Below are 144,179 nucleotides of genomic sequence, written 5' to 3'. Positions count from 1 at the left end.
GGCTTCTGTCTCGACCACACGGATGTGGTGGTCTTCTGCGCTGCCCTGGTGGGCTTCTGTCTCGACCACACGGGTGTGGTGGTCTTCTGCGCCGCTCTGGTGGGCTTCTGTCTCGACCACACGGATGTGGTGGTCTTCTGCGCCGCTCTGGTGGGCTTCTGTCTCGACCACACGGATGTGGTGGTCTTCTGCTCCGCCCTGGTGGGCTCCACGTTAGGTTCTTCCTGGACTTGTGTTTGTTTTGTTTTTGTTCTTCTGTCTGGTTTCCACCTATGGACCTGGCCCTCCGTCCCTCCCCCTGATCCTCCGCCGGTCCACCTCCCTCCTGGGTTCCTTGTCTTTGTCTTTGTCTTTCTCTTTGTTTCCCTCTAAGGACCTGGCCCTCCGTCCCTCCCCCTGATCCTCCGCCGGTCCACCTCCCTCCTGGACTCCTTGTTTTTGTCTCTGTTTCCCCATTTTCCTTGTTTCTCTTGTCTCCGTTTCCCCATTTTACCTGGTTCTCTTGTCTCTGTTTCCCCTTTTTACCTGGTCCTCTTGTCTCTGTTTCCCCATTTTACCTGGCCCTCCGTCCCTCCCCTGGTCCTCCACCGCTCCACCTCCCTCCTGGTCTCTTTGTGTCTATGGTCTCTTCTGGGGTTCGGGTGGAGCATCTGGCAGCTGCTCCGTGGAGGAGGGGATAATGTCACGCTGTCTAGTCTCTGTTTCCCTGGGTGTCCACTAATGGGCTCACTTCCCCTTAGGCACTTCACCGTAGGCACTACAATTCCCACTAGCTTTGTCTCTTCATCACAGTAATTGCACCAGGTGCCTTCACTTATTTGTCATTAGCCTCCCTATATTTACCAGTCCTTTCCTGTTGTCTGTATGGAGTCCTTTCCTTTCGTGATCCTGTCTTCTCGTCCTCCGAGATCCCGTTCCTGTTCCCTTCCCGTTCCTTCCCTGTTTGTTTTCTGTTGGATTGTTTTCTGGTTTTGACCTGGCTTGTTTCGACTACGATTTGGATTACCCCAATAAAGAACAATCCTGCTATTGGATCTCTCTCTCCCTGTGTCTTACTGGATCGCGATCGTCACAAGTGTAGTGTTAATGTTCAAACTGTATTTCCCATGGTAAAGTGGCTGACAACAATAAATATTCTTATTAGAATAAAACTGCCTCATTTTTTTAACTGTAGAGCTGTAGCTGAATAGTTTGGCCTACTATGCTGCTGAAATGTAATGTTGGTCATTATGGTGGAACTTAATATTTAATAACAAATATTTTCTGAAGTGGTACTTGGTATAAAAAGTTTGAGAACCAATGGTTTAAAGAAATGGTATAAAATGAAATCCTGCTTTTTAAGAACTTTTCAGTAAACCATTTCTTCTTTCCCCTTGTAGAGTCATCAAGGATTCAGCTTATTCTTGAAACATTGGTAAGAAATTGTTCATCTGCTACATTGTCACTTCTGGTAGAGATGCTTTGACCTTTTGTGATAGGTTTTGATTGTACTTAAATATTTACTGAATTAGATCTTACTTATTTTACTATACTGTAATGCTAGTGTTCTGATTAAAACAGTGTAACTGGGGGCTCTGAAAACACTGCTTGTGAATAATTTGTGAATTGTAAACTTTCATCTGAATACATTGTCCACTTTGTTTCCAACCTCACTGTTACTGAACTGTAAAGTGAAAATATTGTGTGATTTATTTTGCATTCAGTTTTCAGTGAAATATATTTCACAATATCAAAGTTATTGTGAAACATTGTGAACATACCTAAACTCACTGGTTAAATCTTATGTGCCCTCCAGAAGTTTGCGCTCTGCAAGTAAACGATGCCTTGTGGTGCCATCCAAAAGAGGTTCAAAATCACTCTCACGGACCTTTTCCTGGACTGTGCCCAGCTGGTGGAATGACCTCCCAATCTCAATCCGAACAGCTGAGTCTTTACTCAATTTCAAGAAACATCTAAAGACCCATCTTTTTCGCCAGCACTTAACCAGCTAATACTAGCACTTTTCCTTCTTTTCTTGTCCTTTATATGTAAAAAAAAAAAAACCTGGCTATGCGTTCTGTACTAGACTAACTGAGACTTGTCATGGCACTTGTATACTGTTGTTGTTCTCTTGTTGACCTGACTGCTTCTATTGTTCTCATTTGTAAGTCGCTTTGGATAAAAGCGTCTGTTAAATGATTAAATGTAAATGTTTATACAGGATGGTACAGAAAGTGCACAAGTGGGAGAGAGTGGAGGGGACTGCGTTAGAAAGGACCTAGCACTGGGACTCTTTCAAGGATCACCCGAAGCACAACCACACTATATGCACGAGGCTGTTGGTTCTAACATTTTAGAGTCCCCTTTGGTAGAAATCTCATTCTGCATTCCCCACGGTAAAGAAGACACAGGGTTCAGTCTTAACTGTTCAACGTTTGCATTTTCAACGTTGATTCAACCATGGTACCTGACGTTGTTTCAACGTTGAAATGCCGGCTGGGTGTGAACAACTCTGCTTTGAATACATGAAACACCATTGTACCCCTCCCTTTAAACACTGTTGACGCTGGTTGTTTTTCATGTCCGTGGGTTTAAGCGACTCAAATAACGTGATATTTACCACTTAAAATGCGAATTTGACCAGGGGAACCCCACCAAAAATTTATTTCACCGCACTATAATGTGATTTTTTTACTGGTTATCCCCCTCGAAATGTGACTGGGCTAGTTTTGAGTATCAACTGAGAGGGTTTATTTGTAGAAACCTGGCAACCCCGGCTGGGGGTCATGCATTGCAAGTAACGAGATACGTTATTAGATTACTTTTTTTCAAGTGTAACTAGTAAAGTAATGCATTACTTTTTAATTTAGAAGATCAAATATGTCAGTTACTTTTTCAAATAAGTAACGGCAGTTACTTTGTTTCCCATTTATTGAATGACAGCTGTCCTGTTCCCTTGTTGAGAGAAATCAGGAGTGCAGGCGTTGTGTGAACATGATGTTACTGTAGTTCTAGACTAAATGTCAACATGTAGACTACTTATTCATCTCACTCAGATTCAGTATTCTTTAAAATGAAGAAAAACAGTCAAATGCAAACTCACGACATGTTAAATAACACAAATATCCTTTATGCATTCAGTTCCATTTTATTAACTAATGTCTTCACTGCTGACCGTCGATGATCAACCATACTAATAAGCAAAAATAACTTCAGCTAAACATTACATAACATTTGTGTTAAAATAGGCTGATCTCGTTACTTTTAAGGAAAAAGTAACGCTAAAGTATCGTAATGCATTACTTTCCATAAAAAATAATAATGTAATTAGTTCCTTTTTTAGGAAGTAACGCAATATTGTAATGCAATAAAAGTAACTTTCCCCAACACTACATAAGGTGGAGATATTACACGCATGTTTATACAAAGAATAAATTATAATGGCACCATTTCACAAGACTGTGATGACACGTTTGTTTAATGGTCATCAGTGTCGTAAATCCTCAAAAGTTTTTGTTATATTTTTTAAATGTATGTACATTAATAACACTATTCTTTGTATTATATTACCTTTGCATCAAATTACAAAAAAACTAGAGGGTGTTTCTAATGCAGCGTCTAGGAGGGACAGTAAATTTGACATCGTTCTCTCTTCTGACTGCCGTTATTAGTCTAAATGTTTTTTTACTTTTATTAAAAATGTCATGTCACTATCTTGGAGTTTTTTCTTATGCTTTTTGAGCAAATGGGAATGCAAAAACATATATTTGTGGTACTCTTCTACTGACTTCTCTTCAAGTTAACCCAACTATGATGACTTACACTGCTTAGAAACTCGGAAATGTGAAAAAGGTCCATAAGCCGAGTTCTTTATCTTGTGCAAAAAGACAAATATATTATGTATATAATGTTTATAAGCCTAACGTAAATATCATGTCGGGTTTTTCTAAATAATTTGAGAATTATCCTGCCAAAGCTTCAGCTATATGAAAAATAGTAGGCTTTATTACATGTATTAAGAAAAAATATATATAAATATAAAAATAAAACAAAAGCAACAATATGAACACTACAACAATATAAATTTCTATATAATTAATCTGCATTTTTAAGAAGTATGCTGCTGTACACAATAGTGAAATAATTGCCATATTATTCTTATTCTTATTATATTCTTTTGTAAACTTAACTTTTTTTATTCTTTTCATTAAGAAGTAATAGAAGAAGAAGGAATTATTGGACATAAATCGGAATCGTTTAAGTTTAATTTTCCAAACATAAGTCTGAAACCTGCAAGGAACAGTTCAAAAGTTCTGAAAACGACAACACGCCTTAATAAACTACAAATCCCGCAATGCAACAGGACAGTTGCAGTCGTGTAGCACGATCCTATTGGTGGTGGATCACTCTGACGACATTACACTGCGACAACACGGGGAAACATGGAGTCGTTCGCTATGCTATTATGTAAGAAATTTGAAGCTCTTAAACTGAAGTATAAAGATTCACAATTGATTCTTGGGGGAGATTATAATGATGCTCCAGATGATCTCTTAGATCGATTACCGATGTTCAAGATTTAAAAGCATTGCATATATTTGCGAACAACTTTCGGTTATCGATGTATGGTTCTGATACAAAAGAATTTACTTGGAGTAATACGCATAGATCTCTACAATCCAGAATTGACTTGTGGCTTATATCACCTTCTTGCACACAATTTGTTTCAGAAGCATCTTATGATTTTGCTCCCTTATCTGATCATAAATTGATTAAAATTCATTTAATAGGCACTAAACAAAATCAAAACAATCTTCGTGGTTTCTGGAAGTTAAATAATGATTTATTAAATGATGAAATATTTTGTGGTGATGTTAAAAGAACAGCGAAACAAATATTTAGGGACCCTGAAATGAATTATACACAAAAATGGGAATACTTTAAATTTAAGATAAGAGAAGCAGCAATGAGACGGAGTAAAGAAATAAAAAATAATAACGCCTCAAAAGAAATTAGTATCATGAACGAACTAAATATATTATTGAAGAAAGATAGTCTATTAGAGGAAGAAGAAATTAAATTGAAGAGACTAAAAGAAGAAATAGATCATACATATATTAATATGGCCAAAGGAGCCTTCATAAGGTCAAGAGCAAAATGGTTGGAATTAGGCGAAAAGAACTCTAGCTACTTTTTTGCCCTAGAGAAACGGAATCAAAAAAGAAACAATATCTCTGCACTCAAGATTGAGGATGTCATAACCACTAATCATCTGGACATTTCAAATTATGTTTATTCATTCTACAGTAACATATACAAATCAAATTCCCGAATCAATGATTGTGATAAGTTTATTGAATCAATTAAAAAACATACACCAACCATTTCAGAGCCCTTCAAAACTAATTGTGAACGACCTATCACAAAAACAGAAATATCAGAAGCAATCCAATCAATGAAAAAAGGAAAATCTCCAGGCAACGACGGCCTCTCGGTTGAATTCTATTTACATTTTTGGAATATTATTGTGGATGCTTTATTGGAATTATTTAAGGAATGTCAAGATAGGAAAGAAATGTCAACAAGTATGAAACAGGGTATTATAACACTAATTCCTAAACCGGAAAAAGATCACCTTATGATAGAAAATTGGAGACCAATTACGCTCAAAATTATCTCATTGGTATATGCTAAAAGGTTAAAAAAAGATCTTGGAGAAATTATTGCCGAAACTCAAACTGGTTTTATGTCCAACCGTCATATTAGTTCCAACATAAGGCTTGTTCTTGACTTATTAGACTACTCTGAAAACATTGATAATGACTCCCTTATAGTTTTTCTTGATTCTTACAAGGCTTTTGATACGGTGGAATATCATTTTTTATTTAAAGCACTTCAAATCTTTGGTTTTGGTCAAAATTTTATTTCAACAATCGAAATGTTTTATAAAAATATTGACAGTTGTGTCATACTATATCCAAACACTACCAAAAGATTTCCAGTGCTGAGATCCGTCCGTCAAGGCTGTCCGATTTCTCCCTTTTTATTTTTGATTGTTGTCGAATTGCTCTAATTACATATTTTAAATAACCCAATAATTGAAGGTTTATCTATTTTTGGAAAGGAAATTAAACTGACCCAACTAGCTGATGATACAGCATTATTCTTAAAGGACAAACATCAGATTGAAAAAGCTGTAGCGTTAATAGACGAATTCCCAGCTGCTTCTGGACTAAAATTTTATAAATCTAAATGTGAAATTTTATGTATGTTTGAAACAAATGATAAAACCATATATAATATGCCTGTTAAAAATTGTATTAGATATCTTGGTGTTTTTGTTTGTAAGAATGTTATAGAGCGCCAACGACTTAACTTCTCCCCCAAAATGAAAAAATCTAAAACTATATTGAACCTATGGCTTCAAAGAGACTTATCAATCTTAGGTAGGGTCCTTTTGACTAAGGCTGAAGGAGTTTCTAGATTTCTAGACATTCCCTTAATGTCTGTGATTCTACATGTAAAGAAATCAATGATATGTTTGTAAAATTTGTCTGGAAGAATAAGCACCATCATTTGAAAAAAGCTTTGCTTTCTGGTCCTAAAGCTAAAGGGGGTTTTGATCTATTAGATTTTGTGGATTTAAATTATACTTTTAAAGTTAAATGGTTAAAGGAATGCTTAAAAGCCCCAGATTCATTATGGAATTTTATTCCTTATAATATATTCAAGAAGATTGGAGGTCTCAAGTTCTTACTGTCTTGTAATTACAGTATTTCTAAATTACCAGTTAAGATGTCGGATTTTCATCAACAAGCTCTGTTAGCCTGGAAGCTATGTTATTCACACAACTTTTCACCACATAAATCTATTATTTGGAACAATGAGTGTATTATTAAAAGGAACAAATCATTGTATTTACAAAACTGGATAGATAAAAATATAATTTATTTAAAAGACTTATTTAGCCCTAATGGTCAACTTCTTAGCTATGAAGACTTTCTTACACAGAAAACTTTCCCTGTAAAATTTAAAGAATTTAGCTCAGTAATTAACTCTATTCCCTGTGGAATATTAGAATTAATGAAAAGCTATGTAGAGCAAAATGTACAACGCACTACTCCTAACATTCTTTACATAAGCGGTATTGACATTCTAAGCAAAAAATGTCCTAATAAACATATCAGAGAATGTTTCTACAATGCCAAAAAAATAATACCTAGAGGGAATTTTTTTTGGAATGCTATTTTTATGAATATTAATTGGCAGAAAGCATGGCTTGTTCCTTTTAAATTTTGTGTCACAAAAAAAATTAGAGAATTACATCTAAAAATACTACACAACATATACCCATCTAAGATGTACATTTCACGATTTCTTGATATTGATAACAAATGTACTTTTTGTAAAAATGAACTTAAAAATGTAACCCATTTGTTTTATGGTTGTTCATACAGTAATGCATTTTGGAAAGAACTTGAGAATTATATATTATGTAAAACAAAACACAAAGTCAACATTGAGGGGTTTTCCTGACATCAGATAACACCATCAGGTATCTGAAACCAATGACTGGCAGAGGAAGTGTTCAACACAGTTCTCCCCAAAATGAAAAATCTGTCATTTACTCACCCTCGTGTCTTTCCAAATCAATAAGTCATGAGGTTGTGTAAATGATGACAGAATGGTTGTTTCGAAGTGAATTAGCTCTTTAAAGTTTTCAAGTAAACAATAGAATTACTGTTAGTTACAAACAATGTATGTTTTCCACAGATTTTACAGTCTTAATGAGCCACAGTCACCTGCCAAAGTGTTATCTGTGTCTCAGGTGGACGAGGAAAGCATTGTTCATACAAGAGGGTAAGTCTGACTGTTTTCTTCCGAACGATAATTTGGCTGCTGTATTATTCATTTTATTAAATGGTATCACTAGAAGCTAGCAGTAATCTGCTTGGATCTAAAAAATGAGGTGTTAAGAAATAAAGGAAAAGATATATTATGGACAAAATAACTGTATTGCTGTGATGTTGAAAGAAGTCTCTCTGTTCTAGATGCTCCTATGCAGCGTCTCTGGGGGAGACGGCTGTGACGTTTGACTTCGGACCACTGGCTGATCCTCCTCATCTGAGCGGTTATTATTATTATTATTATTAACTGAAACTTTATATTTTTAATTTTGATTAACTAAAACAAAAAACTACAAATATTAGGTGAATTATTTTTTTACTTAAATACATTTTGCTTTGGCAACAAACTGATTTTTTATTTTGGTTTATTACTTAAAATTAAACTGAAATAAATATATATTAAAGCTAAATAGAAAATTGAAAAAAATAATAATAATAATAAAATGGCAAGTTCAAAGAAAATGATTAAAACTGAATTTTATATATTTTGAAAACCAAAAGTATAAAAACAAAAGCTAATTCCAAGTATATAAAGTACTTAAAGTTTAAAAATATTAGTATAAATAATCTTAAAATAAATCCTTTTTGACATTATTGTTATGACAATTACAGAAGCTTCCCTGAGTTTTACATTAGTGATGTGGAAAAAAATAATAATATGATAAACACATTCAAAATAAAATGAAAACATATTTTGAATATATACATAATAGTATTTATTGTACTGACTTTAAGACTAATAGGAATTTAAAAAAAATTGTAAAATGTCTGGTAACATTATAGTAATGAGTAAAATGTGTAAGGTGTATAATGTATAGAAATGTGTAATGAATATTTTTCCTGATGTTAACACAGATGCCTAATTTGCCTTTAAGTTTTTTTAAGTTTCTGTACATAATTGCAATGTTCCTTCTAACTTATTTTCTTGCTTAGCAAAACTTTTCTCTATTGGGCAGACATTTCGGCCACCTGAGCAAAAACATTCTTTATACCACAAAAAAAGTGTAACTTTTTAGCTATATATATTTGATTTTAGGTTACATGAGAATTTTTTTTTTACAATGCTGTTACCAAGAAATACTTAAAAAAAAAAAAAAAATCAATCATGCCGAACAGTTATAATAATATAAAATAATATGAAACAATTAATCAGTTATTGCTCATGAATTCCCATTTTAAGGTCGATTATCTATTAGGCTTATAAGTATATAATATAGTATAATATAATAAATAAAAAATCTTACATAATTATCTAAACATACCGATTTATTAGAGCTTTCATAGCTAATTTTTATGTCTGTCCTGTGCGCGACATATTATTTTTTCTGTGCGGTCATACACGCGTGCAGCTTAAAGGGAACATTGCATATTTGTTGTGGAAACATCCTTGTTCCAATTAATGATTTCTTAATGTGAAGCCCATCAGAGAGCTGCTCCATTGATCTTCCATCTTTCTCTTAGTGTCCGTAATTTAGCAAAGCCGATGGGCCCATTACCCATGTACCCCGCAGCAGAAGATAACTATGGCTATGACGCGTGTGCTGTGCCTGCCTTGTGTGCCAAACATCCTGGTTATCGCCACTGAATCAGGAATGCTTTACCACTGTGTGGTGCTGGAGGCAGAGGAAGAGGAGGATGGTGGAGTAAGACAGACAGAATTCAGTCAATCCATCCCACATATCATCAAATGCAGCAGTGTGCGAGATGCTGAGCCCCTCTGTTTCTGTGCATTCAGGCACTAGAGAGATGGTCCCGAGGCTCAGAGACGGTGCCTTCGCTTTATGTGTTTGAGTGTGTGGAGCTGGAACTGACACTCAAACTGGCTTCAGGGGAGGAGGAAGAGAAGATTACCGAGCCAGATTTCACCTGTCCAATCAGATTACACCGAGGTGACACAAGAACTCACCACACACAGAGACTACACCCTAATTTAAATACTTATATTATATCGTAATATGTATTAATATGTATTAACTGAGCAATTTTGGCGAGAATGATTCTGATTAAATTCAGTGTAAATGTTGATTCATAATGAATAATGTTTTGACAGTAACAAGGTTACGCCAGATGAGGCTTGCGCAGCCTTTTTGTGTGTGAGTGAGACTTTTCGTAACATCTGATAACCTAGTAAAGCAACATGAGACGGCCGAGAGAGTGCTGTCAGCACGATTGCAGATTTGACATGGGAAGATTTGACATGGGAAGTCATGGCCATTACGGTTAGAGTGTTGGACTTGCAATCCAAGGGTTGTGAGTTCAAGTCTCAGTCCGGCAGGAATTGTTGGTGGGGGGAGAAAGTGTACAGTGCTCTCTCCACCTTCAATACCACGACTGAGGTGCCCTTGAGCAAGGCACCGAACCCCCAACTGCTCCCTGGGCTGTGTGTGTGCTCCCACTTCTGTGTGTGTGCACTTCGGATTGGTTAAAAGCAGAGCACGAATTCCAAGTATGGGTCACTTTCACATTAGTTAATATTAAGTGACTTACACACGTGTTTCATGACTGAATAATTCAAGTGTTTTTGAGTTAATCATTCAATGATTCAAGTCAATGATTCAGTGATCCATTCATAAAGACAGGCACTTGCTTCAGTCTTAATGAATCAGCCATCTGAACGAATCTGTTGAATGAATGACTCAAATAACTCAAATAAACACAATCACTTGGCGCCACCTACTGGCGTTTTACACTCCTACTTATAAAGGTTTTTTTTTCTTGTTCAACAAGGACACATTAAATTGATCTAAAGTGACAGTAAAACATTTATAATGTGTCAAAGGATTTTATTTTAAATAAATGCTGTTATTTTGAACTTTCTATTCATCAAAGAATCCTGAAAAATAAAATCACAGGATCACAGTTTCCAAAAAAAATATGTAGCAGCACAAATGTTTTTACATTGATGATAATCAGAAATGTTTCTTGAGCAGCAAAACAAGCGTATTAAAATGATTTGAATGATTTCTGAAGGATCATTTGACACTGAGGACTTTAAAATCACAGGAATAAATTAGATTTTAAAATGTATTCACACAAAAAAAGTTATTTTAAATTGAAATAATATTTCTAAATATTACTATTACAGCAGCCTTGGTGAGCAGAAGACACTTGTTTCAAAAGCATTAAAAGCCTTTGACCTGTAATGTGTGTGAGAGAGCTATATTTCTGCTGTTCGGAAAGCGCCTCTGCTGGCAGAGATTAACTTTGTATTTTCAATAAGCCCATCTTCTGTTTTTGAAAATCATTGTGAAGTGTGTATTAATATATATATATATATATATATATATATATATATATATATATATATATATATATATATATATGTCAAACAAATGTTACTTAATAAATATGTGGAATGCATTTATTTCAAAATTCTATGGTGAATGGAAAGTTCAAAAGAATAACATTTATTTGATGCAATGTTTTGTAATATTACAAATTTTGTTACTATCATTTTTTTTAAATAATTTAATACACCTTTGCTGAATAAAAGTATACATTTTTGTCAAAAACCTTCTGTTTCAGACCCTCTGTGTCAACACAGGTACCACTGCACCCACGAGGCTGGTGTACACAGTGTAGGTCTCATCTGGTTCAAAAAACTACACAAGTTTCTGGAGTCCGGTGAGTGTAACCTTTACTTGCAACATTTAAATATTCACGATTACAGTATTTGAAGAACTCTGCTTGTGTGTTTTATGTGCAGATGAGGAGGATAAAGACAGTCTGCAGGAGCTGGCGGCAGAGCAGCGCTGCATAGTGGAGCACATCCTGTGCACCAGACCTCTCGCTAACAGGTAGAACAACACTCACAGGAAATGAACATTTCAGTGCCATGGCACCAGATCGACAGTTAAATCTAAAACCCAGATCTCTTGTGAACAAAAGCCCAATTTGCAGATGTTTAAGAAAACCTTGAGGGACGATGAGTAAGCGCTGTAGATTATTGGTGCTTATTAAAATTCTCCTCTTGTATTATCTCTCTCTCTCTCTCTCTCAGTGTGCCAGCTCCAGTTCGTGGGTTTTGGATCGTGTCAGACCTGTCCCTGGGAGCCACCATGATCTGCATCACGAGTACCTACGAGTGTCTCCTGCTCCCTCTGCTGTATGTGACAAGCACACTCTGGCTCTTTCCCTCTTTGTTAGGTCAGGGTTTCCCAAATGCATGTTTGTAAGGGAATTTCAGGGGCTTTGTGAGTTGACGAAAATCTAATAATGAATTATATTGCACGTAAACTTGAAATAAATGTGCATGATTTTCGTAAAATAGCTTAATGCAATAATCAAATCAAAGACTGCAAAATTAGTGTTAAATCATACTACTAATAATAATTAGCAACATCAGATAACATGCAAATGTGTTGCTAAATTTTGAAATACCAACTTAAAATATATTTTAAGGGGTTCAGCTGACAAAAAGTTTGGTAATCCCTGTGTTAGATTACAGTTGAAAGTAAATTACTTGCTATCTGTTTTATTTTTTTATGATTTTATCAGATTATATAAGATTTTCTTTTTAAATGTCCAATTAGAAGCTCTATTCGTCCACCGTCCCCTCCATTGCTCTGCTCTCATCCGGGGGCGGGGTCAGGAAGCTCTCCTCTGCGTGGATTGGCTGAAGACTCCTTTGAACAGCATATTCGCAAACATCCTGGCACGCAGCTCAACCAAGTAGCTGAAGCACATTAACATGTTTTTTACATTACATTGCACTGGTTTGGAATATAAAGCTTTTATGAATGGACATTACTGAAGCTGTCATTGAGGCTGTTACAGACTTATGTGTGCGGTGTTTTGTGTGTGTATTTTAGGACTCGTCTCCTCCTCCTCCATAATGTCTGCAGCTGTTGAGCAGAGCCACACAAGTGTTCAGAGAGGAGTACATCCTCAAACTGGGCCTGGCTCATGAAGAAATGCAGAGAAGGTACAAGATATACTGGTTTTAGATCAATTTTATTAACAGCTGATATTACTGAGAATTATTTTAATGAGCAGTAGTGTACATCTAAATATGCTTAAGGGAGTAGAGTCACTATTTTTTTCTTAGCGTGTGTTTGTATAAAAATATATATTACATTATGCATTACACAAATAAATGACATTTTAAAATATGTAAAAACAGTTGTTTAAAATTGTAATACTTCAACATTTTAACTATTTTAATCAAATAAACGCAGCTTTGGTGAACCTAGGTGACTTCTTATTTAAAAAAAAAATCATAATTAATCAAATAATCAAAACAATTCATTACATTATTGTCCCCTTTTCAGAGTAAAGCTCCTGAGCGGCCAGAAGAATGAGCAGCTGGAGGATCTTGCTCTTTGTAGAGAAGAGAGGTGACCACAACATTGCCTGAATCACAATAATCACAACCACAGGTGTTTACAGAAACACATTTAGTTCATGTTATTAGAGTGTAGTGTGGTAGACAGTGGGCTCAGTACAGAAGAGTCATTAATGCTGTGGTTTACTGCGGTACGTGCCTATGCTAAAGATGTGATAGTGTGTAGTAGAAAAAGCCTGAGGGTGGCTGTGGAGCATCTTGCTGATAAATATGAAGAAGCCAAGTATCAACAAGAGGCCATCATGAACAGGTTCACTTTTATTTGAATGTAGTTAATTAGAAATTTTTTTTTTGAAATGGCCGTTTTTTTTCTGAACTCAAAAAATCCTATTAAGTAAAAAAAAAATTATAATAAATTATTGTAACTAAGCTTTGTGTGTATATAGAGTAAAACAGGTTTTGGGAGGTCTGCGGAGTCAACTTCCTGTGCTGTCAGACAGTGAGAAGGACATGAGAAAGGAACTGCAAACCATCCACGATCAGCTCCGTCACCTTGACAACGGCATTAAACAAGTCTGTTTAATGCTGTTGTCAGTATTATATTTATGCTGCCTCACAGTGTAGCCAAGTTAAAGCCTAGTTTGTCTTGGCAATGTTCCTCTTTTGGCATGAGCAGAGTGGATGTATGTCATTTTCCTGGTTTCACTGTGTGCTGTAATCTGTTGTCGGGTGAACATGAAGAAGGAATATCAGAAGAAGCAGATGAATACAGGAGCATCTCTGGCTCGCTCCACTCTCACACTCAATGGCCACCAGAGGAAGTGTGTCCAGGGAGTGCTGAAAGAACAGTATGTACTTCACATGTACACCAAAGGCCAGTGCTGGTATGGACCATTCATACTGTAAAGTGATAAGCATGTACAAGACGACCCTTTACAGAGGTCTGTTGTAGGACCATGAGCATATCTTATTCCTGTGTTATCAGGTCTTATTATACCCACAACTAAAACAAAAATAGAAATGACATGACCCTGTTCTAAAAGACTGCATTTACATTTAAACATTTAGCAGACGCTTTTATCCAAAGTGACTTACAAATGAGAACAGTAGAAGCAATCAGACAAACAAGAGAACAACAACAGTATACAAGCGCCATGACAAGTCTCAGTTCGGAGCAGTGCTCTGGCTCTTCTCTGTTTGTGGAGAAAGTACGATGTTGTGATTTTTTGGCCAGTGAAACAAATCTGTTTCTGCCACAAAATATTTTAATGTTAAGAAAAACTAACACACACTTAGATGTAAAGTGTGTGTGTGTTATTTGTATATTTTTAAATGCATAGTCAAATAAGAATCAACTAAAAGTTAAATGTTCAAATGTCTTCTTATGACAATAAGACAGAGATAATGAAGGGTCCTCCTCTTTTTTTTTTTTTTTTTACACATTTTATCACTTGTTATATATGTATTTGACACTTAGTCCAATGATCCTGAACTGCTTGATTCTGTCCTGCAGGGGACAGCACATCGCTGGCATGATGAAGCGAATCAAGGATATTAAGAACCATTTCAGTTTCTGACCATCAGTTATTAACATTCTTCAAAGGCTACAGAAGAAACTACAGAAGAGCCAAATCGCTTCTCCATAGAGCTCCTTTAAAGGACAGTACTTGACCCAAACATCTCACATTCAGAAGTTTTTGAAGAAATAAATAGTTGGGATTTTTGTATAAACTAGTTTTTTGTTTTTTTTGTCTGCAATTAATATGTACATGTACACATTTCCTTGATAATAAAGAGTTTTGTACATTGAAGTGACTCTTTCTTCTGTATATTGCTGTGAGACAGTAGTGTTGTAACAATGATTTTTTCATAATATTGACAAACTTTTTGTTTTAGCTCATTTTTCTCATAATTATGACTGACAATTGACTTTTTATTTCATAATTCATAAAAAAATTCTCAATTTCGATTTATGCCATAATTTGGATTTACCAAAGCATGACTCAGATTTATGTGTTTGAAATTATATTAAACGGTGTTAAATGTAAACACTAAAACATCAAATGTCTTAAAAACAATGCATAACCAAAGTATTAAACATTAGACATGTTGACATGAGATTAATATGATCTTTTGAAGGGGGTGAAAAAGGGAAATGGATCAGCTACTGACTACAAATCCACATAAAACGTAACTTTCAGATTGTTTTATTATATAGATATGTACAGGGATATGTACATAAAGTATTTAAATCTGCAAAGGCTTCTGCATTTGCAACACAGCATGCAAAGAACAGAAATAAAACTGTTGTTTTTGTGAAAGTATCTGAACTATCACTCTTCACAAACCCAGTACAAATGACTGAATAATGAATTATAAATTATACTGACTGGAGAAAAGTCTATTTAAAACAAGTTTCATTAAAAATGCTAGTCTCCTTGCCCCACATCAGTTATTAGAGTTCAAGCAGTGCCTGCTAATGAAAAATGTAGTTCTTAAAATATTCTGATGTCAAAACCACTGAAGTGAAACATGAAGCCACTGAAGTATCAATTACATGAAGCTTACGTGTGTTTGCAGTGTCGAAACGTGTGAGCGTTATGAAGTGCAACTTACAGATAATAAAATCAAACAACACCACAACACACCTGGTCATAATATAATGGACATATTCACACAGGAGAGCTTCATCATCATCATCATCATCGGATCACAACAGCAGCACTGGTCATACTATAGTAGCGTTGTTAAAGTTCATACTGATTAAGAGGTTGAATTTGCTCAGGAAACAATTCGTTGTATTTATCAAGCTGCAAATTTTTATACATGGAATATTTTGACTGAATTACGATTTCCATTGACACGGATTAGGAGACAATGTTCAGCATGCAAGTACATGGCTTTAACTAGAAGGGTTCTTTTTCAAATTTTCAGTTGATTTTCATTCTCAAGTCATAGGTTAATTCTACAGCTTGAACTATTTTTTTATTTTATTTTAAAAGACCATGCCATAATCACATGCCACTTTTGGTCTTTTTGCCATTTAGACAACTGAATATAAAAATCACACGCACTTGTTTCCTGCAGTTGAGTCACATCGCCTGGCAACCATTGTTTTAAAGTAAACATGAACCAGAAAATGATTTAATAAGCCCTTTCCTTGTTTCCTCCTTTTCTCATTGATTATGATTTAAACTATCCAAATATGCGGATTCGAGAATTTAAGGTCAACATGATCAACTTTGGTTCTGTGAATCCCATGCGCTTTTCTGTTTACGCCACACATAAGACAGACATCGACTACTGTACCCTTTAACACGGTACAGAAAATACTTCTTAGTCCCAAAGGACATCACAATGACTGTAAATCATAAACATAGTGTGCTTTCATTAATATACAAACAGCAGAATGATGGGTAAAAGTCGGTCAGCGCAAGTGCTGTTGCCGTATACTTGACACAAATCAAGCGCATGTTAAAATCAGATCAGAAGTTAACTAAAAAAAAACAGCAGATGTGTTTGCAATATTCTTCTGAAAGAAAAAAAAAGAATAATTCTTATACAGAAAAATACGCAAAAACATCAGTTCTAACAAAAGTAGCAGTAACTTCAAGCAAAGGACATCAATTTTGTTAAATTGCCAGGAAGTGGGGAAAAAAAAACATGGACTGCGGAGGATTTGGAGGGTCTAAGACGATGGTTGTTGAGGAAAAGTGATACGACGCAGCTAGTAATTACATCCCAGTGAAATGACTGGCGGACGCGAAAAAAAAAAACTGTCGCTTGAGAAAATGTAGGAGGCGGGTCAAGAAGGGAATCACAGTCTTGTGTATTAACTTAACGAACGCAATATACACAAATAATCTGTATACAAGTTATGTACAAAACACTTCAGAAGTGTCCGTTTCCTTCATAGGTCACTGCTGCTAGCTTAGCAGAAGGAAAGATGAGGAAGGAAGAGACGAAAGGTGGAAGGGACAGGAACTTTGGTAGGGTCTGGGAATGGGAAAAGTCACCTTATTTGATTTTCACGGACCCCTTTTCTCATTTCCTGAACTGGATGAGGAACAAAAGCAGCGTTTGTTGAAAGACCAGCAGCTCCTCGCAGCATCCGCGGCAGAGAACTGCATTATAAGACACAAACCCTCCACTCAAATCGAGCCGGGAGTCTTCGTGCTCTTGCAAACGCATGGACAAGCTGGAGAGCAGTAGTAGAAATCAGTAGTGTTCACCATGACCTGCAGGATCAAGTGTTCCTCGCTCGATTCGGTTTATCTCGATGGAGTCAGGCCGAAGATCTGGGGTACAGGTGGTGTGTGTGTGTGTGTGTGTGTGTTTCTGTGCATGGGAAGGAGGAAGTCACATCATGTCTCAGGAAGCTGGCTGATGTCTGTTAGGTTGGTGCCATTGAGAATAGCACGGATCCTTTCTAAGGAGTCTGCCTGCCTGATACGCTCCATCTGCACCTGAAAGGAGAACAAGAACATTGTATCTTCAGCTGTATGAGTGTGTGTGTGTGTGTGGAGTTACAATCTTCAATGTTAATGAAAATGTAATAAAATAATAGATCACCTTTCAATTGGATGAAATCATTTCACATTGACACTCTTTCTCATTAAAAACATGCACTCACTTGAGGTGGATACCGTTTTTATTTAGTGAGGCAAAAGCACTTTTGATGTGAATCAACAAAGTAGTGTGATTCTGCCTCAAGTCATATGACTGAATGACTAGGAGAAGAAAAGAAAAGCTGCTCTCATCTGCCAGAAGGGTCTTGGCATGCTGTGTTGTGCCTCAAGCAGTGCTTCATGTGTTTACCTGAAGGGTCTGGGACAGTTTGACGAAATCTCTCTGGACCTGCTCACTGACATCCAGCTCTGTCTGAAGTCTCTGTGCCTTGTCTTTCTCTTCAAACACCTGAGTCTCCAAAGCACTCTACAACACACACATTTTTTTATTTGTAAATAAGGGTCTCACTTTACTGTATAATACAGGATTATATTAATTAAAACGAACATGCAATCTTGTGTTTGATGCAAATCTTATACTGCGGTTTCTATGGTCTAAGAATCCTGCTTATCTCATCGACTGATCCATCACATGCACAGGAAATGGAGTAGACTCTGAACTTTGCAATGAGTTATGAAAAACATAACTCAAAGATCGGCATGAAGAAGTCATGCCAAGGCAGAGTGCAGCGATCACACGAGGGTTCAGACCTTGCTGCCGAGGGCATCTTTCAGCTGCTGCTCCAGACTGTTCTTCAGGCCCTGGACGCTCTCCAGCATCTGGCTCTTCTCTGCCAAGCTGCTCTCCAGCTGTTGTACAAATCAGCAGATTGCTCAACAAGAACAGACAACAACAACAACAAATGATGACAATGATTAAAATTACTGTGGGAAAAATACTCCTATTATTACTACAACTATTGTGAGAAAAATACTGATATTATGCATAAATAGCATGCAAAACATTGTTTAATAATACATTGAGAAAAATGCACTTCTCAAATACTATTCTGCAAAAAAAGAAGAAAGTTCTTTACTGGTTTTGTGACATTTAAGCCAAAAGTCTGCCTTGAACGCCTGCCCTACCTGCTCCTTCTCACTCTTCACTCGTTCCAGTTCGGTTTTCAAGCTGGAAAAAGATGCTGTAGGTTGCAAGACATAAAAAATAAAAACTATGGTCACGTGCTATTGCTGTGTTTTGCATTAGTCAGAAACAAAGTCAGTGCATGGCTAGCTCTTGACAAAAACACGTGAACAAGCCAAGCTTTCTCCTCGGTAACAAGAAGAATCATTCGCTTAAAGATCTGTGTTAGTGCTGCTGACTGAGCCAGAATGAAAATTGAAAAACTGTGACTTGACAATGAATTCAACATGACTTGGAAATTACAAGTAAACAGTTGAGAGTGTGTATTTATGAAGGTTTAAGCTAATATCTCCATCTCCTCAAGCTTGGACTACTACTATTGCTCTGAGCAGTGCTGGGGACTAACAAACTGAAAGATATGCAACTACGTTATTCACCAGCATGAACAGCAGATGTACGGTTTCAAAACAGTGTAGGATTTTTAATTACTTTAACAGGTAACAAAGCCCAACAGAGTAGCTTTAAAAAAAAAAATTGTGTGCAGCTTTTCAGCTGAGCGATTTGAGGAAATAAAACTGTTAATCGTGTTGCTTGCAGTTTTTCTTTGGAAGAGATTTTTTAGTTAAATACTGTCATTTATCACAATGTCTGTATTAATTCGGGCTTTTTAGGGGTAGGGGTATTTTTATTAACATTTAAGTAGCATTAGTTAAATATTAATTGTTTTCCCCTCATCCCAAGTTTAATTTCACTGAGCTGAACCCAACATCATGTGAAGATATTAGTATTAGTATAATACACAGCTAAAGTGATGTGGATGTTATAGAGAAGGTTCTGTACACACAGTGCTAATGGGTTTGGGGGGGGGGGGGGTGGGGGGGGTTATGACGGCGTCGGTGGTGCCACCATAGACAGACACGTCCTAGACAAACACAAAGTCAGGCAAGGATTCATACCTTCCAGGATGTCTGAAAACAAGTCACCAATGCAGAGAGAAGTGAAGGAGAAAAAGACAGTATTGAAACGCAAACCATGAGAGGTAGAGAAGCAGATAAATGTGTGCATTCCTCTGATTGAAAGACGTTTAATCAGTTCTGTATTTGAATCAGAAGTTGGATTTGCTTTTCCAAACCGCTAAAGACTCATATTTCAAAGCCTCAGTGTAAGCCAGTGTAAACGAAGCTTTTCATCACTCAAGGTAAGTGTGGGCGGTATGAACAATCCTCTATCATGGAGTCCTTTCATAATGAACTTATCTTGGCTTGAAATTCAACCTGAAAAGGTTTCTTTACTATAGCATAACCATGAATTTTCAATCATCTAGTGAATTAAATGCTTTATTAATAAACTGGCAAAATAAATCATGAATTTCTTTTCTTTTTCTTTTTTTTTAATTGGAAATCACTTTAGTGCAATTTTTTTTTTGCATCATATAATTTTATTATATAAATATATTGAGAAATATATTGAAAAAGACATCAGGGGTTCAGTTGCTTGTTACCAATGTGCCCATAGATGTATTTGACTGGACGCTCAACCTAAGTTAATATATGAATAAATGAATAAATAACACGCACACACACACACACACTCATATCTTGTCCTGGAGGGCCAATGCCCTGCAGAGTTTACCTCCGACCCTAGTCAAACACACATGCAAGCTCATCAAGGATCCCTAGAAAATCACAGGTGAGTGAGTCTGATCAGGGTTTGAGCTGAACTCTGCAGGACATCAGTGCTCCAGGACCAGATGTGAGGAGTCCTCTTATAAGCCATCATGGCATCCAACCGTTAGCTTTCTTTGACTATCCAAATCAACTGATATCTGTAATCCACTCACCGATCTCTTCTTTACAGCCCTCTATCTCCAGCTGTAGAGTGTCCTCCAGATTCTCTTTGAGACACTGCTCTGCCTGAATCTGCTCCTTCAAGAACAGAATTTCAGCCTTCAGCTTCTCCTCCAAATGCTCTGCTGCTGTGCGCGCAGAAACAATGTCCTCCCTGTACTGCAGCACCAGCTTCTGAAGCTCCTAGGTGGCAAAATATTCAAAAACTATTATAAACCATAATCTGATTGGATGAGCTGTGACATGTCCGCAAATCAGTTGCTACATCATTTTGCACAGGTAATTTCAACAACTTTTGATTTAGGGGACAAGTATTTTTTAAACCACTTAAATAGTTTGCACTATTTTACAGTTTGCACTATTGCACAAACAAAAGAACCAAGTTTCACATAATGTTCTAAGATTTTATTTAGCAATTTTCCAATGTCTTCCTATCGATTTCTATGATTTTTTTATGAATTTTCATTTCACACATTATATCAATTGTATTTTTTTAATTCAGTTTAAGATTTTATACATTTTCTAATTTTATTAGATTTTATCATTAATTTCCCCTTTTTCATAATTTTCTAAGATATGATCAATTTCCCATTTGCTCATCCTCCTGACAAAATAATAAATAAATAAAATAATAAATAAATTAATATAAGTAAAATAAATTAAAATAAATAAATTAAAATAAATCAAAATAAAATAAATTAATAAATAAAATAAATCAAAATAAAATAAATTAATAAATAAAATAAATTAATAAAATAAATTAATAAATAAAATAAATATATATATATATATATATAGAGAGAGAGAGCCTTTTCTGCAGAATTACTGTTATTTGATTTTTTTTTTCTATGCTGCTGAAGAAGGTGGACCAATCAAACACTTTACGATCAAGACATGTTATAAACAGCTAGATGAAATTCAGTGGAACCGAACAGAAGGTGCTGTGTTACCTGTACAGTGGCGGGCATGTGAAAGTCCTCTTGCTGCTGCAGCGTCGTGTGAAGTCTGTGTTTACCCTGAAGACTCTCATTATCTCTCTGCAGTCTGTTCAGCTCTTCGGTCACCTGCTCTCTGGACTGTAGCAGCACAGCCTGAACACACACACACACACACACACACCACTTAGCCTACTAAACCCTCTGAAAGCCACAAAAGCATATCCAAGTAAAGTGGAAAACGGACCATTATAAAAGAGGATTTTTAAAGAAATCTGCCAATGGAAATATCAGTGACCCTGAGAGATTCACAAAGCATTCCTCAGGTATTAACTAACCGACAGAAACCTTTCAAAGGTGATTTATTAAGGGTATCATGTCACAACAGCGTCAGGTTTATACCTTAATAGTGCAACTTTAGATTCGAAACAGGTGTGCCTCAAGAAAGTCCAGAAAGCATGAATACTAAATGCCAAAAGAAACTTTTACGCAGTAGTACAAATCACAGACAGGACTAAATCTAAACCAAGTCAATGTTGCTATGTAAGTGTGTGTGTTTTTGGTCATACCATCTGTTCCTGGGTGTTCCTCTTGGCCTGGCTGAAGGCCTGTTGGAGAGCGCTTACGAGGGACTCAGACTCCTGAACTTTCTGCTTCAACTCTGAGATCTGTGCGCCAGACAAATAAAGATCACTGAAGTCGTTTGACTCGAAGAGTCAAAGAAGAGTAACATTCAGAGCAGTCTGCACGTTCTTCACTTTTATGAAAAATACTGTGAAGACACTGTGGCTGTGTTCGGATTCCTGGTCAGCTGCCTAACCAGGCATCAACAAGTTTCCATTTTTGTTAGTATGCTTCCTTATCTTATTGATGTGAGGAAAAATTCTAAAGATGAACAATTACTGCACTTTCCTCACTGTATATGATGCTCCAATTTGCATGTATGCAATCCCATCCAACAGATTTGTGCTTCACTAAATCCATCAGAGAGATGAGCTTTACCTTGCCAGTAGTTTCCTCATTGGCCTGTTTGACAGAGTCCTCTAACTCCTGCCTCTCATTCATGGTCCGCTCCAGCTGATCGTTCGCCTGCCGCAACATGGCCTGAAGCTTTTTAACCTGAAGGCACCACCAAAGGAAGTTCACTGTATAACAATACTACAGAATGGCACTTTGAATCATTTCATTATGGGTCTTGTACGTGACTTTAGCGGCGTAAAAAACAAACCTGATCTCGCGTCTCGGCCTCTTGTCCCTGAATGACCTGTAGCTGTTTCTCATAATTAGAGCACATATCACATCGCCGCCCCAACTTCCTTCCAGCGTTCTTTAACTGGGGTCAAACCACACCAAAAACAAACACAAAAAGTATTATTGCGGATTCATTTCAAACAACTGGATGATACACTGTTGTCACGTGACCTTGTTACATTACATTTAAATAAGCAGTGTCCGGTTATCAAATAGAGTTAAAATGATTCAAAAGTCACACATTTTTGATCCAAATCATTCATTAGAATGCAAACCAAATGTGCATTGCATTGTGGGATTCAGTGCCCTGTATTTCAAACAGAAATCTGTTTTTGCAGTGAAGGACCATCAGTCAGCAAGTTTCACAAAACTTCATTTTGAAATGGACATTAGTGGAACCTTACAGTTCAATGAGTCAGATGTTGATTCAGCAAACTCTGATTCATTACAGTGATTCGAACCTTATAGCTTAAATGAACTGGCTATGGTTACACTTTATGTTTCTGATCTACTAAAAAGAACCAGCTCAAAAGATTCATTTGTTTGGAAACTGAGCTACCAATGCACTGGTTGCACTGGATGTTTGGGTATCCCTAAAAAGAAAGGCTCAGAAGAGTCATTTGTTCATGCAGTTGGACAATGCTTGCACTGTTTGCTTCTAATAGCCATATAAAAGCAAATGTGGTGAATTTTGTGGATGATAATATGCCACTCCAAACATAACTATAACTCGTTTCAGATCACAAAGATCACAACAAAGAAAACAAAATAGAGACAGCTGAAACAAACAAAATCAGCCCCTAAAAAGCGTCTACTATCTGACCTCTTGCTGCAGCAGATTCCACTCGCTCTCGTTGACCAATCGGTAGCCAGAAGGAGGAAGGTAAGCTGTATCGGCAATATGAGAGATGCTGGAGAGGAGTGATGCCGTTTCTTCTTGCTCTGGGGTCATGGCCTTAATGGCCTTCTCCTGGTCCTTGGTGAGGAGAAAGTGTCCCGGCTGGAGGGATGACATGGAGGAGGTGTCCATGCTGTCAAAGCCCCCACAGTCTGCCCCCACTAGAGGACCAAAGTCTGACTCGTCCAGCTGGCTGGCTGACTTGGCCTTGTTGTTTTGTCCGCCCAGCCCGTGAGACTGTAAGGCCCCTCCTGAGGAACCCAGGCTGTCAGTGGACTGCACCCTCCGAAGCCCATCCTTATAAGGGTCAGAGGCGTCTGGACGGCTCGGGGTGTCTGCGTCCAGAGAGTGTAAAGAGCTGTGGATGCTATGGCTGAGATGGGACTGAGATCAAAATAAGAAAAAGAAAACAAGATGCTTAACATTAAAGGAAACGTACAGTCAACATTGTTGATTATAAGTTAACAATAATTAACTGAAATCCTATTTACAACCCAAGTAATGATGATCAGTCATTCTTTTGTATCGATACACAAACAATATTTCAGCACAGCATTCAGCTATCATTTCTGCACTGCAGGAAGTCCAGTCATAAAAATAAATAGTATCACGCAGAATGTTGAGACATTTGTGACATTAAGGATTAATAAATCAATAGTTGGGCTGTTAACACATTATCAAATTGAGATATTTTTTCATGTTTGCATTTCACACACACACAAAAATAAAACTGTGTTGGGCAGCACTTTGTTTGCCAAAAAATAAAAGGAATTGTTACATTTAATTTGATTACATTTTAAAGATTATGTACATTCTTATTGTTTGGTTGCCTTTGATTACACCCATTTTGATAGTAATTATTTTTTTACATCATATATCCAGAAAGAAGACAAACAAATAAAAAAATAAACCTCTTCTATGGAGAGTCCAAGCAGAGAGTCCTCCACTGCTTCTGCATGCTCGGTCCCATCATCCTCACTGGCCTCTTTAGCCTGGCTCAGTCTTTCCTTCTCATCCTCTTCCTGGACAAATATGCAAATACTTATCAGTATCAGTAATCGCAAGACTAACCAGGAGTCCTAACAAGGTGCAAGACGATAATGCAATAAGTGATAAATACTCTCTTGCATGCAATGTTGGCCTGTATTCAGAATTTAAGAAATGGCCCCCTTCAATTCATAAAAATAAACTAGAATTAAGGAACACCCCACAGGATGCTGAATTGGAACTTGAATCAGAAGTTACTGAAATTCCAACAACAACAAATATCATGTCAGTCAAAAAAAGGCATGTCTAATTATCCCTGCTTAATTATCTCTAATATGTAGACTATTTCAACTGATTTGAAATACTTCTCTTCTAACCAAGTTAAATAATATTAAAACAATTAACAAAATGTAGTGATAAATTAGTGCAGTCTAGGGAAAAGGTCTTCAGCAATGATTTATAAAATTAGTTAAAAAAAGAACCATTAATACCAGTGATACTGACACTGTATCAACAAGACCAACCCTCACATAAAAATACTGATAAAATACTAAAAAAATAAATCAATAAATAGAGTCCTGAAATATTAAATGGCTGGAATTATTTAATTGGAGAACATAAAAATAAAAAACACAAACATTTAACAGAGGCATCAGTATCAGTGATCGTGCCCTACATTCATACTATTTAGTAAAAAGATTACAAGGAACAAATAATACTGAATAATTCCAAATATTAAATATTTAAAATACTGTGTTACTGTGACTCTTTAATGTCTTTCCGTAGTAATTTGGAGAATGCGAAATATCTGATTAATTCATTTTTTAATTAATCCACATCCCTCCTGATCTATAGAGATAACGATTCAAAGATTGATCTAGTGCTTCTAGACATACTCTACATGTTGTAATATATGTCAATGTTTATGGGTAATACATAGTTTGGTCTTAACTCCTGCTTCATATTGTTGTGCATTAAACAAAAATGTTCTGACTGGCAAAGGGTTTTTCGGAGCTTCATGAAGCATTTTAGCTTTTAGTAAGACAAGAAAAGAAAAACTTAAATCTGGAAGCTTGTTGCTTCATGTCTGGTTAGGACGCAGTGTAAACAACCAGATCTTTTATACTTCTTAAACAACCTCAATTGAGAATTGGTTTTAGCCTGAGCTTTAGAACTGATTTAATGAATGCATCCAGTTCATTAAACAACAGAAGTACCTGGTCCCTCTTCTTAATCTCCTCCACCTGCCGCAGCTGCTCGGAGGACAGAACGCTCTCAATGCGCTGCATGTCTTGCATCAGCAGCCGCTGTGACTCCAGGAACTGATCGTTGGCACGGTGCCAAGTGTGTTTCAGCTGATTGTGCTGCTGTCGCTCCAATTCCAGCAGGTGAACCACTGGAAGATAAGCCACCATTCAAACTGGGCGCCACTCAACTGAAAGCAACTGGCTATGTACTCAGAATGGGACATAAAGGCCTCTAGCCTATCACGGCTCTTCAATACGAGCATTTCACTCACAGTCGCAAGTGAAAATTACTGTGTGAATGTGAAAAAACTTTAATAATTGACACCTTATCAAAATGTATGATGTAAAACACCATCCGCACAAACTAATGCATATAACCTTATAACGAATAAACTACATTTTACGTTTGAATTGAGTTTATGACTATATAAGTAGGGGAGTGTTCACACAGGATGCATTTGTTCTATTTTTGTGCGACTGACACTATGCTTAATTCAGTTAAAAGCTGAATTTAAAGGCAGTGTCTAGTTAAAAATAGTTTAACTTTAAAAACATTTCTTCAGACCTTGCATTCTGTTTCTGAATGCAAAAACACATCCTGTATGCACTTCCTGGTATGACACTAAGGTATAGTATAGATGCAAACTGCAATGCTTTTCAATAACTAAAGTTACTGTTAAGTGTTATGACTAAATATTATCCATTCAAAAAAAATTTTTACGGTAAGATAAATGTAAAAAAAAGAAAAGAAAGAATGCTAATATTGTAAAAAATGTCATTTCTTTAAATTACATTGTTATTTAAAATATATTAAGAATAACATTTAAAATAAATGTTTTCTATTTGAATAAATTTGGTTTTAAAATGTCATTTAACATGTCATTTACTCCTGAAAGCTGAATTTACAGCAGCCATTAATCCAGGCTTAACGGTCACATGATCCTTAAAAAAAAATTATAATATGCTGATTTGGTGCTTAAGAAACATTTATTATTATAAATGTTGATAACAACTGCTTTTTTTTTTAATATGAATCTTTAATGAATTCTTAAAACAAAAGGAAGTTCAAAAGAACATCACTTGTTTGAAATAGAAATTTTGTAACATTTTAAATGTCTTTACTATCACTTCTTATCTTAATGCAGCCTTGCTGAAAACTAGTAGTAACTTCTTTATAAAACAGATATACTTATATAAAGCCTAAAATGACCCTAAACGATAGAAGAAGAGGAAAAAAAAACATTTCTCATATATCAACTGTATCTTATATCAGTCCTGCTTGGACATACGCTCTAGTTTGCTGTTAAAAGTAAGTAAATAAAATAAATAAAATCAAACTCAAATTGCCAATCAACCAACCAACGAAAACAAGTAAATGTAAAATTAAATACAGAAAAAAAAAACTTAGTGTTCTGTGAAACTATGTTTGCGTCACAGTATTTTGGTCGTATACCTTCATGCAGTTCTTTCCGAAGTTTTTCTGCATCCTCTTGAAGGACAGATTTCTGGGTGTTGAGGACAGCAACATACATCTCCAAGTCTGTTCGGCAGGATTTCTCAGCCTCCAGGACGTGATTGAGCTCCTTCACCTGGGAATTAACCAAGCACATGTTTCAAACTTTGTTTTTCATGATTAAAAGCATCCATAAACGGAGGCTCACACAACCTTTACACTTCAGTGTCACATAGCAGATTCAAAATGAACATTTTATGTTTGATAATAAACTGGCAGACTCATCTACAACCTTTCATCTTTACTACTGACTGAGATAGCTGCTGGATCATTGACTTTGACCAGCTTTTACAAGACTCAGCTGATTTATTACTCATTCCTAGAGCCAAAACAATATCACAGTCACAATCATAACTGACGGCTGTAATTCTATACTTATACATATACTGTCCTACAAAGGCAAAAGACCTCAACTAAGAGTGTGAGATAAATGACTTAAAAAAAAATGTTTTTGTCCAGACAAATTAATTATAGGTAGGACACTGGATATCTGGCATTTAGATGTTTCAGTAATGATTTTTACTCCTATTTTGAAGTTACTGTACTCTGCCTTTGCATTGTCGGCAAAAAGTGAGAAGTCACGCCAATTAGGCAAAAGGCAGTAATGGCCACAATATATACAATATTTGGTTGCTGGTCACCATCTAGTGATCACAGCTGTTTTATAGGCAATAACACAGTAATGTGATTGTATTTTTATTTTTATTTTCTGATCGTAACAATCAGATAAAAAGTTAAACGTGAGTGGATACCATTTTGCATGTTAAAAGAGGCAAGACATAGGCTACTTAAAGGATGCAAGACATAATGCTCAGCATGCTTGTGGATTTAACATCTCCGATGACGTTCACTGCCATGGATTTTATCGGGTTAAAAGAAAATGTAGGATATGGATTTATCTGCGAACTGTTACTACTGATTGTGTGTGATCATGCTATGCAGTCATGCCATTCGAGTTCACGGGCAGCCCCAGACTGACAAGCTGGCACTAAGAGAATAATCTGCATTATTAAAATGAAAGAAAAGTATAAATAGTATTTACGATTAATTACTGTTGCCAAGTTATCTAGTCTTTGCTTGTTTACAGTTCTTTGTTATATGGAGCAATTTGGTAGTTCACGATCTGTCTGCAATTTTTTAGGCTAACGAATTAGATAGATGTATGAAATAACACAAGTTACGCCGTAATTCAAACGCGGCAGACTTTAATAGGTAGAATAGGCAGAATGCCGTATAACTCCAGACCAGCACAGTAATTTCAGATTGAAACAAAGGCAGAGCACCATAACTCAATTTGAGATAATAACCTAACCTTTGCTGCCTCGAGTTCCTTAACTCGATCTTCTGTGCTTGACAGTTTGGCCTTCAGCGCTGCAATCTCACTCTCCATTGGCATCACCACCGAGCGTAGCTTCTCTGCGTCCTCCTGAGCCTAGATTAATACAAACCCAAGCTCGCTAAACACACCCAGTACCAACATGATGCAAATACTCAATTCAAAGAAAACGGCTGTGCATCTCTTTCACAGTTCAGGAAAGTAAAAAGCTAAAAGTAAATCTGACCTTCTTCATCTCGTTCTCCAAATTCTCCTCCTCCTGTCCCTCAGAAAGGCGGCGGCGGAGCTCAGCTATCTCTCGTTCCACTCCATCGCGGTACTGTGCCCACTGAGCGCGCTCCTGCTCCAACTTCTGCTGGAACTGCAACTTAACTTCTCGCTCTGCATCTGAACATGCACGTCAAGATAAGGATTTATGCATCAAACAGAAAGCCTCAAAAACACAATTTACATTCACGGGCAGAGATCAAAATGTAGAAATCTTGCTAATCCTTCTCTGCCGATTTAACAAGTATTACACTGAATCTTAACTCATAGACGCAGTGCGGACTTCTGTCTATACACATCATGTGCTCCTTGAATGTTAATTTATTAAATATATTGGCTGATATAAAAATACATTCAGTGACCAACATGAGTGAAGGGCATTTAACACATTTTACTGGAGATAGACTGATTATCGGTATGTCCAGCAGTGCTTAAATATTAGGTTTACAGATAAATGGCAGAAAAAAACAAAACCTAACAACTCTCAAAACTGTATACAGGCACATAACTAAAAACACACTCTTATGATCACCAAGACTGAATCAATCTGATAAAAAATACATTTAAAAAAAGTAATATTGTGAAACATTATTACATTTTAAAATGTATGCAATGGCTAAGTTTTTTTTTTAACAAACTATAACAAAATATTTTTTTTAATTGAAGAAAAGCTGAAATAAAATGAAATATAAATATCAGATGGAAAAAAAAAATATGTTGTCCTGGCAACTAAAAAGCATAAGCACATTTATTAACCGGAAATAAATAAAAACTAAAACTCAACTAAAGCTAGAACTGAAAAATAAAAAACCTAAATAGTAAAAAAAAAAAAGAAAAAAAAAAATTAGAGCCTGACCAATATATCATTTAGCCACTATTATTGCCCGATATGAGCCTGTCGCCGATAAATCAGTATTGCCGTTTTATTTATTTATTTATTTTTTAATAAAACATATAACGCAGATGAAACACTTCTGAATAGTGTGATGACTTAGTTTGGCCAGCAGAGCGAACTCCTATGATTTCCGCGATGCAGAAAAAAAATTGACGGAATGGCGGAATCCAGTCATAAAAATGGAATTTACTATATAACACAGAATTTCACGGAATGTGTCTTATTTTGCTACTGCAGTAGATTGACTTAGAATGCTCTATTGTATACCACTCTAAATAGTGACAAAACACGACCCATTAATAAATGTTAACCAGGAGTCACTCATTTATAATCATGACATCGTCTGACAAAATCAACATGCATGTACAGTAGATGCATGTTGAGAGGCTATGCAGTGGTTTTGGCTATATTACTTTTTTGTCTCAAGCAGCGCACTGCCTGCGTCTGAGCAACAACAACAAAAAAAAAACCAACAAACAAAAAGTGCATAATATTAACAGATGAACTATGCTCATATTTATAATTCCAAACAGACAGTAAGCAACAGATGCTTGGAATCGCTGTTTTGTCCTCATGTTTTGACGAGTCGGCTGTGGTACGGCCAGCTGAAAGCAGTGCTTCTTTGCCGCTCACTGAACAGAACAGAAACCAAGAGAGAATCGCTAGGTTTTTCAGTATATAAAGCGTCTGAAGATTGCTAAATATAGTGCTGAAGTCGTGCACGTGTGTGAGGAACGGAAGCTGATGGCAGCGGGTGGTCAGTGGATGCGTCTTCTGTGTCATCACGTTCTACTAGTTCTACAGCTTTAGTTTCTGAACTTTCTTGCTTCGTAACACATACAGCCGTGTCCTCACCACAGTGCAACAGTGAAAAGAGACCCCTCTCAGATGCGTTCTGAACATTATTTAAATGACACCAGTATTGTGGTATTTAAAAAATTCAGAAAGAAAATAAACACTGGTATTCAGTATGAACCAGTATACTGCCCAGCACTAATATACACTCACCTAAAGGATTATTAGGAACACCATACTAATACTGTGATTGACCCCCTTTCGCCTTCAGAACTGCCTTAATTCTACGTGGCATTGATTCAACAAGGTGATGAAAGCATTCTTTAGAAATGTTGGCCCATATTGATAGGATAGCATCTTGCAGTTGATGGAGATTTGTGGGATGCACATCCAGGGCACGAAGCTCCCGCTCCACCACACCCCACAGATGCTCTATTGGGTTGACATCTGGTGACTGCGGGGGCCATTTTAGTACAGTGAACTCATTGTCATGTTCAAGAAACCAGTTTGAAATGATTCAAGCTTTGTGACATGGTGCATTATCCTGCTGGAAGTAGCCATCAGAGGATGGGTACATGGTGGTCATAAAGGGATGGACATGGTCAGAAACATTGCTCAAGTAGGCCGTGGCATTTAAACGATGCCCAATTGGCACTAAGGGGCCTAAAGTGTGCCAAGAAAACACCCCCCACACCATTACACCACCACCACCAGCCTGCACAGTGGTAACAAGTGATGATGGATCCATGTTCTCATTCTGTTTACGCCAAATTCTGACTCTACCATCTGAATGTCTCAACAGAAATCATCAGAGACTCATCAGACCAGGAACATTTTTCCAGTCTTCAAAGGTCCAATTTTGGTGAGCTCGTGCAAATTGTAGCCTCTTTTTCCTATTAGTATTGGAGATGAGTGGTACCCGGTGGGGTCTTCTGCTGTTGTAGCCCATCCGTCTCAAGGTTGTGCATGTTGTGGCTTCACAAATGCTTTGCTGCATACCTCGGTTGTAACAAGTGGTTATTTCAGTCAGAGTTACTCTTCTATCAGCTTGAATCAGTCGGCCCATTCTCCTCTGACCTCTAGCATCAACAAGGCATTTTCGCCCACAGGACTGCCGCATACTGGATGTGTTTCCCTTTTCACACCATTTTTTGTAAACCCTAGAAATGGTTGTGCGTGAAAATCCCAGTAACTGAGCAGATGGTGAAATACTCAGACCGGCCCGTCTGGCACCAACAACCATGCCATGCCATGCTCAAAATTGCTTAAAATCACCTTTCTTTCCCATTCTGACATTCAGTTTGGAGTATACTTGTGCCGGTATTCGGTAATGCGATATATTGCGGTGATTAATATGCACGATATTGTTATCGTGGGCACTTCTAAATACCATGAATAAATATACAATTACAAATTATTCCAAATTTGGAATAGATTTTAAGAACAGAATTCCCATCAGCTGCTTAAAATGCACAACATCGCTGTATGCTGCTTGAAAGAGTGCATGCGCTCTGATGTAACCAAGCATGCATGAGAAGCACATGGAGGAACACGTGAGACACGCGCTGAATGAAAGCACATTCACTCTCTGACAGCAGATGGCGCTTAAATGCAGCCCTTATCCCTGTAAACACAGTAAATAAAGCAGCTGTTACTTTCTAAACCATATTTAAATAATCTTAAATAACCATTCAGATTTGTGTTTTCCTTATGGTGTTTATTACATAGCCAACTACTGAAATATTTAGACTTAATAGGCTATTTATCTTCAAACATCATACCTGCAAACTCAGAAGGACTGAAAAAGGTGACAGATTCAAGATTCAAGTTCTTGAATTGCTTGTTTTATTTTTGTGATTATTTTTCTTCATGACTTTTTTTTTTTTACTTTCTTTTATGTAAAGCACTTTAAATTACCATTGTGTACGAAATGTGCTATATAAATAAACTTGCCTTTCCTTGCCTTTAATGTTAATGCATTAACTAAGGTTAACTAATGAGGTCTTATTGTAAAGTGATACCTATTGGTCTTTATAGTTCTTTTGCACTTTAATGTGTAAAACATTTAATTTTTATATATTTTTCTGTATTGCTTTATTGTTTTAAATGTTTAGTTATTTTTGTTATAAGAAAAAAAAAGTAATTTAACCTGTTATACTGTATTATGACCACTTTTTTAAAACAAAATTTCAATACCCTGATAATACCGTATACTGTGATAAAAGCATCATCAATTAACCGCAACAGGAAAATTTGATACCGGCATATATATAGTTTGGAGTTCAGGAGGAGTTCAGTTTTGGAGTTCAGGGCGCGGGAGCGGATATGCTTTGAGGTGAATAAAGATGCATAAAATGTTCCACTAATAATTTTATATAAAATATTTTTTCAAAGTTTTAAAAAAAAAAATCACATGCTTACAATGCCAAGATAAGGCAGTCAAAAATGATCTCTTATATGAAATAATTATAAAAATTTTGCGCACATACAGTCACTTGCTTAATGTGCTTGTTGTCATAGTAACGGCAAAAAAAAAAGGAAAATGGCAGAGAAACAAATGCGGTGACTCTTCATCAGAGGCGAAGAAAAAGTTAAGAAACTATGACAAAACCTACATAAATTTTGGTTTTATTGAAGGCCAAGACAAGTCTCGGCCAGAATGTGTCTTTTGTGTTGAAAAACTGGCAAACAACAGCATGAAACCAAGCAAGATGAAAGACACCAGGAAACGAAGCATCCAGAGACAATCGACAAAGATAAGGAATTCTTAGAGAGAAAAAAAAGAGATGGCTCTGTCAAAAAGATCGACAGATATCAGAAAAGAATTCGAAAGAGCAGGTAGTGATTTACAGAAGGCTACTAAAGTCTCCTTTGAGTGTTCGCTGTTGATTGCCAAGGCAAAAAAGCCGCATAATATTGGAGAGGAGTTAATCAAACCCGCCTGAATTAAAATAGTGGAGGGACTATGTGGCCCGCAAGCAGCTGAAAAGGTTAAATCTGTCCACTTTCTAACAACACTGTTAAAGACAGAATTGATAAAATGTCAGAAAACTGCAAAAAACAGTTGCACTAAAAGCTTAGAGAATTCCAATTTGCTATAGCTCCAGCTGGATGAAACGACCACAGTAGCGGGAGAGTCTGTGCTTATCGTATATGTACAGTATGTGGACGGAGATGAGTTGAAACGGGACATACTTATGTCTGCCAATTTACCCACAACAACCTTGGTGACACGTTGGCAACAGTTATAAAAGTCATAAACTTAATTAAAGCTCGCCCTACCAACCAGAGATTATTTGCACAACTGTGTGAGGATGAAGCGCACCAAACTCTACTGCAACACACGGAAGTTCGCTGGCTTTCGCGTGGCAAAATGCTTGTGCGCTTCCTAGAACTGCAGGATAAAATCCTGGAATTTCTGCTAAATCAAAACACACTTTTGGAGCAGCTGACTGATGGGTTCTGGATCAAAACTGCATACCTTGCTGACATATTCACTCTTTATAATGAGACCAACAAGAGACTGCAGGGCTCTGAGTCAAACATCTTGGAGTGCAAAGAAGCAATCGATGCTTTCATGCGTAAGCTGGAGTACAGGGCTGGAAAAATGTCACAGGGGCATTTACAACACTTTCCACTGCTGCTTCAACATTCTGGGGGTACCGTGAGTGCATCTTTGCGCTCCGAGTTTTGCCGTCACATGACTGCGCTACAGGAGGAATTAAAGTCTTGCTTTGCGGATACTGACGCATTATCCAAGGAGTCGTGGGTTATGGTCCCTTCACATCCAGGCTTGAAGATGTGGAGTACTTTGGCTGTGAAGATGAGCTCGCTGAACTACAAACTGATTCACTGTCAAAAAAGTACTTCCAGGAGAATGGATTCAAAAGACTTTGGATAGCCAGGGGACCTGTTGTCACACCTAAACTCGCAAACTATGCCATTACAAAGATAATTCTTCCTTTCAGTACCACCTACCTCTCTGAGACAGCCTTCAGTGCTCTTGTGGCTATAAAAATAAAGTCACGCAACAGACTGGAAGTCCACAGCGATTTTAGACTGGCATTACACCTGACATTCCATCACTAGTGAAAGGCATGCAAGCCCAAGGTGGACATTAGCATTATGTGTTTATGCTGACATTATGATTAGCCTTGTAAAAAAATAAGGATCTGTGCATGCATGCAAGTACATACAGCATTCTAATGTTGACATTTAACATTACGTTCATAACATTCAGTATTCTGTGTTTATACACAAAATCCTGAAAAGAGAGAAACAACTGCGTTTTACTAGTTGTGTAAAAATGAAAATATTAGGCTAAAAGGAAACATTTGAAGTTGAAAGGAACATTTCCTATGTATTCATGTAATAAAATGTCATTTTATTACACATGTGTGTGCTTATGTGCATAGCATTAATATATATATATATATATATATATATATATATATATATATATATATATATATTACTGCTATGGGGGGGTCACGGATTGTTAAATATGTACATAGGGGGGCCCCAAGGAAAAAGGTTGGGAACCACTGATGTAGGCTATGTACTGTATTGTATATACAGTACCAGTCAAAAGTTTGGACACACGAGTGGGTAATAATATAGCCTACACAAAGCATATCGGCCGATATATCGGTATCAGTCTTTCATTACTACCAAATCCCCCCTCCCCCCAAAAAATAAACATATTGGTCATGCTCTGAACAAAAATTACTATAAATCTGCAAAAAAAATAAATAAATAAACTAATAAAAAAACTAATAAAAAATATAATAGCATATTAATAATAATAAATAACACTTTCAAAAGAACAGCATCTATTTGAAAAAAAAATCTTGTAGAAAGAATAAAATAAAAGTGGCTTGATGGCATTGAAGGGTGCTATCTTTAATTTGCTCATTGCAAAATGTATTTCACTTTCTATTATTACTCAAAGGAGTATTAGTCTTGTCGTAAAGCAGTTCAGTCACCTTCAGGATAGTGATGAATGATTCAGTTACAGTTTCCAACAGCAGAAACAGCACAATAAATAAAAAGTGGTTCAGCGTATCGGTTATCAGACACTTTAGCATGAAAATAATCAGTATCTTATTACCTTTCATAATAGCCTGCAGTGACGCCACTTCCTCGTGCCACTGCTGCTTGACCTGGTCGATGGCTTCCTGCTTTGTGTTCTCAGAGACGGTGGCCACCTCTTTGATGGTCTCCATCTCTGCTTTAGCCTCGGTCAGCTGCATCTGCACACTGCTCAGCTCTGTCTGGGCCTTGTCCAGTATAGCAGCCTGCCTCTTCAGTTCCTCTGAGATATTTACAGGACAAGAGCAAAGGTTTTGGTAAAGGAACTGACAGCTTCAGTTCCATAAGGCCACTAGCACCAGTTTCACTATCACAGCATGTCGATGTTTTAACTTTGACTAATAATTGGAATCTGTTTGCAACCATATTCATTACTTTTTCACTTCTGATTGGACCAGCTGCGACATTTGTATTAAGTGTAAATGGAGCCTTGTCTTCAGATCCCTGCTAACATTGTTAGAAAAGTCTTGAAATCTATCTGGCTTAATAGTTTCATCCTGCCCCAGGACATATTCACTATGAAATAAAGATATATGATAACGGCTGAACTGTTCGTTTCTGGTTCAATCTACTGTATCTATGTGTGCATCCATACACAATGTGTTATGGATGCATTACACATCTATTGAAATAATTTGTTTTCTCTTTAAAACTGGATGTGGTTATGAACTACACCTGTGAACCATGTGAACTCAAGAACTAACTTCATACATCCACCAAAAAAAAAAATACAAATAAACAAATAAAACAAACAAAAACTAAATAAAAAAAAACAAATAAATAAAAAATAAAATAAAAACGCAAACTAAAAACAAAAGCAAATAAACTATACAAACACAAATAAATAAACAATAAAATAGAAACGCAAAATAAAAACAAATGAAACAAGCAAATCTAAAAACATTTTAAATAGACAAAAAACTTTTTTCTGTATCTTAGTGGTCTATCAGCAGTTATTTTAAACAATATATTACCTTCTTTGGACAGATAGAGTTCCTTAAATTTGGCCCGCTTCTGGTTGAACTCCATCTCCAGCTGTTGTTTGAGCTTCAGGAAGTCGGTTCGATCCTGCTCCTGATCGGCCGCGCGCTGCTGCAGAACCCCTGATGAAGCAATAAAACATCCATCAGTGCCATACATTCACAAAAATCTACACCTCCAACCTTGGAAAGGCACTTTGGCTCTTTACACTCAGGAGAAAAATGTATGTAAATAATGCATGAGCCTTGATGGGACACAAAAAAATGATTGGAAAAAAAATGATTAAAAATGTATTCCTGTGATAGCAAACGCTGTCACATGTTCACGTCACATGAAAAAAGGTTTCAGCAGCCATTACTTCAGTCTTCAGTGTCACATGATCCTTCAGAAATTATTCTATTTACTGCTCAAGAAACATTCTTATTATTCTCAATGTTTACATTTTTCTTTCATAATTTTTTTTTCAGGATTCTTGATGAAGAAAAGATAAGAATTAAAAAAAATATAGATGTATAAATAGATGTATAAAATATAATTGTCTTTCAGTTTCTTAATATTCAAAATTTGAGTTGTATTTGTACTCATTTCAAGCATATAAAATTTTAGTCCGATGAATAATTAAAAAGACAGCTGACATTCTTTGGAGTTCACATGTTGGGAATTTTATTTGGGACAACTTGGTTTCTCATTCACTAATCAAACATGTCACGGGCCTCTCTTGCTCTTTGGACCTTTACAAAGCTACTTTGATTTCTTTACTGAGGTTCGGAGCAGTAGGCTTTTCAAGTGTTATAAAATATCCCTTTTTCCCCCAAACATGTGATAATCTCCATGATCAGCAACCAAAGACTACAATTATTATGAGCCCGGTGACATTATATTGCTTAGAATTGAATAACTTATATGAATAACTTATATAAAAAAATACATGTAATACATAAAAATGAATATAATATAAATGACTATGTGAATGAGATGATGTTTCTGTGCTTTAGCACAGATATTTGATTTAATCAGAGCCACAGGTGATGTGAATAAAGCTTGATTAATAGCCATTATTCTAGCTTGCAGATTCATTTAAACACATAGGTCAGTCAACCCCGAATATGTCAGGACAGATCATACATCTCTATTGTTGGGTTTTACTTTAATTATGCCTAAATACGAGTTTTTACAAACAAATATGCAGTAGTGCCGCAAGTGTCTGTTAGATCTGTAAAAAGATGACTCCACCCAGAGCAACCACAGGCCTTCAGGGATGACAGATGGCTTTTTATCTGAACTTAACCTACACCAAAAATGTAGCTCAATGGGATCGAAGCAGCATGTACATAAACTTAAGAACTGAAAATAATTGTTCCCATTAAATGTCATTGGAGTCATACCTGACAATATTAAAGGAGTACTTCATACAAACAAAAAAGGAAAATTTGCTGATCATCAGGTCATCGCAAATATAGATGAGTTCGTTTCTTTATCTGAACAGATTTGGAGAAATGAAGCATTACATCACATGCTCACCAGTGAATGGGTGCCGTCAGATTGAGAATCCAAACAGTTGATAAAAACATCATAATAATCCACAAGACTCCAGTACAACAATTAAAGTACAATGGGGAGGAAAACTGTTTGAAATAAATAAATATATATATATATATATATATATACACACACACACACACACACACACATACACACACACGTTTGTTTTTGTGAAAAGTGGGTTCATCCCATAGGCATAATGGTTTTTATACTGTACAAATTGTATATTCATCTTGCCCTTCACCAATCCTACCCCTAAACCTAACCCTCACAGGAAACTTTGTGCATTTTTACTTTCTCAAAAAAACTCATTCTGTATGATTTATAAGCGTTTTGAAAAATGGGGACATCGGTAATGTCCTCATAAGGTCACTCTCTCCTTGTAATACATGTGTCATACCCATGTCATTATACAGAGTTGTGTCCTGATATGTCACATGTCACAAAAACAAGAGCGCACGCACACACACACACACACATCTCATCTCAATCAAATAATTGGTTATGGCTAAAACAGGAGTCCTCTAGAATATTGCTTTCTCCAGTGAAAAGGCAGTCTTGTTGGAATCAGGAGAGATATAAACACAGATCAAGCACTGTTTAGCGAAAACTATGGTGGCTGAGAGAGCTGTGTAAAAACACATGCAAGTTAAGAAAATCTATTTGACAACACATGCACTGCAAACTCTCACAACACAACCAAATACAGAAATTTTACAAGTAAACAGCTTTTGGACTGTGGATTACTTGATTAAAAATATCACAATAATCCACAACCCTCCTTCTGACGGCACCCATTCACTGCAGAGGATCCAATGGTGAGCGAGTGATCTAACTGTTTAGAAACAAACTTGTCTACATCTTCTGGCCTGAAGGTGAGTGAAGTTTCAACAAATTTTAATTTTTGGGTGGGCTATTCCTTTAATACACTGCAGAGGCGTAATTACTATCTACACAACAAACAAAGAACATATATAATAACATCACAGAAAATGTTTTCTTTTTAATCCCCTATTGGTGCATCGTCATAAACTGGGTCTTTTATATTATTCAAGCAAACATTTTGCTCATATCGTGCTCAAAATGTTGAGTATACTTGCAACATTTACCATAGTATTATAAAGATACAATGAGACATTTACAAGTATTTCACACACACACAAAAACAAGAACACTTTTTGTTAGTGCTTATGTGGCATATACATCAGTGCATGGCTAAAATAAATATGTACATCAAAGCACTGTATAAATGGAGATGCATGCGAATAACGTCATCATCTGAACAACATTACAAACAAAAACAAGCAGACATGATAATCAATGACTTAAAATATGTAAAAGCAACCCCCTTTCTGTCCTGTCAGTCCAACTGTCATTAACATGTTGATCATATAAACACGCGTTTGTGTAACCAGCAGAGCCAGTGCTTTGTGCAAGAAGCGTTGTCTCAGAAGCATCGACATATATCAAGCATGAAAGCATCATATGAATGTTTTCATAAATAGGCAAAGCTCGTTTTCAGCCGGTTGACTGTTGCTTGCTAATCCGTGCACGAACAGGCCGCAGGCCTACAACGAACACAGCTAAATCAGCACGTTAAACCTCTCCTTGTGGCGAAAGACGCTTACCGTCATGTTGTGGCGGCCGGGAGGATCCCGAGGCCTGCTCGGCCATGGTTTCCCGGAGCTGAGTTTAGGAAAGCGGCTCACTGAAGGAAAGCGAGGAGCGCCCAACAGAACAGGCTACTGGAGACTGAGCAACGTCATTGTAGAAATAACACGCACTGCGCATGCGCGCACCGAATGGGCGGAGCTGCCTACAGTAATTCATGATTAATGAATTTGACATTCTGTCTGCGTTATTTATATTTGTTAATTTTATAAATGCAATTCTATTTTTACTGTTTGTACTGTATATGTGTCTTGTTTATTATTCATTTATTAATCTTTCAGTTTTAATAAATACATTAATGAACAATTCACTGACTTTTCAGATGAAACCCACAATGCAACAAAAATAAATCCACACACACAAAAATTATAATAAATAAATAACTAAAAAAAAGATCAGCAAATTGTCCATGACACTACTGCAATTATGCACAACCAAGGAAACAATATAAACTATCAATAAACAAATTAATGAATTAATGAATAATTCATTGAAAGTACATCATCCACTTTACCATAATAAACCAACCAACCAGCCAACAAATACAAACATGAGACTGATTCAGTTATTTGCACCATCTCTCTGTCTGTCTCGAGCTCATCTCCTAAAAACACAGTCAATTTACAACTAACAATATACTTCTGGGATGCAGAGTCCTAAGGCTTATGTTGACCATAATAAATAAGTAAATAAGCTCCTGAATAATCCACGGACCACGCCCACTATACCACAACAAATAAATAAACAAATAAATCCCCGAGGACACGCCCACTGTAGACGTGTAGCCCCTTTCTGTAATGACAGCGAATTGCATGCCCGGATTAAGATCTCTGCATAATAGCAGAAGTTTTACACCATCTTCAAAGTCTCTCTCTCTCTCTCTCTCTCTCTCTCTCTCTCTCTCTCTCTCTCTCTCTCTCTCTCTCTCTCTCTCTCTCTCTCTCTCTCTCTCTCTCTCTCTCTCTCTCTCTCTCTCGCTCTCTCACTAGAGAGAGAGCGAGAGAGAGTTCAACTCTCCGCTACTAAAAAAAACACACACAGACCCACAGCTTGTGTGGAAAGACGGGTGGGCGGAGAGAGGCTGGGAGGTCTGAAGAATTTAATAATTTATTTAAAATGCCCAGATGTTTGTGACACTTCTATAATTGCCATTTTACAGAACATGTGCAAGGCCAATGTGATCTATACTGAAGACAAAGGTAATTATGTTTCATCTGATTTTCATTTTCACTAACACTTACGAACAGCCATTGTAAAACTTTTTTTACGAAAAAATAAAATAAAATAATAAAATAATAAACAAGTGTAGATTATAAATTACTAGCAATTCCAGTGTGGTTTAGAATACAGAAACACAACATTACAGTATTTCATTGGCTATTTATTTTTAAGTAATATTTTTAAAACCAATCTAAGATCAGAAATCAGTATCTAATATATTTCCTTATTGCCTACTATTCCTTTACTTTATTTCCTTTATTGATTGTTATAACCATTTGGACTGTGAGTCTGCACTGACAATTCAATTTATGAATAACGGTCTATGTTCTCATTCTGTTTGTGAAAATATTGTACATTATTAAAATACTGAACTGTTAAAATAAACCAATTTTAAATCTAAAAAGTTTAATGGAATGAGATGCATTAGGTGGCATTGCAAAAGTGCTAAAACCAGTGCTAATAAAAGAATGACGCAGGAAGTCAGCTAATCATGTGTAAAGCTTGGTCTCTTGCAGAATGAGTGCCGTGAGCATGACAGAGCTAGAGAGACTTTGTTTGTGCGCCATAGAGATAAATCTGACATATTACAAATAAAAAAATGACTGTATTCATTCCCGCATATAGATTAGTTTTCTGTCATTACAAGTAGCTTTTAGAAGCATATTAAACTTACAAAAAAGCTTTCAAAGTATATCCAAACACAGTTTAACATTCTCCACCCAGGAAACACAGCTGACTGGAAAATAAGAAACTTCAAGCATGTGCCTGAACAGTCCTGAAAAGAAGAAGTAGCAGGAGTTTCAAGTATGTTATTAACTAAATATCCTTTTCTGATAGTGATATATCATAGAATCTGAACAGTTTCTGTTTCATCTCACAGATGGAGTTTTTACGTCAGTACTTCTGGATAATATTACTTCTGGCCATCATTCTGGTGTCTCTGTTGATAGTAATGCTTTTCATAATCATCAATGTTTGCATCAGTAAAAGAGGTAAAATACATCTGGAAACTGTACAGGGATTGTGTTCAACAGGGGTTAATTATCACACTTTTTACTGTGGTAAATTTAATGAATAAATTCACCACCCATTAACTCTATGTTTATAGCTTATTCTAAAAAATACAATAAAAAAAATACCCAAATATGATTATAATTTAAAAGGGTTGGACTATATTATTATAGCAGTTTGAATGTTGTATAACACTCTTGTTTGGTTAATTTTATTTAACATTTGTTATTTCAATCCTTCAATCTCTGTTTCCTGTTTTTCTAGCTGCTTGGTACAGTACAGGAGCAAGACCAAATCATTACCATGACACAAATTTAAAAACCCAGTAAGTCTGTCAGGCTCACTTAAGACTAGATGTTTATTTCACAAAATAAGGTGCTACACTCTAAAATAAATGACTTTTTTTTTTTCATTACAGGAACAACCAAGTTCATCACAAAGAGCTTGAGAATGAGAGACCACCCTTACCTTCCAGAGATCAGTTCAAATCCATGCATTCTGGTCAGTTTCGTTTTAATATATTATCAAAGATGCTTTAATTTACTTTACTCTACACATACCCCTTTACTTTCATTTTCATTTATGAGCAAAAATATTCATGAAGAAGGTTAATAAAAGGCTTTTCTTGAACTCGAGAGTCACTTCCCTTTGAAATATGAAATCCAAAACTCCAGTTTTGTAGCTTTCAGTCCATGTGTGTCAGGTCAGTAACATTGACAAAATGATCTTTTAGCAGAAATACACATTTAAAATGGAGTTTCTCCAGGAAAACTGATCAAAATATTGATGCCTCATGGCACACTCAGGCACGTGTACAAAATGTCTTTCTGAAAACTTTCAATAGACAAAAACTCCATAAAATAGTGAGTTGGCAAAAATGACATGACCTTTATAGTATGCCATGACTAAAAATCTGTCCCTCGCAGCCTCTTTTTTTTTTATCAGTGTTAAAAGGATTGCACTGAAACTAAAATTGTGTCATCAGTTTTGTCATTAATCACCTACCCCCATGTCGTTCCAAACCGTAAAATCGTTGTTTTGTTGATGAAAACCTGGAGGCTTCTGACTCTCCCATAGATATTTTGGAGATTATCTGATGAATGCAAACTGTGTATGCTATTCTGTGTTGAGACTACGGTTTCTACGTGTATTTATGCTTTGATTTGAACAAAAACAACGCATCTGTGAAGAGCGGCTGACACAGAAGAGCTTAAGCTGCTTGCGTCCAGCTCATATTCAAATGGCGCTATTGTGATGTGTATTTTGGTTTTCTTCACGTACAAAAAGTATTCTCGTCGCTTCATAACGTTACAGTTGAACCACTGATGGACTATTCTGGACCTTGACAGTGTAAGTTACTTGGCAGTCAATGGGACAGTCACAAGCCTCCCGGTTTTCATCCAAAATTTCAATCAATCTGAAGTCTTGCAAATTCACAGAAAATAGCTTATTATGTGGATGGGATAAATGCTTTTCAGACTTCTCTCTGCATATTACCACAAGCAAACAGAAATGTAACCAGTTCAATATCATATCTGAATTTCCAGTGGTTCAGAGTTGTGAGGATTTGGAGCCCGCATCAGACTATGAGGAGGTCTTGGATGAGACAAATCCTCCTGTGCCCCAACAACCCACCATTACTCCACAGTACGCCACCGTCGATAATAAAAGTCAAGACAAAGACACTGTCTCTGTGGATTACGAAGAAATTGAAATCCCTGATGATGGCGAGGATTATGATGACATAGTATAAAAAACAGGAAAACATTTAGTTTCCCTTCAGACGGACACATGAGCAGACCCAGAAACCAACTATTTTTCCTACATTTACTATTTTTAACTACTATATTATACATTATTTGAGCAAAAACAAGTTCTAAAAGCATGTAAAATAAGACAAGTTTGTTTACTTTCATAGAAACCAATCTTTCACTTACTATTGTTATAAATGCAATACATCTTCTAAAAATGTCATGCGATTTGTCATTTTCTCTTGAAGCATCACTTGAGACATTTGTGTGGAAATGATTATGCAAATTCAATCGATGTTGAGAATCTATAAACAAAAAGCTTTTTGGAAAAGAAAAACAACACACAGACAACCAGTACTCTGAAACTTTTTTTTATACATTTATTAAAAAAAAAAAAGAAAAAAAGTTAAATGGTGACTATCAATAGATATTTGTATTTTACAGCTGCTCAGGTTGTATTCGCTGTTGTTCAGGGCAGCAACAGCAACATATCAAAAAGTCAGTTCTTTTTTTGGAAACCTATGTCTACAGTCAGAAGATCATTATGGGCCTTGCCGATATTTTGAGGCGTATGATTTCCAGGCACACAAACTACAAGTCTCTCTCTTGTTCAGTGGGTGAAGCTCCTGTTCTTTTCTACACAAGCGAAACGAGTTTAAAGAAGAAGATTTTCCTTCTCTTGCTCTCAGAGATGTCCATTAGGCAGCAGGCACATGGGGGTTGAGACTAGCCTCCTAGTCGCTGACCCTCACCCCAGGCAAAACCTCCTGGACGGTCCTCAGGGAGAGGGTTGTAGTTGGCGTCTTCCTCAGGTGCATCAAACAGCATCTTACTGAAAATTTAAAAAAAAGGGATGTTTACTTCAAAACAAAGCCTAATATTTATATACTGTATTTTCTGGACTATAAGTCACACTTTTTTTCATAGTTTGGCTGGTCCTGCGACTTATAGTCAGGTGCGACTTATTTATAAAAATTTATTTGACATGAACCGCGAGAAATGAACATTAAACAGAAAACATTACCTCATTACCTTCTACAGCCGCGAGAGGGCGCTCTATGCTGCTCAGTGCTCCTGTAGCCTACCTCTGAAAACAAGGAGCGCTCTCTCGTGGCTGTAGACGGTATTGTTTTCTCTTGGTTCTAAATAAATGCGACTTATAGTCCGGTGCAACTTATATATGTTTTTTTCCTCATCATGACGTATTTTTGGACTGATGCGACTTATACTCAGGTGCGACTTATAGTCCTAAAAATACGGTGTGTGTGTGTGTGTGTGTGTGTGTGTGTGTGTGTGTATGTGTGTGTGTATATATATATATATATATATATATATATATATATAGAGGAAGCTAGTGTTAGAGGTCTTATATTATATATATATAAATATATATATAAGACCTCTAACACTAGCTTCCTCTATTCTTTATCGATTCTATCTGTTTTCTGTTTATTTATTATATTCTTTAAAAGCCCTTGCTACGTGTATTGTGTAAAGCTAACTGAGACTTGTTATAGCACCTGTATATCATTGCTGTTTTTGTTGTTTTTGACTGCTTCCATTATATATATATATATCTGACCCTGGACCACAAAACCAGTCTTAAAGGGATAGTTCACCCAAATAGCAAAATTATGTCATTAATAACTCGCCCTCATGTCGTTCTAAAGCAGTGAGACCTCTGTTCATCTTCAGGACACAGTTTAAGAAATTTTAGATTTAGTCCGAGAGCTCTCAGTCCCTCCATTGAAGCTGTGTGTACGGTATCCTGTCCATGTCCAGAAAGGTAAGAAAAACATCTTCAAAGTAGTCCATGTGACATCAGAGGGTCAGTTAGAATTTTTTGAAGCATGGAAAATACATTTTGGTCCAAAAATAGCAAAAACTACGACTTTATTCAGCATTGTCTTCTCTTCCGTGTCTGTTGTGAGAGAGTTCAAAACAAAGCAGTTTGTGATATCCTGTTCGCGAACGAATCATTCGATGTAACCGGATCTTCTTGAACCAGTTCACCAAATCGAACTGAATCGTTTTAAACGGTTCACGTCTCCAATACGCATTAATCCACAAAGGACTTAAGCTGTTAACTTTTTTAATGTGGCTGACACTCCCTCTGAGTTCAAACAAACCAATATCCCAGAGTAATTCATTTACTCAAACAGTACACTGACTGAACTGCTGTGAAGAGAGAACTGAAGATGAACACCGAGCCGAGCCAGATAATGACTCGTTCACGAGTCAAGAACCGGTTGCATCGGTTTTCGGATCACCAGTAGTTCTTTCGGACAGTTCGACTCAATAAACCGGTTGAAGAAAACGGTTCACCGGTTCTTTTGTGCTCGACGTAATGGCGTCATTTGCGATGATTGCCCTTGATTCAAGCCTTCGGTTTACTCGCGCTCATAACATTAGCACAGAATCAGTTCAGAGTCAATCACCAAAAGAATCAGTTCAGTTCAGACGCTCTGTGTGTCGGTCTGCTTCACGCTGAATCACACATGCACAGTATCATCAGCTCCTCGGTTCACGAATCGGACGCGTCTGACAGAAGCGGTTCTTGACTCGAGAACGAGTCAATCTTTTGTTCGTTATCTGGCTCGGCTCGGTGTTCATCTTCAGTTCTCTCTTCACAGCAGTTCAGTCAGTGTACTGTTTGAGTACATGATATTGGTTTGTTTGAACTCAGAGGGAGTGTCAGCCACATTAAAAAAGTTAACAGCTTAAGTCCTTTGTGGATTAATGCTTATTGGAGACGCGAACCGTTTAAAGCGATTCAGTTCGAATTGATGAACTTGTTCAAAAAGATCTGGTTACATCGAATGATTCGTTCGCGAACCGGATATGACAAACTGCTTTGTTTTGAACTCTCTCACAACAGACACGGAAGATAAGACAATGCTGAATAAAGTCATAGTTTTTGCTATTTTTGGACCAAAATGTATTTTCGATGCTTCAAAAAATTCTAACTGACCCTCTGATGTCACATGGACTACTTTGATGATGTTTTTCTTACCTTTCTGGACATGGACAGTATACCGTACACACAGCTTCAATGGAGGGACTGAGAGCTCTTGGACTAAATCTAAAATATCTTAAACTGTGTCCCGAAGATAAACCGAGGTCTCACGGGTTTGGAACGGCATGAAGGGTAAGTTATTAATGACATAATTTTGCTATTTGGGTGAACTATCCCTTAAAGTGTCAGTTTTTTGAAATTGAGATTTATAAATCATCTGAAAGCTGAATAAATAAGCTTTCCATTGATGTATGGTTTATTAGGATCGGACAATATTTGTCCATGATACAACTATTTGAAAATCGGGAATCTGAGGGTGCAAAAAAAAAATCTAAATACTGAGAAAATAACCTTAAAAGTTCACCAAATAAATTCTTAGCAATGCATATTACTAATCACAAATTAGTAAAAAAAAAAAAAAAAAAAAGAAAGAAAAGTTGAGATACATTTACGGTAGGAAATTTACAAAATGTCTTCATAGAACATGATTTTTTTTTGGCTATTGCTAAAAATATACCCCAGCAACTTAAGACTCTGTGGTCCAGGGTCACACACACACATATACATTAGATGTATACATAATATTATTTATTTCTTTGATGGTTACAGATTGTATGGCACAGAAGTATGGGTGTGAAAAGATAAAAACAGCATATTGATCTTTCATATAAATGGTTTCTACACATCACCATTCTTTACAATTTTTTATGTTTTTTAAAGTCATCTCTTAAGCTCTTAATTTCATGAAAAATGGCAGTTACAAAAACATGTTGAAATATTATTACAATTTAAAATAACAGTTTTCTACTTGATTAGGTTTTAAAAAGTAATTTATTCATGTTGATTATGAAATTCTGATTTGGTTTCTTATTTTTATTATCTACAAGAAGGGGAAGTCGTGGCCTAATGGTTAGAGAGTTTGACTCCTAACCTAAGGTTGTGGGTTTAAGTCTCTGCAATCCACCGAACCCCTAACCTCTAATTGTGTGTGTATGTGCACTTTGGATGGGTTAAATGCAGAGCACGAATTCTGAGTATGGGTCACCATACTAGGCTGTACGTCACTTTCACTTCACTTCACTTCCTCTAAAAAGTCATGCTGCTTAATATTTTTGTAGAAACCATAATTTTTTTTTTTCAGCATTCTTTGATTAATACAATCTTCACATGTTGAAAACAGTTAGGTGTCACGTTTATCACTTATCCTAGTCCTACCATTAAAAAAAGGAAGAAGTTAATACTTTTATTAAGCAAGGATACATTAAACTGATCAAAAGTGACACTGACAGTAAAGACATTATACGTTTACAAAAAAACTTATATTTCAAATAAATGCTGCTCTGCTGAAACATTAATAATTCAACATTTACAATAATAGGAATGTTTCTTTAGCATATCAGAATGATTTCTGAAGGATCATGTGACCCTGAAGACTGGTGTAAGATGCTGAAAATCCAGCTTTTCCATCGCAGGGATAAATTACATTTTAAAATATATTCAAAAAGAAAACGTGCAATAATATTTCACAATATTGATGTTTACACTCTACTTTTCATTCATTATATGCAGCCTAATAACCAAAGCTATAGCACTCACAGGACGGAGGGAGTCCTCAGCCATCTGCTCCCACCCGGTTGGTTGGGAAACACATCCTCCAGAAAGTAGTACACGTGTCCCACTGCGATGCCTTACATTGAAAAGACAGAATTCACACCAACAACAGATTCATTCATTACTATAAGTGTATAAAAAATGATTCCTTCATATTAAAATTTGCATTAATAATAACATTTGGATCATTCAGACAAATCTCTACCTAAAAGGTCTACGATGATGGAGTTTCCCAGCAGCAGAGAGAATCCCATGAGCACCCAGGGGAGGAAAGGCGCCTGGAAATTCAAAAGGCCGAAGAAATTCATGCGCACGCTTGGGTTCCTCCTGCTCCATATGTACACCAGCATGATGGTGAAAGCCTGGCCTAAGAACACAAGATTCACAAATGTGCCAAATATCTGCAAAGCCATTAAGAACATTATAACTAGTATTTGTGCAAATGTAACAGGCAATGTTTGTTTGTAATCTTATAAAAGCTTATATATGGTATACTGAATTGACCACAGTGGAGGTCAGCTGCTATATCGGTCTACATCTAGAGGTTAGAGTTAGAGGTGACTCATTTTGCTGTTCTTTTCTTCCCACGGTACCAGAAAACTTGTATTTCATTCTGTGAACTTCTCAAGAGACTAGGACAGGATGATGATCTGCAGCAGGGTTACTCAAATCTTACCCTGGAGGGCAAATGCACTGCAGAGTTTAGCTCCAACCCTGATCAACATCAGCTACCTGTGATTTTTTAATGATCCCAAAGACACTGAGCTTGCTCAGGTGTGTTTGTTTAGGGTTAGAGCTAAACTCTGCAGGAAAGTGGATCTCGTGGGCCAGATTTGAGGATCCCTGATCTAAAGCATCTTTCAGCTGTTACATTCCTTTTGTCAAGCCACTCTTGAACAACAGACAGCATCAGAAGCGTCTAAAGACAAAAAGGACTGGACTGCTGCTGAGTAGTGCAAAGTTATGTTCTCTGATGAAAGTAAATTTTGCATTTGCTTTGGATATCAGGGTCCCAGAGTCTGGAGGAAGAGAGGAGAGGCACACAATCCACATTGCTTGAGGTCCAGCGTAAAGTTTCCACAGTCAGTGATGGTTTGGGGTGCCATGTCATCTGCTGTTGTTGGTCCACTGTGTTTTCTGAGGTCCAAGGTCAACGCAGCCATATACCAGGAAGTTTTAGAGCACTTCATGCTTCCTGCTGCAGACCAACTTTATGGAGATGCAGATTTCACCTGCACACAGTGCCAAAGCTACCAGTACCTGGTTTAAGGGCCATGGTATCCCTGTTCTTAATTGGCCAGCAAACTCGCCTGACCTTAACACCATAGAAAATCTATGGGGTATTGTGAAGAGGAAGATGCGATATGTCAGACCCAAGAATGCAGAAGAGCTGAAAGCCAGTATCAGAGCAACCTGGGCTCTCATAACACCTGAGAGTGATCGACTCCATGCCATGCCACATTGCAGCAGTAATTCAGGCAAAAGGAGCCCCAACTAAGTATTGAGTTCTGTACATGCTCATACTTTTCATGTTGATACTTTTTAGTTGGCCAAGACTTCTAAAAATCCTTTCTTTGTATTGGTCTTTAGTTGTATTAAAAATGTTTTTTAGTTGTCAGTTATAAACATCAAAATTAACAGAAATAAACATTTGAAATATATCAGTGTGTAATGAATGAATATACTATACGTTTCACTTTTTGAACGGAATTAGTGAAATAAATAAAATTTTTGATGATATTCTAATTATATGACCAGCACCTGTATATTGTATACCTGTATAAGTTGGAACATTGCGTCCAATGCCATATGTATCAACCAATCAAATACTGTATTATATTATTTAAATGTATCCTTTGAATCTTTTCCTCTTTTTTTCAGTCTTTTATAAACTTATGATTTTAAATCATTTGAAACTTTTATTTTTACTATGTAGGTAGGTTGTTGATATTTTAATGCCATGTCAGCAGGGGGTTTTACAGGAAGCAAGTAATGTGACGTTATGTTTAAGGGGAATTAAGCGGATGAACGCAGCTTTCAGTTCCAAACACGATGGTAACTTTCAGGATGAGTAATAGCCAGAGCAACTTATTCTCTGCTCTGGAGCAAGTTATGTTTCAGGGTTTTAATGTGTTATATACAGAAGAGACAGAGGTTCTAGAGGTAAATGTAATGAGTTCTTCTCTTTTGAGAATATATGAAGGATACAGTCATGAGAAAGCCACCGAAGAGGAACATAAAGACAAAGTCAGCGGTTCTCCCTCTGAAGGACCCCTCCTCCAGCATCCGACAGTACCGGTACCTGTGAGACTCTAGTCAAGGATCCATTACACGGACTACCTACACAATCTAGCGGTTCACTAAGAACATGATATAATAAAGGATACAAAAATATCATGTTGAATAAGAAGTTGAACCCAACTGGACCAAAAAACAAAAAGTTGGTTATTAGTCGCCATACCTATGGAAACACACACAAAGAAATGTTTAAATCACATGCTGCAATATTAACCCTTTCGTATCATATTTAATACACTATTTTCTAAGGACTCCAAATTATCAACATGATCAAAACTTTGCTGAAAACCTACTGTACACAATCTTCTATATGCCTTCTGTCATTTTAATTATAGGCCAATTTTTTTTATATAAATATAAGTAAAAGGCCTTCTAAAAATTTCCACCTGTGTTCTGTACACGTTTTTGCTGTGAGATCTTGAAATAATATTTATGAATCATTAAGGTATAACTTTTATATTGCTAGCTATATTTCAAAATGAGGTTTAGGCCTCTAAAATACAAGTGAGCTGGGGGTTTTTTCTTCTCAAGTATGAGCTCCATATTATTCTGTATCATACTACAGGAGCAATAATGTATACAAAACATAAAACTCTTTTTTTCTTATTTATATTGTATATAGTCTAAAGGGTTATTATGACTATTATTGAATATGTCAGGGTTTTACAGGTTAGATATAAAACAAAGCAGACTTTTCTTCAAAGAAAAGCTTATTTTGACCCTTACCTGATAATTCCTCAATATTAAATCTGGGTTGAAGTAAAGCTGGAAAGGTGTGATGAGTTCTAACTGCTGTGAAAACAAATGAAACGCCATAATCAGATACGAATGACATGTTGCAGGCACACAAACGGTGTTTAGTGCTGACTTAATATCACACTCAAATAATAAGTGAAATCAAAAGCAAAGTTACTTTCAGCAGTCCGTTTGACATTTAACTGTCAAGGTAAGACATTTTACCGGAGGTTTTTAAGTAAATACGTCCTGATAGCATCCAACAGGAGACCAGCTATGCTTTAACTGCAGAGGGACGAGGACACGGCAGAAAATAGCGCTTGAGACCCTGATATTCATCCGTTAACTTACCACGGCGGCTGTAGTGAGGACGCAGGCGGTGGTATAAGATCTAGTGACCACTGGAATCTGTAAATATTCCTGTCGGATCGTCTGGTATGCCATTTTTTGGAGCAACAACGCTGCTTCCGGTACCTTCTGGACACGTCATCATCTGGGAAAGCGAATAAAGGAGGTGGTTTAAGTTTTGAGGAATCTAATTGGTTATCGCTTTGCGATCTCGCTGCTCTGGTTGGTCCACTAACGTGGCAATTACTGTTTTATCCCAGCGGCTGTATGGCATTTTTCTATTGGTTGGTAAAGATTTGGGTGGAAATATTGTAATTTTTTGTTGAACTGAAAGTTTCACATTGGGATGGGAATGCCCATAAAATAACAACAGTAGGGTTCGAGTCAGAAATAAAAAAAAAATTGAATGAAGAAAAGATTTCAGAGCCAAGGTAGCAGCTGAATGTGTATAGATACATATCTATGCCTGAAAAAATAGCAAGACACTGTTTCACTTCATAATGGATGTGTTTATTTCTTAAAAAGTCCAAAATCTATTTAATTTATGGTTAGTTTATTTTTTAAAGCTTCTACGCATTCACGTCGTTACGCTCCCAACCACCAGGAGGCGATGTAGCGCTTCCAAACACACCTATCCTGAGTGACGCACGAAGAAGGTTGAACTGCGCGCGCGGGCAGCGGAGATGGCAGAGAGCGGAGGTAAAATTATTCTTGTTTTCCAGCCTTTTTCCTTGAATAACTTACACAACATCAACAATATCATAACGAGGGGAAAAATAGTTATGACATTTAATCTGTAACTCTAGAATCTTAGAAAATATTTAGTCAGTTTTACATGTAGGTAAATGTTATTGTCAGTTTCATATGGCTAACGTTAACGTTGTTTTGAGAAACCGCAGTAACGACACAGCTATATTATATACGCGTGTGAACGTATGTATACGTTATATGATTATGTATGTTTATATGTACATAGATGTATGTTTATATGAATATATATATATATATATATATATATATATATATATATATATATATATATATATATATATATATATATATATATATATATGTGACTGTTGTGCATATGTTTGTATATATGTACATATGTGTGCATATATACATAGACATATTCATATATACATATATGTACATATATACATACATAGATATATATGTGTGTGTGTGTGTGTGTGTATATATATATATATATATATATATATATATATGAAATGTTTCTTGATCAGCATATTTGAATAATTTCTGATTTCTGAAGACTGGAGTAATGATGCAGAAAATTAAAAGTAAATGCAAAAATAAATATATAGTGTATATATTTGTGGCTTAACTTGTCTCTCATGACCATAGTTTCAGAGGGATCGGAATCCCTGCGTCTGTATGAAGCACAGTTCTTCGGCTTCACCCCAGAGACCTGCACTTTACGAGTCGGTGATGCCTTTCGAGACTCCTTCAATTACATATTGGTCGCTGTTGAATCTGTGTTCGTGAAAAGATTGTGTCCAGGCCAGGATCCCCCAGCGCAGCTCCGACTGGCAGCCCGAGAAAGCACCCAAAAACTGCGGCAGTTCTTACAGGAGCGCTTTGAAATCATGTTTCAGCGCATGAAGGGAATGCTGATGGACCGCGTCTTGTCCATCCCTCGCAATGTCCTGCTGCCCGATGACCGGCTGCATCAGAAGTACCCAGAAGGCAAAGAAGAGCTCATGAAGCTGCAGGACTCCATTACAAAGCTTCTGCAGGCTTATCAAGCTGAGGTGTGCACCAAGCAAGCGCTTCTCGCTGAGCTTGAGGAGCAGAAAGAAACGCAGAAACAGCTGGATGAAGTGCTGCAATGGATCGAGGAACTGAGACTTTCATGGAGGCGAGAGGGAATAGGAAATTTCCAAGACAGCATCCGACACATGATGGATACTGTGGGACAACTGCAGGATGTTTTAGGAAAGATTAACAAGCGAAATAAAGGACTGGATGAGGTTTGATGTTTTATTTGTAACGTGACACCTCCAAACTACAGCCCTGTGATGAAATTGCATTGTCCATCCACCAGGGGGAGACAATCTATTTGGTACAATTACATTAACATGCTAGTAACACAATCGAAGCAGTACATTTGTAATCAAGATATTTTCCTCAGACATTTGAAATGCAGCCCAGCTCTCCTTCCTCAAAGTCATTGGGTTTTCTCAATTACGATTCAGTGCCTTTGATGTTCGGTACAGTGAGATCTGCATTAGATTAGCCCAAATTTCCCACAAGGCCCAAACTGATGTGTCCAGCAGTCTGGTGGGCTTTACACTTTACAGAAAGTTTTATGTTGTTTGAGGAGACATTCTAAGGTCTTGCCCTTAAAAAGATTGTAAATTCATATTGACTTCTACAGGACCTCATCACCAGCAGAGGAACACCTCTGTTTGTACATAGTCTGAATCTAAATGACAGTACTTGGATTGAGTTGCTAAGTGCAAAATTTAGAAATAAATGTAATAGACTGATATGCTAGTAGTTTTGTCCATAACTGTAAATGGCAATAAAATGAGTTTGTGTTTGTATTACAATGCATTCTTTTCCACAAATGAAGTATATACTGAAATATATTTGTATGGGGAAGAACAAATAAATGTAACCTTTTCAGTAATGCAACACATAATTTAAATGTTAAAAATATATATAACTTTTAATAATACATTGGATTGCACTCTTAATATCATCTCAGATACAGTAAATCCATCTTTCATATTTAAAAATAATAGAAATCAAGATATAGATCCTGATTAGAATAAGATTTTTGCAGTGTTAACCTTATGAGGCACCCAGGGCATGCTGGAAACCTCAAAGGGTAATGCTATTCTCATGTAAAAATGAATCATAGCACTGGATTTGCTGGAGGGCATGCACCTAAATGAGACAGACACAGTGAAGGATCAGGTGGATTAGAGGAGGGAGGTCCTGCAACCTGCCTGACTTTACGTCTGCCTCTTTCATCACTCATTAAAGACGTATCCAGAGCAGCTGGGGCCATCCATAAAAAGTCTTGCTGGATGAAGGCATCACGATCCGGACAGCCTGGCCTCAATCCCTCCTACCAATAAAGACCCCTTATCTCCACACACCCATGCAATGACAAGCTGGAGTCAGAAAGCCTTGCTTCAGCCTGAAGATACTGAGGTGATGAGTTATGAGAGAACAGCAGTGTGGAACCGAGCTAAGTTTAATAAAATGCATCCTCTATAAATAGAGACTACATTTACATGCAACGAAACCAACGAATGGTTTCCAGGGCTGCCAACTCTCACACATTCAGCGTGAGACTTGTGCAACTGAAACTTCTCACGCAGTGAAAACCCTCAAACAAAAGCAACAGCACCCTCATTTGAAACTGATAACAGGATATTGGCGGCACAGATATTGCAGAATCCAATGCATATTTGTGTTGTGCTCTGGGGAATGTCAAAAGTTTCTACTTACAACGTGTTTTTGTAGAGTTGAGCAATGCAACCAATCACAGATAGTTGATTTCTTGACCATTGTGTTAAAATAGTAAAAGTCACTCACTGCTCAAATTTTTTTCTAGTGTTTTCACACTCATGAATCATCTCATTATAACAACCGAAGCAGTGGTGTGCATAGACCTCAGGAGGGGTAGGGGAAAATGGCGTTACGAGGGCACAGTTAGGGTCCTGGGGCACCTAGGGGCACTTTAAGTCCTCTGCTTAATCTGACCTGTGTTGCATCCTGATATTAGACCACACTATGCTGGTTTCGTCTGGCCAGAGGAGAACTGGCCCCCCGACTGAACGGGTTTCTCCCAAGATTTTTCCTTGTCCATCACTGATAAGAGTTTTTGTTCCTTGCCACTTTCGCCTTTGGCTTGCTTGGTGAGTTGGGGACAAACATGAACTGATTCAACGGAATGCTTCGGGGAATCATTCTTTTCCAATTCACTGGAATGAATCATTTCAATGCAACATGTAAGAGAGGTCTGTTTATGATGAACTGATTCAATAGACTTTCCCAAACCAGACTTTCTTGTGCTATGTAAGCAAGAGAGAACCATTAAGGATGAGCCCAAATCAATACAATGAATAGTGCTACATATGTGTGACTGAGGACCATTCGATGAACTGATTCAATCAACATGAGAAAGAACGGTTTAGGGTGAACCGATTCACTAATATGAATCAGACTTTCTAAAGATAAGGACAAATGCGAGAGTGATATGAACTGGATGAACTGATTCAATAGTGTGCATCAAACTTTCCAGTTATAAATACAAATGTGAGCGTGGATACTTGTAGATACATATGTGAGAGAACCGTTTAAGATGAACCGATTCAATAGAGTGAATCAGACTTGCAAGGCTAATTAAGTGTGAAAGAACTCTTTGATATAAACTGATTTGCTAGAATGAATCAAACTTTCTATTGATACACTGATACAAATGTGTGTGAGAGTAAAGCAATAAGCCCCAAGAAGCCGTGGTTTACAGTGAATTTATAACGGCTAAGGGGCGTTGCTAGGCCAAAACACACTCGAGCAGATGAAGTTCAAAGCTATTTTTTTAATACTCCTGTGGTACAAATGAGGAAAGTGAGAAAAGACCGAATCCATTTCATGTCACTCAACTTAGTTAACACAAAACTTATCTTTCACTGTGATTTATGCATGGGCCTACCAGATCATTTGTGGAAGGTTGTGTGAGAAATATTCTATCTTAAATTAGTTGCATAAAACCTATACATTTTTTTTAGGTAAAACCAGACTGTGAGAGACGTCAATACAGCCAAGCAGCTCATGTGGGCAATCAATAGACAGTTGAAAGCTCTGCTTGCAATAGCAAATCTACTCCTTATTCAGTCAGAATGAATCAATTCTGCATACAGATTATCCATTTTGAGGCCAGCTCAGGATTTTCTTAAAAACGGCTATTAATCACATCTATACATACTGATGCAATCATCTGCAAAAAGACAGATATTTATTTTATATCATTTATATTTCATTCAGTAAAGGGCTTCCTATTCCAAACAAAGATATAAGAGGAAAATACACAATATTGTTGAGGTGGAAATGCTCTTTTTGCAATCAACTCAAGTGTTTTTGTTCAGATCTTTGAAACAAACAGAGCACGGCCCGCTGCTGTCCCCGTTGCATTGCATCACACCAACACTACAAGATATTTTGTTGCTTTGGGGATGTATCATTTGAGAGCTAAAAATAGTTTATATCTAGCCAAACATCAAGGATGCTTACTTTAATGTTCATAAACCTGGTCTTTGTTCAATACTTCTGACAAACTGTGATTTTAGGAAGGGGAAGCTCTGCGGGGTCCTAAGAAGTGTTAACTAGAGAGTGAACAATGGTTATTAGTGGTGTTCGCTATCATGACTTTTGCTCATACTTCAAGGGTCTACCAAAAATGGAAATTCTGTCAGCATGTTCTTCACCTGCCTTTCTTTCCAACAATATTCTTCAAAATATTTTGTAGAATGTTGATAGCCAACCAATTTTGGTGACTTTTGATTTGCATTGTATGGATTATTACATTCCTCCGAATATGTTCTTTTAGGACTGCAGATCATGTGACGTATTGAAAAGAAGTCTGCTGTTACAAGTCTGGTCAAGACCTATAATTTCAACCCAAAATTATGGGAAATGTTGGAAAATTATTGGAAAATGTGCCTGTGGTGAAATTTCATCAAAATGAGGTTGCTTCTGGAATGCTTCAAAACACTTTCAAAGTAAAATGTGCAATGAGTATGTAAAAGCATGCTCAACTTTATCTGAAACAGATGAATGTAAATCAGTGTTTAATTATTTTGGTTGTACGTATTGCAGGAGTTCAGAAGTGAAATGTTCATGAGTCACACTAAAATGTTAATACTTTATTGCATTTGAAAATGATGTACCACCTACTGTACACTAAAACCTACCCTGAACCTAACAGACACGATTTTTTTGCATCATAAAAATTCATTTACTAAAGCAACCATGCCATTTTAACTTGATTCTACAAAGTGTTTGATCTCTTGTATTGTGTTTCGCAGGATGCATACTGGAACACTTCACAACACTATACCAGGTGAGGTACTAAGCATGTCATAAAAGCCAAACATATTGTTCTGGTCATGTGATGCAGACAACAAAATGTACATTTAGAAATCATGCATTATGGTAAAAGTGTTGTGAGGTCATGTGTATTGTGCCTCTTTACTGATTGATAATCTACCCCTGTAATAACAGTTTGTGTGAAAAAGGAATAAAAGTAGTGTTTTGCTGCAACTATTTTTCATTTCATCTGTAGTGAATTGTATGCACTGGAATGTTTTTGGATTTTTGCAAAAATGAAGGTATAGGGGCATGTTTGCGTTTAATAATTTTCAGCTACAGATAACAGATGAGCAAAATAAGACCTCATTGACTAAAAAAGGGCCATAAAGACACCAAAAAGTTGCACTAACAACTACATAGTACCCCCCAAAAACTGATAAAATGTATTCAGAACACCATAGCAACTGCATAGCAATGGCTTGGTATTGTGACGGCTGATTTTGAAGCATTTTTATGCTTCAATTCAAAGTCCAATGAGTCCAATTCAAACTACCTTTGTAAATGGTATAAAATTGGATTAATATCAGATTTTTGTTAAGGCATCAGCCTGAACTATCAGACCTTTTATTTGTTGCACAGTGGGCTGTTGTGTCACCATTTTTCATTCTGTTAATTCCAAACAAATGTGATTAGATTTGGATACTTTCCTCATGAAAAATACAATCTGTGGCAAACCATCCGTCAGGTCTCCTGCATGGTGATGCAATACACATTTGTTTTGTTACCATGACTACCAGTGAGGATGAGTAAAAGTGACTAATCTCAATCTGAAAAGAAAATATCAGATTTGGCCACATATAACTTACCATTTGACTCCATCAGATTTCAGTGAGAGGAGAAACAAAAATCAGATTTCCATGTTAAAGCCTACGAGAGATAAAACGTTGTTTATACCCTTAAAGAGATAGTCCACACATAAATTCAATTCTGTTATCATTTACTCATCCTAGCTTTGTTCCAAACCTGTATGACTTTCTGTCTTCTGTGGAACATAGAAAATATTTTGAAGAATTTCTAAAATGTGTGTGTTTTAATACAATGCAAGTCAATGGTCACCAAAACTGTTCTGTCAGGATAAATATCCCCATGCAAATCTTCTTTTCTATTTTCTCCACTTCAGCATTACAACATGTAACAGTCCGGGTAGATAAAACTGAGAAATATTTAGGGCCTCCAAAGCAGCTTTATTAATCCCCCAAAATCTGGGTGAGGAGCATTTCCACAGTGTGCCCATCCCTTGGCCTTCTGGCCGTAAGCAACAGGAGTGCATTGTGGGTGGGAGAGCAGTCTTGGCATATTCTGGGGGACAGCTGGTGACAGACTGTTTGTTCTTCTTTAGGACGCCAGCCCGGCACAGTCAGGGAGAGGTCACCTTCTCCATGCCTTACTGAGCTCTGAGAAGTCTGAGATTCATATTCATCTTTCTATCCACTGTCCTTCACATTCTCAGCCACCAAATTGGCACCAGGTACGGAATACGTGCTGAGATGCCTTGATCTTTAGCTGTTTCCACAAACACTGGATGAACTGATATCTCATCCAGAGATATAAGCGGATTAAGACTGGCTGGCAGAAATATTTTGTCTGAACGAATGACAGCAATCATGATGATTACATTACAATTTTATCTCCTCATTGTTGGGATCTGCTGAAAAGAGCAGCATATCTGGTCAACAGCATATGTTTTGGGTGTTGGTCCCCAGCATGAGATGACTTATGTTCAACCATGACTTACTACTGATTTTAATTACAGGATACTGAGTTTTGTTGAATTTTGTATTTTTTTTTTTGCTGAAAAATTATATATACATTTTTGTGCATTTCTTGCATTTATATATAAAAAGAAACGTACAAATACTAATATTTTGAAATATTTAAAATATTATTTTGTTATCATCTATTCTTGTGATCACAAAGCTGAATTTTCACAAGCTATTACTCCAGTATGCTGATTTGCTGCTCAGGAAACATTTCTCATCAGCGTTGAAAACAATTGCGCTGCTTGATATTTTTGTCGAAAGCGTGATCGTTTTTTTTCATGATTCTTTGATGAACAGAATCATAAAAAGTTCAAAAGAAAAGCATTTATTTGAAATTGAAATCTGTTTTAACATTATAAATGTCTTTACCGTCACATTTGATACATTTAATGCAGACCTATAAAAGTATTCATTTAATTAATTAATAAAAGTATTAATTTATTAAAATAATCTTATTAACCCAACACTTTTGAAAGGTATAGGTGTACAGTACATGTTTTGAAATCAATAGTATTTATAATACTTATAAATAAATATTTATATAATTCAAAGCTGTAAATTTCTAATTTTGAGGTCTTAGTTTAAGAAAAGTTTATCATTTGTATAATTTTGATCAGCCATCTTTTTGACCATTTTTTGGAATGAGTGATGATTTGATGATTCCCCCAATATGTGTGGTATTTCTTGGACTATCATAAGAATAACCCCTGATCAGTTAGACTAGCACCTCGGCAACACTATCCAGCTTAAACCAGACTGTGCCAGCATGGAAACTGAGTTGAGAAAAAAAAAAACCTCAACTTTTGCCTTTGGAGGAGGTTGGGTGTGGATGTGAATAGGTGCACCTCTAGCCATCAGCACAATAGAGGGACCCACGCAGGCTGGAGAGCAGCAGTAATGCTCAAGGAGGTGTGGGGCTCTTATATTCTGTCACTCATTGAGAGGGGGATGAGAGCAATATCCCGCTGCACAATTACCCCCCCCCCCCCCCCCCCCCCTCAAAGACCACATTAACAAAGACTGGCACCGCTCCAAATACAAAACAGGACAAGGCAGATGACGGGGCTTTCACAAATGTCTGTCTGTACAATTGTGAAAATGTGGGCTTTATCCATGCTTTGGACCACTGAATAATCATATGCATGTAAATAAATGCTACATATTTATAAAAGTAGATATTCAAGTTCAAAAGAATTTGAAATAGAAATCCTATGTATCCCAATAAATCTCTAAACTTTCACTTTTGATCAATTTATTGTATTATTTAATTCAATTCAAGTTTATTTGTATATCGCTTTTTACGATACAAATCATTGTAAGGCAACTTTACAGAAAATTCAGTTTCTACAATATTTAGTAGTAGCTTATCAGTGGTGATCGTCAGTTTATGTGCGTATGGCAAAAATGTATAGAAAAATCAATTAAAGACGTAATCAAACAAATGATGAGCTATTATTATATGATGCAATCAAACTTATAGCAAAATTTTGGCAATTTTTCTTGCTGAATAAAATTATCAATTTCTTCTTCAAATCTTATCAAAAACTTTTAAATCTTATTTTATTGTGGTTTCCACAAAAATATTATGCAGCAAAAAATCTATGTTGGACGTTTTGTCATCGGCAATAATTTATATTTTAAAATATATATATTAAAAAAATGATTATTTTTAATTGTAATAATATTTCTGCTTTTTACTCTCTTTTTTAATCAAATAAATGCAGCCTTGGTATAATAGTTCTTTGTTATCCAATAATTGTTAAATTTTTTTTATTTGTATGTGTGTGTGTGTGTGTGTGTGTTTAAAATGTAAAAATTTTAACCCATGAGTTTGCAAAGGTATGATGCTATAGAAGAGGCTTTTATAAAGGGTTTTCAGATGGTTTATTTGCTAGCGCCTTTAAAGGGTGTTAATGAAGATCTTCAAAGGAAAAACTATCCCTTGAGATCACAGTGCTCAGCTACTGTATTTGAAATACGTGAAATGCATGTATTCAAAAACAGAATAGAGTTCCTAGCACATTGGGACAGGGGTTCAATTTGAATAATTTTTAATTTTTTGGCAAAATGGTTCTTTGCAACTCAGTGATCCCTGTTTAAGGAATGCACGTCTGTGCATTTATTTAATTTGATGTGTGGCATGCTCTGTTTTGTCTGAAAGTTGATAATTATGGTACAAGAACTAAAGAAATGTTTTAAATCTTACCATCAAATTAATACAAACTATAATTATAAGGTGTTGTTTTTATTGTTCATGTTTCATATTTTTATATAATAAAGTAAACATCCAACAAACATCTTTAAAACTGTTTTCTACTCATATATTTAAGTCATGTATACCCTACATTCCGCATGCATAAGATTTAATGTCGCATTTCAGACATCTGTGGTTTTGAAGCTTATATAAAAAAAGAAAGCTCCATACATGTCAGTACTGGAGTGGCTTCAGGCTGATACCATCTGTAGCATTATGGTACTGGCATCTAATGGCAGCCATTTGTGCCCTACCTAAGAAAGAGATCTCTGTTAACAGCTCATAGCAGTTGAACTATGTGGTTTGGTTTAAGGCCAGGAAGAAAACTGACCAGGTGTTACTGTACTATGTACAGCAGTGTAATGATATAAGAAACACATGTTAAATCATGCTACCTGGCTACATTGTGAAAAATGTATTTGAAAACAGTAATACGTAATTATTTTTTAAATATATATAAAAATAAATAAACACATAAAAAGACAAATAAAAAGCATATGCTTAAACATTTTAATTTAATAATTAATATTTATAATATTAATATTATGATTGCCATAATGAGTCAGTAATTCGATTCACATCATTCTTCTTCTTCTTGGGTACTTCAAGCTGCATAAATGTAAAAGTAAATATGTATTTTTTTTTACCAGCCTATTAAAGACTAGGTAACAGTTCTAAGTCAAGTCACCTTTATTTATATAGTGCTTAATACATTACTGATTGTGTCAAAGCAGCTTTACAGTGTTAAACAGGAAAATAGTTTGTCAATAATGCAAGAGGACAATAACAAAGAGTCATTTTTCAAGCTAAAGTCCGTTCATTGATGATTCTGTGCAATCAGTCAAGGGTCCCCAAGTCAAAGGCAACAGCGGCAAGGAACCAAAACTCCATCTGTGACAGAAATGGAAGAAAGAACCTTGGGAGAAACCAGGCGCAGTCGGGAGACTAGTTCTCCTTTGTCCTGACGAAACCAGCATAGTGTGGTTTAATTCCAGGCTGCAACACAGGTCAGGTTCTACCCATTTCTTTGGCCTAAACATGTCAGGTAAAATGTCTTTTTTGAATCATCAGGATGTCAAATCATTTTACTGCTCAGAAGAACAATTCAGAACTTGAATATTATAGAAGAGATACAAATAAAGCCTTCTCTTTCTTTTGAGTGCTGTAATAAAATTCCCTCAGCCTCTTTCTGGTGTATTTTTTTAATTGTCTGAATACTAACAGCTTTATGGTAGATTGAATATTTATATCTACTTTTTTTTTTGCATTTCGCATAGGTGATATAGATGAGTATTTTACTTAAATATATATATATATATATATATATATATATAGTTTTTTAAATAATTGCTGTTCATTTAAATCGTGAATTCGTCAAAAAAAAAATACAGGCAAACATTTCTGGCAATATTTTCAACTAGATTGCACAGACACTATTGGAAGAGAACTGAACAGAGCTGGATCAATGATGAGCTGACTTTAAGTGAAATATTGACTATTTACTATTGTCCTCTTGTCTTTTTGACACACTATTTATCCTGTTTAATACTGTTAAGCTGCTTTGACACAATCAGTATTGTATAAAGCGCTATACAAATAAAGGTGACTTGACATGAATATGAATTAAATTCAGTAAAATATATCTGTTTTAGGACAAGCATTTTATATATTAGGAAATAATAAAAATAATAGTAAGTCTAAAATTATGTAATTGTTTATTATTGTGCTTGTAATTCGAATTGTGTGACTGTTCTTTGAAATTCAGTAAACTTGCTGTCATACATATTCAGCATTTAGTGGGTGTGGTGTACATTTTAAATTCACACACGAGTTGTAAGTGAGCCAGTTCCTAAATTATGAATTTTGTCCAACGTTGACCTACATCTATGTGGGAAAGAGGTTCACTTTATATGTGAAACAGATCAACAGTCATATCTAAGATTAAACACAGTTTAAGAGAAATTCATTATGCACACTTTGCTAACATTAAAATGATGAGTTCACTTTACTGATGGAAGTCTTTATCACATTATGAGTCTGAAAAGCCATCAGGCCTCACGCTAGTAATTTATGATTTATCTTACCTGTATGATTGCCCTGAGGAAGTCTATAATGGAGGCCTCCCTTTGACAGAATATGCCTCTCACCCCCTCTCAAAATGCTTTTTCTGAAAGTCGACTCATTTTGGAAAAGCTCTTATCAAATACATGCACAAGTCAAATATGTGGCTGCTAGCTGTGCCTTTCAACTGCAGCGGTCATTTGATTATGCCCGTCTACTGAAAGTACAGGCAATTCTGCCCCTCCTTGCAAAAGAACATGGCTTTCCACAAAGAAAAGATTGTGTTCAGGGACTTTTCTGCATGTATAATGGTCCCCACCTACTAAGATCTAGTGTTAACATATCAGCCATTCAGCAGAGCTCTTTAATGCTGGATCCAAACAAGATCGAGCTTGCATTTGACCTGCAAACTGAAAAAAAACATCCTATGTGCTTCTTTCCACTCAAAGCCACACAGCTGGTTGCTGACATAGCATTTTTTTTCAAAATCTGCATAATATATTTAAAATAAAGAGACAAATACAGATGCTAAGGCAAAGCCCCCAAGTAAAATTTTTGTCATCTAACTTCCCCAGCGCAGTTTGTGCTATGAACATAAAAGATATGAACTTTAAATGTACTTTTCTACATGTTCAAACTTAGGATTTCTGGATAAAACAGGTATAAAATGTTTAAATATTTACATTTTCAACAATTTATTGATTTTATTGTTATAAAGAATATGGACTCTTTCTCCATGTTACCTGTTTCGAAAATGTCTATTTTTGTTTTGGTCTGTGTGATTCCACGCACTGCCAGTTACTCAATAGTATTTTGACACCCAGGGTTGCCAGATGGTGTAAAACACCGCGTATTGTAGCCATGGAAGCCAGCAACCGAACTGGGTCAAAGACTTCAGATTCTCCCTGATTTAAAAAGCTCTATGACCAGAGGCATATTAAAACACAGATAAATCAACTCATCAACTTTCATCACCATTCAACATTCTCCAATATTTGGACTACAGCACCCATTTTAACCGATAGCTGTCAATATTACATACTGCACCTTAAAATCTATGACTCGAATATCTGCATTTTTGTATTCACACCAATTCCGACAGCAATACCAAAAAAAAAGTGCATTATAGTTGCTACATTTTTAGCAAAAAGGGAACGCCACAGTCCTGTTTCTGTTTTCTCTAGTCAATCATCAGTTTTCAACAAATTTTCCCATTTCTGCTGCATTGATAGCCAAGTTTATTCAAATCCCTTCTTTTAAGTTACGGTAACATTTACCTAACCTTTAGTCATTAACCAAAATATTATACATTTGTTGGGTTTTGTTCACTTTAGCAATTCCCAGAACCCCCTACCAACCTCTTAGCACCCTAGCAATCCTAACAACGCCCTGGCAATACACACATTCAAACATATATAACTGTTTGCATCATTCCCAAAAAAGAATGACATGATGCATTTTTGGAAATCCTTCTTTCCCTCCTTAAAGCCTCATCTCTTTTCAGACAGCTGTTGTCTGCCTCGGTCTCTCCTCCACTCCCCCGCTCTTTCTCTTGTCTCCACCCATAGCAGCTGCTCCCTTCTTATTGACTACCATGTGAAACTGGCATAAACTATCCATGAAATCACTCCACCATTCTTTGCCGATCCACCCCCATATCTCTGAATGACTCCTCTGCACTTAACATGATATAGCCTTTAACTTGACACAATCCCTTATAGAATATATAACATAAAACTGGATGCTTCACAGACACCATGAAATCAGCATCAATATATTTGAGGTCATCTATATGCTAACAGAGAAGCATTTAAAATTTTCAGTCTGGGAAAACAGATGAAAATATTTATGACTTGATATTTATGGCTGTTCACAAAAATTCTGTCCTTTTCACAAGTACTTCATCAGTTTAGGCTAATGCATAAAAAACAGCAGTTCTAATTTAATATTCAGTTTCACCATTTGACAGTAGGTGACGCTTATAAAAGAAGCAAAGATACCTCTATAAACAAAGCGTTGTGCAACTTTCTGTTAATTAGAAGGAAATCAAGCATACTCTCGTAGTTTTATGTAACAGCAGCAGATCTGGTCATGTGACCAAAAGCACAAAAACTCATTGATTGGCTAGCCTTATTTGCAGCACGACACAAAAAAAATATATCTGGAAAAATATATGTTGCATTGGTAGCGTATGCAAATGTTTGTGTTGATCTGAACAGATGCATTTGAGCCAATTTTTTTTAAATTAAAATGTTTACCATCAATGATGTTTGCACTGAACATTTATCTTTGCGTTAACATGTCTTAAACTGGATAAATTTCATTTTAGGTTATCTTGTTCCAAATTTCACACCGTTCATAGTTTACCTTGGGTCAGAGGCATCACGTACCCCTTCAGATTTTGAGCCAAATGTTGTCATCTTTTAGTTAATTTTACAGTACTTGGAGAACAGTACTTGTACACTGAAAACTAAAATACAGTATATTAATAAGAATCCTCATGACTTCCAATTGTGAAGGTGAAGGTGAAGTGACAATCAGCCAAGTATGGTGACCCAGTTGTGTCCAGTGCTTATATTTTAAATTCATTTGTTGCTGTAAGCTAAAGAATGTTGAAACCTGAATCAATGTAGGACAATGCAACCAGGTATTCTTAATATTCTGTAATAGTGTCAGTAAATGCATTAATAATGTATGTTTTTCAATGAAAGACAAGCAGTGTGCAATAAAATGGAGCGTTTGCTACTTGAGTTAACATGTTTGTGTCACAGTTCACCAATTTTAAATGCTTCTCTCAGACACTAAACGCGGTGCATGGACATTTCTGTACAAGACACAATGGTTGTTGTTAAAAAACCTTGTTTCACATTGTATACCTTGATTGTCCACCTAATTCTACTCTGGAGTAGGACTTCATGGAGAAGGGAAGAGGGAAGTCGTGGCCTAATGGTTAGAGAGTCGGACTCCCAATTGAAAGGTTGTGAGTTCGAGTCCCGGGCCAGCAGGAATTGTGGGTGGGGGGAGTACATGTACTGTTCTCTCTCCACCTTCAATACCACGACTTAGGTGCCCTTGAGCAAGGCATCGAACCCCCAACTGCTCTCTGGGCGCCGCAGCATAAATGGCTGCCCACTGCTCCGGGTGTGTGTTCACAGTGTGTGTGTTCACTGCTCTGTGTGTGTGCACTTCGGATGGGTTAAATGCAGAGCACAAATTCTGGGTCACCATACTTGGCTGAATGTCACGTCACTTTCATCAAAGTAACAAGGTCAAGGTCAAAGTTTATTTGTATAGCACCTTAAAACAACATGAATGTTAACCAAAGTGCTTCACAAGCAGATCAAAAAACACACGTAGTAAAATAGAATGTAACAAGTAATCAATCCAATAACTTAAAAGAATAATAAAAACAAAAATGTATAATAGTCAAAAAGCAGTCATAACCTGGTACATCACAAAAACTGCAACCCCTAGCATTAAAGAGATGCATACAAAATACAACCAAGTTATGAGTAAGCCTGAGAAAAAAGGTAGGTTTTAATTGATGCTTTAAAGACGCTTAATGTAGGAGAAACTCTAATCGTTAAAGGCACTGTGTTCCAAAGTTTTGGAGCATAGACTGAAAAAGACCTGTCTCTGACCTGGTGAAATATGTTTCCTCTTTTTTTTTGTCCCAGTCAGGAAATGAGCTGCAGCATTTTGGACAATCTGTTATTGTGAGAGTGATGACCGACTGATTCCAGCATACAAAGGCATTGCATCAATCAAGCCTTGAAGAAATAAAAGCGTCAATAATGGTCTCCAAATCCCTAAAAGTAACTAGGTGCTTTAACTTTCGAAGTTGCTTTAGCTGGAAAAAGCTGGCCCTGACCATCGAGATTATTTGTTTGTCAAGAAAATTTTCATCCATACATTCTTTAATATCCTTTAAACATGCTTGCAGGGGAGAAACAGAATCACTACCAGCATCTAATGGTAAATAGTGCTCAATATCTGCATAGATGTGATAGGAGATCTTATAATGCTCAAAGATCGAGCGTAATGGAATCATGTAAAGAGAAAACAAAACTGGACCCAGAATCAAACCCTGGGACACCCCACAGGTGATTGGCACTGGGGATGATGCAAATTCTCCAATATCTACAGATATACTCCTATTTGAAAGGTAGTGTGACAAGCCTAAAAGAGAGTTATACTATATTATACTATTATTACCTCTGCCTTGACTTTTTAGTTACTCTTTTTATTATAGAAAATAAACTGCATGGCTAAATAAATGGAATAATGTTTGTGTTCCTAGATTGCAAAATGTAGTGCTAAATTCAGAAAAAAAAAGTTCAACAATTTTACTTTATTATGTGAACTTGGGCTATGTTAGCCGTGAGCAGCACTGTATAAGGGCCTGCTAACTGTTTGATATGCAGCCATCTGTAGTTTCTTTAAGCCAGTCAGTAGTCTAAATGAGATTGAGTATGTAGAGGCACAATACACAAAGCCCAAAGCACAATGCGCTAATGACCGCCACTGCCTGCAGGCCACTCTGCAGCACTTGCAGCAGTCATGGCTGTCACTGCTCCGCGGACTGTAATATTAGCCAAATTTGTTTGCTGAATTTGTTATCTCCTGGGCTTTGTGGCAGACCATGTCCCTTGCACAGCTGAGCTCTAATTGCTTTTCCCACGCCAAAGGCAGGGTTCTGCTGATTTTGTTACCCTTGTCAACAGGGGGTAATTGGGGACCTTGTCTCAAACATCTCAGAGAAGCCCATGGGTTGACCTGTGCCTGCAGCTTTTTCCTCTTATTTTCTAATGGGTTAACCACTTCAGCTGTTATTTTGATTTTTTGAGAATTAGGCATATGCAATATTGGACCCACCGGTGGGTCCCCAGAGTTGATGTGGTTAAAGCAAGAGGGGTACAGCATACCAGTCAGCATGCATATACCGTACCTCACACTGTTTTTTTAAATGCTTTCGCTGTTTGTTTATTTATTATCAAATGTTAATTGCTAATAATAAATTGTTTTAATAGCAATGTTCTATATTTTTATTTAGTTATTTATTATGGCCACGGCAAGGTGTCGCTATTGCTCATACATTAAGTTTGAACAAACCCCAAAGCCTATTAAAATTGGAGGTGTAACTCATTCCTCACTGTTTGTGCAATAGACATGAATAAAAATTTTAATCATGAAGTCTAGTGTTCCCAGATCTCACAAAAAAGTAATCACCTTGGGCTCCTGGTCTTAAGCCTGGGACACACCAAGACAACAGTCGGCCATCGGGCAAAGTAAGGTTGTTCTTGTGTGGTTGTTGGCTTTAGTTTTTTTCTGTGTGTTCCACACCATTGGCTCTAGTTGGACGCTGTCAGCTGTTTTTTTTTGGCCAATTCTACTATTCTGTCGAAAAAAAGGCAGTGGTGCTCGTCTGCAAGAGAGAAATCCGATTGGCTTTTCCGCTTAATGAAAGTGAGCACAAGAATAAAACTGAACTGATGGAAGCAAACCAATGACTTTGTAAAGAGGGAACGCACAGACACTTCTTCTCTTTCTATGCATATCTTTCTTTCTCTACAAGAAAAAGACCTAGGGCTGACAATGCCAGGGCCATTTGCAACTTAGCAGACATGATTGAAAAAAGCTACACAAATCTGTCAGTAATGGTAATGTATAGTTATGGCTGGTGTAAGCAATGGTAAAATCAAGCATTGCTCGCTTTGTACATCCACAGTTCTAGACGTTCCGGTTTCCCTGTTTGGATGCAGAACACAGACTCCTGCCACCTGCTGGTATAGAAGAGTTGTGTTCTTTCATGCAAGCGCAGAGCATACACAGTAGTTGGCTGTCAGCTTGAGACTGTCTCGTGTATTCTAGTGCAATTTTCTTCACCGATGCAGGTGTTGCGAGACAATGCGAGGTGACACCACAGTTGGCTTTCCTCATGTTTGGTGTGTCCCTCCCTACCCATGCAGAACCTAGGAGACCGTAAGCAACCACCTTGTAATGTGCTAGCAACTACATAGCAATGTACTTCAGCAACCACCTTGCAATGGCCAAGCAGCAGCCACCCAGAGCAACAGAGAAAACACAGAGTAATGTCCTAGCAACCATTAAAAACACATCAGCAACCACCTAGTACCATAGATATAAAAATGTAGATGCAACATATGACCGCTCCAGACACGTCGATACATCCGTCAACTTGGAATGGTCAATGTGTCGTCACTCACAATAAAAATGAGTTTTCTAAGATGCCACAACATTCCACAGCCTCTGGTTATAAAAACCAACAACTTTTAAATTCCCGTATAAATTGGATAATCTTACACAGGTAACAATGTGTTGGTTTGTGTTTTTAATGTATATAAACTAAATTTTACAGGTTTTTAAATTGGATAAACTTTCACAGAATATTTTGGTTTGTGTTTTAATGTGTATTACTGTAACTCAATATCACAGGCTATTAGACTATAGTAACGTTTAAATGTTGTGTTAGCTAATGGCTTTGTCTTGTATTGTGTTGGTTGAGCAAAATCATCTGTTGAAGTCTATTGCAGATATACTGTAGATATTCATGCGTATACATATGCTTGCAGACACAAAGGCAATTTGCCCTTGAGTGTTCATGGGTCAGTTTTAACCATTCCAATATGGATGGAGGGCTTACGTATAGCGGCCCATAGCATGATGCATCTACCTATCTATGCCTAGAATAATCTAGCAACCATAGCAATTTGCTAGCAACCACAAGGGCCTAGAAACCACTGACAATTTTGTAATTGCGAGTTTTGATTGAAGGGATAGTTTACCTCAAAAAACAAATTCTGTCATCATTTTCTCACCCTAAAGTGATCCAAACCTGCATGGCTTCTTCTTAGGTATACTTGGGTATCTTTCTTTTGAAGAACACAAAAGAAGACATTTTGAAAAAAGTTGGTAACCACAAAGCTTTAGCCTTTGACTTCCATTGTATGGACAAGCAACTCATTTCTCAAAGGATTTTCTTTTATGGTCCACACAAGAAATTAAGCCTTTCAGGTTTGGAATGACATGAGGGTGAGAAAATGATGACAGAATGTATTATTTTTGGGTGAACTATCCCTTTAATCAAGCAGCGCTCACATTTTCTTCAGATCTAGTTATCTAGAACTATAATCTAGTTATCTACAGTTGTGAAGGTTGTTGTGTTTTTTTCTCTTTATGCCAGTGTTTATATAAGTGAAGGAAGAAGAACTGACAGCTACATCTCTATGACAAATTTGGATTACTGAAGCATGTCCCTTCTTTTGTACCCCAGGGCGTAGCCTGGATAAGTAATTTGAATGAGTCTCAAAGATCATAGAGTAGCGTTTCCACCTCTTACAAATCACCAATGTAAGATATCAAATGTGAGTTTGAGGAAAAAAGGAACACTACAGTCATAGTGAGGTGAATGTAAACTGTCCATCAGCTTAATGAAGATTAAATGTTGACAATATTCCTGTTTAATACTTCACATTGTCCTTTAAGTAGCCACCTGGGTCCTTACAACGTCTCGCCATCAGTCTCAAGAAACCACCAGGCACTCTGGGGTGTACCATTGCTAAGGCCCCACCCGCTTCCCTTTGTAGTTTTCTGCCCTTCTCCCACATTCAACCAATCAGAAAGTAGTATGTCAGTGGTGATTTACCACAGTGATTTATTAGCCAAATATTGCCACTTTGAAGGCTGCTATGGTAACGGCTGCTACAAAGGGCTCAACCTAAACCTTCCTCTCCCTCCTAACACACACACAAAATTACTCACACTTATGCACAGCAATACCCCCAGAGACTGCCTTTCACCCTTTCAGCAAACAGTCACTTAAATCAATATAGTTGATTATGAACAAAATTACAGAATGAATTCTTTTCTGAACTGATTACAGTACCTCCATATTGCTTACTGCATACTACCAGTATTTAATATATATATATATATATATGTTTAAGAGCATACAGTGATACATATTTGTTGCATTGTTGTCACATAATGACCTCATTACGCAAGAGGCTTCTAGTTATCTATAAAATAGTTTATTTTGCATTTGTAACCATAATTGTTGTCAAAAATGTCCTAGATATTACTATTTAATTGGAGTAGTATACTAGTATGCTGTTCCGATTGTAGCTATGTAGTGAAAAAGACGTTAAAATGGCGGTTGAAATTATTTCTGGTTCATTCGTCACATTGGAAATTGGTTAAGTCAAGTTCAAAATTGAAAAAGGTTAAGTCAAGTTCATTGCATTGCGGAATACAGTATTCCCCAATGTGTAGTTAAACCTTTTGCCAAATGTAATAGGTCGTCTCTGTATTTAATTGAGAAAATCTGCATATGTTGCTACTGCAGAAATAGTAAGTGTTCTGTAATATTCCGAACGTAATTTGGAATAGCATACTACCATTAATACAGTGCATGCATAAATATTATGCACATTGATATTCTAATCATATTTTTTTCCTCCAAGCACATTTTACCAATTCCAAACCACATCGATCTTAATGACTACTATTAATTTTGTATTTGATCTCTAATATATAATCGTCCATGATGCTGGAAGTGAAAAACTATTCAGGTGTGCATAATTATGCATGACAGTCTCTGCCTTGCTCGTGAGGTGGAGAATAGCCAATCTAATCACATTACCCACAATCACAGTTTTTCTCAGCTACGCTTGGTGTCAGGAAGTAATTTAGCTGGATATTTTCTGGTGTAATGGTGTTACACCCATGACCTGCCCTGGTGCCATGGCAATGGCCAATTAAATGTCTATGAGCTGTAAATAAGGTCTTTTACCAATCAGATTGGTGTTCTGACATAAGAAGAAGCAGCTACAGGCAAGAAAATGAAATATTTTTGACTTGTAGTCATTGAGAGATGACACCAGTAAATGTGGTATCTGCACAAAGGGATGGTGTTGGGTGTCTGTATACCCAGGTTGGATCTAGTTTTTGTGAGGTCAAACACTTGGATTCCTTATGCGCACACACACACTCACTGCATCATTACCATAACTGAACCCATCCAGTGGGTGGTCTCATCCATCCACATAAACCTTGTAAGATAATCATAACAGATCATCATCATGGACATGGATGATTTTTTTTCTTCACAGCTGTCTGGGAATACATTTAAAGTGCCACTTCCCCCAAAAATGTAAATGATGTTATCATTTACTCCCTCACACGTTGTTCCAAACCTGTAGGACTTTTCTATAAAAGAACAGAAATGTTTTGCGAGCTGTTTTTCCAAACAATAAGAGCTGATAGTGACCTGCTGTCAAGCTCCAAAAAGGACATAACATATGCCCCCATAAATGTTATCATACAACTTGGGCACTTTATTCCAAGTCTTCTGTTTGTGGAATATAAGAAGTTACGGGAGCATAACAAGAATGTGGAACCTACTGTCATTGGCAAAGCAAACTGATGTTGAATAGATAGAATGTGCACACCTGTGGATCAGGAAAAAACTCCCTTAACCCCAGATATCACTCCGTCAATGACAGCACAGATCCAAAAAAACCCCATTATCTGCAGACACTATAGTGTTACAAAAGTTAAGTTACATACAGTGGTCTCAGAAAAGAAGACACACTTAAAATGTCAGAAACATATTGCATTAGATCGAATATCCAACCACATGGCATCTGCAAGGAAATACTGCTGGAGCTTTAGTTTTCAGAACTAAATTCAGTTTTCTTTATAAGTTTTGTTCTGTGACTTTTAATGAACTGTTCTGAACATAGATTTAATAGATGTATGAAGTCAGCACACAAATTAATTTTAATTCATATTAACTATGAATAATGTCCACTAATATTTGACAACTACAAGATGTCATATACAAGCAAACATTTGGGTTATAATGAGGCATATACAATGGATGTGTGTGGTGCCAAATTTGTAAGCATAATATGCATATTAACATGATTAAAATGAAATACAATATGCATATTAAGTATTAACATGATTTTAGTAGGAAAAAAACACTTACCAAACTTTTCTGTGTAAAATTTGTTACAATGTCAATGCTTAAACCACCAACATTACTGGAAAAAGGCCTTATTTTACAGCTCAGATAAGTTTTTAAAGAATTATTGTAAGTGCTTTTAAGCTTCATATTTCTGCTTTCAATTACTCCAAAATGTGGTCCTATTAACTTATTTTCAGTAAGGAAGTATAGAAATGTCAAAATATTTTTTGTCAATATCAATATTAACAAATGCAACAAATGCATGCAAATGCATTGAACTGAACTTGTACTAATGCAGTATATAATGCAATCACTTACATTTTAAGTGTGGTGCATACAATATGTCCAAATACAATAGAAGTTGGATTGGCACTTATAAACACAAACAGATACCATTTTCAGACACAACAAACCAAAACAAAATTCATTGCATTCTAAGTAAGAGAAGCCAGCGCAAAATAGTCATGCTACGACATGAAAATCCAACATGCTGGCCAACACAACATTTTCTGCTGAAGACAAACAAATTTTCCCAGCAGGCTTTCTAAACTAGTTTTCATCATTTTATGTAGATCTCTTGCTCCATAGAATCATACAATAGCTTCTTGTTCATGCAGGATTCCTTAAACACAAGAGAGTACAACACAGTTTTCTCACCATTTTTCCAAAAAATTTCTTTTTATCCATACTATGAAAGTCTATGGGCTCCAATGTTGTTCGTTCTTCAAAATATCTTTTGTTTTCAACAGAAGAAAGGAAGAGATACAAGTTTTGATCAACTTGAAAATTACAATTTTCATTTTTGTGTGAAGTCTTTAATTCTGCATTTGCAATATGGCCCATATCTTCTGTTTGCTTTAACCTGTAACACCACTATGAGACATACAGATGGGCTGGTGAGAAGAAGTAACTCGGACAAGATATTTGGATGTACAATGGAAAATGGGACAATTTAGGGGAGCATGGGATAGAGATACATGGAAATAATACATGGATTTGAGAGAATACATTGTTTTGTTTTGAATATGCTGTTTTGAGAATGAATAAGGTAGAATGATGTATGAATAAATGTGGAAGTTGAATGTTATTTCTTTCTTCAGAGAGAAGGAGAGTTAACAGGATGGAGTAGGGAAGAGAAGAGAGTGGGGGCAGAGAGAGATCTGGATTCTGGCTGAGTCAACATCAAAGCTGTACGATTCTCTTTTTCCCTCTTTGGTCATATATGATTTCCTTCAGTGGCCTCAAAGCGCACGCATAAGTCTTAAGGCTCAGCGTGTGGAGCTGCTTAATAATACTGACCTGGATTTCCTTCACTGCCAGCTTTTGTTCTAATTACAGCTCAAGTGCGCTCTCTGAGTTTTAAAATATAGAAAAATCAAGAGACTTTCCAATGTTCAATTACACTAAATTTTACGCTCAAAATGAGTTTAAGTATCATTTTCAGATTTTATTAAAGTTGACCCAACAGTGAACCTTTTGCTATCAAGTGCCCTCATGTGGAGGTGTCAAGCTTCAAAAAGGACCATCAAAACAGCATAAAAATATCCATATATGATTTGTGCTCTGAATTCCAGGTGTTCTTAAGTTGGTAGCTTTGTGTGGGGAACAGACCATCTGATTCACTGATAATATATAATATGATAAATCATATTTTTTTAATAAGTTTACTAAGTGTTTTTCAGTGGCTAGGTCATCCTTTACTCACCCTCGTGTCGTTCTAAACATTTATTTAGTTATTCTGCAGAACATATTCTAGAAGATATTCAAAAGAATGGTTAATTTTTTCTCCAGTATTCTCATTTTTTGAGCTTGAAAGCTTTTGGCCATAAGTTTTCATTGCCATAATATAGATAAAAACAGTTAAATCGTTCTTCTTTTGTCTTTCAAAGCAGTAAAAGTCAGGTTTGGAACAACATGAAGGTGAGTAAATTCCTTTAAATATCATTTGCTTCTTTTCACAAAGTTATGCGTATGACTCGAAAAAACTTTAAAAATCTACCACATTAATGGTGCATTTAATATTTTTTAAATGCCGTTGTCACAATATGATTTCATTTTATTGAAATACCAGCTTGGTCATTATGCAAAATGTCTCCTTTGTGACTTACTAAAGAAAGAAAGAAATACAGGTCTTAAACAGCATCAGAGTGAGTAAACAATGACAGAATTTTCATAAAAATGTTTGAAATGTACTATCTTTTTAAAAGTTATCAGAGATCTTATTAAAAATCGGCTTTATTTTTGCACCTTTTATGTTGCATTCTCTTCTTCAAGCTCCTATATTGTGGGAAAAATACAAATCTGTTTACGTTAATCACCTTCAAGAAGTACAGTATATGAGCACAGTTATGAATGAATGTTTTTGTTATATTTTTGAGTAAAAGGCACATGGAATGATGGCAAGAGGCTTGGTAGACAGCTGGACAGACAGCCCTCGACTGCCCCTCTCTCTCTCTCTGCACACACACATACACACACACACACACACACACACACACCCCTCCCTCCAGCAGCTGTTAGCTGAGATGATAGTGATAGAGTGTGATAACAGTAAAGGTTGTTAACAACCTGCATGCTGACACACTGAAGGAGTTCCTTGTCCTAAAACAACACACATCCACCAACAACACCTCCTTCCAGAACAATGTGAAAGATTTTTCTGTCTCACAGAAGAGAGAGGTCTCTTTTTTTTTCATAATCTTGCTCCAGGAAAACCTCCCGACTACTTACTTGCCAGAAAATTATAATTGAAATTATAAAATTAATTTGTGCATTTGTGGCTTTAACATCTGATAAATATGAAACGCTACAATCCATCAATAATGCACTGACTTTCAAAATTCAATATTCAAAAACAGTATTATTAATGCATTATCAAAGAGGACAAACATAGATATCACATACAATGACCTACAAAAGACTTACAAAAAAAGTGCTGTGGTGGCAACATGGCATTTGGTACTATCAGCTGGTAATTCATATCATAATACTTTGATATTATATACCATATACACTGTTAAAAATCAAGGTTCTTGATTGGCATTCATGCTTGAAACCTTTGTCCATAAAACCTTTCATTCAACAAAAGGTTTCGATGATATTATTAAGTAGACTACGTACATGTCCATAAACGTGGCATTAGCATGGTAAAGTGTCCAAAGCATCATAGCATGGCAGCTTTTTTGTTAATAACCGAACAATAAATCGTATTATATGCGCCAGTAAAAAAAAAAAATCAAGACATAACGCATGACCGAGAAATATGATTTTAACCTTATTTTGTAGGGTGGAGAGCATTAAGTGAATGTCCCAAATTTCCTCCCACTCGCAGCAGGACAGTACAATAGTGAACAGACAGGCAGCATTTGTGCAACTCGACTCCCTCTCCCCCTCCCTCCCTCCCGCTCTCGTGCTCCTCCAGGCCAAAACCGCCGTGCTCCTCGACCGCGCTTCAGTCAGATGGATAACTTCAGAAGCATGGCTCTGCCAACCACTTCACTTTTACTTGTTGTTCTTCAAATGTGCGCTCTTGCTTGGCAAGGTAAGACAATTTTACTTAATCTTTCTATCTTTTTTGTTGTTGTGGTTTAATTTTGTGAGAAACTTTCTGGAGCGGTTCGACCGCGCGCGTTTGAATGGGATGCACGCGAATGTTTGGGGATGCTGCAGTTACAGTAGCCTGTAACTTTACGAGAATATTCTGTTTAAACCGATGACTTTAGACCTTTCTTTGTGTAATAGGGGGGATATCGACTGTTTAAAGTTACTTAGACATTATGGCTTTGTTATACGCTTCTGAAAAGAGTGACGTTTGTTACCAAAACACACCGCACGTGAGTCCATGAATATTTTCAGCTTGTTTAAACGTTGTGCAAATCCACATAATTTGTAAATAAATACTCTATTACTTTTAAATATGCAGAGGTCCATGGAATCTTGTTTATATCATGTTCACTTTGCAGAAAACGGTACGTAAACTGTGTTCAAAATGTAAAAACGTGCACATAAAGCCTTGACAGAAAACAGCAGGTGGACGATACACTGAAACAGACACACTGTACTAGAAAACGGCATTTATTCTCAAATATAATCTACCAGTCAACCTATTTTATCTAGTGAATAAAGCAAATGTGTTTTATACAAAGCAAATATTTCAAACTGAAAGGATGTTCATAATTAGATTTGATGTTGCCTCTGGTTATATTTTTTATGTCTGAAGTGGTTCTGATCATTAAACTGGTCACGAATACAAGTTTTGTGTGTCTGTGTTCAGATACAACCTAAATAACAGGCACTTAAAATTTCACGATATTCAGTTTTTAAAATCATATTATATTTGTTGACCTAAATGCTCAAAACAACCTTGATAATGCTTAGATCTGTGCAAATTGCCCTGCAGGTCTCATTCTGTGTTTGTGCTCTCTTTAATACATGACTAGACAACTACTGAACTAGCCCTTCTCACTAGGGAACAGATGATGGACCCCCACTGCATAATCCTCTCCTGTTCATCTCTATGTGTCCTCTGTTGTGTCGTCCATCTACTTTTTTGTCTACCTTTCTACACTGTTTTTCCACTCTTATTCCTTTTTTCTCTTTCTCTCTTAATATATTTTGTTCAGTGTGGATCAGGATTATCCTGTAATGGTTTCTCGAAAAGGTTTTTAATAAGCCCCTATCCTACCTTCTGTTCACCCTTGTGTTAATAAGGTCCCTCCAGTTCCCCAGCAGATGAACCAAAGCGGTCTGTCCTGGGATTATTGACTGAACCCCGTTAGATAACAGCCCCTGTGATTAAGAGGGGTCACCTTGCTCTCTAAATGTAGGGGGTGATTTTTCATCAAAGAACTTGACATTGACAGTGTCATCCTTACAAATTATAGTGATTGATGTGGATGATGATGTTAATAACTATATATATATGTGTATGTGAGTATGTGGTTAAATATTTGTATGGTTTATTATATATATATATATATATATATATATATATATATATGTGTGTGTGTGTTTGTGTGTATATGTGTGTGTGTGTGTGTTATCTAATACTACTATCGTATATTTTGATTAACATTATTATTATTATATGATACTGTTTTAATATTGAGTCGTACATGGTTATTAAAATAAATATGTTATTAGTGTCATAATTTACAAAAAAAGTGAATATTTTAAAAAGTATAATGAAAATAAAAATAAAATCTCTATATAACATTTTCAGTACATATATATACATAAACCATACAAATATTTAACCACACACTCACATAGACATATATATATAGTTATTAACATTAATGTTTTACATTATTGTTGATATAGTAATTACACATTCATTCACTTGCTCATCACATTGACAACTTATTTATTTTGATTAACCATACAAGACCCAATATTAAAAACAGTACAGAATAGTAATATGAAAGTATTAATATAAAATGTTCGGATTGACCAAGGTCCTGTCATTCAAAAGTGAAAAACAGAGCTTGAATGAAAAATCCTAATATAAAACATCCGCCAAAATATCTATTTTTAGTCCAGATGTCCCTACTAATTCCCTCAAGTTCATATGAGATGCATTGTGTGCCATTGACAAAAATACATTGCGTTAGAGTTCCTGCTTCCCATAGCAGCCCGTGACCCACAGTGGAGGCGATACAATCGAGTGGCTGTTCCTGGTTTGAGGGGGTTTCTTTGCCCACAATCCTGGGCTGCGCCCCATCTGTCACTCTTGACAGTGAATGTCATGTAAAAGCCTGTCGACTTTAAAAAAGAAATCTGTTTACAGTAAATTTACAGTAAAATACCGGCAGCTGTGGTTGCCAGAACTTCGTTAAAAAAATATTGTAGCAACATTTTAGGTTTTACAGACTTAAATTCACGATAAAATACTGTATTTCATTAACTGATCTAATTTTCTAATGTTAATAAACCAACATATTGAAGTACTAATATCTGTTTTGAACCATTGTAATGCACTGATAACCATCCAAAACTGGTGGTGATGAGAAAGTCACATGATAAATCAAAGCTCATAACTAACAGCTCCTCCACAAGCTAGGGATATATGACACACATGATACTGAAATAATGCAATAAACATTTATTTAACAACATTAGATATTAGATAAAACCCTAATGTACACAACTGATAAGAAAAAACCTAGAAGAAACATAGTTATTTCAAAGAAAAAACACAAAATATGAAGTGTCATGCAGGGAATTCTAGGTGTGTCAATTTACAGTTTTTTTTCCATAAATTCAACAATGACTTTTTCACCCCCGAAAACTGTATTTTACTGTAAAATTACATTAAATGTAATTACAGTTATTCACCGTATATAGTATGGAAACTTACTGTTAACCAATTAACAGTTTTTTACTGAAGCATTTTTTACAGTCGTCTACTGTTAAAATCAAAATAATCTTTTACAGTGTAGGCTTATTGTTTTTACTTGGCAGAAGGTGCAAATCAGTGTAGACCTCTATGTCTGGATAATCTGCGTTGTTGTTTTGGTGTTCAGCTCCAGTGAGCAGCAACATGTGGATTAGATGAAGGCTGAGAGCCTTACACAATTGGGTTTAAAAACTCATTATTTGCAGCGATGTGATATTGAGTGTTGTTTATGCACAATTATGTCTAAATGGGTGCAATGCGATTTAAAACATCACTGATGCCTATAGAATCTGACTGATGGGAACAATGAGTTTAAATGAATCTCCTTTCTAATCCAATCACGTTTAGCCTTACCAGCAGGGGGCAGCAAGAAGGCAATTACCTGAGCAAAACTAAACACTTGTTATTGTAAACGTATGCATACAACAAATATGCATTGTGTATGATTGCGTGCAGCAAGTCTTGAATTGTGCACTTGTCTATTTTTGTCTCTGCTTACCTCATATTCCACTTTCAAATTCTGTTTGAAAGTTAGCATGCACTGCTACTTTGTAATGTTTTCATACAGGTATTCTGAACAGTCACACTATCTGCCATTGTACACAGTGGCTGCATAAGAAAGAAATCTCAGTATAATTAGGCTTTTTAGATGCCTGTCTTAATATGCATGATTTATGTTATTGCATTCAAAAATCATTAAATTGAGTGCAACAGAATGAAACATAACGAGAATATGACAGTTTTTACTTTTTTGGGGGGGCAAATAAATTCATTTTTAAAAACTTTTAAAAACCAACCACAAACTTTTGAATGGTAGTATACATTTAATATTATAAAAGTAGTATAGGGGGTATATAAAACTTACTTGAATGCATCCAAACTAACACAGTAAGTCACTGATATGGCATTTGTGTGGTTTACCTTTCTGAAAAGCAAGAAATTAACTATGGTGACCATTTCACTCATAATGAAATATTTTACACCTGTTAACAAAAGATTAATCCCAAAGAGACACCTCTGTACTCAATCAAAGAAAAACAGCCCTTTGCTTTCAAGCATAATTCAGTATTAGATCTCTTTTGATTACATCCCTGAAGTCAAGGGTTTGATCCTTGTGCTAAGATTTCTCTATAGTGATAAGCTGAGACGCAGGCTAGACGAGTGCACGACAGGCTTTGAATTCAGTGAAAACAATGCCATGGCATTCATTAAATGCCTTCATGGGTAGGAAGCAGACTGGGGGATGGTTGCTGGAGGTGTGCTGTTCTAAGATCCTCAGGTGAGTTTACAGGATTAGATCACTATCTGATAGAGATTGCGCTTATCAAAACCTTTTGTGACTTGACAGTTGTTGTTGACAGTAAAAGGTTTAGTGTTTGTCATCTAGTCTTCATCTGAGCTCTCTTTGAACAAGGGGATACCTTAAAAGCACTGACTGTTTCAAGAATGAAGAAAACAGCTTCTAGCCATTTTGTGAAGGAATCCTGCCTGGCTCAGTCTGGCTTGGCTGCTCCACATCTCCACATTTTTTGTTGGCTTACATTTTAATATTAGTATGGTCTGGGAAGTGTGTCAAAAACTTGCTGCCGCCATGAACTGACAAGGGCCATCAGAACTGCCAGTGTGTTTTATGTTACTTCATTTAATGATCTGTGTAGATTCTTGTATTTTCAGGCTCTTCCACAAGGTAGAATTCTTGTATTTTCCAGCTCTTTTTGCCCCTCTCCCTCACTTTCTCAGACTTTTTTTTTTAAAGCTGTAAAAGGAATTCAAAATTAGGTTTGCCACGCTAAAATTATCCAAGTTTTTTCTTACAGGCTACTCTATAATAAAAAGAGCAAATAAGTCTTAAAAGGATAGTTTATCATAATGAAAATTCTGACGTCTTTTACAATCCCTCTGGTCATTTCAGAGATGTATGATTTATTTTCTTCTGTGAAGCACAAAAGGAGATATTTAGCTGAATGTCTTGGCTGTTCCTTTCTATATAGTGGGACTGAGGATGGATGATGTTATACTCCAGAAATGGAAAAGAGCCCATAAAATTGGTCCAAAATTGGTTCAAGTCCTCCGAAACCCCATAACAGCTCATATTTACTGAATATATATACTTAAATGTTATATGCTTATGCATATTCAAAGTTTGACATTTATGATATGCCATTTTTTGCTGTCCAACTGTAGTTTGATCAAATAAAAGCAATATTAAACGGCTTTTTTGTTTTTCTTTTTTCAAAAACCTTTGAAGAGTAGTGTTTTATGGCTATTGTATTATTGAAAAGAGCAGTTTGGACATTTTTTTTTATGTGTGTCACAGAAAATGGAAAGTCATATGAGTTTGAAATAACATGAGAAAATGAATTTCTAGTTAAACTATCCCTTTAATGTTGAAATATGTAATTATTAGACTACTGATTATTGCTTTGTCTATTCCTTTATTTGTCTTGGAAAGTGCATTTCCCCACCTACACCATTTATTCAAAATAATCTGCTTCTGGATTTATAGTAATTATATGCTTCATGCAGCAGTGTTAAGGACTCAGCTGTAGACAGTTTTTATAACGCCATTTAATAAATGGCAAACACATAGTATGCACTGATAAAAGGCTCAATTTTGCGGACCATGTCCCTTGTGATTCTTTAGCTTTCTCTCATTATTATTCTACACACTTATAAACAGCTTAGTGCACCCTTCCAAAATACACAATTTAATTGGCTGAACGCAGCCCGTCACTTTTGGGGAGCCCCATCTGTGGGACACGTCACTGGCCGGGAACCGATTCAGGATCTGGCAGCAGTCCTCACAATGCAAGGGGGATTTTGGAAGTCCTTGGATAATGCTTTCTCCAAAATCTCCCTCTGAATCACTGCCTCTCATCCCCCTCAAACCTGTCCATCTTTATCGCTTTCCATCTCTCTGTCTTTCTCGTTTTACCATAAAATCCACAGACAGCTGCAAACACCTGGTTGCTAACTTATTTTTGAGGAGACAGATGTGGATGCTTTTTTCTGGATGTGTGTGCATGCGTGTGGGTTGCTCATGTTTCCGAAATCATACACCACAATAGTAGCACCTCCAGTCTTGCTGTCTGCCCCAATCCCCCATGGTCTTAGACGCCTCCTCCCATCATGCTCACATGCCCTTCACTCAGGATTGGCTTCCGGCCCATTCAGAGAGAGCTGGGGGCTTCAGGCCCTTCATATGTTTTACTTTCTGCAAAATCTTTATTGATTTTTGCAGACACTCCTGCAGTTGCTGCGTTTGCGTTTCAGTTGGTTGCAATTCTCTGTGGCCAATTCCTGCCAAATAAGCTGGATTAAGACTGTTTACGTTTGAGTAATATTATTAGTTAATTTTGATTTTAGGATTTTTGGAAGAAACTGTTAGTGGGATTTTGCTAGGGCTAAGTATTTTGCTAAGCGGTTCCCAATGTGTCGTCAGTGATTTTGTTTTAGCACGTAGGTGGCCGGTTGCTTTTAACTTTAAAGAGATAGTTCACCCAAAAATGATAATTCTGTCATCGTTTACTCACCATCAAGTTGCTATGATTTGTTTTCTTCTGTGGAACATAAAAGATATTTTGAAGAGTGTCAGTAATCAAACTGTTTTAGTTCCCATTGGCTTACATTGTATTTTTTGTGGAAGTCAATGGGAAGTCTTTGGCTTTCAGTTTTGGGTGGACTGTTCTCTTAAGGCGAACCACTTGTGAATATTTTCAAACATGTAGAATCCTACAGAGGCCATGCATTATACATTTTTTCTATCTTGGGGTCAATGACATGACCAGACATTGAGGTTTTTTAACCATTATTTATCGGTTATGTTTAGTGCCGTTAGTGTGGTAGAACTTACACACCTTTAAATATACTGGATATATGATCTTAAGCTCTTCTTCAGGTGTTAGTAGCATGTGATCCTGCAAACATCTTATCATGTGGTGGAATGCCACGAGATGAATTTCAGTGGTTTTTGAAATCTGACCAAGACATATGTCATACTATGTCTCTGTATGAGTATCTTTCTTGACAAAGGAGCTGTCGAGACATTCATTGTAATCCTCTGCTGATAACTGAAGGCAAAAATTCCTCCAGAAGCACCACGCACTTCACATCTCTTTGTCCTCCAGCATGTTATACTCTGCTACCATATTGTCCTTACTTTCCTCTTTCTTTCCATCTCTATTATATAACAAGTTTTACCATTCCTGAGTAATATGCAACAATATGCCAAAATTTCAGCCAAACTTTTCAGCTGAAAAACGTTGAAAGCATATAAAAATAGTCCACAAAATCTGGGACCCATTGTACAGTATTCACCAACAAGATTTATTTCAGTGCATTACTAACAATGTGTCAGTGATGTTATTTTTTTCAGTTGTTTTTGTTTTTAAACATCAAATATCTTTTCAGTGCCATATGCTGTTGCAGACACCAGATTGTGTGGGCAAATGATCTTTTGGCTACGAGTCTGATAAATATCACGCTGATAAAGGTTAGCGCTCACTTATTTCAGTCAAATCACAGGTAAACAGAATGTTCTTTATTTCTAAAATGCCATTCAGAATCACACAAACAGTTTGCCCTTTCTCTCCTAGAGGTGCATCTATGTAGTTAGAGTCGGATTTTGGGAAGTGTGCATGCACACAAAAGCAGGCTTTAGTTTCTTTCCTCAAAGAAATATCAACACGGCTGTTCTGGCTGGGATAGACTTCCCTTTTCTGACCAGAACATTGCCTTATTAAAAGCCCATATGCTTTACAGCGGTTCTCACTAGACTGAATCATGCTTAGTATGTCGTATTCAAACTCCCAAAATACTGTAGGAGAAAACATGTAACTGAAATCATGTAACTGTCGAATGGGGTAATATCACCCGACACCCACAGCCATGGGCACTATGCCAACATCCTGCCATCAGCGTCCCTCTTTTCACTGTTTCCCATACTCCCCGTAGATCTTATAATCAAGCATAGTGGATTTATACGGGCAGATCCCATACCTAGATATGAGTGTGTGCATATGCACATGCATATTCAATAATGCACTCCCACAATTCATTGCCCCACTCAAACCCTGCTGTTGTGCTAATGAAGGTCTTTGTAGTTGCTCTCAGCTGGGAATGTGTCTGGCAATAAAGGCCTGTATTTAACATGGCAGCATTGAAATGTAATTTCTTGGTATTCTTCTGGAACAAAGTCCTTGAGTAAAGACCATAGCAAAGATTGACCTAGCCATTATATGTTTTGTGACATTAAGTAAATTAATTTTATTATTAAGTTTAAAGCTGAAGGGTGCAGGCATTTCCAACTGCTGTTTGCTGGACAAACTAGAAGCTTCATTAAACATTTTACATGAACAACAGTATGCTAAAAAAAAAAAAAACTTTTTACTTTTAAAAATATTGCTGCCACATCAGCTAATGGGCCAGTCACAACAGAGGCAAAATATGGAGTTAAGCAAGCAAGGAAGGGAGCATCAGACCAGCTGATGACTTTCACATTTTCTTATAATGTGATGTAAATGCATATTACTTTTGGTATACAGTATAGGTGGTGCTGCTCCAAAATTGATGTGGTTTGGTCATTGGGACAATGATACCCAGAAAGTTTGGTCTCGATATGCCAAAGAATTGCAGAAACACAACCCCAGATCCATTTTGGCATCATGCCATCATTTTGTCGATGAGTTATACAAAAACCATTTGAGATATCAAAAAGCTTTTAATAAGTTTTTGCCAGCTTGGTCTCAAGATGGTCTGAGATGGTCTGTGCCACCTCTGGCACAAAAATATCTTAAAAGTTTTGTTATCAACAAAATTCCAGAAAATATAGAGATTGAAATTTTTTGTCATTATCACACACCCCTACAGTTCGGTATGGTTTCGGTAGCAGAACATAACCTGAACATAAAATTGCTCTTTTTTAGATAATAAGCACTCAAATGAAAAAAAAAACTGTATGCAAACATGTAAATTGCAAATAATGTGTTTTTAAAATTAATTTTACTTAAATAATATTTTATGAAATGCTCTTTTCTGCACTTCATTTCTCTAGCGAGCTAACGAGCTGTGGGGACTGATGACTTCACTGAGGTAAATTAAATTCTAGTGAGATTTACAAGTTTACAAGCTGTTTTATTGACATCTTTAAATAGTTGAAACACTGATTGAGTGATAACATGAGGCATGAGATGTTCATTCATGTTATATCATGTTAAAACTAGTAGTAAAGAGGGAGGGATGATAAGGCTCACTCATGCTCGGCGCTGAACTGAGTCGCTTACACAGCGATCTGTTGCACCACACCAAAATATGTATTTAAAACATACCCATAGTAGAAATCAAACAAAGACCAAATGGATCATTAATGACAGCATGCCATATTTTACAGCAACAACTTCAAACTGCCAAAACTGGATGGTTGCAGCAAGCCTATACATTGGCCATTTTGCTTCCAAGGTTGCCCCTGGATTCTGGATTAAACATTTGTTATTCGATCACTTTTTTATTTTACACTGAGACCGAGATAATCTTTGTGGTGAGGTCATTTTCTTTAAGCTAGAAGCTACATAAACTGTATACAGCAAATGTGACGTTATAGAGCAAGAGATGTGAATATTTGTACTCTTGTGCTTGATGGATTCACTATCATTTATTTAAATGTTGTGTACACTAAAATTCCAAACCTTTTTGAATGTTAATATGAGAAAATGTGCCATTTTAAACAAAGAAAGACCGATAATGTTAACAATACATAGCTAGGCACACAGGCAGTACTTACCGGTCAGAACGGCTGGATTCAGACAAAGGAGATGTCTTACTCAAGCCTTTTATTCACTGAGAGCATATCAAACCAGACATGACATGCAGAATTATGTCAAAGCCATCAGAAAGAATTGAGCTTTCATGTACAGATCAGACTGTTCAGATTATTCTGTAACATATGCTGATCATAACTGGCAGCTTAGACATTTTAGCTCTGCTTGCAACAATGAACTATCACAACTGAGATCTCTTTATTGTCTCACATTAGGAGCACATTTAGATTCTTCTCCAGAGTAATCTCAGTTTCAGAGAACATCTCAATCTCTCAAAAGTCTAAATGTCATCTAATTCTTTCCCTAAAAAAAAAAATGATATAAATGATGTGCTTTGAATATTTAAATATTTAAAGTCAGTGTCATTCCTTTCTATGCAAATTAGGCTCATGTTATTTAAAAAAAACCTAATTTTGTTTTCATTATGGGTGCTATTCATCAAGTGATGGAGAAGATGATTATTTCCAGGAGATTATAATAAGACAATTTTGACTAATTTTTTACATTTCGCATTTATTTTGACAGACAGTTTATAGAGAGGCAGAAATAGAGAGGGAAACATAATTAGAAAAATCCAACAAGTGGGACAAAAACTTTAGGAGACAAATAAGACTATTCCTTCTAAATGAAATTCATGAACATCAAACGAAAGCTAGATCAAAAAAGATCATTGATACAGTAGAAATGAAATTGAATATTAACAGAGGAGATGATGGACAAATATCAACAGATGCAGCTGTCCCCCAGCTGTCATAAATTTCCCTTCTCAAGCCTTGAAGGGGACCCTTGTTTTTAAGACACCAATACACTGTTCATCTTTACGCTACCTCAACCAGGTGGTGTCAGATACACTCGTTAATGCATTTAAACTCTTCATGTCAGGCTTAATCAAATACATGCCTCTGGACAACTGCCAGGGAGGCCTTGAGTGAATGAGTGACGTGACATAAAGCCAAGTATGGCTGACATAAAGCCAAGTATGGCATACTCGGAATTCGTGCTCTGCATTTAACCCATCCAAAGTGTACACACACAGAGCAGTGATAACACACACACTGTGAGCACACACCTGGAGCAGTGGGCAGCCATTTATGCTGCGACGCCCGGGGAGCAGTTGTGGGTTCAGTGCCTTGCTCAAGGGCACCCAAGTTGTGGTATTAGCCTCTTTCACACAGTAATACCAGTAAATTGCCGGAAAATTACCGGAACGACTTTACCGGTAAATTCAAAAATGCGCTGTTTCACACAGTCAATGACATTCCGTCTTTTTTCCGGGAAAGCACCATACACACATCCATTCCAAAATACCGGTAAATTCTGTGACGTCATTAACCTCTAAACAACTGTGCTTGTATTTTTAAACATGGAGGGTAATACGTGTTCAGTATTTCTGTTGATGGTTTCATTTTTGTTTCAAACTTAAGTATTCATGCAACTGCTTTTGTAGACACATCATAATAGACGACTGGTTTAAATAATTATACTCACCATTAATAAAACACCTGATGCTGTCGGGAGCTGACCAATTTAGTGAAAATCGGCTTGAAAGGATTAATAGCACAATGAAGTTGCGATTGTAAATTGCAGTCTGTAAGATGCGCGACATTAAATAAAAGGTGCGTTCACAAATGTAGCCTATTGATCCAAATTCTTATCAAATAGTCTATCAGCGCAGATAAACAGTTCTGCGTTCAAATTGAGTTCAAAAGATGTCGCAAAGCACCGGAAAAAGTAATTACCATGAATGTGACAGAGGGAAATAGTAAAAATATATTTGAATTATTTACTAATAAACTAGTGTTTTCTGAGTCTGTGTCCCAAGTATGAAGTTGCCTGACTCATCATCTCCTCATTAGACGCGCCTTCTATACGGATTATGATTGTATTGAGATTTTTTTTATTTTTTATTATTATTTCATTAAGTAGTATTTTAGAGTAGTAATTAGTAATTTAAAGCTTTTTATAGATATATTTATCATGTCTGTGAGTCATGTATTCGCTGAGTTTCGGTTTATTTTTGTAAGCGCTCCTGTTCAAGACGAGACAGCAGAAACCATGTTTGTTTTCTTTATTTTATATTTCTTTATTTTATATTATGATCGCGCTGGCACCTATATGTCCCAAAAAAGTGTGCTTTATCTTGCACTCTCCGCACAAAATATTCGATACAGCGCACATGTATCTGGGTTTAACGTTAAAACATCGTTACATGCTTGAACTGTTTTATATCTTTAGATTTTATTTTAGACAATTCGTGATGATTTGAGAAGGCTAAACTGATTAAACGGCTATGCAAACTCTCTCTCTGTGCTGGCCGCTTTAAAAACAAAACTTATAGGCCTGTTTAACTATCAAAAACTGCTCCAAACATACAAAACTGAACTATTTTAATAGCTGAAACAGTAGTATAAACTGTTTTGGGAGAATTGTGAAAAAAGACGGGCTGAACATCCTCAAGTGAGTTGCGGGGCAAACAGGGGCGGTTCTAGAGGCGGGGCCACAGGGGCCCTGGCCCCTGCTGAAATCTGATTGGCCCCTGATTGGCCCCCGTTCCATCAATCGTATTAATATCATATACAGATTGTGTAGGTAACTAAAGTTTACTTTGCCCTTCTCAGAGTTTACCGGAGACGTACTTCAACGTGTTTCAGAGGAGAGGATGAATGTGCGTGTTGTAAATCCCACAGCTCGGATTCAGCACGAACCAACATGGCGGCGCCCATCACCCCGGTATAGATCAACTAACACGGTCGATATAAAAGTGTTTAAGCTACCAAATATATTTACTTGCACGTATTTCAGAATCGGAATATCAGATATTTCATAATATAGTGATTATATTTGCAAATATTTTGAATAAAACAGGAAAAAAGAAATAAATTGATCCATGTGTCACAGATCTATTGCGGCTGTGTTGTGTCACATGACCAGCACGACGCGTCGCCATGGAAACAATAAGGCAGTACATTCTTTACGTGGCTGGAGTATTCTGTTTTTAGAGACTGTTTTTTGCTACCCTTGTCGCCACTTTTTGGTCCCAAATGCCCCAATGTCTATATTCAGGTCAGAATCAGGGTTCTCTAATTGGAAAAAAGGACTGTGCATAAATGGTTGCCCTAGAGATAATTGCAAATCAGAACATCACTGAAGTGCTGTGTTAACAACTCTTAACAACTGTTCAAAACATTTCTTAGCATGGATACAGGGAATCCGAAGGCTAGGATAACCCCGGCAATTTCTTAGCCATCTTGGATGCAATTGCACAGCACGATTCATTAATTGAGAAACGCATGAATGCACATGGGAATGCAAAATACACCAGTAAGAACATTCAAAATGAAATTTTATTGTGTGTGTGTGTGTGTGTGTGTGTGTGATGCATTGTGTCCTTTATGCACAGTATAAATAAATGAAAAAAAAAAAATCATTAATAACTTTACTGGCTCATAATTTTTTATTAGAGCGTTTGAAAAAGGAATGACTGCCGAAATGTAGGTGCACCATACTGAATAAATTATTTTATGTGCTTGAATGTACTGTACTTGGCCCCTGAATGTAACATGTGGCCCCTTAATGGCCCCTGTTACAGAAAAATCCTAGAACCGCCACTGGGGGCAAACCGAAAGTTGATGCCGAATGTCCAGCACTCTTCTCCACTGCTCTGACTTCTCGTTTGTACCCTATGTGTTTTTCCCTATGTAAAAACTAAAATAAGTTGTAATTATTATTATTTTTTTTTTATTGTGTTCGGCATGGTGGGCCGCATGTGATTTCATGACGTGCCGCGGGTTGAGATCCACTGGTTCAGAGCTACAGGATTTGTGGAGTAGCAGGACCCCCAAATAGATTGACAAAAGTCATAATAGGAACAAGAAATACTTCCACTACTACTTCGTTTGTGATGGTTGTTTATTTTTTAGATATTAAGATGCAATGTTTTCAGTTTATTGATGACCTGACTTTGTCCTGTGAATGCATTGCTCTCGGAGATAGTTAACAGTTATTTTATCATACGTTACTGCATCACTAACAGTTTCTCTCAGATGACGACATATTTCTTCATCCGCCCGGATAAGGAGAAGCGCTTTAATTTCACTGTCGCTTCAGTTGGATGACATTTATTTTATTTTATTAAACAGTGTATGAATGCATCACATTGTTATGATTGGCCCGGAGTAGACGTCTTACGAATTCCGGCAATTTACTGGTAATGTTACAACTTCTCATACCGGTAAATTGTCGGAACGAATTTACCGGTATTTTTGAAAAGATTTTGAAAAGGCCTATGTGTGAAAGGGCTTAATGAAGGTGGAGAGAAAACTGTACATGCACTCCCCCCACCTACAATTCCTGCCAGCCCGAGACTTGAACTCACAACCTTTCGATTGTGAGTCCGACTCTCTAACCATTAGGCCACGACTTCCCGAGTTGAGCTCGACCATGTTGACAGAATTTATTTCAGAAGAGTATCTCAGAAAAGCTGTGAATATGGAGAGCTATATAAATTCTTGTTAATAGTGAATAAGTGCAGTCGTTGGGAGTACATCCTTTCCCTCACAAATTATACGGACAGCATGGTGCTGGTCTCCATGGGAAGCCTTCTTGGTGGGTCTTGGGGGTCTATATTCATATCTGATGTCTTTTTTCTTTAACCTCTCACCCTATAAGTGTCTGCTTACCAAGTCGCTCTCATGGGCCACTTTTTGTCCATTAGGAGCCATATTTATGATCTGGTTTGTGGAATTGACCTCAAAATTTGCTTCAAGAGTCTTTAATTTCCCTTATCACATACAGTACACACTTCATGCTTGCAAAAGTTCAGTTTCTTTTGGATTGAAATACATTGAGTGCAGTGTTGTTTTATTCTTCATACAAACTAAATTAATGGATACCAATTTACACAAATGGGTAAATGACATGTAAGAGTGTCCATAATAGGGCTGGACGATTAATCGAAAAGTAATCGAAACCGAAATTTAGAACCTCTAACAAACTTAATTTTCCCATGTCGGTTATTTCGGTTATTTCCTGTTAATACTTCCCCCTTAAAACCGTGTGTAGCCACATGATTCTGCCAGTCAGTGGCATAAAAGCAAAACACGGAGGTGAACACCGGTTCAACACATAGTGATGGCGCGCGAGCGGTGAGCCTTGAGTCTTCACTAAACTTTGTCAGTTGTATTTGTTTTATGGTTTGGACGTTCAAGCGATTAGACGATCGGATGTGTATTATTATATCGAGCTACCATGTTCGCGCAGCTGCATTGTGGCACGAAAACTCATAGCTGTGAAGATCGCATGCACAGAGGAACGCAGTTGTCAGCGCTGTCCTGTGATTTATCACTAAAGTATCTTAGATTCTCAAAACTTATTATAGCATATTTTTCTACTTTTGAAGGAACTAGGCTATTTACAACCCCAAGCTTCACAATAATATAGAGACGGTATGACTAATTCACACACGCAATCACTCGTACTGGTACTGTTTACCTTTAATCTTTATTTATCTCTTACACCGAGCAATAATATGTAAGAAATGTGACGAACATAGATAAAATAACTGCTGATAGTGAGCTATGATCGTTCTTTCAATAGGAAAAAATATCCCACCTTTAATAGTCGATCTCAACCGTCTGGCTGAGGCCAGTCTAAAAAGACGCTATGGACAGTTGACAGAACGCTGCTGCGTGTCGACATGAAAGCGTATCATTTTCACGTGTTATTAAGCCTTGCCACTTGCAAATGTAACCATTCAAAAGACTTTAAAGCATTCAAACGCAAGATGCGGAAAAGCTGAACTGAGTAGCTGTTTACTCGCGCGCTGTGCTCGGTGCGCACGCGGAGAGAGAGCCGCGTCTCACAGACAGCAACACTGAACTGAGCTCTCGTTTGCAAAGTTCTCCTTTAAGTTCCTCCTGCACCTCAACGAACAAAAACAAAATGCAGTTTAAACAAACAGAAAAGGATGTGTAAGAGCCCACTTCAGCACCGCCGTGTTCTGGTGTTCAGGCTCACGCAGAGAAAGGCGTCTCAAAACACTTGAACACCGAATTTGTCTGTTTTTGCTCTTGTACCGACAAAAACATAAAAAATATGTGAAAATACCCGTCTTGGATAGTATGTTCGAAAAAACTGTCAGTTATGTCTTAAGTTAACGTAAACAGTTGAGAAAAAAATCGTATGTGTATTATATAGGATGCATTCATTGTCTCTTAAAGTGACCGCGCCTTATAGGGCTTGGGAGCTGCGTTGCATTCTGGGACGTGGCGGGCATGTTGATGAACAAATAAACAGAACGAACATACAAATTAAACACTTTCAAACAGGGCCCACTGGTACAACCTGAACCGGGGCCCCGCAAAACCCCAGCTATGGCCCTGTTTACAGTACAAACCTTGTAAGTGAACTATGAGGGCAAAAAAACAAAACAGAAACAAAATAATCGTTCATTAATCATAATCGAGGTAAAGTGTTCAATTAATCGAAGTTTTGACTTTAGGCCATAATCGTCCAGCCCTAGTCCATAATGAAGAAATGTAGGGCTGCAACAGCTAATTGATAAAATTGGTAATAAACAAAATAATCAACAACAATATTGTAATGGGGTATAAATGTAATTAAATGTAAATAATTCGTTCAGATGAATGAATGTTTTTGTGCTTTTGTTTTTTTTTATTGTTGTGAGCAAGGTTAAGAATACAATGTTTCTGTTTTGCACATAATGTATTGCATGGTCCACATATATACATTCACTACGTTTGTTTTTATGGCCTTCATTTTGCATATTGTTTGTAAGGACAACACTGAGCAGGATGTGTTTTGAAATACTCATACAAATACAGTGAAATACTGAATATAAAATTTGGCATTTTTAATTGCAAAAATCAATGAATTAATTGAAATGTATTTAAAAGATTAATTGAAAATAAGTAAAAAGTAATAATATAATTATAATTATTTTTAATGTTTCATGTTGCACCACATGACTTTATTTACATCTGATCTAAGTTTTCTAATATTTATAAGCTGTTTTAAAGTATTATTTCTTAAGTCAAAGAAATAATAATAAAACATTGTGCTTAACTTAAAAAAAAAGTCTTGAATATAAATGCTATTTATATGCAGTTTGTCACTGAAACAAAGGCTTTGAAGTGCTTTCAAATCCAATATTCAAATGACTGCGAATTTCTGAGAGTTAAAATTAAATGCATCCTCTTTATTGATTGTATCAGCAGATTTTTAAGGATAAAGTGAGACATAATAGCATTTTAGGCTATATACAGTATTGTTAAAACTTCCAGTGTCCCTTACAAACTGCTGTGCTTGGCCAAAATGAAGGCAATATTTAATTATTCCCAAGACTGTTCCATAACCACTAATTCATCATAAATGTCAACACAAATGACTTGGAATCAAAGATTAATTACAATGATAATGTCATAGCAGCGGCGTCTTTCTAAACTCAACTTAAGATATGCATGAAATCTCTTCCAGTGTTGTTGATTTATCTGAGTAAAATCTGAATCTGACAAGATCTGATAAATCTGAATTGGATGATGGCTGATTTTTATTGTTGGGTCATCATGTATTCATTAAATAACATTTAAGTATGCCTGTATGGAATCTGTAGGAAAATGACACAGCTTGTCATACAATTGTACATGTACACCACACATTATGTGTTTGTGTATTCATTGTTTGCATTTTGAATATTTTAGATAGATGTTTTTTAAATGTGACCAAATTTTTATGCCACATATAAACTGTAAAAAGTTGTAACCTGCAGTTGTGAAATTAAAGAGCCATTTCTATGTGATTTAACCTATAAAAAATACTTTTGTGGGTATAAATGAATGTATTTAATTTAATTCAGTGATGTCAAATAATATTTTAGACCAGTTAATTTAGATTTAGATAGCATTTTCAGGTTACTGTTTTTCCCGTGAATAGCACAAAATGCTATCAAATGAAATCGCAAATATTATGACTGTTACCAAACAGGTCCAAACACTCCACCCACCTGCTATTGGTCAGACAAGTGGTTGTCCCGCCCCAAGACTCATTCCATTTGGTTGAGCTGGACCAAAGAGACGCAATGTTTACAATTTTCATTGAAATCAACATATAAATGTCTTATTTGTTGCAGTATCTGCATATTATCATGAAATTGTGTTTATGGGGTGCAGTGTAACATGTTGTTCATGTTTCGGGCAGAACCTGTGAAAGCACGGCTCTTAAATGACATTTTTAGAATGGTATGTTTTTTTTGTTTGTAGTTGTCTCATACTTTTTAGATACGGTGTTATTTGTAATTGCTACTGTTGTTTGTTTGCTCTAGATATGCAGTTTTATCTTGATTAAAGTGTAAGTACAGCACAATACATGATTGCATTGTCGCATTTATGTAAAGTAATTGTTTAATTTGTAAAAAAAAAAAAAGTGTTTGCTTATTAACAAAATCTAGTGTACTGGCATTAAACTCGTGTAGATTAAGTAAGCTGTCCTACGTAAAAGGTGCAGCACAGAAAGCCGTACTGGTATTATAATTTTCAGGAACTGAGATAAAAATACATTTTAACCAACAAAGAGGACCTGCAACTCTCCCCTTCTCTAAAGCAGTCCAACATGTCCTCGCCCCCTTTGTTGCGTGTTCCTGGGGGCAGGGTTTAAAAGATTTCTTTAAAAGAAAATATCTCACTTTGCTTTGAACTAGGGCTGTAGCTATCGAATATTTTAGTAATCGAGTATTCTACCAAAAAAATCCATCGATTAATCGAGTAATCGGATAAAATGTGTTTTTGCTTAATTAAAGTGCAATATTAATTATGCAAGAGAAAATAAGACTCCTGGGTCTCTTAAAATTAACAACTAAGTTTCCTTTTTTTAGGAAAAAATATTTGTATTTTTTAAATGCATAAAATGCAATGCACACATCAAAAATAAACATGGTTTCTCTGTCTGTACTTGTACTGTGAACAATGACGATAAAGTTGACAGATGAATTAAGTGCATTTAAGTGCCATTCAGTTTGGTTTTAAAAAAAGCATTTTCTGAGATGCACATTAAACATTAAACACATAAAACATTAATTTAATTTATCTTTTAATTATTGAAAATTAACTTAACTTTTTGGTAAACAAAGGGGATTTACTATTAAAACTAAAACATGGAAGAAATGTTGTGTTTCAACCTGTTGTGTTCATGTGTTCACGTCCTTATTTAGTGCTCCATTCATTAACAGAGACACGCAGAACATGCAGGATTCATATTTAAATAGACTGTTCTGGCTTAATATTTACAGATATTACTCCATATCATGATTTGATGTAAGTGCAATGACCTATTTTTGATTAATTATTTCAAAATTCCGTTTTTATGACTGGATTCCGCGATTCCCTCCGCGTTCCCGGACGCAGCGCTTGTGTCTCCTTCCGCTTTGTGGGTGACGTAAACACGTTGTGTCACATTAAAAAATCATTGCGAAAGAACCTGACGTGAGATTTAAAATAAATTAAAAGAGGCTTCGAGGCAGAGGAATTTGCCTCGATAATTTTTTGTAATCGAGTTACTCAAGGAATTGTTTCAGCCCTACTTTGAACTCTGAGCGACGTAACTTTACAGGCATTGTTTATGCTCTAACAGCAACATTACTCACTAACTAAAGTTAAAAAATGAAATTGTAATCAACCACCCCTTTAACAATAGTAACATTTAGCATCACTAAGCTAAGTGTATTGCTTTCTTTATAAATAAATCATTCAGAGACTCATGCAGGCTGTGAAGAACCTTGTTAAGACAGTCAAGTATTGGAGTATTGACAAGAAAGCACCCTCCATAACAGCAATGATTAATACCTGATAAATTATTCATTTTTCTGGAGGGAGCACAGCTAGTTGCTGATGATCCTTGACACATGAAGAATCCTATCCTGTGGTTTTTCGAACACATAACCATTTTTCAAATATCTTATCAAATGTTTTTCTCTTTTTGAGTGACTAGATGTGGAAATGAAGCCCTGAACTATTCCCAGTGCATGATCATGATGACAAAGAAGCACTTTTGTTATTGCCTGGGCCCTGGGGTATACATTTCTGTAAAGGCCAACAAGTTGGTCAGGATGATGAATCAGTGTATGAGTACTCACAGCACAGCAAGCCGGCTCCGCCTCCGACTGACTGGCATCTGCTCTCACAGCTGACGCCAGGAACTCTAACACTGAAAGAACCAAAACAAACACACAACATGATAAAGCATTTAATTAGTGAGATGAGGAAAACAGGTAAAGGAAATCACCCCTCTCCAGTGGGAAATTGGAGTGGAAAACTCATTTGAAGGACTAATATCTCTTTTTGAGTTGATTATCATTGTTGTGAGGGACACCTGTGGAAACTTTGCTGGATGTTCGGGGTTGGATATTATCTTTAGCCAACTGTCGATTACCACAGAAAAAGATTTCAACTATACAGCTCGGTTTAAAATATCCAACCATATTTAAGATTACTCCACCGACATTCTACCACAATTAGTGAATAAAATGTGAAGAAGTGAAGAAGTTCATTTCACCAGCCTACACTATGTAGATAACTTTACATCTCAAATAACCAACATTTTTACTAAATAATTAATTTTCGGCTTTCAAACCCCTGGGTACTGTTGCCTGCTGGGCTTCCACTGTACAACATTGTAAACATGTTTTCTGTTATTTTTTACAAACTGAGCGAAAGGTTTATGTAGTAACTGAGAGGGGGCAACAGATGCTGTTGATTGAGCGTAGCTTAATTCTTTTTGCTTGAAGGATTGCTTTAAAATGCAGTTCTCTTCCATCTCCAGACCCTCCTGTGGTCAAAGTCACTGTGATATCATGCTGTTTAAAATGTTATTTTTGTAGTTCTTGGACTGTATAATAGAAAAATTATGTTCATTACACTACATTACAGCTTATTTTCTTCCAACTCTTAACTGAATCCCCAAAACAAAGCTACATCTCTTTCATGTGAAGTCCAATGACCTGATGAAACTTCTTGGAAGTATGAAAAAGTTTAGAGTGAGATGAAGTATTTGACTCTTTTTGATAAGCTGTTGCTATTAAAACAGATCAGATTTAAGATGAATTGTTAGTGAACCAATTAGTCAAATGAATATAAACATATAGTAATTAAAATTCCAGAGTCCAAAAGCCTTGGAAAATGAACCACTGAGAGTGTCCCAAAGAAGAAAAAGATGTCTTTAAGCCTTGACTAGATTTTAAACAGCTCTTTGGATTCTCTCCATTTCAGCAGGGTGGCAAATGAATTTGACACTGGGGACTGACTGAGTCTAAATGAACTGGCGAAACTTCACAGGAAGACCTCCAAGACAAATGCCAGTCATATTTTATAACCATTTTGAAAGGCACAAAACCACATAGCTGAGGATATGTATTGCAGAACTGTAGAAGATCCATGCTGATCCACTGGCTCTGGCACAGGATCCTAACAGAGCAAAGCGCCTTTCAAAAAAACTAAAAAAACAATGATGAATCCCAAAATACATTCATATCTGAAAGAGAAATTCACCAGTGACATCACTCTTGTGCATGGGTAGTCAAATACTATCCTATGCTAATATGCTAATAATGAAGGACTTCATTCAGCTTTCGGCCGCACAGAAAGGATTTTTGAGTATTTTTGGTCCTCTGATGAAAGTGACTGGTGTTTTCCCTTCTCTCCGTATTATCTGGTGTTAAAATATCACCTTTAGAGCAAAGTGACATGCAATTGTTCAACCAAATATTCTTGAAAACTGTTACGTGATGAAGCTGAGAAAATTTTAGCAGCTAAGAAAATTTGAGTTGATATTTTATGTTGCTGTTGAGTTAAGGGTGGTTGCTAGGCTTTATAGTGTGTTCCTGTTGAGTTAAAGGTAAAGTAGGTTTGTTTATAGGGTGTTCGTGGTAGTTGCTAGGGCGTTGATAGGGTGTTAAGGTTGTTTACAAGGCTAGGATGTGCTGGGTGGTTGCTAGGGTGTTGTTAGGTTGTTGCTATGAATTTAAGGCTGGTTCAAGGTTATTGCTAAGGTGTTCTAGGTGGTTGCTATTGAGTTAAGGGTAAAGCTATGTTGTTGCCAGGGTGTTGCCGTAGAGTTATGGGTGGGTGCAGAGGTGTTGGTAGAATGTGCTGGGCAGTTGATATTGTGTTGCTAAGTTGTGGCTAATGTGCTTCTGGGTTGTTTCTATGGTGTTGCTATTGTTAATGGTGGTTGCTATGTTGTTGCTAGGGTATTTTGGGTGGTTGCTATGTTGTTATTATTACATTAAGGTAAGTTTAGGGTGGATGCAAGGATGTTGCTATAATGTGATGGTTGGTTGCTAGGGTGTTGCTTGGTTGTTGTTATATGGTTAAGGGTGGGTGCAAGGTTACTGCTAGAGTTTTGCTATTGTTAAGGGTGGTTGCTAAGTTGTTGCTAGGGTATCCTGGGTAGGGTGTTGCTAGTTTGTTGCTTCTGAGTTATGGGTGGCTGCAAGGTTGTTGCTAGAATGTGTTTGTGGTTTCTACTAGGTATTTCTAGGTTATTGCTTTGGAGTTACGGGTGCTGTAAGGTTGTGCTAAGTGTTCTGGCTGGTTGCTAGGGTGTTGCTATTGTTAAAAAAGTGGTTGAAAATTATTAAATGTAAGTATACCTTAAAGCAAATCTGTGTACTACAATATGCAAGAATCATTTACCATTATCATGTAAACTCTCGTATGTTTCATGCGGGTGTCACATCCAGTCAAGCAGGATGGAGATTTAAGCTGGAGAGCAGCCAAACCGTTAAAACTTTGCTAAAACACCTGCTGCCAGGAGCCCAGTGGGGACACCGGCCAGTTCCGGATTCCATGACAGCAGTGCTGTGAGAGAGACCGTGAATGAGCTGCAGGACTCTGGGCCTCCACTGGCCAGAGGTCACATGGGTCTTCTTTTGGCTACATCTAAAAAAAAAAGAAGGCAAAGAGCGGGAAAAATAGGAGTTATGATTGTCACTCATAGTGTGTGGTCCCACCCCCTGCCTGTATACTGGCTTTCTCACCAATACCACAAATCACTTGACAAAAGGACAAGCAACAGGTGTCACAAAGGAAACTCCTTTTGCCCAGCTGTGACTGTCCTTTACATGGGAATCAGATGAGGCCATTGTTTGCCACCATGTGTCATGTCAGGGTCACCCTGCCTCTGGTGCTCAAAGCTTAAATTCTGTGTTTATCCCATAAAGCTCTTTCACAGTGAGTCTGAAATACAGTAAACACAGTAAAACCCAAACAGAAGCTTTTCTCAAGGCTTTTGATGTCTCAGTGTGACTTTGAGACAAGACGAGCACGGGTGATCTTATTTATTATACATTTTTGATATATATATATATATATATATATATATATATATATATATATATATATATATATATATATATATATATATATATATATATATATATATATATATATATATATATATATATATATATATATATATATTTGGGAAGTCGTGGCCTAATGGTTAGAGAGTCGGACTCCCAATCGAAAGGTTGTGAGTTCGAGTCCCGGGCTGGCAGGAATTGTGGGTGGGGGGACTGAATGTACAGTTCTCTCTCCACCTTCAATACCACGACTTAGGTGCCCTTGAGCAAGGCATCGTACCCCCAACTGCTCCCCGAGCGCCGGAGCATAAATGGCTGCCCACTGCTCCGGGTGTGTGCTCACAGTGTGTGTGTGTGTTCACTGCTCTGTGTGTGTGCATTTCGGATGGGTAAAATGCAGAGCACAAATTCTGAGTATGGGTCACCATACTTGGCTGAATGTCACTTCACTTTAACTTTTTATATATATATATATATATATGTTTATTATCAAAAATACTGTTTTGATATTGTCGTAACAGAATGGCAAGAATAGATATGAGGTTTCTGTGTAAGTCTGTGTTGTAATGAGAAGCAGTATGTGTCTGAGTATGAGTACAGATGGGGCTCTGCTCTTGTTTTATCAGCATGTTGTTGAAGTCTGTTGTGCTCTGAGCTGGAGGGGACGAGAGTTCACAGTGTGGGTGTTTAATGAAATGAACTCAGCTCGGGAAAGAGCAGCATTAAGAAAAAACAATCATTTATCTTGTTGCTCTCACCTTGGGGCACCCTGAAAATCCTGAAATCTCTGTTAGTCCCAGACTAACCTGCAGGGCACTGAGAACAGAGCTAGGAACGTCTCATGATGTTTCCTGTTTCAACTGGTTTGTTTTGTATGGATGTGACAGCTGCATTGAACCCTCAGTGATTACCTTAATCACAATTACTCCAGATTCTACCGCTTCCCAGAAGCAGCAAATTTATCTGAACTTGCAGTTGAAAATAGCACAAACCAGTAACCATCTAATTGCATTTTTTTTCCTGATATATTTTCTAATAATAATAAAAAAAAAAAGTTTTTAGGCAAAAATATTGTTATTATATGTAAGTAAGCCAAATCCAATTATGCTCTTATTTTGGGTAATTGTCCTGTCCTAGAAAAAAAAGGGAAAAAAGTGACAGCCAAAAACTTCAATTTTTGCAAGCATTTTCACATATCTTACTGTTGAAGCCAGCTCTAACCAATTCATGTGACAAAGAAATAGATATTTACATTTCTAAAGACCCTGTGATTGGTGTTTGCCTGTGCAAAACAGGGTATTGCATAACATGAAAATAATTGAATATTATGAATCCCTAGAAATTATACATTATATAGTCATTAATAAGGCCTTTCTCAACTGGTTGCTTGGTTGGCTAGTGTCAAATTTTACATCACTTAAATAATATTGTTTATATTTACGGGGTGTCTTCCCACTTTAAAGATGGTTCCTGCACTCCTGCACAGCACAGATATTTCACAATAAGTTTTGTGCTATAAAGTTGAATACTTGCGGTTTGGAGGTTTTGAACAATCCCTAAGTATGAGTTATAATAACAGTCCATCAGGAATACAAACCACTGACGCTGCTGAAGGCATTCTTGCAATTGTTCTCATGGACTGTATAAACTGAAGCCTGCTCAGACCTATTAATATCAAATACACCAGAAAACAAATGATTGTACTTTTAACTGTAAAAGACTGTAAAAAGCCTATGGTAAAAACCTGTTAATTGGTTAACACATTCCCTTACTCTACACAGTGATTTTTTTTTACAGTAAAATACCATTAAATGTACAGTTTTCGGAAGTGAAAAACAATCTAAAGTTATCTTAAACTTTAATTGACATTCCTATTTTTTTATTATTGAAATAACTATGTTTTTTATTCAGTTAGTTTTTTTATCAGTTATGTACATTAGGTGTTTATGTTACATCTTATGTTGTTAATTATTGTTTATTGCTTTATTTTAGTGTCATGTGTCTTACCATGACATTGTGGACCTTCTATACAGAATATTAGCATTTACCCAAGCTTGTGGAGAAGCTGCTTATGAAGAACTTTCATTCCTCATGTCTTTCTCTTTACAAATTGTATTTTAAATAGATAGTTCATCCAAAATAAACATTTACTCTTAAATTACTTGCCCTCAGGCCATCCAAGATTTACTGTAGGTGACTTTTTTCTTCAGTAGAACAGTGAAGAAGATTGTCTGAAAGAACCAATTTGTAGAAAAGAATGTTGTTGTAAACAATGTTCATTTTCTTGCACAGTCACATCATTTCGCTTCTTAAGACCTCAATCTAGAGGTCTTCACGGGTCCAAAAATTCGTGCCCGAACCCGAAAGAGACCCGTAATGTACTACACCGAACCGACCCGGACCCGTCTAATATTTCAAAAGCTGGACCCGGACCCGTGTAGATCCGAGAAATGCCTACCCGGACCCGACCCGGACCCGTATTATTTGAAAGCTGGACCCGAACAAAAACCTATATCTTAATTTAAGGAGCCGTAGTCTGTGATGCATTATAATCACATTAAGGAGTACCTGACTGCCTGTGATGCATTATAATCCTCAGACAAGAAAGTTATCCATGTTATTCCGCTCGTTATTCCAAGTCCAAGCTTAATCAACTTATTATTTCAGCTTCAAAGTTCCCCTTGATGTCACGGTGATGGATGACAAATGCAACTGTGCACATGTACATTCTGACTCGAGTTAACTCGCATAATAACTTCGACTGTTTGCCCTTTTGAACTATAATAACGAACGCTCCTTCAGTGTCATGGCCACTTACGCTATCATTTCTGTGCTCTCTGCTCTGCGTCGAGTCTGAATCTGACCACTAAAACTTTAAGATTAAACGGTTTATTTATATTAGTATAAAAATGGGAGAAAATGTAAAGCGCGGTTTGTCCCTCACTGGTTGCCATAGAAACATGACACGAGACTGCACATGCGTGTTAGCTGGATCATCCTAAAATATGATTTAACGCAATTTGAGCATCATAGAAAACATTCATGTGACAGTTCACCTCCGATTTTGTTGCTGATTTGAAATATATTAAATATGAGTGTGTCAAGTCTGCAATTATTACCGTGCATGCACTTGCATTCTGCGCGCTCTGCTTCTAACGGCAGAGAGAGAGAGAGAGAGAGATCACTGTTTTTTTTTTTTTTTTTGGTTACTCTGTTCTTTTCCTAATTTTACAAGTTGCAAGTTACAAAAAACACAAGCAGTGTCTGATCACGGCCGGGTGTTCTCCAAGTGCGATGACTCCGATCGCACGGGTATTACACACAATGTTAAACAGACCCGGGACCCGAAGTAATAGATTCGGACTCGACCCGGACCCGGCTGATCATTTAAAATATAGACCCGGACCCGTACGGGTCCCGGGTCGGGTCGACGGGTCTCGGGTGCACTGTGAAGACCTCTACCTCAATCTATCATCAGGAGCCACGGGAATACATCTTATGTTATGTTGCCTGATATGCTTTTTTGGCTCTCAAAATGATGGTATCTGTTGACTTGTATTTTATGAATCACCAAGGATTATATTTTCAGCTAAAAATCTTTTTATTGTTCTGCCGAAATAAAATGTGTCCTACATCGTGGAGTAAATTAGCAGCGATTTTTAACTTTTGGTTGAACTTCCCCTTAGGGCTGGGCGATATATCGAATATTAGCGATAACATCGGAATAATTTTGACGACGATGTACAATTTGAATATATCGGGAATATCGAATATTTCAAATTCAAGCATACTTTCCCAAAAGAACGTGCCGAATGTCCAAAAAAGGAACCTGTAACTGCTGACTGCTCTACGCCCCTCTACTACGAGAGCTGTAATGATAGCGGTTGCCAGATAACAAGAGTTTAAATCTCCGAATCAGAGCTCCACTGTTACAAGGATACATTTTCTTCCCGGTGTTTGGTTATTTTAAGCAATCTGGCAACCATGCGCACATGCTCACTCCTCATTGCGGAAGAGCCGCCGCCGCTAATCTGAAAACACTAACAAGCTGGAATTGAGCGATCTAATGAAAGCGTCGTTCAGCCGGTCTGTGTTCTGTCGTGAGATCTCAACTGTATTGTTTGCATTTGTGATCGCAAAATAAATGCACTTACTCGACCGCTGATGTTTGAATAGAGAAACATAGGCTATGGCCATTTGGAATTACTATTGGGGAATTTCACTGATATGTTTACCAGTTTCCATAATATAGACAGAGAGAATGCAAAAGTCTTTGGTATTCATTTATATATATTTATATATAAGAAATAGCTATGTGCTTCAGCAACTAGCTCCCCATCTAAGAGGGTTTTTAGTGTCAGTAGGAACATAGTTTCATGCCACAGAGCTTCTCTTAAAACCACAGACAGTTGACAGACTTGTGTTCTTAGCTTAAAAACTTGTTAAAAAAAATTAAATAAAATACTTATCCCAGTTGCATAGTTTAAATTGTGAATTGCATGCACTAAAAAGTTGACAGAATGCACTTTCTGTAACTGTTACTTTATTTGCACTGCTTCAGTTACATATAGGCCTACATGTATTCATTTAATAAAAAGCAGTAAGTGATCTCTTGGTCTAGATTTTTTAACTGCTTAAATTAGCTGTTTAATCTAAATAGTTTTTTTTTTTTTAATGGGCAAAAGAAAATCATGTTTTATTTTTTATTATTTAAATGCAAATGCAAACATATCGAGATATATATCGAATATCGTAAAATTTTTGACAATATCGAGATATCATTTCTTTTTGTATATCGCCCAGCCCTACTTCCCCTTTAATGTGGTTGTCAGTACATTATAAAGATAAAAACTGTTTTTAGTCAATTTATATATTCACATTTTTTCAGTCAATTATTTTACTAGGAATTTCAATTGAATCTGTAAAATGTAAATGATTACTACTGTACAGTAAAGTTCTGGCAGCCACAGCTGCTGTTTTTTTTACTGTTAATTTCACAGATTGTTTTTTACAGTGTGGAATGATAGACTGGAGTCTCAAACACTGAAGGAGACTGAATGAGAGGGTCTTGCAGGACTGTAGAGCAGGCAGCCCTGAGCTCATTAGAGATGGCGTGAACCTGTGATCACTCTGTAATTCTCTTTGAGGGCATCAGACTGTCTCTGCAGGGGGTGGCAATAGCCCGGCACAAAGCCCGCTCGCTGCGGTACAGTATGCGGTACACTTAAACCCCACCCCGACCGGAGCTCTCTGATGGGTGTGATGAAAGGCATGATGGAATACGGATCTGGCTTTGTTGTGGGCTTGTTAAGATTTGTCAGAATATAGAGGAGGATTGGGGGTTATGCACATGCTGATCCTCTTGATACCTCGAGCGAAATATAGGGCCTTTAGATTTACTGTGCTATGGTGTACAAGCACCTTAGTTGGTCCCCAATTCCACTTTTTTATCTTTCGGTCACTTTCAACTTCATAATGCTATTCCACATGAAAGCAGCAACCCATGAAAGTCGCACTAGGGTTGTTATGAAATATACAGTAGAGCAGAAGCATTGATTTTTTTTTTCTTTCTTAAAATCTAATGTCTCTGCCAGCGGATGGTTCCTCACACCCTGTTCCTCAATCCCTTCTTGCCAGTCCATCATTCTTTTAAGCACTCTCTTCCAGACAAGAGAGCCTTTTGTTTAAAGTTCTGCTCGTCACGAGATCTGTTGTGATACAGGGCCACTATTTATAGGGCTGTAATAACAGAGAGCCGGAGCGGCTGATATAGGTTTTGTCTTAAGTCTCGTTTTACCTGACCTTCACTGTATAATGTCAGCAAAGCTTATACTCCATGGTGTGATTTTTAAGATAACATGAAAAACACCTTCACTTTCCTCTGAAATGCCACCTTTGTTTTCTGAGTGTCTTAACAGATATGAAGGTATAAAATATGAAATGCACAAGTAGTTTTTTTTTCTCCAGTTTTTGATCAATCTTTTAACATTTTATGGTATTATATTCAAATAGTCAGCTGTGATTTAAATTTTAAATGCTTCATTAAAAATCAACCTATTCATATAGAACTAATTGTGAAATTAATATATAATAATATTTTTTTTTTAAATAAAAAATTATACTACAGCTATATAAAACCGCACTACTATTCAAAGTTTGGGGGCAATTTTGAATACAGTTTTTAATGTTCTAAAAAGTGTCTTATGCTCATCAAGGCTGCTTTTTTTAAAAATCAAAAATACAGTTAAAAACTGTATTATTTTAAAATTTCATTATTACAACTGTACAATTTACAACTGCCCCATCATAATATACATAATTTAAGGCTGTTGACAGAGCTAAATTTCCGCCAGTCATTATTCTTCAGTGTCACGTGATCCTTCAAAAATCATTATAATATTTGCTGAAGAAACATTTTTATTTTATTATTAGCAAGTTTGAAATAAGTGTTAAAAATGACCTCAAATCAATAATTGAGCCAGTACATAAACAATCAGTGTTTAAAACTTTCTCCTTACTTCAGCACGATTCACAACAGTAAGCTTGTAGTAATGTTTTATAATTTGAGAGGTTCGGGTCCGAAATTAGATTATATTCCACTTTAAATGTGCATCTGATTACAGATACTTTGGATTACTGTACTTAAAAATATTAGTATTTCAAAGAGATCTAAAGAACATTAAATTTCTTATTGAGGTTAAAAGATAACTTTCTTTCGCTGACATTGGAATGGTATGACAATTAGAGATTAGACTGAACAGAAATTGAAATCTACAGATCACACTAATACACACTAAATACACATAGTCAAACAATGTTGATGTTGTTGGAGAACCGCGCAAATGCACAACCCACATAAAGAAGATAATTCTGCATATAACTGCAATGGCAGGTTTCAAACAAAAGCCGCGTTTCCACAGCAGGAACTTTACCCAGGAACTAGGGACTTTGGGCCGGTACTCTGTGTGTTTCCACCACAGGAACCAGGAACTAAATAAAGTTCAGGGTAAAAAAATGCCCCTCAGAAAGTCCCTGCTGGCGAGGTGGTACTTTTACAAAGTTCCGGAACTTTCGGGGGCGGGACTTGGCCGCTAAACATCCTGATTGGTTGAGTTCACGCAGCATTGGTTGAGTTCAACCACCATTTATTCGGATCATTTTCTAAATATTACTGTTATTGTGTCATGAAATGTAATTTTAAAAGTATTTCAGGCGAGAATGTATTTGTTTAAAACTCAAATCTGTGGTTTATTTATAAAGACAGCGCCTATTTAAAAAGGTTTTTCGCCGATCTTGGAGACGGTGAGCTCCACGTGATCAGCGAGAGCTCAGTCCTCATGTATCCGCAGAGAGCAGCCTCACCTCGGCTAGACCTTCTGATGTGTGCCGCTGGCTCTGATGTCTCTTTAGTGGTTAAACATAAAATATAATTCGTTTTGGGTAAATCTAACAGGTTATCTTTGGTCTGTATTCAATTTATTTATATGTTAAAATGAATAAAAAAGGCAAATTTATATATTCGTTTCATTGTAATGGCTGTATATATACAAATATCCCTGAACTAAGTACATTTCTGCAGCTGTTATTATGTTTAAATGAAAAACGAAACGAGGCAGTGGTATTTGATATCCTATTTCGTTTTATTGTAAATGTACAATGAGGAAAATAGCAGTAGCCAAGGCGAGCTGACTGAAGTTCAAGTACGCTGCTGTTTGCAGAATTACCGGACTTGCGTCGTCGCGGACATCACACTCCCGAGTCGAATGCACAAAGTCTGAACTACCGAGGATACATGTCCAAAATCAGCGTACTTTGTATTGAGAAACGCGCGCAGACCTACGTCACCAGTCTATTTGCCTAATCTTCCAAAATCTTTAGACCTCAGTGGAAATGCAGAAACCAACAGGTCTTGGGGGGTTGGGTGGAGTTCCTGGGGAAAAAAGTTCCTGGTACAAATGTTCCGGGTAATCTCGGTGGAAACGCGGCAAAGGATGGCAACAATGATTCAAAACTTTCGGACTGCAGCTTTAATTTAATGCTGAATAAAAGTATGTAGGTATGTTTATTATAGAAAATAATGTGAAAAATATTTAATGGATGTACAAATATGTTACATTTTCTGTCAGCACCATAGAATTGTGGCCAAGTTTTGTGTCGTTAAGAATCATTCATGTTTCTTTCAGAAAATTTAAAAATGTAGTTTTGCATCATGCTGCTTTTGAAAGAAGAAATTTTGAGTCTAATTTGCTCATACTCATGTCATGGGATAAAAATGTGGAAATTAATTTTATCATGGAATTCTCACTTGTGGTTCTGCCCCATTGGGCAAATAGTTTCACCCTCATCAGGGGCTTGTAATAGAGCAGTTATTATTTAATGTGCCTGGGGGGATATTCCTGATTGGCCTCCTTTGTAATGTTAATCAGGTTTTGATTGACCTCTTGGGATCAGATGTGGTGTTCATCTGGATCAGCCTACTGTATAAAGGCCCAGAGCATCATTCCAGTATGCTGACATTGTACTGAATAATAGTATGTAGAGATCACTGCAAAACACAAAGCATTCAAACACCATGTAAACTTAATTTTATTGTGCACTAAACATTTGCAGCTTAATGATTTTGGCTTGAATGCAAGATTTTCACTGAATGTTGATCCTCATTAATCTATATGTCTCACTGGACACTCAGTGGAGAGAATCCAGATTCAGCAGCATATCTACGGTATGTTGTCTGTAAATAAAACATTAATATAGCTCTTGAAGGGTGCTTAGCTTGCATACATGTGCTGAAATATTCATGAGGAGGGGTGATGCTCCAGAGGGAGTAATTTCGATCTTTTAGAAACAGCAATCTCAACAATATTTTGCTAAATTTGTCATGACAAACAGCAAATTAGCGATGCATTAAGTCTGGCTTGTTATCACAGGAGTTTGAAATGATAATGAGACAACCCTGATAATGCCCTGTTGCTAGCAGAAATACTGTAAATGTTGCATAGAACTTTTTATTATTAAAGAGATAGTTCACCCAAAAATCCTGTGATCATTTGGAGTACTAGCTATATTTCGAGAAATGTCAGTGTTTATTTTTTTCATACAGTGGATGTAATTGGTCACCAAAAAACAACAACAAAAAAAAAGTTTTAAAAGATTTTTGCTTGTGCACATAAACGTGAGCTGTGATGCACTGATCAGCTGTGAGGATCTGATCTGACAGTGGGCCGCTCAGACGGATTTGTGTGCTTGACAGAGAGAGGATGGAGGCGGCAGATACTGAAAGGCCGTCTCACTTACGAGGCTCCATCATGAAGGATTTGTGCCAGTTCCCGCTTCACAAAGAGAGACCAGATTTGGAGGCCACACAGATAATGTGTGCATATGTGCATGCATGTTTGTGCATACTTAGCATTGTGGGAAGTTTCTTAGATCTAACTGATGTTAGTTTGACTATTTGTGTATTAGCATAAGATACACATACAGGTTGATTTTTGTAACCTTTGCTGCCTATGATATCCCACAATCTGCTGCATACTTGTTTTTTTGGATACTTTACAGTAAATCATTTTTGAAAAGTCAACTTGTATTGATTTAAAAAAATAATAATTAATTGTAATTCTACTGACAAATAAACATTCATTTAAGTAACGATGAACAGATATTAAAATTCTGACAGATCCTGCTATTTTACTGTTATGACCAAAAACAGATAAATGCCTAATATCAAAATTCCACTATTTTCTCATAATAAATTAAAAATACAGCATTAAAAACATAAAATCAATCATTTTGCAAGTAAATTTAGGCATCACAAAATTATAATGAACACTATTAAAATAGTATGTTTATTGTTTGATGAAGATTACACTCAAGAGTCTTTTTTTTATAATTACTTGAATTTTTAATTATAGAATAATTAACTTCTAACTTTGAAAATGAAAATTTTGTCATAATTTATTTACCCATATGTTGTTTCAAACCTGTATGACTTGTGTCAATGGAAAACAAATGAAGATTAGACCCCATTAACTTTAACTATAATATTAACACAATTTTGATCCCAGGTGCGTGTTGGCTGTGATTGGTGTTTCCCTCTCTGTCCCAGAGTAGGTCACGCTTGCCTTTCTCCAATACTCTTCACCTTTCTGTCTCAAGGCTTATGGATTCCCAAGTCAACACACTTTAAAGACACAGGTGAAAAAGCCTTGATTTAGAAGGCCTGAAGCTATAGATTAGCAAACTTTACTTGGATTTCTAGATCAAACGGCAGCGATTGACACTGAGACTCAAGATTAGTCCTTTAGTGGGCGGGTTATCTTTGAGAAAACAGTCCACTCAACAGATCTAACATAGAGGTTCATTTGATGCTCAGTCATACTAATGCGATCTATATGGGAGGTCTGTTGTGACACATTAGTGCCAGAGGGGGAGGGTGGGCACCATGTTGAAAACCAGCCTGTTCACAGCTTAAAGTTAACACAACACAGCACAGAGATGTATTTAAAGGGATAGTTTAGCCAAAAAAAAGAAAATTCACCCTCATTTCATCAAACAATACACCTGTATGATTATTATTATTATTTTTCTGTGCAACACAAGAGTTTACTTGCTCTTTTATGTACAATGAAAATGGATGGTGGTTCACACTCTTGCCCTACAAAAAGCACCGTAAAAGGGCTCCATATGATCTGTGTGCTAAAGTCCAAGTCTTCTAAAGCCACATGCCACAGCTCTTGGTTGGGTTCATTTTAAACATCACATGAAGGTCACAAGTAGTCAAACCTGGCATAAAATGTCTGGATGCATCATATTTTTTTCACCGATGTCTTTTTAAAATAAGTTTTGGTATGTTTGAAATAGTTCAGAATATATACAGTGTTTCTAGCAGTGCTCTGCTTACTAGATTCTGAGTGGACAATCTTAGTATATTATAAAAGTAAGCAATAAAATAATTCCCACTCAAGTCAATATTTAATGTCTATTAATTTATTTATTATTAAAAAATACACCAATTGACACCAATTAAAATTAACACCAAAATAGATTTCATTTTCTTGCATTCCAAAAATATATTACTTTAAAATGTAGACTTACATTCGATGTATGTTCTAATTAAAATATGCTTAAAATAATTCCTTTTGTGTTGTAAAAAACAGAAAATGAAGCTGGTGTGTAAGTAGGGCTGCACAATAAAATTAAACAATTTAAATAATGATAAAATAAATAATTGTAATTTTACAATTATTTATTTATTTATTACATTTTAAATCTTTTTTTTTTTTCATCACACATTTTTTCCCCCAAAGTAATGCAGCCCTCTTTGTAAAGTTAGTTTAATTATGAGAGAACTTTCATTTTGTGGTCAAATACTGCTTTAGCTTTAACTTTGTTTTGAAATGTTTGTCATATTGGCAACACAAAGCCCTTTCTATTCAAAAAGATAGATGAGCCCCATTTACTTATCACAGATCATTGAAGACTGACTGTCTCGAGACTCGAGTCTCTCGGAGCTCAGTGAGAGGGAGGGAGTTTGTGTTTGCTTGCAGAGTCACACTGCTAATATAAATCAGCTGGAGATGTATTTCAGCTCAGCTGGGGCTGAAACAGAAGCTGATCTTCTTTGTTGATGAGCAGACAGACTGATGTTGTGACTACTGTCCACTTTTGTTTGGGAAACAAGGACACAAAGTATTATTGTGGAGGCGTATCCCATTGTTAGGATAATATCTTGGTTTTTAGTGGAACTCGCTTTCAGCTTGTGGCCCACAATTTCTCCACCCCTGCGTTCTTATACACGCACAGACACACACTAGCTAGTCATCATCCTGTGAAAACAATGTGGTTTCAGGCATCCTTACTCTTGTTATTTGAAACTCTGTCTGCACGTCCAAATATTCACTAGTGGTTTCCAGACGTGGGTTTGCAGGGTACACAGACCAACTGTCCCGAATGTTAATAATACAGAGCAGCGGTTTGACATACATGGGCTTTAGGTATCTGTCTCTTCTCTGTCTCAGTGTTACATTGGGTCAGTGACATGACACACATTGTTTGGTCCAGATTGGTCAATACATTCACTTTGTACATACATTATCTTGAATACACTTTTCTATAAATTTATTTAAAAAAAATTATAAATACAAAAAAACTTTGAGAGGACATAAAGATAAAAAAAAAAACACTTTATGGAACACTTATTCACTATATAAGAATTTTCCCTCAATAAACTCCTATTTACTGCTTATTGATATCAAGTAAGGTAGTTGCTGTAGTTATGTCGAAGTATTGGGTAGAAGTAAGGGATAATAAGGCATTGATATTTGCTTTATAAGTATTAGCAAACAGCCAATATGTTGGTAATATAAATGCGAAGCAGCTAGTTAGTAGTGAATAGTGTTCACTAATCTAAAGTGTTACCAAACATTTTTTTTTAAATTTATGACATTCTTAGCATTTTATAAAAGGAGCCTCAAAAAGTAGAACAGCATAATCTTTTTACTATTATTTCTTAGAATTTCCTTGTAACAAAACTGCTTATTAATATTTGAAAACCCTTTTTTTGACAAATCAAAGTCATGTGTTGCAAATAACAAGTGCAGCCATGCAAAGTACAAGAGGAAATTATATCAGATACGCCCCCCTAAAACGGCTCGTTCTAACACGCCCCCCACATGTCCACGTCATAATGTGGGAAGATTTGCATAATGCCGCCCAAAGAAAGAAGGCGTAAATTTTATTCTCTCTCTTGCTGCCGCTGCCATGTTGTGGAGTCGCTGTGTGTTTTGTGTGTTTTGTGAAACTACTTTGTTTGGCCTTCCAAAAGAGGACACAAGTAGAAACCAGTGGTTAAGTTGTATTTACAACACTCTTCCAGAACAGTTCAACCCAAATATTCAACCCAAATATTTAAATGTGTGTAATATTTCCATCACACGCTTGAGGCATTCGGCCAATCACAATGCACTGGATAGCTGGCCAAACAGAGCACACCTCGCTTTTTCAGAATGATGATCTTTGTAAAAATGTACGTGTTTCAGAAGGTGGGGCATAGAGGAGAAACAATAATGTACATTATATGGAAAATAATGTGTTTTTTTTTTTTTTACCTTAATCCGCATTAACACATTGCATTATACAAAATAATGTTCTTTTTAGCAACATGGTATGACCTCTTAAAAAAAACACACACACATGAAACCAACATAAATACAATGCGTACATTCCTAAGGACTTGGCAGATGTTTTTTAAACTAGATTTTTAAAAGCTCCTTATTTTAGACACTCTCACTGACCCCTCTTTCTCTCTCTCAGATAAGAAAACATCATGAAGGTCTTTGCCTCAGATCTCCTCTGACAAGATATTCTGCACATTTGCTAATCCGATTATCCAGCCATGTTTAAGGAAAAATCATTATTAACTTGTAGCTCCAGGCTATTTAAAAAATGTTTGTTGGGAATGATAAGAAAACCCCCACTTGGGGCACACAATGAACTTCTGTTCACTTTTCTGTTTACCTGACTACTTAAACAGGGACGTATGTGAGATACTTCTGGATGCTTTAAGCTTAGATAAGGGATGGAGACAGACAGGGAGAAGGAGATTTGTTCCCCAGGTGTGGGAACAATGGCATGAAACTGAAAGGCCATGGGTGGATGGACGCAGTCGGGGGGCTTCAGTGAAGCTGTGCTAAAGGACAGAGAGGTCTGAGCAAATAGGGCCAGCGTCTTAGTCACAATGAGTAAGGTGGCAGCTCTCGGCAGGGGTGGGGTTCTACAGGGAGGGGGTGAGGGAGGAAGGCAGCAGCCCTGAAAATGGGGTGCGAATGCAGAATGGGACCAACGGGATGTGACAGTGAGTTTAATAAGGCTTTGTGTGTCGGGGGTTCACTTAGCTGCACTTTAGGAACCAAATTGTCCAAAAATGTTGCAAAATCAGGCAAAAATTTAAAAATTCTCTATAAATAAAGTACGTTTTTTTAAATTCTAAATATGTAATAATTCATTTTTAGAGGCAGAATGTTGGTTGGGGTTAGTCTGAAGTAATTACGATCAGCTTTATATAGGCTAAAAACTATGGTTATGGTATAAGATGTGGTGTAAACGTGTATGTCTTCAGATTTTTACTAAAAATATTGCAACAACCACATATGAACTGAGGTATCTGTGAAATTATGTGTTTATAGTTCTGATTTGTCCTTTAAGTGGCTATAGTCCATAGCTTGTTCATAATTAAAAAATCTTTACCCATTGTTATCTTAGGAGCCTCACACACGACATGCAAGGATGAAATAAAAAAAAAATATATAGACAGAACTAATTAATAAAACATGGCCATGATTAAATTGAATTTAAGTGAATGTATTAATAAAATGTAGCAAATAGAAAGTTATGGGAATATTTTCCTAATTCATGAATATTTCATTATGGTCAATACTTTTGTTTATTTTTTAAGAATTTTTTTTTTGGGAGTGCATTTCCCATTCTCAATGTAACTTGCTGCTTAACCACCACAGTATAATCCATAGAGAAATATCTTAATTATTTAATATTGCAATTAATGTGAGATTATTATTATAATATATTAATAAGTAGTTAATCACATTAAATTGCAGTATGCAGTCAACAGCTTTCTCCTCAATGTTATTTTCCCTAAAATGCTGCTGTACCGAACATGGCTTCTGAGGACTTTACTAGTTTTGCTTTATTTGATGGTTGATTCATTAAAGGGTTAGTTCACCCAAAAATTAACCCCCCATGTCGTTCAAAACCAGTAAAAGCTCCATTTGTCATCGGAACACAATTTAAGATATTTTGGATGAAAACCTGGAGGCTTGAGGCTGTCCCATAGACTGCCAAGTAAATTACAGTGTCAAGGTCCAGGAAAGGTATGAAAGTTGTCGTCAGAATACTCCATCTGCCATCAGATGTGCAATCTGGGTTATATGAAGCAACGGAAACACTTTTTGTAAGCGAAGAAAACAAAAATAACAACAACATTCAATAATTCCTTTGTCAACGGTCTCCTCTGTGTCACTCCACATCACCGTATGCTGCGCATGTCATCCGCGCCACAAGGATGCGCTGTTTTTTTCCAAATCAAAAGTTAAATACACGTAGAAATGGGTTTTATGGGTTTGGAACGACATGGAGGTAAGTGATTAATGTCAAAATGTTAATTTTTGGGGGAACTAACCATTTAATGGTTTGATTCATTGGTCCCACATAATACACCACGGTTCCCTTGCACACTCATGCACATACAAATTCCAAAAATGTATTATTGAGATGCATAGAATTGAATAAAAGATATAGACTGTACTGCATGTTAGCTTGTTTACTGTGCCCAAGAGCATAATCTGTGTCAGACTAACAAGACACTTCTAAACACAGGTTGAGAGCTGTAGAATTGTTGAACTATATTGGTGTCAACTGAACTATTGTTTGCTAATGGTGCTTTTGGGAAACTCACCCCTGAACAAGTGATTGATTTTTGAAGAAAGATATTGATTAAGGGTATTATTTTTAGCAGTGTTGAGCTGAAATTGTACAAAACAAATGTCTCGTTGATCATTCACAAACACACCGTGAGCTCTGAGGGCAACCCATCTCGGGTGTTGTTGACACAGCCAGATTGCCTCCTTCCCAGCAGTAGCTGTGCCACTGACCTCATACCGCTGAGGGGAGGGAGATGAGTGATGAGGTTGTTGTCGAGCCGCTTCACCCCTGAACCCTTGCCAACGTCTCTCTCTTCCACCAGTCACTCGCCAAGGACGTGGAAATCCCATAATAACCCGTCTCCACGGCACCCCACAAGTCCAGCTCCCTACTTCCCAGATGTTTCCAATTAAAAAGGAGGCCTTTCAGTCTGAGCCTATTTACTGCATGCTGAGAGAAAGAGTGAGAGAGAGACAGAGAACAGGTTGCAGAGAGATGGAAGGGCCGAAGGGAGGAACAAATGACTTTCTTTTGATACAAAAAGGGCGTTGAGGGCAGAGAGTGACATTTGAAAGACAGTGGCTGGACGCTTGTTTTGATCGCAGATATCTGAGGAATGGAAGATGTGAAGATGAATGGTATCGCTCATGTCTGAGTCAGACAAAGATTTTCAGATTGAAATCACTCTTGTGGTTACAAAATCTGGGTCTTGTTTTTAAAAATGCTGTTCTTTCCCTGTGCTTCATTGAAGGTGTGCTGCCAAATATAATCATCGCAAACAAAGACACTTAGTCTGTATTTTTTCAGTTGGTGTGGTGGCAGCTGCTGGCAGGTCTGTGTTTGCCACTCAAAACCTCAATGATGCCACAAAAGAGGCTGCCAGGAAGTAAAGACAGGGAGGATTCTAAATGAATAGTTCACCCAAAAATTTAAATTGTGTCTTAATTTACTCATATTTTGGTCTGTTTCACACACAAGGCTGTGGGTTCAGAAGACTTGAAATGTAGTACTTGAGCCATATATTTTGGTACTATTAAATATTGGACCAACCCAGTCCCTGTTTACTTCTGTTGTATGGAAAAGAGCAGTGTTATTTTGTGTCACATTGAAATTTAATGAATTGATGAATGAATGAATGAATGAATGAATGAATACCATTCAAACATTTGGGGTTAGTAAAATTTATTATTGATTTTTAAAAGAGGCTTGCTCACCAGTGCTCTATTAATTTGATTTAAAATACAGTAAATATTGTGGAATATTATTAAAATATAAAATAATTACTTTCTATTTTAGTATATATTAAAATGCCAATTACTTCTTTGATGACAAACCTTTTTTTTGTTAAATGTCTTTACAATGTCTTTGTAGCATTATATAAAAACCTTCATAGTCACGGAAAGGAGACGGGATACGGCAAACATTTAAATTAAACTTTAATAACCAAATAAACACAAAACATTTGTGTATGCAAACAGTCGTATTGTTCCTAAAATAGTCTTTATTCTGAATTATAAAATTATTTATTTTGGACCTGGACATATTTTTGTAAGATTCAGCTTAACATCTTAAATGCACATTCATAGTTTTTCATATTCCTGCAAAGATAATACACGTTATGCATCATGAAGTAAGCTAATGGGCCATGTTTATCTCTTGCTTTCTATGAAAATGCATTCAAGAGCCATAACATGTTATAGCTTATATGGAGAATAACTTGTATGGAGTTAATGATTTTTCCTATTTTCCTGTGATTCAGTCAGTGCTGATGTGGTATGCTGGCCTAGAGCATTCTTCAATGTACTATTGCCAGCCATGTGAAGCTGAGCCAGTGCGATTTAGCATTCAGCTTCTTCAAGATCAATGCATCTACAAATCTGGGTCATCAGCAAGGCTGCAGAGAATCTGCCTGCAGAATTACACAAAGTTCTGCAGAACTTAAATATTCCTCAGTCAAGTTCTGGACCTCTTATGTCCCTTGTGTATTTGTTTATTAAATATATTGGCTAATTTGAATATGCATTTTGCTATTAATAGATCTTACGTAAGTGCATTGGAATTACATTGATTTCGCCCAACAAGCAGTGCCGGAAAATTGAACCAAAACTGCATAGACACCATGTGAGCTGCCCTGATAACAATCACAACAGGATGACAACAAAGACCGACTACTTAATGACTGTCTGAATTTCTCAGTTGGCCCGCATGCAAACTACAATCACAGAATTCTGCAGAAGTCTCTAAGGATATGAAAAATGTCAAAACCATGATAACATCTTTAACATGACAGCATGAAGACCTGTGTCACCAGCAATGTTTGTTTATCTGCTTTGGCTAATTATAATTTCATTTTCAGTTTTAAAAAAAGTCTCCTTTGTTCTCTTTTTACCATATGAAATCAGCCCTAAATAATTTCACTCCACAATCAGTGCAGAACATGCAAGGGTCTTTTCATCATGTACAGACTTCAGTTGACCCCGAACAGCTTTAACAAAGAGAGTGTTTTACTGCTGCTGACCTAACATTAATAGGATTGTAATTGAGTTTTCTCTTAGGCTGTGGCATAAACATTAGTGTGCAATCTAAAATGCATTAAAAGCTTGTTAATGTTGTTCTCATTGGACCTCAAGCACACAATCTCAATGTGTTTACTTTGGCAGCTTGGGCGCTAGTGGATCTGAGGATGGAGGACACTATAGATGTTTACATGGATGAATCTGCAGAGATCCCTTGCCTGTACACTTTCACCGAGAAGCCCACAATGGTCATGGTCCAGTGGTTTGTGGTGAGTCCTATAAGCTCTCCGATTGTTTCACTTATTTGATTTAAAGGGACTTGTGTTCATCTTCAACCACAGATTAAGATATTTTTAAAGAAACCTGAAAGATTTGTGAAAGTAATCCAGTTTAATTCAATCCAGTTTAATTCAAGTCTCCTATAGTGATGAAATCACTTTATGGAGAACAGATTAAATTTAGGTTTTTATTCACATAGAAACATTGATCAGCACGCATAGACAATATTTATAATTGGTAAACCGAAGCTCAACTATACTTGTTTGGTGTTTGAGAATAAACTTCATTCATTGTTTCTTGCAGAAACTCAAACATGTGACATCAAGCAAGTATGTTAGAGCTTTCGTTTACTATATTTGATGAGCTCCTTGTATGTTAATCAATGTTTATATTGGAATAAAGTCAGAAGACTTGGATTAAACCACTTTTACAATGTCTTTTACTGCGTGTACTTTGTTTTAGTTTTTTTAGTGTGTGAATTTTTTGGTTGCATGGACTTTCAATAGATGGACAAAATGAGAGAATATTAGAAATAAATGAATGGTAACAGTTCAAGATTAATGGAAGTCTTATGAGTTTGGAGTGACATGAGGATGAATATACAGTATTATGACAGAACTTCCATTTTTGCGTCAGCTAACACTTTAATATTTCTGGATATGTGCAGTTTAATTGCTGATATTTTTACATTTTGCCTGGCTGACATTAAAATTATTCAAAAGTCCCTTAGATTAACATTTGAACGAGGGACTCAAGTCATATCTGCAGACCATTTACCAAGTTTTACTTCCCATCATCCTCAGCGGGAACGTGAAGGTCACCGGGTAAGGATCTCCTACAGCGACCTGACCATGCAGAAGGTGGACGAGAACACGAGCTACAGCAATCGTATCAGTGTGCTATCAAACAGTGATGGAGAAACTCTGACCATTCAGGACGTTAAGCTGTCTGATGAAAGAGAGTTTTTCTGTCAGGTCAGTGGTTTGGCAGCAGGCAATGGAGAGGGCAGGACTCTCTTGAAGGTTTTTGGTAAGTCTCCACTCCAGTCAGTTGAACATTCTCACTAAATGTCCTAATATCGTTGCTTCTTTTCCTCAGTTTATAAGTATAAAAACTAAAACTGGCTGTTTTCAGACCCCCCAGAGGCTCCTGTTATTGAAGGTGTCCTCTCTGGAGTTTCTGTGTCCGGTGACTCCCCACTGAAGGTACATCATAGATGGATATATGTTATGTTTGTGTGAATCATATACTGTATGGTGGGTTTAAGCTTACACGTCTTTTATTTGGTTAGATTGCATCTTGTGAGACCAGAGAAGGCTTTCCCAAGCCAAACATCACATGGTACCGTGATCACATCCCCATCCACCCCACCAGTGGCTGTGAGTGAAATGATACAGACCTCATCAATGACAGATTTATTATCCATATATTTTTTTATCTGTAATATTATCATCATTCATTTTGCTTTATAATTCAGCTCTAATATAATTTCGAGCAATAATAATAATATTAATTTATATGAATACATATCTATACAAGCGTCCTAATGTTTGTTTTTATTAGGAAATATTATAAAAAATCTAGCCTAGAGTAAACATCAAATCAAAACTAACCTTTCTTTTCTTATTGTGCAAGGATCATGAGTGTACAATATATTTATAAAAAAAGGATTTATATGTGTGATTTTACTTCAAAATGCGACAACTTCTTTCACCTCTGAGACTTGTGATGTAGATATATTAAAATTCTAATAAGCTGAATACATTTAATCTGAAAATAATTTTTTATGTTGTGGCCATTAACCAACAAATGGCAGATAAATAAATAGCAAATTTTGGTTTTAAATTCTTGTCCAAATAATAATAATAAAAATAAAATAAAAAAACGAAAAAGCTAAAATAAGTTATTTTAAATACCACAAAAGAATTTAAGGCATCACAGTATTATAATGTACAGTCTGAAATATATATACTGTATATTCAATTTGAGATTAGCTAAAGATAACAATGAGCTGTATAATTTTAAGTGAGTGTTAGATGACATTTAAGGAAATCTGCATGCAGAAATAGGGTGAATGAGCATACACAATTCATTATCTAATATCAGTTTATATTGATTAAAAAATCTCTATTATTCACAATCCGTTTAATCCCCAATGAAGAAAATTCTGTCCTGAGTTGCGAACACGTTTCATGTTTTTTTCGAGCTGTAGCTGGTTATTAGGTCATTAGCTGGTCCAGGGTGTGTTCATTGTTTGGTCAGCTGGACTGGTGGAACCTTTACTGGCCTGGTAGTCCATCTTGGTCAAGCTCTTTTGAGCTGGTAGACCACACTGGACAAGCAACACTGTTCTAAAAACCTGCTAGACTCCTAAAGATTGTATGACCTGGTTTTCCCAGCAGAGTCTATATGAAGAATTAGGCTATGTTTCCTCTTAAATATTGCCACTAATGTGAATGTATGTCTGGTTGTGTGCGTGTTTCCTGTCAGTGGCGAACGTGGTAACACTAGTGACGAAGGAATCCAGTGGTCTATATACAGTGCAGAGTGAATTGCATTATAAGGTGACCAAGGAAGACAAAGACGCCCACTTTTCCTGTGAAGTCAGCTATTTTGTCCCAGGAGCTGTCAGGACATCCGAGTCCAAAGGCATCAATATTACAGTTCATTGTAAGTTCATTTATGAGTTTTTGATGAAGTGGAATGTGATATATTTTTGCAGCTGGGACAAGCTAAATAACATTCGGATGCTTGGGCTTTTGTATCTCCTGCATTCTGCTGAATAGCTCCGCCCACTATGAGATCTCATTGGTCCGAAATCCCTCTAAGGTTAAACGATGACATTAGATCTGACAGATCTAACATGTTTTTGTAGAAAATGACGTGTTTTTGACTGTTTCATGTTTTTTATATTTCAGATAGCTTTCGTGTGTCACAGGCAGTGCTGGGTACATTACTTACAAACATAGCCGCTTACTGATTAAACATCACATGAGACAAATTGTAGTTAGTAACGTAACACATTACACATTTTAGGTAATCAAATCAGACTACTTCTGTTGACTATTTTTAGATTACTTTTGACTCAAGTCATTGACTTAAAGAGGAATGATTTGTACCACACTGATGTAAAAATAGAAAGAGAAAGGAAATATGATCCATTGTTTGCTATCAACAACTAGAAGTGCATTAGATATCACTTTATTTCAGGGTTTCCCAAACTAGGGTTTGTGAAAGAACTTCAGGGGGTTCGCAAGTTACTAATCGATGTAAAGAGAAATTTAATATGTGAACGATACAAATTACTTGTTTATTATATTACATAATCCAGATTACATGCAATCAGTTAGTACCCAGCACTGGTCACTGCTAATGGTAAACTCTGTTTTGAGTTGTGTTTATTGTGATACAGCTACAAAGGTCTTTGCTTTGCCAGCACTGACTTAATAACTGAGTATGAGAATTATGTTGCCTTGGCGAGATACATTTGAATGAAATAAAATTCATGGCCTGTTGCTCTTTGTGTATGTGCGTATGTCATATAGACCCCACGACCAGCGTGAAGATATGGAAAGACTGGCCTGAGGGCTTGGTCAAAGAGAAGGACAAAGTGAAGATCCATTGTCAAGGCGATGGGAACCCCCCAGCACCCATCATTTTCAACCGAGAACAAGTGAGAATAGTCTCTTTTTTCTCTTTTATTTGGACTCGTTTTTTTCTGAATGGGAGGCTGTAAAGCATTCAGAAGAAGGACGTCTGGGCCGGACAAGTACCATTACTGACTTGCAGCTTTAAGTACGTTTAATATGCATTTGCTTTAATAACATAATGACAAGATGATTTTTCAACAGTGGTTCTCAAATGTTGCAGATGGCAGACCACTTTTAATTTCACTTCTAAATTCTACAAACACACTTAATATCATTTAATGAGTCGTAAGGAAATCTTAATTACAGTAGGATAGACATTCACAGTCTTCTGTGTGTCCTGCTCATAACAGTCAGATGTGGAGCTGGATTCCTCTCAGGGGCTGCTGGTTCTGAAGGAAGTGTCTCGTGCAGATAGCGGTGTGTATGAATGTCACTCTCTGGACCGTGATGAGGTGGTGGACACCCTACAGCTCACTGTACACTGTGAGTTCAACCTTCAGCTTCTCATGGTTTCACACACAGTAACACCACTATAATCGAATCATCTATCAGTATTGTTGCCAAGTTTGTAGACATGTAATAATTTTGAATAATTAACATTTTCTCAACCGTTCAAAAGAAAAATGACACTAATTGTATGTGTAATGACACATTTAGAATGTTACAAAAGATTCTTTTGATCTTTCTATTTTTCCATAAAAATATTGAAACCAAAAAAATGTATTTCGGATTCTACTAAAATAATGGGCAGCACAACTTTTATTATTGGTAATAACAAGAAATGTTTCTTGATCGGCAAATCAACATATTAGATTGATTTCAATGAACATGTGACATTTATGACTGGAGTAATGATGCTGAAAATTGAGGAATAAATTAAATTTGAAAATGTATTCAAATATAAAACAGTTATGTTATATAACATAACTGTTATATTTCACAGTATCACTTCGAAATGCAGCTTTGGTGAGCATAATAGATTTCTTTAAAAAATAAGCTTACAGACTCCAAAATTTTATTAATTAATTTTACAAATGCTTTTGTTCAAAAGGATTTAAATCTGAAAACAAATGACAAAAATATTATTAGCAATATGAGTTATACCCTTTATTATTATTATTATTATATAAAAAAAAACTTTCACATTTTCAAAAACTTTCACATTTTCTATTTATGTTGCAAAATACATACATTTGGTTTAATTCTACTCATTTATTAAAGGGTTAGTTCACCCAGATAGCAAATTTATGTAATTAACAACTTACCCTCATGTTGTTTCAAACCCGTAAGACCTCCGTTTATCTTTGGAACACAGTTTAAGATATTTTAGATTTAGTCCGAGAGCTCTCAGTCCCTCCATTGAAGCTGTGTGAACGGTATACTGTCCATGTCCAGAAAGGTAAGAAAAACATCATCAAAGTAGTCCATGTGACATCAGAGGGTCAGTTAGAATTTTTTGAAGCATCGAAAATACATTTTGGTCCAAAAATAGCAAAAACGACGACTTTATTCAGCATTGTCTTATCTTCCGTGTCTGTTGTGAGAGAGAGTTCAAATCAAAGCAGTCTGGATATCCGGTTCGCGAAAGAATCATTCAGTTCACCAAATCGAACTGAATCGTTTTAAAAGGTTTGCATCTCTAATACGCATTAATCCACAAATGACTTAAGCTGTTAACTTTTTTAATGTGGCTGACACTCCCTCTGAGTTCAAACAAACCAATATCCCAGAGTAATTCATTTACTCAAACAGTACACTGACTGAACTGCTGTGAAGAGAGAACTGAAGATGAACACCGAGCCGAGCCAGATAATGACTCGTTCACGAGTCAAGAACCGTTTCTGTCAGACGCGTCCGATTTGAGAACCGAGGAGCTGATGATACTGTGCATGTGTGATTCAGCGTGAAGCAGACCGACACACAGAGCGTCTGAACCAAACTGATTCTTTTGGTGATTGATTCTAAACTGATTCTGTGCTAATGTTATGAGCCCAGGTAAACCGAAGGCTTGAATCAAGGGCAATCATCGCAAATGACGCCATTACGTCGAGCGCAAAAGATCCGGTGAACCGTTTTCTTCAACCGGTTTATTGAATCGAACTGTCCGAAAGAACTACTGGTGATCCGAAAACCAATGCAACCGGTTCTTGACTCGAGAGCGAGTCAGCCTATTGTTCGCTATCTGGCTCGGCTCGGTGTTCATCTTCAGTTCTCTCTTCACAGCAGTTCAGTCAGTGTACTGTTTGAGTAAATGAATTACTCTGGGATATTGGTTTGTTTGAACTCAGAGGGAGTGTCAGCCACATTAAAAAAGTTAACAGCTTAAGTCATTTGTGGATTAATGCGTATTGGAAATGGGAACCGTTTAAAACGATTCAGTTCGATTTGGTGAACTGAATGATTCGTTCGCGAACCGGATATCCAGCTGCTTTGTTTTAAACTCTCTCACAACAGACATGGAAGAGAAGACAACGATGAATAAAGTGGTCGTTTTTGCTATTTTTGGACCAAAATGTATTTTCGATGCTTCAAAAAATTTTAACTGACCCTCTGATGTCACATGGACTACTTTGCTGATGTTTTTCTTACCTTTCTGGACATGGACAGTATACCGTACACACAGCTTCAATGGAGGGACTGAGAGCTCTCGGACTAAATCTAAAATATCTTAAACTGTGTTCCGAAGATAAACGGAGGTTTTACGGGTTTGAAACAACATCAGGGTAAGTTATTAATTACATAAATTTGCTATCTGGGTGAACTAACCCTTTAATCATTGTAATTAAAAGATGTATTTAAAAAAGTTATATTTCTAAGTGAAAAGTGATATTTTGCTGGAGCAATATGAAAGACATAACTCAAATAAACAGTCATCATTTATTCCCCCTGATCAAATGAAGCTGATATAATTCAGATCAGACTCACAAAAAGACTTTTACTCTGAATTACTGACCATTTATATATATATATATATATATGTGTGTGTGTGTGTGTGTGTGTGTGTGTGTGTGTGTGTGTGTGTGTGTGTGTGTGTGTGTTTAGATCTGGACCCAGCTGTGGTGGTGCCCAAAGACTCCGAGGTCATGCTGAAAGGAGAGAGTCTGACAGCCACCTGCAATGCCCTGTCGTCTTTAGAGACGTCTACCATCTGGTTTAAGGTAACTCCACAGTGTGATTCACTTATCTTCCAGCAGTCTAGACACGTTCATTCGGTCTCCCACATTCTGTTTAGACCCTCTTTTCACTCTGTCCATTCGTCATTTGTTTGCACACGTTTGTTTGTATGTAGGATGGGATTGAGGTTGGAAGAGGACACATAATGCAGCTGCAGGACGCCACGTTTGACTCAGCTGGACAGTACGACTGTGAGGTGACTGTACCGTCTCTTCCAGGCCTGCTGACCAGCGGTTCTGTCCATATCATCGTACAGGGTGAGGAAGAGCTCATCAAGTGCTGACCTCACCAAAAGAGCTTTATATTTAGTTTTAGTGTTTCTAAAATAGCTACTGGATCTGTTCCTCCAGGCGCCCCTCAGATAAAGGACGCGGAGAGGGAGATTGAGCTGACGGAGAAAGTCGGGGCTTGGGTGAATTTGAGCTGTGAGGTGAGAGGTTACCCTAGACCCGCCATCACCTGGAGCATCACCGGCAGTCAGGTAACACAGATTTCCTCTCAGCGCTCGGCTCTTGTTACACTGGGCTGTGGACTCACGCTTTTGTCTTGTTTATGTGTGTCTGTTGTAGTCTCAGAGCTGGCGTGAGGTGTTTAAAAAAGAGACGGAGGATCAAGTCCACAGCGTTGTGATTCTTAAAGTTAGCACTCACACTATTGCTGTCTGCAATTCAACAAATGACTTTGGAATAGAGACCAAGACTTACAGCATCAAGAGCAGTAAGAGTCCATTTTCCTTATTTACACTGAAAATCAAGGCACATCCAGTTGATTATTTTTTTTTTTAAATAATAATAATTATTAGTAATTATTAATCACTGTTATTAATCATGATGATGATTATTTGTTTTATAATATATAATAGACTAAATGTATTCTAATTATAAACATTTATTAGAATTAGGAACATAATATTTCCTGTAATATCTATTATTATCTATTAATATAAATGCATAAATGCATCTATACTTAGGTTATTGTTAAATTTTATACATATTTTATCTTATTTTATCTATGTCTATAATTATTTTTTATTAATTTATAAAATGTATAATTACACTATTGTTTGAGTTGGTCCATTTGTTATGTTTTTGAAAGACATCACGTATGTTCACCAAGGCTGCATTTAGTTGATCAAAAGTAGCATAAAAGCAGTAATACTGTGAAATAATTTTACATTTTAAAATAACTGTTTTCTATTTGAATATATTTTCAAATGTAATTTATTCCTGTGAAGCAAAGGTAATTTCAGCATCATTACTCCAGTCTTCAGTGTACTTCAGAAATCATTCTTAGGGGCCGTTCACATATCGCGCCTAAAACGCGCGGAAAACGCTAGACGTGCCGCTTCCTCCTTCTTTCGGAAGCGAATAATATTAATATTTTAACATGTTTTTGTAAAGTTATAAATCTCTTTACTTCTCAAAACCATGTCTCATTATCAGATTTCTAATACAATTTAATCTTGTCATTTATTTTCTACTTTTTTGCAATTAAAAATGTTAATGTTGTCTGTTGTTTTCTCCCAGTTCCATTCTCCCAGACTCCAACGGCTAGAAAAACCTCGGGTAACTTTTATTTCCCCCCTCTTCTGTTACTCTATATGTCTGTTAGAAATGAGTGTATGCTTTAAATCAACACCCAGTCCGTTTCATCCCTGCAAAATCCAACCCTAACAAACAATGAAAGATCATCTAATGTATATGAATAAATCATAGATTTTATAAGGCAAAGCCTCCGCAGCAACAGAGCTTAGCTTGCTCTTCATGTCGGCCTCTGGGCATATTTAAAATTCTCTGTGAAGAGAAGTCATAGAGAGAGAGAGAGAGAGAGAGAGAAAAGGCAAGCAAAAATGGAAGCAGACATTACTTCAGATAGCAGGGGCAGATCCAGTGCTGAGTGTTTTCCAAGATGAATGTATAATTAGTTCAATGTGAATATTTTAACAAATGTTTTGAAGTGCTGGGCTGCAACTGAGACTGTTAAACTACTATGGTGAAGATTGTGGTGGCGGCCTGCTGTTTTACTGAGTAGATTTAACCCATAAAATTCATTCCCAGACAACTGTTTCTTGTCTCTGTTTATTTATAGCATTTGATGACACTTCCTCGGAATGGCGCTCCTTAATTTGCTTTATTTGACTCTTTACTAAAACACCCTGATTATATGTTTCATACCTAACTCGTGTCATTTAAAAGTACATGTGTCCTTGTCACGTGGCACATGTTTTGAATACAAATGATGCAGCCATTGTTAAAAACTGCAGTGTAATGTGTTCTTTAGAAGCCCTTTTCATGATCAAGAAGGGTATTTCACATTTGTATTTTGCCTAAAAAGCCCATTTTTGCATTTCAGCATGAATTAAGAGTGTCTTGTTGAAATGGTAATAGTTCATTGGTTATTATATATCAATCAGTCATACTAATGCTGGCGTCTGTTGTTCTCTCTCTCTAGCTGATAATAGTGGAGTGATTATTGTGGTGATTATTGTCAGCATCCTGTTGGTGGCCATCCTGGGCAGTGTCTTCTACTTCCTGTATAAAAAGGGCAAGTTACCCTGTGGACGCTCAGGCAAGCAAGAAATGTGCGTTGTACTTTTTCCCTTCTATCCAGATTTCTAGTAAACATTAGTACAGCGGTTTTCAAAGTGGGCTGCGAGGAAGTGCTAGGGGATCTGTGGGAAAGTTTCAAGAAAAACTATTTAAAAATATTTAATAATAAGTAAACAACAAAAAATTACATTAAGGAAATAAATGAATCTGTAACAAGGAGTCAGAGACATTCGAATCCATCCGCAAGGCTTTATTTAGAATCGTCAACAGGCAGGAATAATCACCAGAAAACAGGAACAACGTAGGTAATCCGGAACCTAGTTCAATAGATAGGCAATGGTCACAATGGCAGGCAGCAGTAATCGTCAACGGGGTACACAGTCCAGAGTCATACACAGAAAATCCAACACAGAGATAAATGCTCAGAATTACGACCATAGGGAACGATAAGACTTCGCAATGAACAAAGAAAGTCTGCGCCTATTAAAGGCAATAACTAATGAGATGATAAGCCACAGCTGAGACGGAAAAGTACTGGGTCCGTGTGAGAAAAGAGTCGGAACTAATATTCGGGTGATGGTTCCTGCTGTGTTCGGTCAGAAAGGGCCACAGAGGCGCTATTAGTGACAGAGCCCCTCCCCTGCGAACGGCTCCCGACGTGAGCTCCTCCTCGGCGCCGAGGTCTACCACGAGGACGAGGAGCGGGTTTCTCCGAGTGTTCCCGGTGGAATGTAGCAGTAAGTTGGGGGTCGAGCATGTCCTTAGAATTGACCCAAGACCGCTCCTCGGGGCCGTATCCCTCCCAGTCCACGAGATACTGTAGAACCCCGCCTCGGCGCCGAGAGTCCAAGATCTGGTTGATCTGATAAATGTTCTCCTCTGCGTCCATTAGGGGAGGAGTCTCTGCCGGAGCGGCCTCGTCCTGGTCCCCCTCTTCTCTCGGTTCCACAGTGGGCTTGAGCAGGGAAACATGAAAAGTGGGTGAGATGCGGTAATGAGATGGAAGATCTAAACGGAAAGACACAGGAGTGATTTGTCTGAGGATTTTGAACGGACCCACGTACCTTGGGCTAAGCTTTCTGCAGGGGAGTCGGAGTCTCAGGTCCCGGGTGGAGAACCAGACCCACTGTCCGACTAGGTATGGAGGAGCGGCTCTCCGGAGGCGATTGGCTTGGCGGGTAACTCGTTGGATTGCCTGTCGTAGGTTGGTGTGTGCTATATCCCAGGTAGCTTCGCTCCTCCGTAGCCAGGTGTCCACTGCGGGGAGGTTAGTAGGCTCCCCGGACCACGGGAATAGTGGAGGTTGGAAGCCTAACACACATTGGAATGGGGTAAGTTGGGTGGAGGGCTTCCTTAGGGAATTCTGGGCGTATTCGGCCCACATGAGGTATTCGCTCCAGTCCTCCTGATGGAGGTGACAGTAAGCTCGTAGGAAGCTTACGTTGACGTTGATATTTAACTGAGACCAGAGGGACCTCCACACACGGGACGTGAATTGGGGTCCCCGATCCAAGATTATGTCTTCGGGCAAACCATAAAATCTAAAGACCTGGTTGAGCAAGGCTTGAGCCGTCTCCCATGCAGTGGGAAGTTTGGGAAGCGGAATGAGGCGGCATGACTTTGAGAACCGGTCAATGATGGTGAGGATCAAGGTGTTGTGGTGAGAAGGGGGCAAGTCGGTCATGAAGTCGACGGCCAGGTGGGACCATGGTCTTTCTGGGATAGGGAGAGGCTGGAGCAGACCGGCAGGGCGCTGGTGTAGGGATTTGGTTTGGTTGCATGTGACACATTCCTTGACGAAGGTTAGAATCTGTTGAGTCATGGAAGGCCACCAGAACTTATTGAGAACGAGTTCCCTGGTCGCCTGGACGCCGGGGTGGCCGGCGCTGGGATTCTCGTGGATCAGTGTCAGTACGCGATGCCGTAGGGGAGCGGGGACGTAGGTCAGTCCAGGAGGGCATTCCGGAGGAGCAGGGTCTGTTTCTAGGGCCTCAGTGATCTCGGCCATGATGTCCCATTGCACGGGGGAGACGATCTGGGAGATGGGAATGATGGTAGCCGGAGAGGTGTCTGATTGGGACAAGTTGTATTGGCGGGAGAGTGCGTCCGCCTTACCGTTCTTGGACCCGGGCCAATAGGTTATAGTGAAGAGAAACCTGGAGAAGAATAACGACCATCTGGCCTGGCGGGCATTGAGACGTCTGGCGGTTCTCAAGTACTCCAAGTTTTTGTGGTCGGTTAGAATGAGAAAGGGCATGGTCGAGCCCTCCAACCAGTGTCTCCATTCCTCCAGGGCCGCTTTCATGGCCAACAGTTCTCTGTCCCCGACGTCATAATTACGTTCCATGGGATTGAGTTTGCGAGAGTAGTAGGCACACGGGTACAATTTCTCTGGAGTTCCCTGGCGTTGTGACAGTATTGCTCCGATACCTGTGCTGGAGGCGTCCACCTCCACAGTGAACTGACGTCGGGGGTTTGGGTGTTTCAAGATGGGAGCCGAGGTGAAACGAGTCTTCAGATCTTGGAACGCTTTCTCGCAGAGCGTAGACCATGCCAGCTTATTGGATCCACCTCCACTGCGAGTGAGAGAAGTTAGAGGAGCTGCTACTTGACTGAAACCCCGGATGAATCTTCGATAGAAGTTGGCAAACCCCCGGAAACGTTGGAGGTCCTTGACGGTTTGGGGACGAGGCCAGTGTAGCACGGAGGAAACCTTGCTGTCATCCATCGTGACTCCCTCAGCAGAGATGATGTATCCTAAGAAGGAGACGGTGGAGAGGTGGAAGGCACACTTAGAGAGTTTGGCGTACAGCTGATTCTGGATTAATCTTTGGAGCACAGCTCGTACGTGTTGAACGTGTTCAGACAGGGTGTCGGAGTAGATCAGTATGTCGTCAATGTAGACTATGACGCACTTGTTGAGCATATCTCGGAAAATATCGTTGATAAGGGTCTGAAAGACGGAGGGACTGTTGGACAGACCGAAGGGCATGACCAGATATTCATAGTGGCCAGTCGTCGTGGAGAAGGCAGTCTTCCACTCGTCACCTGCCCGGATGCAAATGAGATTGTAGGCGCATCTCAGGTCGAGCTTGGTAAAGATACGAGCAGTGCGGAGTTGTTCCAGGGCTGAGGGTACCAAGGGTAGGGGATAACGGTACTTGGTGGTTACTTCGTTGAGGGCTCGGTAGTCGATGCAGGGACGCAAGGATCCGTCTTTTTTTTTTACGAAGAAGAAGCCCGCCGAGGTAGGTGAGGTGGAGGGTCGGATGAACCCCTTGGCGAGTTCTTCTTCGATGTATTGCTGCATGCTCAGAGTCTCGGGTTGGGACAGGGGGTATACACGACCCTTGGGGAGCGTGGCTCCAGGTAAGAGCTCGATGGCACAATCCGTGTCCCGATGAGGTGGAAGCTGGGTGGCCCGGGATTTGCTGAATGCCGAGTGGAAATCCCAGTAAACCTCGGGAATGTCCTGCGGGGGTTGACCTTCAGGTTGGGGAACTGGGACCACGTGATGGTTCCTCTGTGGGGATTTGAGACACCGCTGGAGACAAGATTGGGACCACTGGATGATGTCCTGATCCTTCCAGGAAATTTGTGGATTGTGGAGGGTGAGCCAGGGGTGGCCAAAAATAATGGCGTGGTGAGGTGATTGAGTGACATGGAGCTGGATGGTCTCGGTGTGCAGGGAGCTGGTGATCAGTGTGATGGCCTCAGTGATGTGGTAGATCTTTCCAGCACCTAGTGGTCTTCCATCCAGGGCTGCCACCGCCATAGGAGGGTCACATGGAACAAGAGATATGCGATGGCGATTAACAAAGTCTTGGTCAATAAAGTTACCGGCCGCCCCTGAGTCAATAAAGGCTTTAGTCTTGATGTGGCGGCCGTGGATGATCAAGCACACATCCAACAAGAGAGAGGGTGACAAGGAATTGTGGCTTACCCGAGTGCTGGTGGTTCTAGGAGGACGAGCGGAACATTGAGCTCGGAAGTGACCAGACTGACCACAGTAGAGGCATAGACGATTTCTCACCCTTCTCTCGCGCTCCTCATCAGAGAGGCGGGAAAATCCCACTTGCATGGGCTCCTCCAGGGCGTGAGCCGAAGACGAGAGGTAATCGTGGTTGTCTCCATATACTCCTCCAAAGTCTTGCTCTCTTCCCGACAAGCGAGCTCAGCCTGCAGGTCCGTGCGAAGCCCTCGACGGAACATGGTCTTAAGGGGTTTTCCTTCCCAGCCCGCCTGCGCTGCTAGCGTGCGAAACGTGAGAGCGTAATCCGCAGCGGTGGAAGATCCCTGGCGAAGGTTTAATAGTTCCTCCTCCGCCTCCTTGCCATCCTCAGCGTGGTCAAACACCTCCCGGAATTTGGTGAGAAAGTGCTGATACGACGGAAAAACCATCTGCTGGCCCTCCCACAAAGCCGTTGCCCAGCTCAAGGCCTTACCGGTGAGAAGGGTGCAGACGAGGGAAACCTTGCCCTCCTCTGTCACTGAGCCCGGCGGCAGCGAGTTCACATAGATGGCACACTGCATAAGAAAGCCCCTGCACTTGCCTGGGGAGCCGTCATATTTCTCTGGAAGTGCCAAGCGGGGTGCGTGGATTCCCGTGGTGAAGACCGCGGAAGGCGGCGCGGTGGGGCCTGCAGTGAGATCCTGTGGCACAGCCTGTGGGAGCGACCGCATAGACCGCACCAATTCCTCGGTCATGGTGGTCAGCCGATCTAACTGTTGGTGATGCACAGTCAGGCTTGTCGTGTCAATTCAGTAACCACTCGATCTAAAGCCGCTGGATCCTGAGGTGGCGAAGTCTTCTGTAACAAGGAGTCAGAGACATTCGAATCCATCCGCAAGGCTTTATTTAGAATCGTCAACAGGCAGGAATAATCACCAGAAAACAGGAACAACGTAGGTAACACTGTTCAATAGATAGGCAATGGTCGCAATGGCAGGCAGCAGTAATCGTCAACGGGGTACACAGTCCAGAGTCATACACAGAAAATCCAACACAGAGATAAACGCTCAGAATTACGACCATAGGGAATGATAAGACTTCGCAATGAACAAAGAAAGTCTGCGCCTATTAAAGGCAATAACTAATGAGATGATAAGCCACAGCTGAGACGGAAAAGTACTGGGTCCGTGTGAGAAAAGAGTCCGGGCGGAACTAATATTCGGGTGATGGTTCCCGCTGTGTTCGGTCAGAAAGGGCCACAGAGGCGCTATTAGTGACAGAATCATTTGATTAAAATACATCTAAGAATATATTAAAATGAATAATAAATATGTCTAACAGTATGGTATTATAGTATATATAGTATATACATTGGGATGCAAGTTTGTGAGAATTGCAGAATTTGTGAAAATGTGAATAATTTTAACAAAATAATAGAGATCATAGATCATAAATGAATGTTATTTTTCATTTAGTACTGTCCTGAGTAAGATATTTTTACATATAGACCACAAGACAAAAAATGGTCTTTTAAACCAAAAATTGGTTCTTAATACTGTGTGTGGTTACCTGGATGATTCACGACATCTTTATGTTTTGTGACGGTCGTTCTTGAGTCCCTTGTTTGTTCTGAACAGTTAAACTGAGCACTGTTCTTCAGAATAATCCTCCAGCTCCTACAGATTCTTCAGTTTTTCAGCATTTTTGTGCATTTGAACCCTTTCCTGCAGTGACTTTATGATTCATTCACTGATGCTCCAGAAGGAAACACGATGCATTAAGAGCCGGGGGTGAAAATTTTTGGAATTAGAAGATCAAGGTAAATTGTTCTTAATTTGTGTTCCGGGAAACATGCAAGTATCTTCTGTTGCTTCCAAAGGGCATTAATAAAAAAAAAAAAGAAAGGTATTTCAACAAAATTTGGACATCTTCATCCTGTTCAAAAGTTAAGGCTCTTAATGCATCTTGTTTCCTTCTGGAGCATCAGTGAATGCTTGAACCTTTTTTAATAGTTGTGTTTGAGTGCCTCAATTGTCCTCAGTTTGAAAAGATGTATCTCAAAATCATACAGTCACTGTTGGAAAGGGTTCAATACACCAAAATGCTGGAAAACTGAAGAATCTACAGGACCTTAAAGATTTTTCTGAAGAACAGTGCTCAGTATAAATGTTCAGAACAAACAAGGGACTCATGAACAACCGTCACAAAACAGAAAGACAGTCGTGGATCATCCAGGTAACAGCAAACAGTATTAAGAACCAAGAGTTCCCAAACTTTTGAATGGGGTTATTTTAATAATTTCAGCAAAAGGACAGTACTAAATAAAAATAACATTCATTTCGTATGTTCTCTCTTATTTTGTCTTAAATTATTCACATTTTCAAAGATTCTGCGAATCTTTAATAGAAAAAGAAATCAAATTGAAATAATAGAAGTCTTTTGTATAATTAGAAATGTCTTTACTGTCACATTTGATCAGTTTAATACATTGTTGCTGAATTAAAGAACACATTATTGAGTGATAGTGTTCATGAAAATGAACATGAACCAAGATCAATAAATGCTGTAAAGCTTCATGTTTATAGATAGACCCTGAATTATAAAAAAGAAATTCATACATGGGTCAATTTATTTGTCAGCAAAATTAAGCATTGGAGCATAAACTTTAGAGAAACAAATGTTCTCACTTTAGATTTAGATGGTCTTCATGAGAAACAACTTTTGATTCACTTCTTGTAGGCATTTTGATTAAACTTTCTAACAGCAAACTGCATATGCCATATATAATTCAGTTCAGAAGTACAGAAAAACATCTATTCAGTCAAATATTGCAGTGTGGTGTATCTGTGTGTTAATCTTTACAGCATTAATGCCTACAGCACAAAGGAAAAGACTAACAAAGATGACATCGTAGTAGAGATGAAGGCAAAGAAGACAGAGGAGTCCGTACTATTGAAGGGCGTCAATGGGGAAAAGAAACCTCCTAATGACCAGGTAACCATATGTACTTAACTCTTGTTACCATGATGAGAAAACCTAAGGAACGTCTCTTTAACTTTATTATGTGGCGCTTTTTTCTGGAATAAAGAACAGCACCCTTAGCAAATAAGTGAAGACTTGTGGGCGACTAAAGATGGCGACTGTACCTCCCTACTGACCCAAAAATCAAGTCTTAAGAGCTGGAGGACCTCTTGTGGAGCAGCCACCTCCTCTGGATAAGATGGACTGTACTTTTGTATCTCGTGTGTGAGCAGCAGTATCCATGCTTGGATACATGGGACGCAAGCGATAAAGGAAGATTGTTCTCTGTTTTCTACTCTTCACCATTGTTTTTCTTCAACCATTGACCAATTACAAGACCACGAGCTTCATCCATTAAACACAAGCAAAATGAATTACTGAGTAAAAACATTCTTACACCCTGTCTACATCTAATGTGAGCACCACGTTGCATCAAAAACCAATAGAGTGCTGCAGGGATGAATTTTTTTTGTAGGCCAAAGTCTGGAAACGAATTTCCATCATTCATTATTGTCTGAAATAAGGTCTCTGGCTAATACAAGTTCAGGATATTTTGACGGATTATTCTGACACAAAATACAGAAACCCAAAAGTTGATGGAAAAATCCCGTTGGGTTTTGCTCAAGAAAAACAGGATGATGCTTACTTTAGAGTTGGCCTACAAAAATATGTCATCACCTCAAGCACAAATTAATGCATTGATTGAACTTGACCATTTGCATAAAATTGGTTTTACAAATGAATTCATTCTGCTTGTTTCACTAATGAAGCTCGATGTCCTCTTTAGACCACAAAAATGTATATATAATAAATATGCTTAGCGATTGATCCTACTTGTGACCTTATTCGTTCCAGATGTGCTTTCTTAGCTCTGTTCAGAAAATATTTGCGATTTTCAGTCCTTTTCCGTCACTCCTGATGTTCCAGAAAATCCCAATGGACCAAATAATAAATGCAAATTCAGTTTGAAAGGCTATCCATTCCATAGAGGCATTGAGAATAACAGATGTGTAGTCTTCATAAACACACAGACCTTCATGATATTAAGAAACCCAATCCACCCTGCATAACGGAATAAACATGTCCCCGGCATTCAGTCAATGATACTGAGCTTACACTTAATAGAGTGTATATGGTCCAACTCAAACTACTGCAGAGCTCATGTACTGTTTGTAAATAGTCGTAGGGAAGGACATTGTAGCTCTTTGTGTTGTGACTGCTGAGGGCAATCGCAGCTCCCTCTGTTTCTGCCTCAACTGCAGTGCCTGCGGAAATGTGTCTTTATTCACATCAATGTTAGTTACACTGAAACCTTTGTGTTGTCTTCGTTTGTTTCATGCATGTCTTTGAATCTGGTGAAGGGAAAGTTTTGTTGTTTTCATAAATGCCATGAGAAGCAGCCTAAAGAAGTAGCCTAAAAACCTATGGTTCCATTACAATTTTTGAGACCTGTCATTTATCGATTAATGTGATTTGTTCTAATGTGCAGAGTTTTCTTGTTTCATGTTCTTGAATGTGGCTTTGGCTTTTACTTTTGTTCAATAAAGACGTGACACATGTTATCTACATCAGCGCTTGAGGAAACTAAACCCTAATAACTCCAGAACTATTGTTAAAACACTAAACCACACTTGGACAATTCATATTTAATTATAGCTCAGCTCATGTATTCTTCTCATGTTGTTTTATGCTTAAATTCCATCAAAGAAGCTAAAAAAACTAAAAAGTAGGCCGATTGTGTCTTTTTGTGTATAGCTTATTTTTCTCTACAAGTCATGTTCACTTCACAACCGTTTGCTTTTATTGCAATATAAAAGAAACACAGGCACCTTTTCTTTTCTTTTCGTTGTTTAACAATCTTTCCATTGTCTAAATATTAGTGTGAGCCATTTGAGACCTGTCAAAACACTGTCGAATCATTGCATACTACACTGGCACCTTTCCCTGCTTATTCTCTTGAGCGAATTATGTTGTAATAGTGCAAACTATCATTCTCATTGTAGACTGTTTACAAACAAAGTTCGCAATGTGTTATGTTTGATTTCACATATGGTTGTAAATTAAGTACTTGTGGTTTGATGCGTTTGATGCTTGCATTTTTTTTAATCATTTTTAGCCAAAAAAATAAATAAAGGTATGCTACATTCAACGTTCTTGAAAAGCTTCACATTCGTTACACCATTTTCACTGCAGGTCTTTCCTCCTGGTGTCCAGTTGTGTTTCCTCTGGCAGATCTGAATCCAGAAGCACAGAAGAGTGTTTTTACAGAGTCTCTGTCTGCAAGTGAAGCATCCGGCAGCACTGATCACAATATCTGCTGAGCCAAGCTGGTTTTATTTAAATCACAGTTTCCATGATATCTGTTATTGAGATGAGTACTTACGAAGGGCACATTTGCGTTTGTCATTCAGTTCTCTTACGAGAGTTCTCTCGTACTGCGTCTTAGCTAAGACGCTACGGGAAAAGTCTCTTTTCACGAAATACTGAAGCAAAAAATTATCCTTAATTTTGAATTTTTGTAAAGCGCATTTGCAGCAGTACACAGCCATATGCGAGACGGCTCGCTCGCTCATTGGCTGCTAGCGCAGGCTGATGCAACATCAGACCAATAAGGGCGCTTTGCGCCCTTCATGCCGCTAAAACGGGTGTGGCCCAACCCTATAAAAGGAGCTCGAAAAGGCTGACTCACCTGATTTTTCATCTCTTCAGCGAAGCTCACGCATCGCTGGATCACGAAGGAAGCAACCGCCGTCGGGACGAGCCACTTTTGAAGTTGCTGGCCTTCGCCGCCTTCCACTGCCGTTCCTAGTGCTCTCCGGCGCCTATATCCTTTTTATATCCTTGTGTGTGTTCGCCCTGCGACGCACACTTGTAAAAGAGCTGCGTGTTTTTAAAGATGCCCTCGTGCGGCTCGTGCAGAGCCCCGCTCAGCGAAGGAGACCGTCACGTCATCTGTGTCTCCTGCCTGGGTGAGGATCATGCAGCGCTCGCGCTCGCTGACGGCGGCTGCCCTCACTGCGAGCTACTGCCGATGGGGACTCTGAGGACTCGCCTGGCATTCTTCTCCAAGCCTGCATCCTCCGCTGCGCCGCAGCGCCGTAAAAAGTGCCGCTCTCAGCGTTTACCGGAACCGCCTCCAGCTCTACCGAGCTCGCCGGTTCTCCCCGCATCACCGGCCTCCCCTGCATCGCTTCCCGATGGTCAGCGCCCGCTGTCTGCTGCCGCGTCCTCCGAGGAAGTGAATCTCAGGGCCGCGTCGGAGGAAGAGGACACGTGCTCTCTGCTAGCTTCGGGCAGTGAGGGTTGGACGAGCTCCGCGGATCTCGCGCCATCTGCTCAGAGGACCAGCAGACGGGCTGATATCGACAAAGAGCTGATGCGAATGCTCACGCTGGCCGCGGCGAGCCTCGGCCTCGAGTGGTCTGCACCAGCGCCCCCTTCTCGTTCCCGACTGGATGGTAGCTTTCTCCCGGAAGAGCGTCTTTCTCCCAGCTCGAAGCACGCCCTGTTTCTTCCTAAGCTTCACGAAGAAGTGGCGAAAGCTTGGAACGCTCCATTCTCGGCGAGAATTCGTTTATCTGTTTCACCAGCATTCTCCACACTGGACGATGCTAAAAACAGAGGCTACCAGTCACTTCCGCCGGTTGAACAGGCTATAGCAGCGCACCTTTGCCCGCCCTCTGCTGGACGGCGGACGAAGGCGGCGTTGCCATCGAAAGCCTGCCGCATGACGTCATCGCTGCTCGCACAGATCTTCTCTGCTGCTGGGCAGGCTGCGTCTGCGTTACACACCATGGCCACGCTGCAGATTTTCCAGGGCGATCTCCTCCGCAAGCTGGATGAGATGGGACCTGAAGCGATCTGTCTCGCGGATCTGAGGAGTGCTTCGGATCTCTCCCTCCGCGCTACTAAGTCTGCTGCACAGGCCATGGGACGGGTTATGGCTTCCGCTACAGTGGCTGAGAGGCATTTGTGGCTAACGCTTTCGGACATCGCAGAATCTGAGCGCGCTGCGCTCCTCGACGCGCCGCTGACTCCTGCTGGCCTCTTCGGATCGTCTGTCAACGAGTTTGTCGAGAGATTCGTCGAGGATCAGAAAGCTTCACAAGCGTTTAAGCACTTCCTGCCAAAGCGCTCCGGTTCTGCAGCGAGCCGCGCTAGACCGGCCCCACAAAGCTCTCAGTCACGCCCACCGCCTCCAGCTGCTTCATCGCGACAGCGTCAGCAACGCAGCTCGGGACCCCGTTCTCGCTCTTCCAGCCGTCGCCCCGCGCCGCGGGAGCCGGGGCAGAGGATTACGGTGAAGCCGGAAGCCCCTAAGTCATCCTAGCACTGCTAGGAAAGTGCCGGTGTACGAGTTCCGCTGCGGCCGAGCTCTCACCCAAGCGCGCCGCTGTTGCAGTTCCAAGAATTGTGACTGTCTCAGCGTCTTCTGCAACGCGCAAGCCTGCACGAGTGCCCGCTTGCCTGCACACAAAAGCCGTTATCACGGCTACCCAGATATTTCCCGAAAAGAGTGTTATTTCTGGTGTTCCGGCCACGGCCGATGGTGCTTTAAATGTAGTGACGATGCCCACTCCTCAGTGCCCATCTCCACATGTAAGCACAGCCCTGCACACAGGGCTCGCGCCCATAAGATCGACTCAGGTCGGTCGCGCGCGCCACATAGTAAACGTGCCCACTCCTCAGTGCCCACAAACACTGTGTCACACACGGCGCGTGGTTTCTGTAAAAACGAAACCCATGCACGTACGCTCTGCCCAGGCAGACAGCGAGTCGAAAGCGGTAAATGTGCACACTTGCAGCCCACAGTTACTCGCAGACATCACGAGTCCCACGCGACCCGCTCAGCCCTCCCTCAATCGGTTAAGCGCCGGGACGGGGTCGAGAAGGAACGATCTGCCCGCTGTGATCAGCGCGCTCCCCGCCTCAAATGCCACAGGCGTAACGCCCATGGTGCAGAGCACCCAAGCGCCGCCGTTGCCCAGTCAACAGAGCGCGCTTCGCATCCAGCCCTTAGCCATTCATGCAGATGCATGGTCAGCGCTTCCAGGGGTTTCGGATTGGGTGCTAGGTAGGGGTGTAACGATTCACTCGTTTTCTCGATGTATCAATTACAAACCCTGTCGATTCATATGCATCGATCTTGAAACATGATTTTTGAATCGTGAATCACCGATCTTGGACAGTAATCGATTCAGAATGCTAAGAATCGAATGAAACGCGATTTCTATAGCGATTCAATGCTTTCAAAATGTATACACATTAAATTACTACACGCACGAATTAATGGAGACCTTGAAGAGTGTTCGTGAATCGTGCCTCTTATCTGTCCTTCACGCGCTCCACTGTTTACCGACTGAGACTGTCACAGGATTGCGCTCACGCTCCGTTCGTCTCTGACGCAGCTGACATGTGATCTATAGAACTCATGGACCGTAATACTAAAGTGAAGTAGTTTTACTTTACTGTTGTTTGTCAATGGCTCTCTGCATCTTACCGACGGAGTTACCGGAGCTGTCGACAGCTGTATTTATTGCATGGATGGAGCAGAAATGTAAGTGTCTAAATCATACGCACAGATCCATTGAATGATAAATGTTTTTAAACAATGCGGATGAACCGAATATACGAAGGAAACTGTTAAAATGAACCACAGCATTAACAACGACCTTGAAATAAGAGCGCGAGATTTATCTGATAATCTGATGCATGAAAGTAGCGTTTGTTTCATTAGCAAACGGACATCTGGTGCATTTTCTCTCAGAATCATTCGCTGATGGAGAGGAAAAGTTAAATAGAGATGAAGACGTTTTCACACTGAAAGAGAAGCGATCTCGCTCTCATAGACGTGCCAGGCTTTATCTGCAGCTAAACTGAATAAAAGCAGAATGAACTGATGAAACTAAAAAAAACCCACAAACAATTTATGAATGATGCAGTGCTAATTGACATTTATTACAGTACAGAAACTATAAAGTATATTTTCTACCTTATTCTGTGCAGAAATTTTAAATAATTGCTAATTAAATGTAACCTAGTATATAAAACAATCATAAAATTTCCATTAGGAAAAAAATATAGATTACAAATGATTGATTATTGTCCAGCAGTGTATTTGATTTATTACAGCTAATTAAAAGTAATTAAAAAAGAAGATAATTCCTTGTAAAAAAAATAATAATAATAATTATTACATTACATACATAAAATGATTGTATTTGACATTTCTGTCACTTCTGAAATTATGGCTACACCCCTGGTGTGACAAAATGTTAGCTTATACATAATACTCATTAAGCTCTTTTTTAAAAACTTGGCTTACATACATTTTTACCTATGCCATGTCGCATCATTAAACTAGCATTTAACAATGGACATAAGGTTTTTTGTTTTTTTTTAACCTATGGTTCTCTAACCATAAATGCTACTGTAATTTGCCCCCTGACTAAGCATTTAAAGAATTTAGTAGAAGCATTTAAATAATCCCGTGAATGCACTTAAAGAATGCAGAATCGAATCGTTATAATCGAATCGAATCGAATTTAATTGTGAATCGAATCGAATTGAATCGTTCTAAATTTGCAAAAATCGTTCTTGAATCGAATCGAAAACCTATGAATCGTAATCGAATCGAATCGCTGCCTTGCCAAAGATTCACAGCCCTAGTGCTAGACATTATAAAGAGAGGCTACTCGCTACAGTTTTTTCGACGCCCTCCGCTCTTAGCGCGCGTCGAAACTACGGTCAAAACAGAAGTAGCACACATACTTCGGGCCGAAATATCAAAACTGTTGAGCAGAGGGGCTGGACCTCTTCGCGTCCCACGAAAACGCTCACTGCCCCGCGTTCTTTTCCAAGAACGGAGATGGCCGTGCTGCCCGCTTTATGCTTTCCCTCCCGTCTCCCTCCTTTCGCAGGTGATAGAACGGGTGAGAGAAACGAGATGTTCAATACTGCTTGTAGCACCTTTTTGGAAGAACCAACCATGGTTCCCAGATTTGATGCAGTTAGCAGACATCGCCCCGTGGCCAGTGCCGTTGAGGAGGGACCTCCTCTCGCAGGCCAGGGGCTCGATTTGGCACCCTACACTGGAGTTGTGGTCCCTCCATGTGTGGGCGCTCAACGGTTACCCGCTGATCTCTCAGTGGGAGTGCTAAATACCATCACTCAGGCTAGAGCTCCGTCGACACGACGGCTGTATGCCTCGAAGTGGTCGGTGTTCTCCAGCTGGTGCACAGCTCGGGGATGTGCACCCCTTAGTTGTGAGGTGACGGAGGTTCTCTCCTTCCTACAGGAGCTGTTGGATAAGGGCAGAGCCCCATCCACGCTCAAAGTTTATGTGGCGGCCATCGCAGCGTTTTCTGAAACAGCGCTCGGTCAGTCAATAGGAAGGAACGAATTGGTCATCCGCTTCCTTAGAGGAGCTAGGAGGCTGAATCCTCCCAGACCTCCGTCAGTCCCTATATGGGACCTCGCGGCGGTTTTGGAGGCCATGAAGGGTCCCCCTTTTGAGCCTATCCAATCGATTAGCCTCCAGCATCTGTCGTTCAAGACAGTATTCTTGTTGGCTCTCGCTTCAGTGAAGCGTGTGGGTGACCTGCACGCGCTCTCGGTGAGCCAGTCGTGCTTGGAGTTTGGGCCTAATGACTCGAGGGTCATACTCAAACCTAGGCACGCTTATGTGCCGAAGTCCCTCAACACGCTGTTTCGGGCTCAGGTTATTGCCCTGTCTGCCCTGTCGGTGTCAGGAGAGGATGGAGACTCGAGTCTTCTTTGCCCTGTTAGGGTTTTAAGAGCTTATGTGTCTCGCTCCGCTGTCTTTCGACAGACTGAGCAGCTGTTTGTCTCGTTCAGTGGACGTTCCAAGGGAATGGCTGTTTCGAGACAGACTCTATCCAGATGGATAGTTGACGCCATATCGTTAGCTTACGCTTCCAGGGGCCTTCAGTGCCCACTGGGCGTCAGAGCACACTCCACAAGGGGCGTCGCCTCGTCGTGGGCGTGGTCTACTGGGATCTCCTTGCAGGATATATGTATGGTGGCAGGTTGGGCCTCGCCGTCTACATTTATCAGGTTCTATAACCTGGAGGTTCCCGCCTTGCAAGCAAGGCTGCTGTCGGTATAGTCGAATCAGGGCCCTGATGGGAATTCTGAGTTCGTGAGCGTTATGCGCTGCCGATTGTTATATGGGCAGTATTCCGTAAGACCCGCATTGCCACATTGGTCAGGCCTTGCCTCGACTGTGTGATGTCATATTGCCGGTCATCTACGGGTACTGCTAGATATGGGACGGAGGGCCCCCCCCCTTCCTGTCCTGGACTCTCTGTGAGTCCCTCGGGTGACTGTGCACTGTAAATCCTGGGCGTTGCTTCAGGTTTATTGGTGTGTGATCCCTGCGCGCACGGCGTTTTACATGGGGTTCCCGTAGCGTCTTAGCTAAGACGCAGTACGAGAGAACTCTCGTAAGAGAACGTACTCGGTTACTAACGTAACCTCGGTTCTCTCTAGAAGAGGGAACGAGTACTGTGTTTTCTGCCGTGCGTACGATTCACTCTGGTTCGCTTCGCCGATGAAATAAATCAGGTGAGTCAGCCTTTTCGAGCTCCTTTTATAGGGTTGGGCCACACCCGTTTCGGCGGGAAGTGGCATGAAGGGCGCTCGATAGGCTGTGCAGTTGCCGCAGAGCAGCCAATGAGCGAGCGAGCTGTCTCGCCTATGGCTGTGTACTGCTGCAAATGCGCTTTACAAAAATTCAAAATTAAGGATAATTTTTTGCTTCAGTATTTCGTAAAAAGAGACTTTTCCCGTAGCGTCTTAG

General features: G+C 37.8%; 4 protein-coding genes, 1 long non-coding RNA gene and 1 pseudogene across 9 annotated transcripts; 4 read left to right on the top strand and 2 right to left on the bottom strand.

Annotated features, from left to right (window-relative positions):
* Nucleotides 1–7,503: 7,503 nt before the first annotated feature.
* On the top strand, nt 7,504–8,112 carry LOC132134945 (uncharacterized). The gene is made up of 3 exons (XR_009429920.1): nt 7,504–7,534; nt 7,753–7,839; nt 8,031–8,112. It is a non-coding gene; the product is annotated as an uncharacterized LOC132134945 (long non-coding RNA).
* A 538-nt stretch (nt 8,113–8,650) lies between these two features.
* LOC132134354 (nucleoporin 88-like) lies at nt 8,651–14,981 on the top strand (annotated as a pseudogene).
* Nucleotides 14,982–16,980: 1,999 nt separating this feature from the next.
* LOC132134929 (rab GTPase-binding effector protein 1-like) lies at nt 16,981–40,113 on the bottom strand. Its single transcript, XM_059547171.1, has 18 exons — nt 39,976–40,113; nt 36,799–36,927; nt 35,844–36,047; nt 29,003–29,163; nt 28,753–28,872; nt 27,381–27,516; nt 25,898–26,076; nt 24,605–24,715; nt 23,619–24,077; nt 22,773–22,877; nt 22,547–22,663; nt 22,114–22,212; nt 21,560–21,700; nt 20,603–20,792; nt 18,765–18,820; nt 18,390–18,488; nt 17,989–18,105; nt 16,981–17,636 (listed from the first exon to the last, which is right to left on the bottom strand). Exons 1-18 carry the CDS (start codon nt 40,019–40,021, stop codon nt 17,535–17,537), a joined length of 2,571 nt encoding a protein of 856 aa, XP_059403154.1. The 5' UTR covers nt 40,022–40,113; the 3' UTR covers nt 16,981–17,534.
* Nucleotides 40,114–44,356: 4,243 nt separating this feature from the next.
* On the bottom strand, nt 44,357–52,170 carry LOC132134849 (derlin-2). Its single transcript, XM_059547167.1, has 7 exons — nt 52,013–52,170; nt 51,653–51,718; nt 51,016–51,089; nt 50,837–50,930; nt 48,834–49,029; nt 48,614–48,704; nt 44,357–44,833 (listed from the first exon to the last, which is right to left on the bottom strand). The coding sequence occupies exons 1-7, from the start codon at nt 52,103–52,105 to the stop codon at nt 44,728–44,730; spliced, it is 720 nt and encodes a 239-aa protein (XP_059403150.1). The 5' UTR covers nt 52,106–52,170; the 3' UTR covers nt 44,357–44,727.
* Nucleotides 52,171–52,581: 411 nt separating this feature from the next.
* On the top strand, nt 52,582–54,579 carry LOC132129610 (protein MIS12 homolog). The gene is made up of 2 exons (XM_059541253.1): nt 52,582–52,708; nt 53,378–54,579. Exons 1-2 carry the CDS (start codon nt 52,693–52,695, stop codon nt 54,007–54,009), a joined length of 648 nt encoding a protein of 215 aa, XP_059397236.1. The 5' UTR covers nt 52,582–52,692; the 3' UTR covers nt 54,010–54,579.
* Nucleotides 54,580–59,484: 4,905 nt separating this feature from the next.
* LOC132134786 (cell surface glycoprotein MUC18-like) lies at nt 59,485–137,084 on the top strand. 5 transcript variants are annotated; one of them, XM_059547165.1, is made up of 16 exons: nt 59,485–59,606; nt 118,878–119,002; nt 119,816–120,041; nt 120,147–120,217; nt 120,304–120,391; nt 121,503–121,682; nt 122,558–122,685; nt 123,013–123,145; nt 125,705–125,820; nt 125,952–126,093; nt 126,187–126,317; nt 126,406–126,553; nt 127,363–127,401; nt 128,288–128,417; nt 135,202–135,331; nt 135,426–137,084. In XM_059547165.1, the coding sequence occupies exons 2-16, from the start codon at nt 118,901–118,903 to the stop codon at nt 135,444–135,446; spliced, it is 1,785 nt and encodes a 594-aa protein (XP_059403148.1). In that variant the 5' UTR covers nt 59,485–59,606; nt 118,878–118,900; the 3' UTR covers nt 135,447–137,084. The 5 variants fall into 5 exon arrangements, with proteins under 5 accessions (XP_059403148.1, XP_059403147.1, XP_059403145.1 ...); XM_059547164.1 differs by lacking the exon at nt 59,485–59,606 and adding an exon at nt 77,626–77,745 and having other exon boundaries at nt 135,217–135,331; nt 135,431–137,084; XM_059547162.1 differs by lacking the exon at nt 59,485–59,606 and adding an exon at nt 77,626–77,745 and having other exon boundaries at nt 135,217–135,331.
* Nucleotides 137,085–144,179: the final 7,095 nt, after the last annotated feature.

The sequence above is a fragment of the Carassius carassius genome, chromosome 4 (genome assembly GCF_963082965.1).
Source record: "Carassius carassius chromosome 4, fCarCar2.1, whole genome shotgun sequence".
NCBI classification, from domain to species: domain Eukaryota; kingdom Metazoa; phylum Chordata; class Actinopteri; order Cypriniformes; family Cyprinidae; genus Carassius; species Carassius carassius.
Note: the sequence above shows the minus strand (reverse complement) of the source record. Positions and strands in the feature narration are given on the sequence as shown.

Coding starts and splice junctions, on each gene's coding strand:
- LOC132134849 (XM_059547167.1), bottom strand. CDS start 52,105: ATGGCATACCAGACGATCCGACAGGAATATTTACAGATTCCAGTGGTC. Junction 51,719..52,012: donor TCCTCACTACAGCCGCCGTG/GTAAGTTAACGG, acceptor TTGTTTTCACAG/CAGTTAGAACTCATCACACC. Junction 49,030..50,836: donor TCGGTGGCTTTCTCATGACT/GTATCCTTCATA, acceptor ATGGCTTTGCAG/ATATTTGGCACATTTGTGAA.
- LOC132134786 (XM_059547150.1), top strand. CDS start 77,664: ATGGATAACTTCAGAAGCATGGCTCTGCCAACCACTTCACTTTTACTT. Junction 121,683..122,557: donor CATCAATATTACAGTTCATT/GTAAGTTCATTT, acceptor TATGTCATATAG/ACCCCACGACCAGCGTGAAG. Junction 123,146..125,704: donor CCTACAGCTCACTGTACACT/GTGAGTTCAACC, acceptor GTGTGTGTTTAG/ATCTGGACCCAGCTGTGGTG.
- LOC132134929 (XM_059547171.1), bottom strand. CDS start 40,021: ATGGCCGAGCAGGCCTCGGGATCCTCCCGGCCGCCACAACATGACG. Junction 22,664..22,772: donor AGGCCGAGACGCGAGATCAG/GTTTGTTTTTTA, acceptor TGGTGCCTTCAG/GTTAAAAAGCTTCAGGCCAT. Junction 22,213..22,546: donor ATGAGGAAACTACTGGCAAG/GTAAAGCTCATC, acceptor TCTGGCGCACAG/ATCTCAGAGTTGAAGCAGAA.